Raw genomic sequence first — 144,179 nt, 5'->3', positions numbered from 1 at the left:
CACCACACTTCCGAATCGGACCATGGCACTAGCGAATCAGGCCATAGAACTGGACCACCACACTTCCTGCTTATCCTTAGGTCGATCTTGCACTCTCCTTCACCCGTGAAGCTCGACCATACCAACAATTAACTCCTTCGACTGCAACTAACTCCGCTCACTGCTCTAGCTCGCAAAGAACTCATCCGACTTCTAAAACTGCACAACTCTTCAACATTGATCAAACACACAACAAAGCTCAATCATAACACAAATTCAACCCTCCAGCTCAACCATGAACTAGATCTTCCAACTCACCAGCAGCAATGTGTAATCCGAAGGTTGGATCTGCGCTTCTCGGGCGCACTGAAGAGAATTTGTTAGAGTGAAAGTCGAACAATGCAATTTTCTAGGTCAAATCCCACACTGCTCCAAAGCTAGGGAAGTGCGAATGTCTGGTATAAAACCCACACTGCTCCAATTTCACCTTAGGAAAAAAATTATTCCCATATTTTTCCTCTGCAATCCTCCTCTTTTCCAAACCTCCTTCATACCAGCCACCATGGGCAACAATTATGCTACTTAGGCATTCACACAGCCACCAAAGCTCACCAACTCTGATACCATGTTAAAAAGGGAAGAAATAAATATATTCTGAAACTTAGCAGCTCTCACGAGCAAGCTATACCTAGAGACTGCCTCATGAAGAAAACTCTACATTGATCATTATTCATCAAGAATATATAATTTTACATGAGAATAGGAGAGCTAGAACTAACACCTAGAAAGTAGGGACTAATTCCTAACCTAGGACACACACACAACTAATGAACATACTCTCTCCACTAATACAAATTATGCATTAATTTCAACACAAGCAACACTAACTTACGTTAATTTACTCTATTCTATGGTTGGTTCTTCATCATATAACTTTATAAACAAAATAAATGTATCATATTTACAATAAATCAAAATCATATACTATTAATCGCATGTTGTATCTTCACTAGAGAAACACCTACACTAATACACACCCAAAACAATACTTTCTTGGTAAATCACCCAACATTACTATAGTTGAAGAGTGCACATGATGAACTCGATCTTGTTTGATTAAATCCCATTAAATGTAGGAATAAATATGATTCCCACAAAAGTCTAGATGCAAAATGAATTTAGCACTTCCTTGAACAGTGTTTTCCTAAAATAGTGGGTCGTCATAAGAAAAAAATGGTACCCTTGATAAAAATAGCTGCCAGAACACTCTTATAAGAGATTAACTTAGAGCCATAAAGAATTATAATTGTATAAGTGTTGATCTCCATGTTGTATGTGAATGCCAAGGGGAAACATTTGCAAAGACATTTATTCAATGAGGTATTTCTTTGTTCTCTATAGACTAGTTGTGCACAAGTGGGAGTGGGTAGTGATGAATTCTAACACGTGGAAGTGTATAGCTGCCATGGACAAAAAAAAAATACTAACCATTAAAACCTCCATCCTCCACATATGCATCCACCTTTAGTGTTGACATGCCAGTGACTCTGATCAGATGGGAGATTTCCCTATTACAAATAATATGTAGAAATCTTTACAAAGACAGAAATATCTATAAATCACTCACAAAACAACAATATATTCTACTTGCATTAAAAAAAAAATCAATCCACTCTCCTACACTAATTATAATCTGGTTCTATGGAGTGCTACATCTCAGTCTGTCATTTTCCTGGGCCCTCCCACCAGGTATTCAAACCCAGAGAAACCTACTCTAATTGTAACATTGACCTAAAGTTAAACATTATTGCAAAAAATCAGAGATATAACCATAAATACAGAGATGCACCAGAAATAACACTTTGTTTCATTAATATCAAACAATAAAAATTGCTTACAAACATAATGGAAATAAACTAGCTCGAGCGATGGTAACTTATCTATGACAAGAGATGTGGAAATTACATGCCTTTGAATTGTGTTACAATGAGGGTCAAGGGACTATTTATTATTGAACAATAAGGGAAAACCCTAAACAACCACAAACCTAACCCGAGGAGATCAAATGCCAAGAGTTTGTGGGCCCCGTTGTAGTTAGTTGGGTAGCCAACTTCTCAGGGTCGTAACCTAGTTATAGTATCTTTGTTTGGCCCGTACAATACCTTATTGGAAAGATATATCTAAGTACTATAGTATTTGAATCTACATTCTTAGCTTTCTACAGACATAAAAAAACATCTTTTAGGGGTTCAAAACTACTACGGAAGTTCAGGACCCAAAAAACTACTAAAAATAGTAAATGTTGTAATAAACAATGAAACAGATGAAACCTACTAGAGTTCTAGGTGGAATAGGCCATTGTCCACCAATATCCAGTTAGATTAGTCCTCCCTCCTTAGTAATAAATGGTCCCCATTGCGTGAAGAGCCTGTATGAGGTGAGGAATTTTTTGTTGAACTTGGTCCATGGTAAATCCCTTGCCCTCGTGAAGGAGTTGGCCTCCTTTGAAAACTCAATATAGATGGATCCTCTGTTGGTGAGTGTACTTAATCTCTTTGTCCATGATATGGTCAGTTGTGGCATGTTCGATGTAGTCTGGGTTTAGCTCAATTTTTGTGAGTTGTTCTGCAATGTTGGATGTGTCCAAAAATGGTGGAAAGTATGGTAGAAGGCAGTCTACATTGACCACTGGGTTCAGACCAAGGAATGTTGGAATGCTAAGCTAATCCTTGGTGATGGTGTATGGCCCATATCAGAGTGGGCAAAGCTTGTGGTGGGGTCCATCGAGCTGCTCCTTCTATAAATGTAGTCAAATTTTGTCAACCACCTGGACTTGTGTGGCACCCTGTTGTCACTCACTGTATTATGAGTTTTCAGTTGACTAAGTGCCAAAGAGCAGTGACGTTTTAATGCATCTTCCAAGCCACAAAATCTCTCAAAGCTAAATCATCAGGGAAAATTTAAAAAATGGAAATTTATCTTAAAGTTTAGAAATGTTGGCGAATATAGCTAGTCCACAATATGCAATGTATAAAAAAAGTCATGGTATCTTTGTAAAAATAATTTTTAATAAATTTATATAGCATGTATATAAAATTTTGGTGATTTTTAAGGTAAAATATTTTTATACTATTAAATTTCGGCGAATCATTTTAGAACAAAATGGAAATTAGCAATTTCTTTTTTGGAAAAGACATGGAAAATTAGCCCACTTGTAAATATTAGCCCCTAAAACTTTCCATGTAAATCATACCCTCTCCTTTTCATATGCTCAGAACAAGCTTTCCAACCATATATGGAAGTGCGAAAATGGTCTTTTGGATCAAAAGATATGTCCTGTTGAAGTTCAGGAGTACTGTTTCCTTTGAAGTGAAGGAAGAAAGCATACCAAAGGTCCGGGAGCGAGCGATCGCCGATATCACATATTGGTGGTCGGAGGCCCATGGTGCATTGCATATCAGCATTTCACGATGCAGAGAGTTGATATTGCATGTCGGCAGTCACCGATGCAAAAGGGTGCACATAAATATAGTTTCATGAAAATCGTTGAACGCTGATAACATTAAAATCATCGAAATTTGGGTCTTTAGTATTAAAGCGTTGGGAGGGGCTGATTTCATTTGATAAAGAAATTCAAAGAAAAACCAAGGGTGGATGGCCCTTTTCTTTCACCTCTAGGGGGCCACATGGCAGAATCCTATTGGTCCTAATATACCCATGTGGCAGTTGATGCCAGCACGACGTGGTGGTATGGAGAACATGTGGCCTGCAGATTTGGCATTTTCAAGGGTCCTATGGGGGCATATACGGGCGACATGTGTCACCACTCATGAATGAACACATGGCACTAATGACATGATCAATCCCGCAAATCGGCGATTGCACAAGTCAAAGTCCCTCCTCCGTCGAAGTCCCTTCCAACTTGCGATTGCGATATGTGAGATCCCTCTTGGATGCGAAATTTTATGTGATGCATCCTATAAACCGTCATGTCAGGGAATTCTACAAACACTATGAAAAATTTTAAAAATTCCCTCACTCTTATATCGTGATTGCGATATCCCGTGTGGGCCTAATCTCATGGATCGGCAATCGCAAGTGTCAAGGGGAGATACTAAAGGTGAGCATCAAAAATCGCCAATGTGTGGGATCCTATTTATAAAGGAAAAAGGCTCCCGGACAGGAGTCTAAAGGCTCTAGCTCCTTAGAGCTAAGCACCTAGTTTTAGACCCCGATCATATGAAGAGAATTACAGAAAGGGGCTAAAGCAAAGGGGCCTAAAGGGGGTCAAAACTCGCCTGTTTTGTAATGTTTTTAGTGATAACTGCCAGCACCAAAAAATCCTCCATATTACACCATAAGTGCATCACCAAGCATATCAAGGTGCTGATGGTGTTTTACAGGGAATGAGTTGGCAACCACATTCAGAGTCTGTTATCGACATGATGGGTGACTTCTCCCGCTTCGTGAAAGAGAAGGAACAAGATTGTTGAAGACTGAAAGTGACAAGGAACCAGCTAAGAGAGGATTAGTATTTATTTAGCAGAAACACACCTAGACCAAAGGCCAGCAAAGAAGAGTGGCATGGAGATATTTTCAGGACCATCATTCCAGTTTCGCTAGATTAGTTATGTTTTATTGTATTTTATCGTTGTGTTGTTATTATGTTTTGTTTTCAAGAAATCTATCTTACTTTTGTAATAAATAGAGGTTGCACATTGAGACAACTAGTCATACAAACAACTGTAAACTCCATCTAGGAGATATTTTTGTAACTGAATTCCTTGCTTCCCCTTTCCTTATAAAAGGGAGGAAGAAACACTTAGAAAAGGTTCCCGAATTCTACGATTCCACTTTTAGTTCTACTTGCCTATTCATGAGCAACTTGAGCGATATCTAGTTGAATGTAAATGGACTGGTGTGTTGGACTCATATTGGATTAATGAAACTATTTGGTGACTCCAATCAGAGTAATGTACAGTATGTTTTACCCTCTGAAAGTTTCATTTTCATCTATGTTTTCCTCTTCTACTGAAATTGTGTAATGAGGTTGCCGGTCTCATGCTTTCATGGTTGTATATTTTGTTGCTAAATAGAGAACAATATCTGTGGTAATTACCTATTTACTTGTGTTATTCAATAGCCTACAATATCGGTAGTAATTACAAATTTACTTGTGTTATTAGATTAACCTGCAGTACCTATATGAGCATAGACTTACTTACGTTGTTTAGTGATAAATGTACTCATGATGTATAGATTTTGGGACCTTTATTAGCGCTCTATTGTTTTTGTCATCCCATCTTGTTATATCCTGTGGCCCAATTGTTTCCCAACTGAAAAAAAAAAAAATTTGAGAAGTATAAATAAACCTCCATGGGAAGGCCTAAGCAGAGAAGAGATGATATATTGATATTATAGTTGATTGATCCCTGATTGAGTCTGGAGAAATCCCTATGCCTCCTACACTCCCAAGTTATAAGAAACCTTTTTTTTCCTCTTTTGAGATGTCCTTCATCCCTCTTATGACATCCTTGTGTGTATCGATGGAGTAAGATTGCTGATGTTGGGGCAGGACAGATCTAGAGGATGGTTCCACTTAGAGATGGAGGAAGAATAAGGTTGTAGTTTCCCACCTTTCAATTAGCTTACATAAATAAAGAAATGTTGTTATGTTCCTGATATTTATCATGTTTATGCATTGATCCATGTTGTGATTTTCTTATGAATCTTATATTAATGCATAATTTCTCATTTTCTTATATGATATAACACATATATCAAGAACATGCTTTCTATTACTACTGTTGTATATGCTTTGCTTGAATAAGTTATAGGTTTTAAAGGCATCAGAAGAAGCAGAGGGTTTGGACCCTGCAGGATCAACCCCAAACGTAGGACCTTCAGGTAATACCACTTCTTCCCAGTTCAGTAGTTTAAGAATTTAGATTGTTTGTCTGCACATTTCTTGCTATTATATACCCTCCGCTCTGTTGGGGTTTTCAACCCAAGGCCCTAGGGTGTTCCCACTTGCAACACATCTCTTCTGTCTGACATCCTTCTACTGGAACATTGTTTCTTAGGAATCTGTCTTGTTTACAGCCCTATGCATCTATTTCCTTCTTTTCTTTCTCCCTCTTCATTTTACTACAACTTCATTTTTAAGTTGTTCATTGTTGTGTGTCAACCACCATAACAAGACATTTCTCTTTGAGTTTGTCCCAATTTACCCCCTACGTATTTGGATCCATGTATTGTCTTGAGTTTACCTAGATGACAGACTATTGAACCAAGCCCCCTTTATTCTTTTTTAATTACGTGACAATTGGAGTGATGCAAGAACCCCCTCACAAATAATCTTCCATGCACTCCTTTATTCAAGATGTCCTAGGCATTGGTCTACAATCAACCCAGAGGCTATCTCTAGGAAACTTTCTATATCTCCTGAAGCACTTGTGTCATAGGTGCTAGAAAAAGTGACAACATCTTTATGGCATCATTGCCGAGGAACGGATTAGAATATTTTTCCCTCGGTATGAAATTTGTTTGCATTCGCTTTGTTAGGTGAGAAAGGGAAGTGTGGGTTGAATATCTCTCACCTTGGTGACTCCACTATTTCAATTTTATAGTAAAAATCCTGGTGACTCTACTGTCCATATCTCTATTTGATCACGCTAGCTTTCAAATAGCCTCAGACTCACTCTAATGCTAAAACAATCGAAAGCTTTTCCTACCTATGAAATTGAGATCACTCATATAGGGAGGTTTTATAAATGGCCACTCCTGAATTCCTGGCCAATAAATTTGCCCCACTAGATTTTTCTTCTATCACTAGTTATGCCAATTATGTCCCTTCGTTTCATGAATGGAATACCCATTTGCCCGAATTCAGTGGGAATACAGATAGAAGGCCTGACCAACACCTTAAAGATTTTCATGGATGCATGGAACAATAGGGTATTTTTCTTGAATATGTACAAATGAAATTGTTCATGTATTCTTTAGATGAGGATGCTAGAGTTTGGTACAAAACCATACCTCGTGCCAGCATATCCTCCTTAAAGAGTTTTCATATAGCATTCAATCATTATTGCAAAATATTATATCCAATGAATGCTCCGTTTGAAGATTGTTGCACAGATTTTAATGTTGAAAATAGTCCCAAGGTTAATGATCCTGCTGAAGATGTTTGTGAGAGTCCATTCCAAGTAGATATCTACTCACATCAAGAAGCAATGCCTAGTCTTCAAGAAGTAAAAGAAGGAAACATCATCGAGTTGCAGATAAACCCTCAGAGATCTTATTCAGTTGAATTTGAGGATTCTCCTTCTTTTGATGAGTATAAATCTGATGGGAAGTCAAGTGATGATGAACTACAATAGTACTAGTCAATGGAAGATGCACAGAACAAAGAGACTCGAGTCCACAATGCACATCCTTCACCTGGAGCGCAAGTTCAAGAACCTCCTCTGATTTATGATTCGTACGATTCTCAATAGGATGAGATGGTCATAGATTATCAAAGGGACCTACTTACAAACAAGTGGAGAGAAGGCTTCCATCAACAAAGTTTTCAAGAAGAGCCAAATTTGAAGAGCAAAACAAATTTTGTGGCTGCCTGCTGTAGAAAGATTCATCCCTAGAAACTGTTCACGAAAGGGATACAACTACAAATTTCCCCATCAGTTTCATGGTCTAGTAGCTGACTACATGGCATCTTTCTTTGGCATGCAACATATACATCTATTCCAAGGTATGTGGCAAACCTTTGGTCTAAAGCTCTTATGGGGTGCATGCACATGTTAGCCACTCATTTTCAAGAACACAACCCCATTAGAAGGTTCATGGAGGAGATTAAAAGAGTTGATCATCAACTACCAAGGTGGGGACACATATTAAAATTTTTGTCCAAAGATTTTATGAGGTACATGATGGTTTTAATTGTTGAAATTCTAGAGAACAATAGAATAAGGTCCAGTACCCTGATGTTGACATGGTGTCATTAGAAGGTTGGTTTTCCGAATCAGTTGAATTTTGAGTTTCCACTCCCTTTCTTCTTCTACCTGCTCATAAGAGGTATGAGTAGAACTCAGTCAAGTATCCATTTGCTTAACTTATGAATTAGAGAGAACAGATCACCTAGTATATATACTTTCAGTAGGTATGGACAAATGTCATTCAAGTTTGAAGCCCGAGGAAAAGGCCCTAAGAGTTTGATGATGTGTTGTCAAGTTTTTTTATTTTTCCTAAAAAATTTCAGCTATGTAAGTCAGTCAGTAAGTAAATCTTACAATAATTTAGTTAGTTTGCAGTGAGTCAGTTAATTTTTTAGTTTTTATGATGACTCCATGCCCAATGGAAAGAATTCTACTGGTCGTCAGGTTCTCAGCACCTTGCCAACAAGGCACTGTCCCTAGTTGGAGCCAATGTTGTCACTTACTACATTATGAGTTTTCAGTTGACCAAAGTGCCAAAGAGAAGTGAAGTTTGAAGCCATCCTCTAAGCTACAGAAGCTCACAAAGCTAAATTTTAACCTCCCCTTTGCATAGTCTCGGAACGATCTTTCCAACAGTATATGGAAGTCCAAAAATGGACTTCTAGATCATAACATATGGCCTGTTAAAGTTCACGAGTTTTGTTGCCTTTGAAGTGAAGGATAAGAGCATATCAGAGGTTTGAGAGTGCATCGTAAATTGAAATTGGCATTTTTTCTAAAGTAGAAATAGGGGAGGTCGGAGGTCCATGGCGCATAGCATATCAGCGTTTCATGATGCAAAGCATCGATATCACATGTCAGTGATCGTAGGTGCAAAAGGGTGCACACAAATACAGTGTCATGAAAATATTCAAACATCGATAAGATTAAAATCGTTGAAATTTGGGCCTTTAGTGTTAAAGCACTAGGAGGAGCCGATTTCATTTAACAAAGAAATTTAAAGAAAAACCAAGGGTGGATGGACCCTTTTCTCTCTCCTCCACGGGGAGCATGTAGCAGAATCCTATTGGCCCTAATAAACCCACATGGCGGTAGATGTCAGCATAACATCATATTACATTGAACACATGGCATGCAGATTTGGTGTTTTCAGGTGTCCTATGGGGGCATATCCGGGTGACACATGTCACCACTCAGGAAGTGACACATGGCACTAATTATGTCATCAATCCCGTAAATCGGTGATCGAACAAGTCAAAGTCCCTCCTCCACTGAAGTCCCTTCCAACTTGCGATTGTGATATGCGAGACCCCTCCTAGATGTGATATTTTATGTGATGCAGAATATCAATCATTGTGTTCGGGCAATCAGAAAACTCTATGAAGAATGGTAAAATTCTCTCTCTCCTATATCGCGATTGTGATATCATGCGTGGGCCTAATCCCGTGGATCGAAGATCGCAAGTGTCAACGGGAGATACTAAAGGCAAGCATCTGAAATTGCCGATGTGTGGGATTCTATGTATAAAATGAAAAAGGAACCCTGACAGGAGTCTAAAGGCTCTAGAACCTTAGGGCTAAGCACCTTGTTTTAAACCCCGGTCATATGAAGAGAATTACAAAAAGGGGCGGAAGAAAAGGGGCCTAAAGGGGATCAAAACTCGCTTGTTTTGTAATTATCTTAGTGATAAGTGACAACACCGGAAAATCCTCCATATTACACCATAATTGCATCACCAGGCATATCAGGGCATCGATTATGTTTTACAGGGATTCTAGGAGGGTGATGAGTTGGCAGCCGCATTCAAAGTTTGTTATCGCCATGATGGGTGATCGCTCCTGCTTCATGAAAGAGAAGGAACAAGACTGTTAAATATTGAAAGTGACAAGGAACCAACTGAGAGAGGATTAGTCGTGATTTAGCAAAAACACCCCTAGACCAGAGGCCAGCAAAGAAGAGTGGCATGGAGATATTTTCAGGACCATCATTTCAGTTTTGTTGGATTAGTTTTGTTTTGTTGTTTTTTATCATTGTGTTGTTATTTTCTTTTGTTTTCAAGAAAGTTATCTTACTATTGTAATAATTATAGGTTTCATGCTGATACAGCTAGTCATACAGACAGCTATAAACTCCATCCAAGAGATATTTTTGCAGCTGAATTCTTGCTCCCCCTTTCCTCATAAAAGCAAGGAAGAAACACTTAGAAAAGGTTCCGGAATTATACATTGGAGTGGTATGAATTCTACGATTCCACTTTTGGTTCTACTTGCATGTTGATGAGGGACTTGAGTGATATCTAGATGAATGTAAATGGATTGGTATGTTGGACTCATATTGAATTAATGAAACTATTTGGTGATTCCAATAAGAGTAATGCACAGTATGTTTTCCCCTCTTAACATCTCATTTTCATATATGTTTTCCTCCTCTACTAAAATTGTGTAATCATTAGAGGATTTTTGAGGTCTAAAATGGGCCTCCTAGGGAAATTATAATATAATAGTGGAAATAATAAAATAATATTATATTACATCATCAAATTTTAGAGGGAAAAAAGAAAAAACAATTTTTGCAACTCATATTTTCAACTTATCTCCCTATGGGTTTACTCAAATTTTGAGTGGAAACACACATTGGATGCAGAATTTGGTTCCTCATCCAAGGAGCACCCATGTTGCATACTTTTGATAGACCCCACTACATGAAATATCACAAATACATTAAAAAAAATTATTCGAATAACATTTTTTCATGTATTTCTCATTTTTCATGTTGCATGGTCCTTCAAAAGTATGCAACATGGGTACTCCTTGGATGAGGAATTAAATTTTGCATCAAACAAGGCCTCCTACTCAAAAATTGAGTACAACATTAGGGAGATAAGTTGACATAGTAGTTTTATTATTTTATTATTTTTTAATATTTTTACTTTTTTACTCCAAAAATGTTGAATCATGCCCCATGGTTGACTTCATCATATTGAATCCTATTGGTTCTTATAAAGTGTATTTTGGTTGTCATTTTTCTTAGGAAGCCCATTTTAAACCTCAAAATTCCCCTAATGAAAGCTATCAGTCTCATGCTTTCATGGTTGTATATTTTGCTTCTAAATAGAGAACAGTAGGTGTGCTAATTACAGATTTACTTGTGTGATTCAATCGCCTACAATACCTGTAGTAATTACAAATTTACCTATGTTATGCGATTAACCTGCAGTACCTGTATGAGAACAGATTTAGTTATGTCGTTTAGTGATAAATATACTCATGATGTATAGATCTTGGGACCTCAATTATCACTCCACTATTTTTTTCATCCCACCTCTTTTGCCTTCCATCCTTCTGCTGGAACATTGCTGCTTAAGACTCTATCTTGTTTACAACCCTATGCATCTATTTCCTTCTTTTCTTTCTTCCTCTTCATTTTACTACAACTTCATTTTTAATTTGTTCATTGTTGTTTGTTAGCCTCCATAACAAGACATTTCTCTTTGAGTTTGTCCCGATTTACCCGCTACACATTTGGATCCATGTATTGGCTTGAGCCTACCTGGATGACAGACTATTGAACCAAGCCCCCTTTATTATTGTTTAATTATGTGACAATTGGAGTGCTACAGAAACCTCCTCACAAATAATCTTTAATGCACTCCTCTATTCAAGATGTTCTAGGCACTAGTCTACAATCAACCTAGGGGTTGTCTCTAGGAAGCTTCTATATCTCTTAAAGCACTTGTGTAACAGGTGCTAGAAAAAGTGACAACACACCCGATGCTGATAATGGCACTTCTTGTACTTAGCATTCGCTATGTCCAATATATCATGGACCTACTAGTGGATGTGTTGAATGCACTCAATGAAGTTGTTAGCTCTATCAACTTCGGACTAGATGTGAGCCTAATATGCCTGAGTAGTTGCAAATGGTATGGCCACATCAATGGGACATAATGGCTAAAATCTAAACCCTACCTAAAAGGGATTGTGGCCTGCTGAGTTGTGGAGAGCTCTATTGTAGTTGTGTTGGACATATCATAGGCTTTCATCCCATGTTCATGGATGTTTCAAGTTGTACATGTGCAGTGTTAGGGTCCTATAATAATAGGATTCATAATTTTGAATTGGCTATGGTTAGTCTTGTAATATTGTACATACTTTTTCTTTTTACAAAATGTTTTCCATATTCAAAATTAAAAAATGTAAAGAGGGTATGTCCTAAAATAATAATCAAAGGACAAAAAGAAATAGAAAAGATCAAAAAAGGGAAAAATATGAACCCAAAAAAGAAATAAAACAGATCATGAAAGTGTGCAAATTCAAATGCCACTACCTTTTACTTATTTTTATGTAAAATAAGGTTGTGTGTAGCTTATCAGAAATGCCACAATCCATGATGGTCAAATAGCTTAATCTTGGCTTATTCATGCTTTAAATTTTATGTTGATAGATAGAGAATAAGCATCTGGCCAAACTATTTAACCTTGGCAGATCAGTAGTTAGGTAGAGAATAAAAATGAGCTCACCAGTTTAATGTTAGCCATTGGAAGTTATAAGGTTAGAATTAGATAGTTTGCTTGTCAAAAGAAAAGGAAATAAAGGGCCAGCAAGCTCAAATACACCCAATAAAATGAAGAAAAATGTTAGGATAAATAAAGGGTAGGTAGAAGAAAGGTTGCAAATGCACACGGTTGTTGAGTCAAAAGCACATTTATCATGCTTAATCCTATGTTTAATGTGAATGAGCATTTATGAGAAAGAAAAGATGTTCACAAGCTGGTTTAACTAATTTCTCCTCATTTCACTATGCCCCTACATGCTTATTTGCTAATTTCCCCATTATCCCTTTATCATTTATAAATCCCCTTTTCCTTTCATTTTGACCCTTACTCCTTGGTTTCACACATTTTCTTAGTAATTTCCCTTCAAAAATCATCCCCCCTACCCAAAACCCCTTTTCTCTAGTGTGAAACCCATTTCCCATTGCAAATATTACCTTCCCCCCTTATTAATTTCCCTATTTCTCTTCAAAAACCCGTAAAAATCCTCTTATCCTAAGTTTTTATCCCTTCGCATTATCTAAATAGTTTCCCCGCTTTACATTTCCTTGACAAATCCTTTTTTAACCCACCAACCCTTGGTATGGTTAAAAAACCCCGCTACATAACCCCTAGTCCCACTTTATTAATCCACTGCTTATATTTAATCCTGACCTTATACATTAATTAATTACAATTTGTTGTAATTAAACACCAAGCCCTGCAAATCCCTTTCCTGATTCCCTTCGTGCATCTTAACCACACAACATCCGTCCGATCTCCTACCCCTATATCTGACGGTGCGCATTCATATCGTGCAGGTTCACCGTCCGACCGATAGTAGCCCAAGAGCACACGAGATTCACGGTTTTTCCTAGGAGTTGTTCTGCTACGTGGCAGCCCCATGCTAGATCATGTGCTCGTGAAAAATACTGCCTTCTCTCCAAGAGCAGTGCGATGGCTCAGAAAACCACTTCCTCGCTCAAGCCAAAAAATTTCCCATTGTTCATTTATATTTTCCGCGCCAAAATGTGACCATTACCTGTTAAAAAGCTAGAAAAGCCCCAATTTTCTCTTTTTGCTAGCTTTTCACTGCAACTGTTGCTCAAGCCATTTACGAAACCCTAAACCTAAAAACAACTGAATTGACCACCATTTTCCGCCTGAAGAAGCTCGAGAGACCAAATTCAAGCAACCAGTTCATAGTTGAAGCCAATGTACCCTCTGCATTCACCATTGAACCCAGTTTGCAAGCCAGACTGCCAATTTCTAGGTATTCTTAGGAAAACTAGAACGACCCTTAAATTTGAAAACGCACAGCCTAATTAAAAGCTTAATTAATTGAAAGAAATTAAGAAATTTGCCTAAATTGAAGACAAGCTTATTTATATACCCCAAACCCTCATTTTACAGTTTGTAATTTCACACTCACTGTACCAGAAACTCCTTAAACCTCACTTCTAGAACCTTTACAAGCCTAATTCATATCTCTAATCCTAGTTATGGCTTCCCAAACCTCCCTGAACATGAGACCTCTGCAAGCTCCTCACCTCGACATCGATCACCTTGCATTAGCAAACATAGATTTTCAAATAAAGGATATTGCTTCCCCTGCTTACCTTCTAAAGCTCCACTATTGAAGTAAGGACAGATTCTTAAACCAGAATGATGACATCCACCTTTGGAATCTAATTTGCCCAAATATTTGTTTCTATAAGTACACCCATTCCTAGACATCATCCATTTCTGTCATGCTTGCTACATTCCTAGCCAAAGAGTTGTTGTCACCCCTAACCAACAAGTGATATTTACCATCACTGCAAAATCTATCAACCAAATGATTTAGGTCCAACCAAGCCCTAATGAGACCCCACTGTCTATTGGAGACTTGCTGGACCTATATGTCAAGTTAGACCTGGCCAAAATAGCCCAAATTTTCAAAACTTTCATCATAGAGGAATGCCATACTCCCACAGATAGTCCTCCTTATGCTACCACCATTTTTTCAGAAAGGCGCAAACAAATTATTATCATGCTCTCTTGCATCTTAGGATATACCACATCTGAGCATGTGGATGAGATTGTCCTAGCCTTTCTTTCCATCTTTAGCCCAGGCAAACCTCCTTCTTTTATTTATAACTATGCTCAGCTCATTGCACATAGGATGCATGAACAGTTCACAAGACTACCAACTGAGAGAGTTTTCAAGTATTCTTCTATATTATTTCACATGTTCTCATATTATCAATCAGATAAATTATGTGTCAGCACCTAGAAGCTAGATACCAAAGGAAATCCAAGGTCAGTTATTTATTGGACACCCTTGATCTAGAAATACTCCACTGCATTAACCTATCAGAACTTCATTGATTCATTTCTCCATCCAGTCATGAACATGCTAACCAGTAGTCCTCAACCTAGAATTAGCCAAAAGATCAAGAGGGTTTTACAGTTGGCCAAGAACAACAAGCTGGGAGACTGGTATCTATGTTGGGTTGTGTTATATTCTTTCTACGACTAGCCCACGTAGTTAACTAAGGGGTTAGAGGGGAGGCGTAGCCCCCCCTTTGTTGCACCGATTGTGTAGTAGGGGGGGTCACAATGGGTTTGAGAGGTGCAGGTAACCCCCCTCTATGGGGTCCAGGGCAACGCCCCGGAAAATTTTGTTTTTGGACACTATATTAGGTTGGGCAGACCTACCATTGGTTTTGTGCATGATTTTCACACATGGTTTTGGACACGATAGTTTTCGGTCCATGGTTTTGGACGTGATGTTTTTCGGTCCATGGTATTGGATGCTTCGGCATGTATAAATATGTATTGTAACATTGAAAGGAAAATAATGAAAAATCAAGCTGGTAGTCCCAGTTTTTGGATCGAGGGGAAGATCTTTATGTATATGTGTTTTATGTGTTATGCTCTTGCATTGTTTATTTTTTGTGTTTTAGAATTCGTAAGAAGGTAATTTATGTACAGGGTTAAAACCTACATTTGGTATCAAAGTTGTTTTGGCTTCAAAGGAACTCCTTTGTTGCTAAGGGGTTTCGCTCGGGCCTGTGGTAGACCCTGTTCAGTGGGAGATCTATGAGATCGATTCTGGTGGTGAAAGAAGATGGCGAGAAGTGGAAAGATAGAGATCAAGAAATTTAATGGTCAGAGTTTTGAGTTGTAGAAACTCAAGATGGAGGATCTGTTGGCAGATGAAGATCAATGGATCATGGTAGATCTGGGTACTAGACCAACAGAAGTGTCTGATGAAGAATGGAAGAAGTTGGATCGGAAGGCAAAGAGCACAATACGATTGTGTGTCTCAGATTCAGTATTGCTGAATGTATCAGGGGAAGTGACGACGAAGGCTTTTTGGGACAAGTTAGGGACTTTGTACCAATCTAAGTCTCTGGTGAATAAACTGTTCCTTTCGAAAAAGTTGTATAACCTGAGGATGAAAGATGGAGACTTAGTGTCAGAGCATATGAACGCATTTAATACTCTAGTAAGTGAGTTATTATCTATTGATATTAAAATTTTAGATGAAGATAAGTGCATTAGTTTGTTGTGTTCTCTACCAGATTTGTGGGATAGTATGGTTATTGCAATAGGTAGCAATGCAACTACCTTGCAGTTTGATGAAATAGTCTCATCCTTGCTAATGGAGGAGATGAGATGAAAAAATATGGAGAGCTAAAATGGTGATGCCTTGCCTGTACGAGGATGGTCCTAGAACAGAAACAAAAATAATTCATCTAGTGGGAGATATAAATCTAGGGGGACATCTAAATCTCCAGGAAAACTTGTAAATGTGGTGTGCTAGAAATGTGAAAAGGAAGGGAACTACAAAAGGGATCTGATGATGCTCCTTCTATAGAGGCGAAAACCACCTCAGATGAAGGTGGGGATTTGTACTTGGCTTCTTCAAGTACACATGTAGATCATGAGGCATGGTTTATTGACTCAGGTGCATCCTTTCACTTCACTCCCCATAGGGAGTGGCTCTGCAAGTATGAGAAATATGATGGTGGTGATGTCTTCATGGGGGATGACAGGAAGGCTAGAATCATTGGTGTGGAAAAGTAAAATTGATGTTGCAAGGTGGAAGGGTTAGAACACTTCTAGGTGTTCTGCATATTCCTGCATTAGCCAGGAATCCGATTTCTATAAACAAGTTGGATGATGCAGGTGTAAAAATAGTGTTCTGGAATGATACCTACAAGATGGTTTGGGGGGCACTGGTATTGATGTGGGGAGTTTGAATTGGAACTCTATACAAGCTGCAAGGTAGCACTGTTGTTGATGGGTGCAACAGTTCTATGGTTCCTGAAAGTGGAGCAGAAAATATAGTGGTCTTTGGAGAGAAGACCATGCTGTGGCATCAAAGGCTTGGACATATTGGAGAGAAGGGCCTTCGAATACTTCATGGTAAAGGTATGGTAGAAGGTGTGAGTAATAGCTCTCTGGATTTTGATTTATGTGAAAATTGTGTATATGGGAAACAGAATCGGGTGAGTTTCCCCTCTGGTGGTAAGAGGGTGAAACATATATTAGAACTTGTGCACAGTGATGTCTTTGGACCTATGAAGGTTCCATCACTGGGTAAGTCTGTGTACTATGTATCATTTATAGATGACTTCTCAAGGAATACATGGATATATTTCATTAAGAAGAAATTTTAAATCTTTGACAAGTTTAAAGAATTTAAGGCTCTGGTGGAAAACCAGATGGAGAAGAAGATAAAGGTGTTGAGGACAGATAACAATGGAGAGTTTTGTAGCAAGGAATTTGAAGAATTCTATAAGAAGTGTGGTATAGCATGGTAGGAAACTACTCCATACACACCTAAGAAAAATGGATTTGCAGAAAGAATGAACAAGACGTTGATGGAAAGGGAAAGAAGCATGCTCAGTGGTGTCGGGTTAGGGTAGGAATTCTGGGCAGAGGCGGTGGAGACAGCATTTACCTAGTCAATAGATCACCTTCATCAGCGTTGGAGGATAAGACTCCACAAGAGATATGGACTGGTAAGAAACCCTCTCTTTCACATTTGAGGGTATTTGGATGTGATGCATATGTACATGTTCCAAAGGAGAAATGAACCAAGTTGGATAGTAAATTTGAAAAGTGCATCTTTATTAGGTATAAGGATGGTTTAAAGGGTTATAAGTTTTGAACCCAGTAACAAGGAAGATTGTGTATAATCGAGATGTGTTGTTTAGAGAGGTAAAATATGTTATTAAACATGAAGTCCAACCAAAGGAACCTGAGAAGATAGAGTTTGAGCTTAAGGAGGAAGAATCAGACTCTACAACAGAGGAGGAATCAGAAGATGAAAAGCCACAAACTCCAGGTATGAGAAGATCAATTCAAGAAACAAGGCAGCCAAAATGGTATAGTTCATCTTCTTTTTGTTGAAATTTTTCTTTAGCTATTACTGACAATGATCCTAGAACTGTGAAGGAAGCAATAGATTCAGAGGATGGAAAATTCTGGAAAGAGACCATGGTTGATGAAATCACATCTTTGCACAAAAATGAGGCTTGGGATCTAATGGAGTTGCCAGCTGGAAGGAAACCCTTTGGCAACAAATGCGTGTTTGAGAAGAAGACAAATGCAAAAGGAATGGTGGAGAAATACAAAGCTCGGATGGTAGTGTTATAGACATTTTTGTGCCTTACAGCATTAAGCATGAAATGTCCATAATCCAAGGGATCCAAAGTCCCTAAATGAGTTGTTCCTACCCCTAAAGGAACAAGGTCAACAAAAGACAGCTTCTCCCAGAAGTTCTCCACCAAAAACAACTCAGAAATGGTCAAATCAGGATCAATTCAGTAGCTCCACTAGCTGTCTGCGCTGAAATGCAAAGTCTGCACTGGCTACTTGCACCGCAACGCAGGTAGAAGCACTACCAGGGTGCGCTAAGCGGGAAATGACAAATGGAAAGTTCAGTCAACGAGGTGGAAAGACCCTGGAAGCTTCCAGAGTCTTCCTCAATGACACTTGCCTTAATGAATTCGACCAAGTGATGAGTAAGAGGTTCTCAACCTCCAAGTGGAAACAAGAACTGTCAGAGAGAAGCCACAAGTCAAAACATGAGTTGACTCATCCTCTCTGCTCACATCTATATATGGATCTCTCACCCAGAGGTTCAGGAGGCTGGAATTTGGTATTTTGCAGAGAATTGCTGTTGGTTTGAGATTGAGATTAGTACATTGGGTGATTTATGCTTTGTTGGAGGAGAGGAAGGGATTCTTTTGCTGGGAGGTAGATGCTGGATCGGGACTCATTTGGTTGTATCTCCTCTTGAACCTTGTTATCATATCAATAAAGCTACTTGAGTTTCTCCTATATGCTTGTATTTCAATGATGTTTTGTTATATTTGCATATTTAGTTTATATCTGATCCTAAACTAGTTATGAATGTGAATCTATATCTTTTGTGTAGTTTTCCTCTCTTGTGATTTTGCAGGAACCGGGTGAAGCTAGACAAGTGAAAGAGCAGGCAGCAGGAAGCGAACAAAAGAGAGAGTGATTGGATCTACAAGCTAGCGGAAGACACCGGTTAGTTACATCCTTCTTTCTCTATTTGCATCTCATAAAGAAGAATACTCAGATAGCTTTCCTTGTTTGTTGCTAAGGCACTATCACCTCTTAGAGTGGGATAGGGGCATTCCGAATTGGATACTTTTCCCAACAACAAATTGGCGACTCCGCTGGGGAAAGTATCTTGTTAGTTTATTTGTGTTTCTACTGTTGTTCTTCTCATAAACTCAGAAGTGCTGAATCGAAATGCATTTGCCATTTTCAAATGCAAAGTAGAGATCTGCCACTCTAGTCCACTCACTGGGCCTATTTTTATGATCTGAACAAACTGATCCACAAGTGCTCTAACAGCCCTTTGTGATAGATCTTAGTCCTCCTTTAAATCATCCTCCTAATTGTACCTAATTGATAGCTTTTATCCGGCCAAAAATTGTAGATTTAACTGCAAACCGTAACCCAGAACCCAGAAACAACTCTCGTTTCTGCTTCAGCGCAGACTCTGTGAAGAGGTTCTGCATTTCAACGCAGGTCACGTGAAGGCTACCTGCGCTGAATGTCAAAACCTCTGTGTTGGGAGTGCGGTGATCAGTCTTTGCCTTGTGCAGCTGTGGTTCCTTGTTTCCTTTTGCTCAGTTTTATCTCTGTTTTTTGCAACCTGTTATCAGTCAGTGTACCTATCTGAAACCCCTTTTCTTTGCCTCAATTCCGCCTCAGTTTTATAAAGAAACTGTATTTGTTCTTTGTGTATTTGTTACATCATTTGCAGTTTCCCATTACAAAAGTAAACTAGTCATACTGTCGCCCTTAGATCTAGACCTGTCGTAAGTGTCATTTTGATCTTACGAGTGAGTTTGTTTGCTGTTCACAGTTGATTGAGCTTTTACTTTTGTCTTTTGGTTTGAATTTATGCATTTCTAGTGTCGAAACAAGTAAATCATAAAGTGTCGTAATCGTCTTTTTGATTTTGAAAAAGAAACTTGTTTATGTTTTCACTTGAAATCGAATTCAAATTTATACAACAACTTTCTTTTAGGCATCAATATTAAGAAAGCGAAAAGAAATACATGCATTTGTGCATTTGCATTTTGATAGTTTGCATGGCTTGATTTAGGGAAAAGTGCATTACAGTGTGCTCTATGCTCTTTGAGAAAAGTTTGTGTCTTCCTTTTCCCCTTGTAGCTAGGATTTTCATTGTTGAAAAGATATAAAAGCTTGCTTATCATCTTTAGACTACATTTAGGAATTGTATTATACATCTCGTGGTGATCCAAAAAGGCAAACTTCTAAGAAAGATCAACCTAAAATAAATTGAATGAACTTAACAACGCTTTGTAACTTAACACACAACATAGAGGTCTAGGCTAGAGACGTGTTCCGGCGTCGTAAAACCTGGTGACTGTCGATCTCGCTGATGGTTGGGTGATTCCTCCTGAGGGACGATAGCGCCAGTACGGATTGTGCTCCCACGTACCGTCGAGTATATATTGGGAGACCCCTATAGGCATAAAACCTTTATCCTTAGGAAGCCGTGTCGGCCGCCCTACTGATTGCAATGCACTGAACACAGCATTCGGGAAGATTGACCGCCCGTACCTTAAAAAGTATTCTGCAGTTTTGCGAAAAGTTTGGCACACCCTCTACCTAGGACTCCAAAGCAGTTCCTTTTGGCCTTTTTTAGACTCTATAACGGAAAAAGTCCATCCGAGAATTTGTCACTTCGGGCTCGTTAAAACATCGAAGGCGACTAGAGTCATCTTTATCTTTTTCTCGACTCTTTAAAATTGAAAAAGCAAGTTGTGTCCAAGCGTCGTTAAAATTTATTTTAAATGGAATAATCATCACCTTTCCCTCGTTGATCTTCGAAGTTAGTCTACCTTCATCACAAAGTTCTTGTAGAATCGCTAGGAAATCTTTTGGATAGACTAAATATGTCTGAACAACCGTCGACATCCAGGACTGTGTCATCCGACACAGCAGCAGCAGAGCCTCCTGCTGCTACTCCAACGATGTTCGCTGGTATACCATCTGTCCCGGCAAATTGTCAACAACAAGCTGGAGTCCAATCAGAGACTGTTTCGATGACATGGTTAGTTCCTATTTCTTCATCCGGATTATCATCTGGTATTTCTTATGTTGAAACTCAACAAATTGATCCAATGTGTCTTCAAAGGCCAATCTACCCTTTAAGTACTGGATTGCCACCATATGGAGGGCAGTATGCCTTTTCATTGTTCCCCCCTGGAGAACAACCATATGGGAGTTTACAACAAAGTTCAGGTCAAACTGGAATTACATCCAGCGGATGGGTACCGATACTGCCTCAGCAACCAAGGGTTGCATATTCAATGCAACCAATCCACCCTGTGTCGAATGTTGCCACTATACCTGGTATGGTGATTGCGTCGCAAGTACAAGCGCTACCTATTGTATGTCAACCCCAAGTTTCTCAGGTTGCCATACAACAGCCTCTTGTCTCGACAACTCAATCACAACCTCTGGTTAGTGCCTCCTTATCTGGAGCGACTCAGGCTCAAACAAGCACTATGACTCCTCATCTTGGTCAATCATCCAGTATTGGACAACAGCAAATGGTCCAACAACCAGAGCTGGTTCAAACTCATCAACCCCCATTCCAGCAATCATATCGAGGACCTGAGCAACAAGTCTTTGTAAGTAATGGGCAATCGCATTTACAAAGCGGTTACCAACAACCATATTATAATGGTTATGCCCATCAACCTTGTCAAAGTTGCCAGCATCAAATACATTATGCTGGTATGCAAAGACCCACTGCTTAGGCGATTCCATCTTATCCTGGGTATGCTTCGCCTAACCTGAATCAACAGTTGCCCTTTGTAGCAACTCTAGAATTACCAGATCTAAACCGGCTTACGAATGATCCAATTGCTTATGCCCCTTGGTGGCCAGCGATTCCGCATAAACTTCCATCAGATATTCCTAAATTTAATGGAAATCCGGGTGCAGATCCGTCGAATCATGTGATGACCTTTCATATGTGGTGTTCATCAAACACCCTAAATGATGATTCGATTAGGCTTCGCCTTTTTCAGAGGACGTTAACTGGTCCGGCAGCAAAATGGTATATCGAATTACCTAGAGCTTCATTCGACAACTTCAGTACCCTAGCCACAACCTTTTTAACCCATTTTCAGTTACCGATAAGGTACGAAATGGGAACCGAACTTCTTACCAACTTCAAACAGACAACGGCCACTCACATATCTAATCATATACATGAGTGGCGACGTCGTCGTAGGATGGTAAAAACGTACATTCCCGATCAGCTATTAGCTAAATGGTTTATCAAGTCATTACTTCCTGCCATCACGGAAGATGTGGCAAAGGGGGGAGTCATAACGGAAGAGCAAGTTATCGCTCGTGTGCAATATCTGGACTTGGTCTATACTCAGTCTGGCACGCTCTACGACAAAATACCTGATGCCCCTAGACCGGAATTCTCAATTCCTCCTCCTCATAAATCAAACAATGACTCTCATGTCGGCGATGGTGTGATTGGCACGACAAACGCGAAATCGACAAAGGCCACATCCAAGAAGGCCCGTAAGATTTCAGATCAAAATGCAAATGAGGAACTTCTTGCCTCGGAAGTAAATGCCGTGTCGACCGACAACGGCAAACAACTGAAGCAACCAGGGGGCAAGAAGAAAAAGAAAGGGAGAAAAAGGAAACCCCCTGCGGGGTGTCATATATGTGATGAGGATCATTGGACGAGAGATTGTCCACATATAGCTGAAGTTAAGAAACTCTTTAAGAGTTCAAAAACCTCAGCAGTATTGACTGATCCGTTTCCAAGCCCGGGAACCAAACTGGTTGCTAATCAAAATGCTTCCCGATCCCAAGTGCTTATGTTGTCTATCTCAAAGCAGCAAAATGATGCTTTGGTAAGGAATAAAGATTACGGGAATCCACAGGTGTCGAATAACAAGACTAATGAACAACCTAGTAGTTCGACAACAACTTTGACCAAAGTTGTACCACCCATCATTCCTGAACAAATGATAAAGTCACCAAAGGGAGTAGTGCACAAATCGACAGTTAATCCTCGTGCAAAAATAGCACAGAATTATAATATAATAGAGGACCTGGCCTAATCACCGTCCGCTATGTCGACACTTGAGGTATCGCAAAATTGCCTCTCCCAAGAGCAAGCTTTATTATCAGCAATAGGTGGGATTGACCCAATGGATTCCAATCTTGTATCCTTTGACCACAAAGGGTACGATCCTCACTTACCAGCTCAATTAGCTTTCCTTGTTCAAGTGAAAGCCCTCAACAAAACTGTTCACCGAACGATTATTGATGAGGGGGCATCTACATGTATTATGTCGATGAGTTGTTGGAAAACTTTAGGATCTCCAACCTTGTCGCGATCTACGACAACATTAAAAGCATTCGACGGAAGGACATATACCCCGTACGGTATCCTAAATAACTTGAAAGTTGAACTAGGGGGAAAAACGGTAGAAATAGATGCTGAAGTCATCGATGGGAATCTTGATTACAACATCCTACTGGGACGACCATGGATATATGCCATGGCAGCTGTTGTGTCGACCTATTTTAGAAAGATTGCATTTCCCTTTCAAGGAGGAATTACAATCGTCGACCAACAAACATTTCTCCCCAATGGTTCTCAAGTTACTGGAAGTATTCCAATGATCCATGGAAGCAATCATTCGCTCCAAAATATCGGAGTAGGTCTCCTAAAAGACCCTGCCTTAATGGGTACTTTTGCCCTACCGCCTCCAAGTAATCTGGCGGAAGTGGCCACAGTGGAATATGAAACCTTCTATATCTAATGGATTTGGACCCCGAGGACAGTTCTTATCTCGTGTCAACCTCGTTAAAAAATGAAACAAGGAGTCATGAGGATAGTTCTTTTACTGTGTCAACCTCATTAAAAAATGAAACAAATCCCCTTTTCAAATCTCAAAGGTAAACCTTCATTCCAACCACCGAGTTGAATGCAATGAAGCTTGGGGGGCATGCACCTCGATTTGCGTTATTATGCTGGGGGCATGCAAACTTATCATCGAGTAGTTTTAGCGCATAGTTCATGCTCGTTAAAAAATAAACATAAGATCGAGCAAGTGTTTCAATCCGCGTTTAAGCTCGTTAAAAAATGAACTACCTGGTAAATAACCACCGTGAATGTAACATAATCAGCCATTAAAGCCTTGGTCGTGTTTGCACCGTCACCTCCACTTTTCTATTGGCCGATCATTCACCTCCATTTGATTGTTTACCCATTTTGAGGAACAGCTGCGAAGAGTGATTTCACTAGCCATCCTTGTGACACTGCCGTGATTGGAAAATTCCAACCCTTACCTGGAATCAGCTGCTAACCTGTTTTATCACTCGTTCCTCAAAAGACGAGTCTTCTTTAAGCTCTTTTCCTCTGACTCGTAAAATACGAAAAGATTGCCGAGTTTTGGCCTTCCAGCTCGTTAAAGCGATCGGAAGTTCTATCCCTCCTCTAGATTTTAATCTTTTTTGGACCTGAGGGATTATTGCACAAAAAGATCGAGCGCTTGTTTTGTTCGGCTCGTTAAAACTATCGAAAATTCATCCCTTTTGTATTGTTTTATACTTTTTCGGACTTAAGGGATTAGATGACGAAAAAGGAACTTTGGAGTTATCTTTACGTACCTTTTCAGACTCTCTAAAAATGAAAAGGACCGAGTTATCTTTGTCGTTAGACTCGTTAAAAAACATTAATAGCGACAAACTTGTCTTTAGACGAGAACGAGTTTCACTATCACTAGGCTCGTTAAAACATAGCGATGGGTTTGCCCGAAGGGCGAATTATAGAACAAGCATATGTTATCCTCCTCAAGCTTGACAAAAATAAAGAGGTACTGGTCAGCAATGACTGGGGAAAAATTGGGAAGAAACTCAAAGAACTTTTATTGGTAGCAAGTCGCTCTTGAACATGACACTTCCACTCCGTGCCTGAGTCGGGTTGGGTTGTTTCATTCACCGGTCACATCGCCATGGTCTCGCCATACCATCCACCTTTGGGGTAAATGCTACCAATCCATCACATAAGTGTCGCCGATATGTTTAAGAGAAGTCATCTAGAGAAGTCAACCATGTCCCATCCACTACCATACATTATCCTTCATTATTTCATGACCGCCACCCTGAACCATATATCATCAGATCGTTTTCACCTCCATCAAAATCATTTGCTCCGTTCCGTGTCACTGATGTGGGATACATTAAGGCCCTCCTTTGATGGATCGCTTCTTGTCGACATCAGCTCATTATCCAAGAAGTTGATCTAGGAACACCCCCTTCAGTACTTTGAAGCTTGCATGCCTCAATGGCAAGTTTCTCACTTCCGGTGACAAGTATACATCAATGACCTTCGACCGAAAGATTTTGCGTGGTGTTCGACGCCAAGTCCTTTATTCACACCACGTGAATTGTACTGCAGTACCTTGAGGGTCATTATCATTATCGGTGATTCCTCTCGCGCTTGTTAACAGTTTACATCATTGACTGGTAATCAAGCGATGTCTTTCCATGTTCGACTTCAGAACAATTCTCACATGGATCGACTTGTACTTAGAGTGAAGATCGGACGAGATTGAAGACCCCGGATCTAGTTTCATCCATCCGGGCTGCGATATATATTCAGGAAAAATAAAGGCATTGATATGTATAGCATTGCAGCGCAGATAATCATCCTACCAAAAGGATGATGATTTCATCAAAATCATCAGTCTACCATCAGACGATTGTCTGTTCTATGTACAGAAAAATGAATTTATAAAGTTGAGCATGGGAATGCCCGCCTCAGCTAGACTATGAAAGCGGTATGAAAAATAATGTATTGTATTGTATCTTATTACAGGTCTCCTCCCAGCATCAGAAGAAATTCGGATCCTCCTAATAAAGCATTTCACCCGATAAACGGCCTCATACTTTAGGGGGCAACTGTTATAGACATTTTTGTGCCTTACATCATTAAGCATGAAATGTCCATAATCCAAGGGATCCAAAATCCCTAAATGAGTTGTTCCTACCCCTAAAGGAACAAGGTCAACAAAAGATAGCTTCTCCCAGAAGTTCTCCACCAAAAACAACTCAGAAATGGTCAAATCAGGATCAATTCAGTAGCTCCACTAGCTGTCTGCGCTGAAATGCAAAGTCTGCACTGGCTACTTTCACTGCAACGCAGGTAGAAGCACTACTAGGGTGCGCTGAGCGGGAAATGACAAATGGAAAGTTCAGTCAACGAGGTGGAAAGACCCTGGAAGCTTCCAGAGTCTTCCTCAATGACACTTGCCTCAATGAATTCGACCAAGTGATGAGTAAGAGGTTCTCAACCTCCAAGTGGAAACAAGAACTGACAGAGAGAAGCCACAAGTCAAAACATGAGTTGACTCATCCTCTCTGCTCACATCTATATATGGATCTCTCACCCAGAGGTTTAGGAGGCTGGAATTTGGTATTTTGCAGAGAATTGCTGTTGGTTTGAGATTGAGATTAGTACATTGGGTGATTTATGCATTGTTGGAGGAGAGGAAGGGATTCTTTTGCTGGGAGGTAGATGCTGGATCGGGACTCATTTGGTTGTATCTCCTCTTGAACCTTGTTATCATATCAATAAAGCTACTTGAGTTTCTCCTATATGCTTGTATTTCAATGATGTTTTGTTATATTTGCATATTTAGTTTATATCTGATCCTAAACTAGTTATGAATGTGAATCTATATCTTTTGTGTAGTTTTCCTCTCTTGTGATTTTGCAGGAACTGGGTGAAGCTGGACCAGTGAAAGAGCAGGCAGCAGGAAGCGAACAAAAGAGAGAGTGATTGGATCTACAAGCTAGCGGAAGACACCGGTTAGTTACATCCTTCTTTCTCTATTTGCATCTCATAAAGAAGAATACTCAGATAGCTTTCCTTGTTTGTTGCTAAGGCACTATCACCTCTTAGAGTGGGATAGGGGCATTCCGAATTGGATACTTTTCCCAACAACAGGTAGCAAAAGGTTATTCCCAAGTGCCAGGAATTGATTTTGGTGATATTTTTTCCGCTGTTGCCAAGGTAGCTTCTATTAGATTACTTTTATCTGTTGTTGTTGCTTTTGATTTTGAGGTAGAATAGATGGATGTGAAGACAAAATTTCTTCATGGGGATCTGGAAGAGGAGATCTACATAAATCAACCTGAAGGTTTTGCGGTGAAGGGAAAGAAAGAAATGGTATGCAAGTTAAAGAAGTCTTTGTATGGGTTAAAACAGTCATCAAAGATGTGGTATCAAAAATATGATACATTTATACGGGGACTTGGCTTCACCAGAAGCAAAGAAGATCATTGTGTGTATTTTAAATTAGTTGGTGACCGTGTTATTTATCTAGTCTTGTATGTGGATGATATGTTGTTGGTTGGAAATGACAAAGAAATTATCCAAGATTTGAAGACCCAATTGTTCTCCAAATTCGACATGAAAGATCTTGGTGCTGCAAACTATATTTTGGGCATGGAAATTAAAAGAGACTGGAAAAACAGGAAGCTCTGGTTAAACCAGAGGAAGTATGTTGAGACAATACTGCAGAGGTTTAATATGTAAGATAGTAAACCGGTGAAGGTTCCTGTTGCTGTAGGTGTGAGGTTATTTGTTGAACAATGTCCCAAGACACAAGAAGAGGAAGAGAACATGTCCCATGTTCCATATGCAAGTGCAATCGTTAGCCTGATGTATGCAATGGTCTATACTAGACCAGACATTGCACATGAAATGGGAGTATTGAGTAGGTTTATGCTAAATCCAAGGAAGGAGCACTGGATAATAGTGAAGCAGGTTTTCAGGTTTTTGTGTGGCACTAGTGATTATGGTTTGTGCTACCAAGGAAGACCAATATTGGACAGAGTGTTGGATATTCATGTCTTTGTTGATGCAGACTGGGCTAGAGATCTAGATCAGAGAAGATCTACAAGTGGGTATGTGTTTAACCTATTTGGAGGTGCAGTCAGTTGGATGAGTAAGAAACAATTTCTAGTGGCACTATCAACTACAGAGGCAAAATACATGGCAACCACTCATGCAAGAAAGGAAGTAGCTTGGTTTTAGAGATATGTTCAAGTATGGGGTTAGTACAGGGAACTATAGGGATAGACTGTGACAGCCAAAGTGAAATTTTCTTGGTAAAGAACCCTGCATATCATTCAAAGACAAAGCACATTAATGTTCAGTATCACTTTGTGAGGGATATAATAGAAGACAAAAGGGTGTTGCTGGTAAAGGTGGACACTTTGAAGAATACTGCAGATGCATTGACAAAATCTGTGAGCTCTGAGAAGTTCTCTTGGTGTAGAGAAACAATGGGCGTTGCAGGGCTAGATAAATGACTAAGCTCTCTTGTGGCCCCCTGTGGAAAGAAAACAACAAGTGGGATAATTTTGGGTTGTGTTATATTCTTTCCACGACTAGCACACATAGTTAACTGGGGGGCTAGAGGGGAGGTGGAGTCCCCCCTTCGTTGTGCTGATTGCATAGCGGAGGGGTCACAGGGGGTTTGAGGGGTGCAGGTAACCCCCCTCTATGGGGTCTAGGGTAGCGCCCTCAAAAATTTTGTTTTTGGACCCTATATTAGGTTGGGCGGACCTACCTATGGTTTTGTGCATGATTTTCGCACATGGTTTTGGATGCGATGGTTTTTGGTCCATGGTTTTGGACACGATGGTTTTCGGTCCATGGTATTGGATGCTTCAGCATGTATAAATATGTATTGTAACATTGAAAAGAAAATAATGAAAAATCAAGCTAGTAGTCTCGGTTTTGGGATCCAAGGGAAAATATTTGTGTATATGTGTTTTATGTGTTATACTCTCGCATTGTTTATTTTCTGTGTTTTAGAATTCATAAGCAGGTAATTTTTATACGGGGTTAAAACCTACAATCTGTACCAGAACCACATAGAGATTAGAGTTTATGGATGCCAACTTGCCCCTTAAAAACTACCCAAATACCTCCCTATGAGGATATTTGCACTAGAATATTTTAGGAAGATCATCAATTCTGATGAAGTCAACTTCCTAGCAGCTAGGAAGAAAACCCAATTCAAAATGAAAAATCAATTTAGCCCCTTCATTTGTAATAACATAGAAGCTGGACCAGAGGCAGGGAAGATGTTACAACAAATGAAGCTCAAAAACAACTTTATGTGGCAATATGACCCTCATGGAGTCATAATAAACTAAGGATCAAGGTCAAATTGGGACCTTTCATCCACCATCCTAGACTAGATATTGGGAGGTTTGCCAACCAATCAGAATGGTTGGAAAACACTCTAATTGACATGGATAACATAGTAGTGGATGTAGAAAATACACTGATTGATGTAGAGAAACAAATTAATGAAATTTCTATCCTATAGATTACAGAACTAGGGGAACCCATGAATATTCCTCTTGTTTTATAGACCCCAGAGAAACCCAAAGAGAAATGGGGAGGAGGGTTCTATTTCTGCTATGGAAACCACAGATGAGTAGTTTGAGCTCAGGAAAAGGCCCAAGCTGAATCCTGTAACTGAATAGGAAGAAACCATTCAGTCAGTGGAAATCACTGACACTGGTACAATGGTGGAAAGAATCAAAGGAACAACTACTTCAGGAGAAACACAATAGCCTTCAACATCGAACACGCAACTAATTGAGAGACAACTCAGTGTTGAGGTTTGTTCTTTCACTAGGCCAGAAAATAGAGAAAAAGACATCAAGGATAGATACAAGGAAATCAAATTGAGAAATGAAAAGTTGAAGGATGAAACCTCTGCTCGATAATTCAAGCATACACCATCAAATCAAAGCAGGTTGACATCAAATTTTGAAATTAAATCGGGAAAAATTCAGGTGTCCTTCATGTAGCCAACTATCCAGCAACCAAAGACATCAGCTGACTACAGAAAAATAGACTTTGAGGTGTTAGGGAGGGATGTTCATCCTATTGACCATATTGAATTCCACAAACAGGAAAGGGAGATGATCTACTCCACCTTGACAGGAAAGGCCATGGATGCACTGTCACACGGAATGAGTCGATCTTGCGAACAAGATAGACCTTCCTAGAATCTAATGATATCTAGTGACAAGCAAGCCAATCAAAAACTATCTTTCTCTAAATATGCAATTATAAACAAAGGCAAACAAGTGGTTTAGGCCTACCTTGGGTCCAATGCAAGTTTGTGGAAGCCTCGCTCCTTTGATCCAAATGAGCTCCCTTGTAGCGAATCTGCAAACACAAACAAGCAAGCAAATTAAATAGCACCTGAAAAGCTAATGTCATAAAGCATACTTATCATGATGATCAAGGAATTCATGAAACAAATGACATAAGACAATTTGTTGAGAAAAATGAATCTGATTGTATTAATTCAAATCAAAGAAGAACTTTACAACCTGTGCCTTGATGTTGTACAAGCTCCTCCCAGGGTCCAACAAGAAGTCTCCTCTACTTTGACAAGTTTCACTCTCTTCCAATGAAGCCAAAAGGTATGTGATCTCTCCTCTCAAGCTTAACTAGGAAGTCTCAATTCCACCAGCATTTACCCTAAAAAATGTTCATCTTCTAACCTCTCTAGCAACCATCCCGATGCCTTAATTTATAGTGCAATGGAGGGAAGTTACTAGGTCCTCCTTCAAAGGGATAAAGCCCTCCTTCAAAGGGATAGCTCCTCTCATCAAGGGATTAGCTCCTTCTCTTTTGGGATGCATGAACCACCTAAGAGCGAACAATCCACGTCAAAATTCCTTCTAGAATCATCTAGAATTAACCCAAAGTGAGTTTTTTAGAATAAACTTGCGCCTTTTGACTTTCACAGGGGTCCGCACCCAATCCTTTAGGGACAGAGCAGACAGGTCCATAGGTAATGTGAACAGGGGGTGCGGGACCACAGGCAACAATGAGAGAAAGTGCGGAACCAAAGCTTTGTTGATTTTCAATGTCTTTCTCTCATTTTCAAAGCTTGACTTGAAGAGCTGAGGTCAGAGACTTGCTTAGGAGGACAGTACAAGTGATGATAGACCCATACTGACTGCAAATAGTCATGGTGACGATATTTTTGTGTAACATGCACATAAGCTGCAGATTTCATTAGACAACATTACTACCCAATACAAATTTGAAAAGGCCTCCTCATAGGCCAAGGACAACAGGATCAAGTCATTGGAGGATTTGGTAATTTAGCTGGGACATGATCCCACTGACATCAAGGTTGCTGAAAATTTGATCGAGAAGAACAATCAGGACATCGTAGCTCTCAAAAAACAACTAAAACTTCCTCATTCATAGCATCCATAGACAAAAGAGGTCATGGAGAGCCAAACAGATCAGGAGGAGATGATGGAGCTAGCTTTACAATTAAATGATCAATTGAAGGAAATGGAAAAGGAGTTAGATAGCTTGATACAATTAAAACAAGATAGCCTTGAGACTACCCCTACCACTGTTATCCCAACCGTTACTACTACAATATCTTCCACTTTGGCATCATCATTAGCTCCTACAACTCTAATGGCTACAATATTGCCAGCTTCTACAGTTCCTACATCAGCAACAGGGTCAACAGGTGATGAGGCTAGCAAAATGGTCAAGGCAATGGAAGACATGTCCATTCAGACTGTTTATTCAATTTAGTGTCCTAAATTGTGCGCATAAATTATCAACCTAGGTTTGTAAGTTGATGAAGTGTAGTGCACTATATTTGCTTAGTTAACCCTTCTTACTTTGTTGTTTTGTATTTTTATATTGTTTTGGGGGTTTTTGTTCTTTGATTCCTAATGATGTACAATCTAGACTATGAGAAACTAAACCTAAACTTCCTAAAGGTGAACCAAGAGCTGAAACTAGTCAAAATCTAATTTAAAGAAAGGAAAAAGAAAACATCTGTCCTATCTCGTCATTAATCCTAAGTCATGAATGTAATTCTTAAAATTAAGGATGAAGGTGTAATGTGTTGAAATAAATACAGAGAATGAAATGAACTGAAGTACTTCTATTTACTCTAACCTTCAATTTTGAAATATAACCTTCTTGAGATGGAATACAGGAAACTTTTTGTACTCTATGATCTAGAGAAACAAATGAAAAATGCAGAAGGTAACTGATTGATTTCAACCATTGTGTGAAGTGAATGTTTAACCATTTAGTTTAGGATGAGTATCAACTTGAAATGATGTTCAAAAGCATTCATTAATGCAATGGATTGATAAATTTGTTCTAGAAAATAAATAACAAAATAATGAGTAAGCTAGACAACAATGCATTCTTATTACTTCAACCTTACTTTGTTTAGAAACAAAATTGTTTCCTTCCATGAAATGTATTGGAAGAGAAAGACTACACAATCAAGTTTTAACATTATGCTATTGATCAAAACTAAAATAGATCAACCTAAGTTAGAAACACTACTAAAAGCAAAGTAAAGAAATTAAGACTAAACAGAAAACGAATGGAAAGAAAAACCTCCTTCAGTGCAGGGGCCCTCTGCAAATGACTGGGTGGAGCTACTAACTAATTTAAAATGCTCTCTTAAATGATCATTGGTCAACACATGACTTATATTATAGAAAAGAACGAAGTCACAAAATACAGAGCTGGAAGTGTGAACTTAATACATAAAATTCTCCGACCCCCCTCGGTTCTGTATAACCAGTATTTAAAAGGAAATAATCATAATTGTCTTTGAGGAAAGCTAGCTACAGGTGGCTCATACATATTACAACAGAACTGTGTAAACGTCTAATCAGCTACAGGTGACTTAAATTTGAGTGAGATGTTTGCAACAGAACCATTAACACAGGTGGTTGATCCGAGTTAATGCTTGCAACAAAACTGTTAGATTTATTGATTAACCACGAAAGAGCAGGTGAAGAGTCCTATTGACTACGATATTGAGCTTGCTTCCTTTTCAATTTGGGCTGAGTGAATAGGATAGAATCCATGTGGAGACGATTCTAGAGATGCCCATGTGGCCGGATTATTCATTTGACACCTGGAACCTGCGAGACCATGGAAGTAGCTATGGAATACACAGTTAGCTACAGAATAGGCTGCATTCTGTAGCTAATTTTCAAAAATTTATTCAAATAGAAAAAACATAAAAATATAACATGTCAATCATTTAATGCCTTCCTTAAGACAAAACCTATCATTTATCATCGATTGGGATCTGTAATCTTATGAAAGAGCAAGGGAAAAAGGTGAGAAAAGCTATCAAGGAGAGGGTAATTCTGAGGTTAAACATACCCCAACTGCAAAATAATTATATTTCCTCATGCAATTTTCCAAAAATGTGAATTCTTCTTTCCTATTGCATTTGTTCAGACACTTCTGCTAGTACATCCAATTTTCTTCTTTTTCTCTCCTTTGAAATGACTGCCATTCTGGGTTTCTTCATAAGAAGCCTGTATTTAAGGTTGATGACTGTTTTGTTCAAGATTATATTCTTCCTCTTCAACTTCCTATTCTTCTTATACCACAGCCCTAGATTCAGAATTGTATTATCATGAATATCCTTGTCCAATTTACTTTGTTCCCTCAAGGTTTCATTTTCTTTCTTGATATGTCTATTCAATATCTCTAACTCATAGATTTCCTATTTGAGAGAGTCTATTAGAGGTTCTTGTGGATTGACAGAGGATTCTGGATCCATTGAGGCACTTTTCTTCTCCAGTGATTCTATATATTCATATATTTGTTGTTGCACTGGGTCTATGCCAAGAGATCTTCTGTCAGGGCTGCCTTCGAAATAATGTTAAGGAGAATTATGAGGATTGTGTGCAGATGGAACATTATTAGGAGATGGTACTGGGGTTTATTCTTCTAAATTTATGAACTCTATCCCCTTTGATGATATCTTCTTTACCATACCTCAGAGTCTATAGCTCCTTCTAAGTTGTAGAGGACTTACGTTCTCCTCCTTTGTACCCTTTTTCTCCTTTCTTATCTTTTCTTTTCTCTTGATTTGTTTCCTAATCTCTGTCAATTCTTCAGAGATTAATTTTTCATCATATTTTTGTAATGAAGATTCAGGTTTGTTTCCAGTAGTTTCACTAGATTTCTTTTTCATCTTCCCTTTTTGCTTGATTTTCTTCTTGATCTCTGTCAATTTTTCAGAGACTAGCTCTTCATCATTTTTTTGCGTTGAGGACTCAGGTTTGCTTTGAATGGTTATACCGGTCTTCTTTCTCTTACTACTTCTCGCATTACCTTCTTCAGGTGACTCTGATGCCTCTTGGAAATAGTTTCTTATCAAGAAATTTTCCCAAGTATCTCCTATTCTTTTCAAATGAAACTCAACCAGTATCTTTACCAACCCATGATGGTACATGGTTGTGTCTATGAATTTGAAGCCATCCTTATTAAACTATTTAGTAGGAAGAAAGGAAGATTGATTTCTCCATTTTCTATAAAGATTATCAATAAACGTATATGGTAGACATACATGCACCCGAATCTCCCCTCACTGGTAATAAATTTTTGTAATATCAAAAGCATGCTTCTCCATTTACTTTTAAGTGTTGAAATAGGAATTCCTCTTCTAAACACAGAGACATCCATACCTGGGTTCCTGAGGATTAATTTCCATGATTCACTATGGAATTCCTTGTCTTTGAACCATCTTTCACCATGTCTTGGTAGTTTTGTAGCCTTTGTTATGTAGGATTATGTTACTGCAAACTTAATGTCTCCATTTTTTACTTTTGTACCATCAAATGATCTAGCAAAAGATTTTTTGATCTCTTTGTGGAAACCATCAAATTTTTCAATGAGCCATTCAGCCTTTTGCAAAATTTCCTTGAGTTGTGGGTATCCTTCCATATATTTTTCTCCTACTAGCTCTGTCCTGACAATGAGTCCCATGGCTTCTATTTCACAAAATTTCTTAACCTTCAGAATTACTCTCCTGGTCTATGAAATGGACTGACTACAAGTATAGTGAAAAAGAACTATGGGTTTACGTGGAATAAGTAGATGGTGAAGGTTTGGAGAGACGTGGAGAAGTTGGTCACATCGTAGCCATGACCGTTAACAAATGGAGTTATTACGGACCATTTAGGTACAGAGTATAGAGAGTGGAGCGGAGATGTGGTATGATGAATATATTATGGACTGTTTGGTACCAAGTATGGAAGATGTGGCGAAGATGTGGTATGATGAAGTGGCAGTCAAATAAAATGATGACTCGTTAAGGAGACATACGATTATCCATATTATACATGCCTTATGTTTTTAAATTGCTATTTGAAATAAATTTTGCATTTTACATTTAGAACTTAACCTTTCTGCTTGATAACTCTTTTAGTGTTGATCCGTAGGTACCTTTTAGCATGTTTGGTCTCCAAAACTGGATTCTTCAATTTCCTGCATTCATGATTTATTTGTGAGCTATACAATTGTGCCAAAGTTGATAAGTAAGTTGTAGCTGCAGAATCAGATTAGCTGCAGAATGGAATCAGTTGCAGAATGTGAAAAGAAGGAAAAGTGAAGTATGACTATGGAATATGAGTGTAAAAATGAAATGGAAATGGGTTATGACAATGAGATGGAATGAAATGCAAAATAAAATGGGAAATATGGTGAGATGGAGTAAAACTGTAAAAATAAAATGTAAATGAAATATGACAGTGAGATGAAATGGAACTGTAAAATAAAATGAAAACAGAATGAGATGGAATAAGACTATGAATTTGCAGACTCTGAACTGCAAATGAATGTATCTTTTTGTCACTACTTATTACAGAAAGGAAATGGAAAATATAGGATGTCAGAAATCTCTGATTTTCACCCTATATTTTCTGTATAAGTATGCCAATCAATGATTGGTTTTCAAACTCATACAATTTAATATATATATATAATTTCTTTTTAGGAAAAATAAAGGTTGAGTTAGTGGAGAAGAAGAATTCTTCTTCACTAGCTTCATTTCAGAGTTTTTCTGGAAAACCTTAATGAACTCCTCTCTTGAAATTGGCTTCTGATATATCTTCAACTGTTGACCATTCACAAGAAGAGGTATTTTTCTTTCATCTATTGTCCTTGTCCTCACTGATCTGTTATTAAAGACTTCTTTAATCTCATATGGCCCAAGCCAATGAATCTGAAACTTCCCTTGAAAATATTTGAATTTTGAATCAAACAAAAGTGCCCAATCTCCTGCTTGAAACTTATTTTCCTTGATATATTTATCATGCCATTTAGCCCTTTGCTATTGGACTATACTGGTTCTCTAAACTACATCTTGCCTGATTTCATCAGGCTCATTCAGTTGCTCCAATGTAATGTTATGTGCCTCTGATGAATCCAGTCCCAATTGGACTTCCATCTTGAAGGTTTTGATTTGAAACTCTATAGGGAACAGGACTTGTTTCCCATAAAAAATTTCATAGGGTGTATGTCCCGCTGTGTTCCTCCACGTAGTACTATAATCCCATAAGGCTTCAGGAAGCCTTTCTACCCAATCTCTTCTATGTAGATGCACAGTCTTAGTGAGAATTCCTTCAATCACCTTATTTGTAGATTCAACTTGACCATTTGCTTGTGGATTATAGGGTGTAGATTTCCTATGTTTGATCTTGTAATCTTCCATAAGACTCTTCACCATTTTAGATGTAAATTGAGATCCCTGATCTATCACAATTTCTCTTGGAACACCAAAATGAGTGAAGATGTCCTCAAAAAGAAAATTAACTACAGATTTTTCATTAGCAAAAGGTAATGATTTAGCCTCTACCCATTTAGTGACATAATCAGTGCATACCAATATATATTTCTTTTGCTTAGATGGGGGATTAATTGGTCCAACAAAATCCAAGGCCCATTTTTCAAAAGGTTCAATGAGTACCTAAATTTGTAGTGGCATTTCATTTGAAGAAGCACGTTTTCCTACCCTTTGGCAGTTGTCACACCTCTTGAAATATTCTTTGGCATCTTTGAAGATAGGTGGCCAATAATATCCTAAAGAAAGGATTTTATAGGTTGTCCTCTTGCCATCAAAGTGTTCACCACACGGTTCGTCATGACATGCCTTAAGAATCTTAGGAATTTCATCTTCCTAACACATCTTCTGATCATGAGATCTGGACCTATTTTATACAATTCATTATTGATCCATGAGTATCTTGCACTTATTTGAATGATTTTTCTTTTCTCTCTAGGAAACAAATGTGAAGGCAATTTCCCTATGACTAAGTAATTGACAATATTTGAAAACTAAGGGGTCCGAGTAGTCACTAAAACATGATATTCATCAGGAAACTTATCTTCAACTGGAGTGTCATCTTTGATATTTTGAATTCTCGACAAGAAATCAACAACTGTGTTTTGTTTTCCAGGTCTGTCTAGCACAGTAATATTGAATTCTTGTAAGAGTAATAGCCATCTTGTAACTCTGCCATTAGTAATAGGTTTATTCATTAAGTATCTAATTGCAGAGTGATTTGTGTGAACAAAGGTTTCATAGCCTGTTATATAATGTCTATACTTATTGATAGATTGAACAATAGCTAAAAATTCCTTTTCAATTACAGTATAATTCAACTCGGTGGGAGTCAAATTCTTACTTGTATAGTAGATGGCATAGGGAATCAAATCTTTTTGTCCTAATACAACTCCTAGAGCTGTATCTAAAGCATTTGTTGAAATGTGAAAAGGAAGTTTCCAATTTGGACCTCTCAAGACGAGTCCTTCAGAAATTTTTTCTTTTAAAGTCTCAAATGCTAATTGGAAATCAGGATTCCAATTGAATTCACAATCCTTGTGAGTAATTTGAAGAGTGGGGATGTTATTTTCGTGAAATTTTCTATAAGTCTTCTATAGTATCATGTAAATCCTAGAAAACTTCTAACATCCTTTTGATAGTTTGGAATTGATAATTTAGAGATGACATCAACTTTAGATTTATCAACTTTAATTCCATCTCCTGAAATGTGATGTCCTAAAACAATCCTTTTTGTAAACATCACAAAACAATTTTCATGGCTTAGTGAAAGGTTTTCTTCCTTACATCTTTTAAGAACCTTTTCCAAAATTTCTAAAGCTTATTCAAATGTATTCCCATAGACTGTAAAGTCATCCATATATACCTCTACACAATCATGTATTAGATCAGAAAAAATTCCTAGTACTACTCTTTAGAATGTTGCAGGTGCATTAAATAGGCATAGGTTCCCCATGGACAAGTAAATTTGGTTTTATATTGATCTTCAGGTGCCACCTCAATTTGATTATAACGACTAAAACCATCCAAGAATGAGAAATACTTCTTACCTACTAATGTATCTAACACTTGATCTATAAAGGGCAAAGGAAAATTATATTTAAGGGTAACTTTATCCAATTCTTTAAAATCAATGCATACCCTCCATTTACCATTCTTTTTAGGTACAATCACTAAAGGGGAACCCATTGGCTGTATGAAATTGGGTAAATGAAGTTTACATTCAATAGTTTTTGCAACTCTTCTTTCACAATTTCCCTAAGATTTGGATTCATCCTTCTTTGAGGTTTTTTCATAGGTTTACAATTTTCCTCAATGCAGATGTGATGTATACAAGTCTTAGGACTAATTCCTTTCATGTCAGTATATTCCCATGCATATGCAACAAAATGTTTCTGTAATGTTTTGATTAGCTTTTCCCGTTGTAATTTCTCCAAGTTATTGTTTATGTTCAATGTTCTTCCTGGAGAGATTTCAATTGTAGAGCTACCAAATTCTTCCATAGAATAAAGAGACATATGCCTAGATGACAAATATTCAATAATGGATTTTTCTTGGAATCAATCATGTTCATATTCTGGAGATGATTCAAAATTTTCTATTGTATTCAAGATTTGACTATCTTCACTAATGTCTAAAATAGTAAAGAGAGGTTGAATGTCATTTTCATCATCAATCCATTCTTTGTCATCTATTTTTGTGACTGTTCTTGTTGGAGGATACACAGTGAATTTGTTAGTTGAATTCCCATCAAAAATATACATGTCACCAGATCTACAGCTAATGAAAGCATTAGCTATGGCTATCCAAGGTCTTCCTAATATAAGTGGATGTCCTCTTAGATTGTTCTTGGGGGTTAAGATCATAAAATCAATAGGGTATTCCCAAGAATCTAAGGACACTGAAATATCTTCTAACACACCATCTGGTTTGATTACAGATCTATCTACTAATTGCAGTAATGTAGGTGTGTAAAGAAGATTATGAAGCTTAAGTTGTTCCATGGTTTGTTTGCTCATGATGTTTATTACTACTCCTAAATCAACCAATGTATTCAGAATTTCAACTCCATTGATATGTGTTTTCACAATTGGGCTTCCTGGATGTACATATTTTTGTATGGAAATTTTTCCCATCATTATGTCTGCTATTTTTTTTACCAGGTGAATTCTTTTTGTTTCTTTTATTTTTCTTCCTGGTTTCTTTATGCTCAACTCCTTTATTGTTTTAGCTAGAATTGGAATCTCTTTAATGGCTTGTAACAAAGAGATTTTGATACAAACATTTTTCAATTCATCTAGAAAATCATAATTAGGCAACATAATCTGTTTTTCTACCCCTCTATCAACTTGTAATCTTTCAAGAAAAGGAGGTGCATAAGTGGATATTGAGTGCTCAATGATAGGAGTTGAGTTCATTGGTTCTTTCTATTTTTCATTTTTAGTATTTTGGTTTTGGAGAGATGTTCTTTCAAAACTTTTATTGGGCTATAGAGAATCTTCCTCAGAATGGTCTTGTTCCTGAATAACTACAGAAGGCTTTTCCTTTTCTAATATCCTATCGGATCTTAATTGAACATCATTAAGATCTAGAGGAGTGATCATGTAAGTTGGAAATTGTTGCCCTTCCACCATGTAAGTATTCTAATGATTTTTATTGTTGGGATTTGGTAATGGTTGGATAGGTAGCCGATTTGGTCTCTGCTAAAATGGTAGTAAGAGTTGAGGATTTTGATTTTGAAGTTGAGATTGCTGGTTTCGTTGTGGAATTTGTTGTGGGAATAGTAGTGAAAGTTGAGGATCTGATTTTGAAGTTGTGGCTGCGGATTTTGTTGTAGAATTTGTGGTGGAGGATAATTCTAATATGATGGAGGATATTGATAGTATTGAGAAAATCTTCCATAAGGATTTTGTATTCCTTGAGCCCAAGGTTGAGATTGAGATTTAGATTCAGGCCAAGGTTGCTGCTAAGAATTCCAATTTGGTGGGGGCTGAAGATACATTTGATTGTTAAATCCTTGATTTTGTGGCCCCTGCCAAGGTCTTCTAGAGACAAAGCAAAGAGATTCTGCTGAATTTGGAATTGTTTCTTCTTGAAAAACAGCCTTAAGACCTGGAATTGAAGGACAACCCTTGGTTTCATGGTTTTCTGAACAAATCACACAAGTCTCTATGATTTTTGCATCCAAAGGGAATTCTCTTAAAGTGTGTTTTTTTCTACATTTGGGACAGAAAATAGCTAAAGCATCAGCCTCAGTTTTCTGCTTGTTTTGTAACTTAAGGGTGTATATTTTCTCACTAAGGCTCCCTAGAATATATGTTTTGAATTCATCAAGCATATTCCCAATTTCTACCCTACTCACTGATCCAGTTGCAAATTTATTCACTCTAACAAGAGAAGGATCTCTTGGACCTTTCCCAGTTTTGGATTTTCCTCTTGAGAGATGAACACATAATTCTCCTATGTCACTTAATGGGAGTTGAGGGATATCTCCCTTCCCCATCATGTTAAGGATATCTATCCACTCATCTCTAATGTCTTTTAATCGAAGATCTTTTAAGGTATCTTCATCTAAGTTATCCATCTTTTCTCTTTTCAATTTATAGTTGAATCTCTCAATTAAATCCTCTAAATTTTCATCCTCTCTTTGCATCATTTTGAACACTTCATCCTTGTGATTGGTAGGCATGCAATAATCCAAATACCTATCCAAAAACACTTTCTTCACGTCATTCCATGTTCTAATGGACTGAGTGACCAACCCCATGAACCATTTCAAAGCAAATCCTTTCAACATTGAAGGAAGCAACTTAAGTTTTTGAGAGTCTTCTAAATAATCATAGGTTCTGCATAAGAATTCAAATTCAAATAAAAGTGTTTCGGGATCTTCACTTTTTAACCCATGGAAATTTGGTAGGACAGAAGGTGAGATATTTTTCATTCTGGCAATTGTTTCTTCATCAACTATAGGGAATCCAAAAGAATTATCAATTTCCCTATTTCCTCTACCTCCTCCATTATTTCCTCTGCCTTCTCCATTATTTCCTCTACCTCTTCCTCCTCCAAACAGTGTGAATTCTCCATCCTCTCCTTCTTCTGCCATTATAGTTTCTTCAGAGTCAGTATAAGATTCAACTTGCAAGGTTAATTTCTCTTCCTCTAGTTCCTCTATTAATGGCATGTGGGAGAGAGGTTCTACTTCTTCTTCCTCACTATGTATTCTTAATTCTTCAAATAAAATATCCGCCCTTGTGGAGGTGAAAAAGGCTACTCCTTCTGTTGGAGATCCAAGATTTTCCTCCTATAGGACTGCCTCAGCAGATGAAGTAGGAGATCCTCTTGATTGAATTTCTGACCTTAGAACTTCAGGAGTTCTATGGTTAGGAGTGTGAGCTTGAGATGGAGGTGTATCTCTTCTAGTCTTGGTGAAGTAGGTGGTGTTGTAGGAATGGAACTCCTGCCTCTAACTATAAATCTACCCTTAGTGTCTCTTTCTCTACGCATATCATTTTTTTTTTTAATGTAAGAGATAAGGTTACCTAATTTACACTTCCCTGGCAACAGTGCCAAAATGTTTAGTCAATTTAGTGTCCTAAATTTCTTGCATAAATTATCAACCGAGGTTTGTAAGCTGATCAAGTGTAGTGCACTATATGTGCTTAGTTAACCCTTCTTACCTCGTTGCTTTTTATTTTTATATTGTTTTGGGGGTTTCTGTTCTTTGATTCCTAATGATGTACAATCTGAACTATGAGAAACTGAATCTAAACATCCTAAAGGTGAACCAAGAGCTAAAACTAGTCAAAATCTAAGTTAAAGAAAGGAAAAACAGAGCATATGTCCTATCTTGTCATTAATCCTAAGTCATGAATCTAATTCTTAAAATTAAGGGTGAAGTTGTAATGCATGTTGAAATAAATATATAGAATGAAATCAACTGAAGTACTTCTAGTTACTCTAACCTTCAATTTTGAAAGATAATATTCTTGAGATGGAATACAAGCAACTTTCTGTACTCTATGATCTGGAGAACTAAATGAAACATGAATAAGGTAACTGATTGATTTCAACCATTGTGTGAAGTGAATATTTAACCATTTAGTTTAGGATGAGTATCAAATTGAAATGGTGTTCAAAAACATTCATTAACGTAGTGGATTGACAAATTTTTTCTAGAAAATAAATAACAAAACAGTGAGTAAGCTAGACAACAATGCATTCTTATTACTTCAACCTTACTCTGTTTAGAAACAAAATCGATTCCTTTCATGAAATGTATTGGAAGAGCAAGACTACACAATCGAGTTTTAACATTATGCTATTGATCAAAACTAAAATAAATCAACCTAAGTTAGAAACACTGCTAAAAGCAAAGTAATGAAATTAAGACTAAACAAAAAATGAATGGAAAGGAAAACCTCCTTCAGCATAAGGGCCCTCTGCAACTGACTGGGTTGAGCTGCTAATTAATTGAAAATGCTCTCTTAAATGATCATTGGTCAACACACGACTTATATTATAGAAAAGAATGAAGTCCCAAAATATAGAGCTGGAAATCTGAACTTAATACATAAAATTCTCTGACCCCCCCAGTTTTATATAACCAGTATTTAAAAGGAAATAATCATAACTGTCTTTGAGGAAAACTAGCTACACGTGGCTCATACTTATTACAACAGAACTGTGTAAATGTATTATCAACTACAGCTTACTTAAATTCGAGCGAGATGTTTGCAACAGAACCGCTAACATAGGTTGCTAATCCGAGTTAATGCTTGCAACAGAACTGTTAGATTTATTGATTAACCATGAAAGAGCAGGTGAAGAGTCCTATTGCTTCTGGGTATCATATGTTTGACTCCACCTTTGACTATGATCTTAATCTTGCTTCCTTGTTGATCTGGGTTGAGTGAATATGATAGAATCCATGTGGAGACGATTCTATAGATGCCCATGTGGCCGAATTCTTCATTTGACGCCTGGAACCTACCAGACCATGGAAGTAGCTACGGAATACACAGTTAGCTACAAAATAGGCTGTGTTCTGTAGCGAATTTGCAAAAAATTATTGAAATAGCAGAAACATAAAAATATAACATGTCAATCATTTAATTCATTCCTTAAGACAAAACCTATCATTTATCATCGATTGGGATCTATAATCTTATGGAAAATCAAGGGGAAAAGGTGAGAAAAGCTGTTAAGGAGAGGGTAATTCTGAGGTTCAACATAGACCATAAAAATGAACAAGCTCAAGGAAAAGGTGACGAGTCTAGAGACTGACTATAAGCTTGCATAGATTATGCACAAAGAAGAAGTGTATAAATCAACTAGGATTAATGAAAGAATAAAAAAGTTGGAAAAGGAATTAACTTTAAAGGAACCCCTTGGACAGGCTAAGGAACAATTATGGGCCAATATCATTGACTCTTTCAATGATATTTGGCCATCCATTCAAGTAATTTTTTAGCAAATTGACTTTGTGAAAGAGGCTACAGAAGCTATACAGAGAGTGAAAACAGACTTGGGAGATATGCCAGAGGAAGCAACAAGGATTATTCACTTCCTTAACTCCAAAAATAAGTATGAATTGTAGGAATTAGAGATCCCTGACAAGACAGGTACAATACTGGAAGTAAAAAGGGTCCTCACCAAGAGGAATTTAATGCTAAACCTTGAAGATAAGTGCCAAACCATGCAACTAGCTATAGACAGGTTCATGGTTAAATTTGAAGTTTTGAAGCAAAAGGGTCTACCCAATCCCTTGGTAATAAATGATAAGTTAATGCCACAAGAGGACTACAATAGAATAATTAGAGAAATGGCCAGGGATCTAGTGAACACTTCATCTATGAATGGGATTCCAACTGGAAAGGTCCTATATCAAACTTTTGAGAACTTGTTTTACCTCCAGCATGAGGTGAAACACCTTTTTGTGAATAAGCCCACTTTTGCCAAGTACATGGAGGCAGATGAGATTTATAGGAAAATGATAAATATCCAATTACCAGATGTAGAAACATGGGAGAAATTGAATGAATTACTGTAGAAATACACAGTCAAAATATAAAAATGTACAGTAAGGGTAAAAGGCATAGTAAAAGGATAATGATAGGCCAATGAGGTAAAAGAGTATCAGGTGAAAGTGTATCAGTTGAAAGGTCAGAATGAAAAAGAACATCCAGTGTGAAGACCAACAGCAAAGCAGAGATTAAAAGGTAAAATATCAAAACTTAAAGATAACACAACCTAATAAATAGGGATAGCAAACAGCAGTTCAATAGTTGTCTCTATCTTCTTGCATGAAGGTATTTCCTTCTCCTAGATTAATTCCCAAGACAATTTGGGATATTTTGTAAATTGTTTTTGTATAAATACTTCATAATTCGAAGTATAGAGTGTGGATTGCTATACATTTGTAGATTTATTTTGATCGTAAACCTAAGGGTTATTATACCAATTTTTCAAATCAGCAGACTAGACCAAGTAATAAAGAGATTGCATTACAGGATTCATGAGTTGAGCTATTACAGTGAAGTATTTTCTTTGTCAAATTTGTTATTTTTTTATGTTTTTCACAAACTTGAATGTTATCTAAAGTTGAATGAATTAACTGGAAATTTAACTCAAAATTTGTTTAAGTACACTCCATTTTGAATAGTTGATCATTTACATGTTTTCTTATGATATCCAGATCTGAGAATCCTTAATTTCTCTCCCATCCCAGTTGACCTCTTTCACTTTCTTCATAATCTGGCCTAAGGAAACCTTAATTGCTGTTTGGATCCAATTGAAAACCACTTCACCATCCAGCCTTGAGATCTGAAGTAACTCTTCTATCTTGCCCTATAGACACTGTTTTTAGAACTTGATCCAGTCCTGTTTGCTTGACATTTGACCCCATAGCCCAATGGTAAAATAAACCCCTCTTTTCATCTAAGTAAGTGATCCCACGACCAAATCCAAATCAAAACAAAAGTACAATCATAACTAGCCTAAAATCAAATAACTAACGAAGTTAAATCATAAAGAGAGGGCCCTCTCTAAGAATTAGGAAGGCTAGATCCTAATCTCCAAAGTAGGGTTGTGGTTACCTCTAATCATTTCTTTCTAATCAACTCCTGAGAAATATTGGAGCGATAACACGTAGAATATGAATGATCATCATGTTGACGATCTCTGTTTGGCCACTAGTCTAGGGATGGAAATCTATGGACTTAGTAAGTTTGGTATCCAGCATTAACAAGAGACTTGACCAAAATGCACTTAGGAATCTGTTGTCTTGATATGAAACAATGGACTGCGGTATCCCAAAGTGTACCTACGCTCCCTCATAGAAGAGATTAGTAGTGGCCTCTGCTGTGATACTCTTCTTGCAGGCTGGCATAATTTCCATCTTAGAGAATCTGTCGAGGACAACAAAAACACAGTCATTGTCGTGCTTAGTAGAAGGAACGCCCAACATGTAATCCATGGAGATGGATTCCCAAGGTCAATAAGGAGTGGGAAAAGGAGTATATATACCTTTATTCTTGATGGTTGGTTTGTAAATGACATAGGAAGTGCATGATTTGATGTTCCTCCTAACATCTTGACGAAGGTTCGACTAATAAAAATAATTATGCAGTACTTCCATTATTTTCTCTACTCTGAAATGTCAAGTGACCTGACTGTAGTGTGCCTCCAAAATTATATTGGCATGCTTGCTTGAAGGAACACAGATGTGTCCTAGATGGCATAACAGTGCATTCTGGAGCAGAGAAAATTTTAAGGATGGAAATTTATCTTAAATTTAGAAACCTTGGTGAATCTTACTAGTCCGTAATATGAAAACTATAAAATATTTGGTCATATATTTGTAAAAATATTCAAATTTATAATGATTTTATATATAGTATCTTTATAATTTTGGCTATCTTTAAGGTAAAATAATCTTATACCATAAAACTATGGTGAATAATCTTTAGAAAAAAATGGAAATTAACGAATCATTTTTTGAAAAAACGATGGAAAATTAGCCCGCTTGTGAATATTAGCCCCTAAAAGTTTCCTTGTTCTGGAGGTGAACATTTGGAACTTTCTTACCTTCCAAGAGTTTCTACTAAGTTTCTCCAAATTATGGATTGCTCTTGTAAATATGTAGCCACCCCAAAGTCTCGTGCCCACAGGATTCAAGCACAATGATCAGTGTCATGACTCATGGTCACCTGAGGCAGTCTACAACATTATTGATTCTTCCCTTATTGTACTTAATGTTCAAATGGAATTGTTGTAATTACGTGGACCATTTCTGATGGTGATCATTCTACATCTTCCCTTGTGTCTGTATGAACTACGGGGGTTGGTGGTCTGTTTGGATGTTCATTTCCTTTCCCATAATGCAATGCTTCCATTGATGGCAGACCCGCACAATAGAATACATTTATTTGTCATAGGTGGGATAATTTTAGACTATGCCTAAAAGTGTTTCATTGTGGTAAGCCACTAGATGCCCCTGCTAAGCAAGAACTGCACCAATAGCATAGTTAGAGGCATTTGTCTCAATCTCAAATGGTTGCTGCAGGTCTGGTAATGTGAGAACTTATGCAAAGCAGAGGTGCTCCTTCAACTCGGTAAACTCATTTTGTTGAGTTTCAGACCAAAAGAAATTTTCTTTCACTCCACCCTTGGTGACTTCAATTAAAGGCCAAGTGAATATGAGAGAACCACAATATGAACTTGCGGTAGAAATTGGTAAGGACCAAAAAGTTGTGGAGCTCTGTTAGAGTGGTTGGGGCTGGCAAATCCCAAATGAATTATATCTTGGCTGAGTCCACATGCACACCCTAATCATCAATGATGTACCACATATATTGAACTTGAGTCATGCCAACAGTGCATTTCGCTAGATTGGCACACAACTTTTGTTGTCACAGGATTTGGAGGACCTATCGAATATGGTGGAGGTTCTCTTCCCAACTCTTATTGAAGATAAAGAAGTCAGATAAATACACCATCATGAATTAATTGGTGAGGGGTCACAAGATGTCATCCATCAACATCATGAAGGTTGTGGGAGAATTCGTCAACCCAAAAGGCATGACCAACCATTTGAAAAGGCCCTCCTTGGATTTGAAGGCAATCTTCCACACGTTGGATGGTTCGATAGACACCTGGCGATAACAAGACTTCAAGTCAATCTTGCTGAAATATTTTGACCACTTGAGCTAGTCCAGAAGGTCATCAATCTGTGGGATTGGGTACCTATTATGGATCATGATCTTGTTCAATTCTCGATAGTCAATACAGAATCTCCAATTCTTGTCCTTCTTTTGCACTTGTTGTCACTTCAGATCACACCAGCAACGCAATTACTATAGGAGAGATAGAAAAGCCCCTAGAGACAACCTCTGGGTTGATTATATACCATTGCCTCGGAAAAGTTAAGTAAATGAGTGCTTGTAAATTTATATATGAGGGGTTTGAAACACTCCAATTGTCATGTGAAAAAGGTAATAAGAGGGGCTTGGTTCAATAAGCCTTCAATGAGGTAGATTTAGGCCAACTCATGGATCCAAATCCTGGGGGTATATTGGGGAAATCTCAAAGAGAAATGACTTCTTCACGTGGTGGCTGACACATGAAAATGAGACAGCTTAAAATTAAAGTTGTAGTAATGGTGGAGAGAAGGAGAGGAAGGAGGGAAATAGATCCATATGGCTATAACAAACTAAATCCTAGGTAGCAATGTTCCAGTAGAAAGTGGAATTCTATGGAAAGGGTTGTAAACAACACTGGATCCTAAACCAGGGTTTTCTAGTGAAATGATAGAAATAAAGGAGTGCAAAAGAAGTTTTCAGATCAAACATGACATGGGTATCATTCTCTACCCAAAGCTAACATAGATATGGACTGATACAGGTCCTACAAGTTAATCAAGTGCACAAGAAGATCTGTACTTTTACAAGTACTGCAATTCTAGTGAATAACACATATAGGTCTATGATAAGCAAAAGTACTGTCTTCTATGAGCAGCTAAGATAAATCCATAGATTGAAGAGGAACCAACTACATTCATTATATTATTTCAAAGGAAGAAAAACACAGATGAAATAAGATTACCAAGAGGAAAATGCTGCACATTAATCATGCTTGGAATCAACAAGGAAACACCATTTATCTCAAAGGGTCCCATGAATAAACATATTAGAACCAAATGGCATCACAAAACTCAGACCCTGCCATGAGAAATTCTGAAACCTCTCTATAATATTTCTTCCCCCTATTTATAAGGAAAGGGGGTGGGGGCTCACAAAATATCCTAGCCAGAGCACCAACTGTCTACTAGACTAGCTATCTCAGCTAGTGTAAGGCTCTTCTACCTAAAGATTACAACTGGAATCGAATCCCTTCTTGGAAATAGGAAACTACAGAAAGTCAAAAAGAAACAAGAGGAATAATCGAAGACGGGGTCCCTTTTTGTCCTTGTGAAAGCTTCAGATCAAGCCCTGTCTCTATAATAGTGTGCTTCCCATTCTGCTTGGCATGTTTACTATCTATTCTCCTTTAAATGCTTTCATCTCCGACTCTAGAGGCGTGTTGCAGAATATTTTTCTCATGAATGCGCCGAGACCTAGTTTGAATGCACCATCCCCCATGATTTACTGTCAAAGCTGTTGTCAGGACCAATTCTATCATTTATGATTTTATTTCATTTTACCCTGACTTCTAGATCTATATCACACTGGGCTTTTTTTGGATCAACTCATCATGTTCCTTGAATGCACCACCTACTCTTTTTAAAACCAAAGCTGCTGACCCATCATGCCCTTTAAATCTCTGTTAAATACTATCGGTGCCCTGAAAAGCCTGGTGTGTGTTTCATGGTGTACCTGGGAGTCCTTCAAATGTGGGCCTTTAACATAGGAATAACACGAAACAAGTGCATTGTGACTTCCCTTTAATCCCCCCTTTGGTGTAGGCCCTTGTCTCTATTTTCTTCATATATGGATGGCCTAAAACTAGGGGCTTAACCTTTCAAGCGCTAAGGCCTTTAAACTTGTGTCTGGGGGCCTTTTTCTTTTATAATGTGAAGTTCCCTTTTATTTCCTCTTACAGCGCATCGACCGAAGTCCAAACGTCAAATCTATATAAAATAGAGCCTATAAAATATTACATCTGGGGGATTCTTCCTTATCGGAATCGCAGCCTGGGAGGAGCATCAATGAAGGGAAGAATTTTCATTCGTGCGATCACAAATATGCAAGATGACATCATCATTTCCATGTGTCACCCGAAAGTGGCCCCATAGGACCCCTGAAAACACTGAAACTGAGTGACACGTGTCCCCTACCACATCAGCATCCATATTGCCACATCATTAATGACGTTAGTTGCCATGTCAGCTCTGAGGACCAATCGTATGCCACCATGTGGCCCCTTGGAGGAGAGAGAAAATTCCTTCCCACCCCTATTTTTGTGTGCATTTCGTTTTTTAATGAATTTCAGCCCTCCCGGGAACTTTTACACTATATCGCAAAATCAGCCCCTGCACGGTCTTTAGAGTGAAAACCCCATAGATCGCTGATATGTGGGACTTCATCGATATACTAGTGCATCAATGCCACATGGAGGAGAGAAAAGGGAGGTGGCTCGACCTTTTTTTTGTCAAGCATTTCCTTTATAAACGAATTTTCGGTCTCCCCGATGATGTACCACTATATCGCGAGATCGAGATGCGGGATGCAGGATGCAGGGTCGCCGACATGCTGGATGTGGGACCTGTGGGATGTGGTGTCTGTGGGATTGCAGGAGTTCAGGATTGTGGGGCCCTCCAATGTGATCCACCTTTGTCCCTTTAATGTTTTTCCCTTGTTTTCTAGGTTTTCCAAAGGTAATCTTCAATAGGCTCTAACTTCTGATCTATGAGTCCTTTGTTTGGACTTCTATATACCATTGGAAAGCTCTTTCTAAGCACTACACAATGGGGAGGGCTTGATTTGGTTTTGATAACTCCTGTGGCCTAAAAAATTAGCATCAAACTTCACTAATTTCATGTGCTGGAGGCAATTGAAGATTCATAAAGCGGTGAGTGACAACAATACCAATATAATCGGGTTCCCACAAGGTGATGAGCTTAGCCTAATGTACCCTTTCTACAACAACTTCTAAAGCTACCTCTTGATCTCATCGTTCTCCATAACATAGCATCGATATATTGGTCCATTGGGTAGTGGCATGCCCAAGGTCAGATCGATGGAGTATTTGACTTAACAGTGCAGAGGTACCCCCAAAGGTGAGGCGAAAATCCCCATGACCTTGTCCATTTGTTGTTGTTGTGTAAGGGAGCCCTGTTTGGAAGCCATGACCACAATATTCTTCTTGACCTGAGGGCGAATCATAAGGAAAAGGAGTTTCCTGGTCTGTGAAATGATCTTACTGCATTTCTTTGTAGAGATCAAAGAGATGGCGGTATGCGGGGCTACGTTTGGTATCCTATAAAACTTGTTGACCAAAGTAATAATCACAAAGCTAGGTCTTCACTCATATAAAAAATGTCACTTCCACAAGTATGGTTGTCTGAATAATACATCACAAACTTCAAGAGGAGAAACATCACATAGTACCTCATCCATGCAGGGCTTGATGTTGTATGGAATGCGACATTGTTGGCTAACGCAGAGCTCTCAACCTTAGTGAAGCCACCCGATGGTGTATGGTAGAAGATGTGTTGTAGTTGGTAGACCTAGTTGCTTCATGACCTCTGCTAAAATGATGTTCTTTTGTCTCCCACTGTCGACAAAGAACTGTAGCAGAGAACCCTTCACCCACATATGTGAGTGAAAAAGGCGTTCCTCCTCCTCTAGATCTTCAGGCTCATTCTTCTAGGTCATGGTGGTGGTCGTGATGGCATTGGGTTTTTCTTCAATGATCTTCCTCCCTTTTTCATTCCCCTTGTCAGGTTTTGACTTAGAGTCGGAACATGTGGATGATTCAAAAGCCTTCATTTAAGCCACTTGTGACTACTTGTTTCGACACTCACTTGTGTTGTGACTAGAGCTCTTATGGAACTCACACCATTTTCCCATGTCCTTCTTTGTCTTTGGGGTGTTTTTATTTGGTTGCAGCTTGGACGGCTTGTCCTGGTTTAACCTGCCTTGGATTTGTCCTTTACTCCATGGTTTGGGGGCTCCTTTCCCTTGCTTTGGATTCACAGATCCAAAGTCTCGCTTCTTTTGTTTAAAATTATGCTCAATATTGACCATGTACCAGTACACTATGCCGAGCTAGGAGATGTCCAAGAACTTCATCTCCTCCTAGATGTATCTATGTAGATAGCCACAGTACTTGAGTACCAAATTTTGCTAAAAATCCTTGATACCCAACTTCATGTGAAGTGTATGAAAAACATTGGTAAACACTGGCACATCTTGTTCCCTTCCTTATCGCAGTGTGGTCCACTTTATATACTTATCCTCATAGCTCCTGACAGGGTAGTACTCATCCTTGATGGCATCCTGGAATGAATTCGCAGTGGGTGCGGCTGAAAATAGTGAGGGTGTACTTTTGTCCTTCTTCTCACAGTAGGTTTCCCACCAGTCCTTGATGTGGGAGGTGTCTGTGAGAAGTGAAAAAGTAATATTTTCTTGGCTGGAAAAATAATGAAAAAAAAATATCCTTCGAGTATATTTAGCCATTTATCTATGGTGTCCACATCTATCTAAACTTCAAATATAGTGATTTCAAAGTTAACTTGTACCTTAAAGGGTGTGATGCTTCCAGAGTGGCTGCTAGAAGAAGATGCGTCACCTTTGGGTGGCCACTAAATGATCTAGATAAAGTTGTCCATCATCGTGTTCCTATGTCACTCGAGGGCTTCTTCGAGTAATAATTTGAAAGGGTACCCCACCCCCTCATATTTCTTCTCTTCTTCCATGGGAGATTGTCGAGATTTGTGAGGCTGGTCTTGTAAAGGTTCGACTAGTTCAAGACCTAACTCCTTATATCCCAACCTTGTTGGGGACATGGAAAGGAAAATAGAGAAAGAGTAGACCACTCTGATACCACTGATCCAAACTTAAAAATGAATGCAACAAATCACATATATAACCATAAATACAAATATGCAGTAGAAATAACACTTCATTTCATTAATATCAAACACTGAAATTTTTTTACAAACATAATGGAAATAAACTAGCTCTAGTGATGGTAGTTTATCTATGAGAAGAAATGTGGAAACTACATGCCTCTGAAATATGTTACAATGAGGCTAAAGGGAATATTTATTATTGAACAGCAAGGGAAAGCCGTAAAAAATAAAAACCCTAACCCCAGGAGATGGAATTCCAAGAGTTTGTGGGACCTATTGGGGTTAGCTAGGGAACCAACTTCCCAAGGTTGTAACTTCATAATATTATCTTTGTTTGGCACGTACGATACCTTGTTGGAAAGATCTTTCCAAGTACTATAGGATTTTTGGCAAACCCACAGTTGCAAGCCCATAGTCCTCCTTCGGCTATGGGCCTACTGCGGAATTTCAAGACCCGAAAAATGCTAAAAATAGTAAATGCTACAATAAATAAGGAAACATATGAAACCTACAAGAGGTCTAGGTGGAATAGGTGGGGGGCACCAATATCCACTTGGATCAAACATATCCTCCTACATTTACTGGCTTTTACAAGCTCTCTAGGGTAAACATGAGTTGAGTATTACTATGACATGACCCAACCTTAAAGTTCCAGTTATGGAAGTGTGTCTATTAACCTAAACACATACTTCCAACCCTAAGGGACACCAGCTCATGCAGGAGTCTGAAAACCACCCGTGGTGATCAATACTTGAGTTGGAACTTCTTTTTTCAAGGTTTACACCCTAACCACACCCTTGACACATTGTGCATGTGGTTGGAAGGCTCCAACCGCACCCATAAGCCTTCTTGCATTCAATTATCACTGAAATTTTTTTGTTTTGTGCCAATTATTGCAAGATTTGTGCTTTGTTTTTAGGGTTGGCCTACAGGCCACTACTTAGAATAGCCTATAACTTTTCATAACTCATTCTAGAATGACAACAAGTCTAAACAATGAGTGCTAGCACTATATCTTTCTCAAGAGAGCTGCAACAAGACTCATTAGCCCATGCAAACATTAAACATTCAATAACTTATCCAATCATGAACATGATCCATGTCAAAGAACGTCATAAAACCATGCTTATAACCAACATATAACCAGAATACTATCCATGAAAAGCCAACCATAAGATTAAAATAATAACTAGTACATTTGCTCATTAATCACAATAGGAAAGTAACTCATATTAACATACACAAATGCCAATCAAGTCAGGGACTTCCACGTACCACGCAGCCATAGATTGGGTTGAACAAAATCTCTTCTTCAACCGATCAACCCTATGCCATATTCCAAGCCTGAATGTAGGATCATATGGGTTAAACAAAAATATAACTAACCAGGTCTTCCAGAGGCAAAACCACCTCAACCCTCAACCATCGTGATTTCACCTAAACTGAGCTAGAAATCACTAACACCATACAAGCTAGGATGCATCTTGTTATCACTCAGGTTGTCCCTTTTGACTCCCAAAGGGATACGGCCGAGGTAACCACAAACCAACTTTGGACTGCAGGCCCTAGCCTGCCTGCAGTCAGAGAGGGCTCTCTCTTTATGATTTAGCTTTGTTGAAATAGGTAATTTTAGGCTAGATATGATGCGCAGGGGTTTGATTGAGTTTTGGCAGGAAAACCGATACTTTCAGGTAAAGAGGCTGAGTATAGTCTGAACATTCAAACCATTGGGCATGGAGTCAAGGAGAGGAACTGCTGTTGTGTTTCCTTCATAATAGGGAGGGGAAAATGGAGCAAGGTGACTGAGGCAGAAGCAACTTTCAGATTCGAAGGATGGCAAGAAAGCTAAAGAAAGAGAGGCAGTTAAGAATCTCTCCAACAAATTAGCAAAGGGGGGTTACAAGGCGCTACCTAGGAGCAGTTAAGAATTCCTAGATAATTGGCCAACACAGGCGAACTGGGGTAAACATGAGCCAGACGGAATTCAATGTTCATAACCAATTCATTCAGAAGAAAACATCAAGAAACAACAGGAATTGAGCATAGAGAGTAGTTAACTAATTCTAGGCTATTCTTTTTTCCTGCTATTTAGATAATGGCAAACACATAAACAGAGATGAGAGGCACTTATTGCTTCGAGCCGTAGTGCAGGAATTCCATCTCCAGCTCTTCAACACATTCATCAACAACAGACAGTCGTTCTCCAAGCTTTAAGCAATCTTTGATTACAGAAAGATTCAGGTATACACAGCGAGTCTCTCGTGAAAAATACCAATTAACCCACACTTAAAACTATACAGAGTGTGGTATATATAGGGCAGAACTCTCTGCAGAGTTTCCTTTATTACATTTTGACCTAATTAGGTCATAAGAATGACTACTTGACCTAATCCTATCTGAAAATAAATGCAAAGAATGTCTCGAGCCGTGCTCAGGGCCGATGTGTCAAAACTGTATTAATGACGTTGTCCTCGATGGCTTGCTGTAGTATTTTCAGCAATGAATGGGTATGGGTCTCTGCTTCCTTGCTGTCCTGGTGCTTTAAATGTTTTGACGGTGATTTGAAGGCAAGGATGGGCTGATGCTTATCGATTTGATTTTCTGGGGGCTACATCAATACTCAGGCGCCTCGAGCCCCTACAAAATCATGACTGACTCTTTCTGGCGTCCTTTCTTCCACTGATACTCTCTGACAAATCTGGGCTGCTGATCTGCTGTGCTGCGTGTCTAATCACCAGTGAATGGCCACTGATCGGCCTCCGTATCATCTGGAATTGTCTTCTGATCATTTTGGTATGCTCTGTGAAGAAAACGGATCATTTCTGCGCCTTTTCGGGCTTCCTGGGGCTGCATGGGGCGAAGATTCCTTAAAGATTCCCTGAAGATTATCCATTCTGGCCCAAAAACTCTTGCGATGAGCGTTTTGCGCTCGTCAAAAACTGCCTCAGAATTCGATTCCGGGGCTCCGAAGTGTGATTTTCGCGCCTCTGCATCAAAAAGGGCTGATGACGTCAACATGACGTCAACATTGTACGGCGGGTGACGTCAGCATGACGTCAGCAGGGTGACGTGGCAGGATGACGTCAGCATGACGTCATCTCGTACGGACGATGACGTGGCAGGTACGGCGGCGGGACACGTGGCAGTGACGTGGCAGGAGGCCACGCAGGCTGGTGATTGTACAGGGGGGTGACGTGGGGTGTGACATCGGCAGGGCGGTAAGCGGTAAATGGCGCACCGCTTATGGGGGATGGTGGTTTCGGGAGATGGGGCTCCACCACAGCCCAATGCTTGACGCGTGGCGGGAGTACGGCGGTAATACCGCCCATCTCCCGGACGTTAAAGCTCGGGCGTGTCGGGGAAAAGGATGTCCGCCAGCCGTAGATCTGCGGGGCTGTGGATCGGACGGCTGGTGGCGAATGCGACGGGACAGGGTGTTAACGGGCGGGAATATTCGCGGGAATATTCTGAAATTAATGTGGGCGGCGGATGGGTTAAAAACTTTAGAAAAATGGGTTTATGGGGTTAAATAAATGCGCGGGCTAATGTTTATGTACAGGGACTTTGGGTTAGGGGCGGAGTGTGGGTTTTTGGGGGTTTTAAGGTTAGGGAAGAGGTTACTAGCTGACTAGATGTCAGACCAGTTCCTCAATGACTCGGATGGGCTAAAAACAGTCCCAGATGGACTGAGATTTCCCAGACTTAGTAGAAAATATGGCTATATTTCCAGGGAGGGGTATTTACATAGGGGATTTATATACATAATTGTAATAGGGGAAGGAAAAAACAAATAGGGAGCTATATAATAAGAGAGATGTTAGTGAACTCTAGCCTGAGTACCTCCAACTGAAAAAACTGCCTCAAAGCAAAAGATGGATTGCTTTATCAAAACGGGAACACAGCAGTGGCCTTTTAGACCAGCCTGCTCTCATGGACACTATCTGGCCATCTGTAACAAATATGGAGCATTGCAGCATGCATAGCACGACATATTTGGCATGTAAAACTGTCGATCATGAAAGATGATTAACCTGCTGCAGTAGGAAGCTAACAGTGGCTCCACTTGGGGATGGCTTTTCCTTGTGAAAAGTCAAGAACAGCAGGTCAGACTGCCTTGTATTCATTTGGTACTGTGTTCTGCAAATTTCTTTTGGCTGGCTACCTTATTAATCATAGCTACCTACCTACCCTAACCAGCACTTATCTTGCTGTTAGGTGAAGTAAAATAATCAATGCAGCCCCTTAGGCAAAAAATAACATGAGTGGGCTTTGCTGCTTATGCTTGCTAATGACACCAACTGAGAATTTACAATTTGTTATGGCTTTATCAATCTTTGAGAAGATCAGGAAGCTACTGATCTCCTTTGCGGTGTTTAAATACTGTACAAAACTATCCTGCAACCTATATATACAACTTTTTGGCTGAATTAAAGTACTGTACAAAGGTTCAGGATCACTACCATGCCTTGGAGTCGGGAGATCATTGTCAACTCGATACTGAGCCTTGCAGCCTGTTGATGGTGACGTGCACTGATCTCTTTCATTATTCTGCCTGCCAGTGGATATGTCATTCGGTTCTTGTAGAGGTGCTTTTATTACAATCTGGCTCAAATAGGGCCGGACTGATCCGTGCGGGCTGCTGGTCTTCTTCTTCTTTGAATGGTTCAGATGGCTGAAAACAAAGAGGCAGGAGATCCATTTGGATGCTCTGGTCCTGTGCTTCTGCTTCTGGGTCTTCCTCAATCTGATATTCAATGGCTCTATTTTTGTTTCCTCCTTGACTGCATGATGATCTCCAACAGCATTTGAAAGCTGCTGCTCTGATGTGCAAGGGGTCTTTTCAACAATCTCTTCCAAAGGCAAAACACAAAAATTTGACATAAAATTGCTTTTAAAATACAATATACACATCAAAATTTGGTGCAAGAGAAAGAACATGGTCTCTTGGACGATAGCCCAAGTCGAGAGCCTGATCTGCTTATTCAATTCCTTCAGGTTCATTTCTCCAGCGGAGTCTTTATTATGAGGATGAAGTGGAGTCGCCAGGTGGACGATGTAACCTTAAAGTGCCTGATCTCTGTCCACCGTCACAGATCAGAGCTGAACATGAAAAACGCTGAAGAAAAGGAACACTTTCTCCAGAAAACGAGGCGAACTGGTCAAAATTGAGGATTTGCACTAATAAACACATGATTCATCTCCCCAGCGGAGTCGCCATTATGTTATCACTCAGGTTGTCCCTTTTGACTCCCAAAGGGATACGGCCGAGGTAACCACAAACCAACTTTGGACTGCAGGCCCTAGCCTGCCTGCAGTCAGAGAGGGCTCTCTCTTTATGATTTAGCTTTGTTGAAAGAGGTGATTTTAGGCTAGATATGATGCGCAGGGGTTTGATTGAGTTTTGGCGGGAAAACCGATACTTTCAGGTAAAGAGGCTGAGTATAGTCTGAACATTCAAACCATTGGGCGTGGAGTCGAGGAGAGGAACTGCTGTTGTTTTTCCTTAATAACAGGGAGGGGAAAATGGAGCAAGGTGACTGAGGCAGAAGCAACTTTCAGATTCGAAGGATGGCAAGAAAGCTAAAGAAAGAGAGGCAGTTAAGAATCTCTCCAACAGATTAGCAAAGGGGGGTTACAAGGCGCTACCTAGGAGCAGTTAAGAATTCCTAGATAATTGGCCAACACAGGCGAACTGGGGTAAACATGAGCCAGACGGAATTCAATGTTCATAACCAATTCATCCAGAAGAAAACATCAAGAAACAGCAAGAATTGAGCATAGAGAGTAGTTAACTAATTCTAGGCTATTCTTTTTTCCTGCTATTTAGATAATGGCAAACACATAAACAGAGATGAGAGGCACTTATTGCTTCGAGCCGTAGTGCAGGAATTCCATCTCCAGCTCTTCAACACATTCATCAACAACAGACAGTCGTTCTCCAAGCTTTAAGCAATCTTTGATTACAGACAGATTCAGGTATACACAGCAAGTCTCTCGTGAAAAATACCAATTAACCCACACTTAAAACTATACAGAGTGTGGTATATATAGGGCAGAACTCTCTGCAGAGTTTCCTTTATTACATTTTGACCTAATTAGGTCATAAGAATGACTACTTGACCTAATCCTATCTGAAAATAAATGCAAAGAATGTCTCGGGCCGTGCTCAGGGCCGATGTGTCAAAACTGTATTAATGACGCTGTCCTCGGTGGCTTGCTGCAGTATTTTCAGCAATGAATGGGTATGGGTCTCTACTTCCTTGCTGTCCTGGTGCTTTAAATGTTTTGACGGTGATTTGAAGGCAAGGATGGGCTGATGCTTATCGATTTGATTTTCTGGGGGCTACATCAATACTCAGGCGCCTCGAGCCCCTACAAAATCATGACTGACTCTTTCTGGCATACTTTCTTCCACTGATACTCTCTGACAAATTTGGGCTGCTGATCTGCTGTGCTGCGTGTCTAATCACCAGTGAATGGCCACTGATCGACCTTCGTATTATCTGGAATTGTCTTCTGATCATTTTGGTATGCTCTGTGAAGAAAACGGATCATTTCTGCGCCTTTTCGGGCTTCCTGGGGCTGCATGGGGCGAAGATTCCTTAAAGATTCCCTGAAGATTCTCCATTCTGGCCCAAAAAATCTTGCGATGAGTGATTTGCGCTCATCAAAAACTGCCTCAGAATTCGATTTCGGGGCTCCGAAGTGTGATTTTCACGCCTCTGCATCAAAAAGGGCTGATGACGTCAACATGACATCAGCATTGTACGGTGGGTGACGTCAGCAGGGTGACGTGGCGGGATGACATCAGCATGACGTCATCTCGTACGAACGATGACGTGCCAGGTACGGCGGCGGGACACGTGGCAGTGACGTGGCAGGAGGCCACGCAGGCTAGTGACTGTACAGGGGGGTGACGTGGGGTGTGACATCGGCAGGGCGGTAAGCGGTAAATGGCGCACTGCTCATGGGGGATGGTGGTTTCGGGAGATGGGGCTCCGCCACAGCCCAACGCTTGACACGTGGCGGGAGTACGGCGGTAATACCGCCCATCTCCCGGACGTTAAAGCTCGGGCGTGTCGGGGAAAAGGATGCCCGCTAGCCGTAGATCTGCGGGGCTGTGGATCGGACGGCTGGCGGCGAATGCGACGAGACAGGGTGTTAACGGGCGGGAATATTCGCGAGAATATTCCGAAATTAATGTGGGCGGCGGATGGGTTAAAAACTTTAGAAAAATGGGTTTATGGGGTTAAACAAAGGCGCGGGCTAATGTTTATGTACAGGGACTTTGGGTTAGGGGCGGAGTGTGGGTTTTTGGGGGTTTTAAGGTTAGGGAAGAGGTTACTAGCTGACCAGATGTCAGACCAGTTCCTCAATGACTTGGATGGGCTAAAAATAGTCCCAGATGGACTGAGATTTCCCGGACTTAGTAGAAAATATGGCTATATTGCCAGGGAGGGGTATTTACATAGGGGATTTATATACATAATTGTAATAGGGGAAGGAAAAAACAAATAGGGAGCTATATAATAAGAGAGATGTTAGTGAACTCCAGCCTGAGTACCTCCAACTGAAAAAACTGCCTCAAAGCAAAAGATGGATTGCTTTATCAAAACGGGAACATAGCAGTGGCCTTTTAGACCAGCCTGCTCTCATGGACACTATCTAGCCATCTGTAACAAATATGGAGCATTGCAGCATGCATAGCATGACATATTTGGCATGTAAAACTGTCGATCATGAAAGATTATTAACCTGCTACAGCAGGAAGCTAACACATCTGACTTCCTTCACAACCTCCAGAGGAATTTTCCTGTCTCCACCCATCCATCAAGAGTTCCAAGAGAAATCCCATCCCCACCCCTGACCCTTGGTTATTTTCCCAATACCACCTCAACCAGGAGGTGGGCCCCAGTATTGCAGCAATAATGCTGCAACTCCTGGGACTCCCTTCTTTACTTTTATCAACCCGGTAGTTCTTAACAAAATTGGAAGCGACGGTGTTGTATGCACAAGTACTAGCTCTTGCCACGACTGTCACTTGGTCAGCTGGCACAAGTCTGCTAGGAGCTTAAGCCAACTTCTATGAGCTCTTAGAAGAATCTTTTTAACTGATGGATGAAAGCTAACTCAAAGGAGGCTAATCTACTTGCAGAAAGAAGTGAAAAGCGGAAAGGAAATGCAAACCCTAGCAAACCCTAGTTTAACTGACTAACCCTACTGGTGCAAGAAAAATGATGAAAGCTACAGAAAGGAATGCCATTGAATCTTAGAAAGGTAAAATGCATGTGACTAAGCTACTTCTAGAGTGAAATCTGAAAAGAAACATCTTTTTGTATTTTTGAGTAAGTTGGCAGAATTATTGTGCATGTGCTTTAACTGTTTTTGACTGTGCAGAGGTGGATTGGCGAAAGGAAATGCTTGGAGGAGGTTGGGAAGGTTAGAAGAGGGGCTAAGGGGTCCCTAGCACCCTTCCAAAGAGTTTCACAGTGATCGGATCTCAAGAAACCGCTTTCGTGAGCTTCTACAGGAAGTTTGCAGGGGTTCTACAGGATGTTCTGAAATTTCTACAGGATGTTCCAAAAAGAGGATTTTGGGGGGCTGATGGAGGAAAATGATGGGAAAGTGGACATGGAGGTTGGATAAGGATGTTATGGGGTCTAGGATCTGGTGCATGAGGCTAAGGAGTGATTGGATTTGGTTCAAGGATGGATAGGGCAATATTGCACAAAGATATGGAAATTAGGGCAAAGCGAAAGAATGTGGCAAATGCAAGGCAAGAATCTAAGTTGGAGGACGAAGCAGGTTGCATGGATGGGGTAAGGGTAGGAGAGGAGGTTTCAAAGGCGCTCTGCATGTGATTTTTCAAAACTAACCAACAAAGACTAAGAAAACCAAAGATCTAGCAGCTTTAACCTAATATGACCTAAATAACAACAAAGAAAATGAATAGCAGTTTATTTGCAATGAAATAATGTGAAATAGCTATGCAAACTAAGCAATCATGAACCTGAGCATGTAACCAAAACTGGTATCAACTTCTGCAAATGAGAATCTAACACTAATAATTGCATGATGAAGCAATGACAACGTTTTTTGGTGGCAGAAAGGACACCTTGGTCCCAGCTCATGGTCCCACTAAGGGAGAGGTGAGATCAGAGGTGCTTGATAGCCTTTTTCTGAAGATCTTCTCTGTTATTAACCTATCAAATCAATCTGAACATGAAAAGCCTTTTTAATCACCAAAATCAACCTAAATAACAAAACAAGATTTAAATCTAAATAGCAGATTTTATTCTAAGAATGCAGCAAAAACACATGAAAGTAAACAAAGGAGGTACTGGGCACTTGGGTTGGGCCCAACCCCAAGAGCTACAACCTCCTGAGAAAGATTAGAGCTGGTGCAAAGCTGGATTCATCTTTATTGCTCAAGAAATAATAGTTACATCAAAAACTGTCTACAAGAAAAAAGCTTGAAAACGCTGAAATGCAGAGCTAACCTACTGCCTAAAAAATGACTAAAATCGAACTAGAAACTAGCTAACTTCTGCCAAAAAAGTGACTAACTGAAATGAGGCCCTAAGCCTTCTTATTTATACAAATTGAGGACCCCAACAACCCTCCTAAAATTTAGGAACTCGGCTGCCAAAACTTGTAGTTAACAACACCTTTACTAGCCCTTGCTCGGCTGCCCTTGTGATGATCGATTTGGTGGCCCTTGAACTCCAAGCTGATGGTGGAGAATTCGAGGTAAGAGCCCATAAATGAAGGGGACACCTTCCTACAAATCCTCTCCATTGTTCTTCCACGAATTTGGCTGCCAAGTGCTCATTAAAACCTTTGATTTTGTCTCAAAATTGACCAAAAAACTGCACAAAGCACCCATTAGACTTGTTGGCATAATGACTAACCCAATTCACTCTATTAGCATAAATATAATAAAAAACATGCAATAAACTAATGAGAATGGTGGATTAAGTCGAATTAGGAGGCTGAATGAGCCCATATAATTATCCATTTTTGGGGCTCATCACCAGGATCCAAGTCTACTAACCATCCAAAGCTTAAACCAAAACAAGGAACATACAACACCATGTTTATTCAGGAAATGGCAAGGCAAGACTGAAACCACTATCAATCTAGGAAAATCCCAAGCCAATGACAAAAAACATAAACATGTAACCAATGCATGCACCATGCATTTGAATCCCAACATGCTAAATCTCACATGCACACTATTACCTTCCATCCACAACTATTTTCTATCCTTACTTGCTATTGCTCAAACTTCATATTGCACTCCCTTGATTTCCTTTGCTTGCACTTGCTTTCCTTTGATTACTCTCCTCTTGGATCTCTCTCTCTCTCTGAAATTGATCAAAATAAAAAGCCGACAGAAAGCTATGAACTGTTTCTCTAATTCCTTTTTGTCATTCATGTCTTATGTCTCTTACTTTCGTTTTTCTTTTTCTTCATTTTCCTCATTTTCTCTCAAATTTATTTTGCATGCATATTCTTGTTTCTTCACCTTCCTTTTCTCCTATTTTCCTTTATTTTTTAATTAATTATCATTTATTGAATCTTTTCCCTTGCCAATGCCTTTGCCAATTTCCATATCCATTAATAAACCGCAAGCAATTTCTACTATAATGTTTTCCCATCATTCAACTTGGAATACATTTCCCATGACCTTGGTATTGTTTTATTTACATGGAAAATCAACTAGGGGTTTTTAGATATCCCTCCCCCTTTGGGGAACACTATCCTCAGTGTTGTATGATGCTTATGACCAATAAAACATACTACCTATGGAGATTTATAGCACTGCTAGTTGCAGTATTTACAATTATATACACATATATACATATGCACATTTGCTTCAACCAAAAAAAATCATACACTTTATGGAGATTTATAATCACAGGTCAACATTGTATTTACAATAATTTATACATATATACATATTCCATTTTCTTTAACCAACAAATAAAAGGATACAACGCTGCATCAATGACAAGGAAATAAAGAGGCTCACACCTCCACCCTCAAAGTAGTACCAAGATTCACCACCTTCCCAGGAAGTCCAAAATCCACTGCCAAAATCAAATCCTACTTGTAATGTTCAGTGCTACAATCCTTGCGCTACTTGTTCTCTTAGTGAGTTGTTACTAGCTCATTGTTCTCGAGCACACTCCCAATATGCCTTTGATTCCATCTGGCAATGCAAATGACCAAATCAAATTTATTCTTGCTCGATAAAGTTGTTATTGATGTCAATATGGCATTGTTGATGATGGAAAGCCATTAATAACTAGCCCTTGCATGCATTACTCAAGCTTTGTTGAAGATTCCCTAAGAAATAAGACATATTGAAGAGGTTCATAGCCCTAAAGCCATTTGATGAAACCTTAGATCTATGCCCTAGCATGGTTCATTTCTCATGTTGACCTAAAATCCCTAGCATATTAGTCCTTGAATATTAAGAAGCCCTAGCTCCCTAGTCCTAATGAAGCCCTAATCCTTATTCCTAGCCGTTGTTCCTTGTTAACAAATCAATCCCTATACCCTTATACATAATCCTAATACTATAAGATCCATAAAAATTACACTGTATCATAAATAAATGAAGTCATATCCACTACCCTAAAGCCCTATCCACATTCCAAATGTCCATAACCTAAAGGTTGTCATAATCCTTAAATTTTTTAGTCTATCCGTAATATCTGAAAAGAGAAATTATTTTTTGAAAACTAGACTTTCAAACCCTTTCCAACGAGCTCTTATTCTCTTTCTAACTCCCTATCATTGTAAATATTTTGAATTTTGATAATGATAAATGTTAAAATCAGAAAAATTGGAAAGACAACTTATGTAGGTTTGACATGCCTCTCCAACAGACATGTATTTTCATTGTGGAAAACCACTATAAATAGAAACCTAAATTCATACATTCTAGCACAGAAAATTCAGATTCCATAATTCTAAGCATGGGATAAGAAGAGAACATAGTCTAAGCTAGCCGCATGAATAGAAGACAAAGATGTGGGAGCAAAGGGATAGTTTTATGTCTATTTGCATCTCCATTTCAAGTCTAAAATATAGTAGAGGAAGGTCAAATAACTTGAGAGAATTACAGGAGTGCTTTATGGTGTGATTTTTGTGTGGGAAGGCTCTGTTTTGTACAATGCATGGGTCTAGTCTATTACAGAAGGTATGAGGATTGTTCGAAGTAACAAAAAAGGGCGACACAACTTGTACCTTGTCTTGGAGAAGGTTTGAGCCCTATATCACTGTTTGGAAGAGTGTTGTTGTAACTTATTTTGACACCCTAGATGTTACACAATTTTTAAAAATTTATTTGCCACCTTCCTTCAATTTTATTCTTACCTTGACAAATACCTTTCTTTAAATATCATTCCATCTAACCCTTTCCATAGTTGAATGATGAATTGTATGAGTTTTTTATAAATGTCACCGAGGTATTTTTAATAGTTTTTATTTTAAATGAAATTCAATTTTATAAAATATATATAATTATATTTTTTATAAAATTATTTATTTGAAATATTAAATCTTAGTTTAAAAATAACAAACCCAATCTCTAAACTATAGGAACCACATTTATTATCATATTATATATGTTATCCAAGCCAAAACGTTAAATTAAATATGTGTCCCCACCCTACACTTAATCATTAAACTTCCCTAATCTAAATGCATGGAGGTTTGTGAAATGTAAAATCAATGACAAAGTGATGGATTTTGGGGGGCTTCCTTCTCAAATTGTAACCTACACCCCCTTCCAAAACTATTTACCAACTAACCCCCCCGAAAGACCATTGTAAAACCATTTTTACATTGGTTTAAATTTAAAAATATGAGGTGGGAAGTCTATGAGGTATGCAAGCAAGCTTATATACTATAAAGTATGTACGAAAGGAGATAATGGATGAAGCATTTCCTACAACCATCTGGGTGAAAAATTGAGGTAGTGGGAGGCTGAGTCAAATTAAGTAAAGAGGGGGATGAAGTTAAAGAGATTTCTTCCTTACGGGATAATTATATAGAGGCAAAAATGAAATTCAAGAAAAGTTTTGACAAAAGGAATTGAGCTAGGAGGAACAATCACTTATGTTCATTTATTTTCCTGTATGTCGGCAAAAAGTAATATTTAAAAAAGTTTTGATTTCAAAAAAAATTATATAAATTATGCACATAGCTTTGAAATTGAAAATAATTTTAATTATTCTTAAAATCAAAACTACGGGAGAAAAAAAAACATCAGTTTTATAGAGATAAGGAGGAAAAAAAATTATGAAGGGGAAATGTACGATATGAGATTTGGATAAATTCTTATCCAAATATTTTATAGGAGTAAAAAAGGGAAACTAAGAGATATTTTACCAATCACGGAAAACAACACATGGTTTTCAAAACCATGGGAATGAAATCAGTCGATGGTTTTATGAAATATGTTTATGAATTTTATTTATTCATAAATATATAAATTCAAGGCAAATCAAGACATAGATTTCAAAACAAGACATGGATTTCAAACAATCGATGGATTTATGGGATGAAATTATTTGGGGAAATATTTTGAGATTTCACTTATGGAATTCATGAAAATAGAGAAATTTGATTTTACATGTTTAAGCAAAATATTTGGAAAACATTTATCAAAATAATTTCTCCCAAATATTTTATGACAATGGTGAGGTGCTTTAAAAAGGGACATAAAATCATTGGTCAATTCAAGCATTGGAGATTTAAAGGACACCTAGAAAAAAAGATCAGTCAACCAGATTATAAACATGATTGTCAGGCTAGGCAGTAACTCCACAAAACAAAAACTGATTCGTGTATTATTCCATTAGGTAGGTCTTTGTTATATACAATAGGGAGTGACTGTTCAGTTCATCTCCCGATGACTGTTCACATTCCTAATTTAATTATTTACATAAATTCACCCAATCATGAAGATTAGGTGTCAACATTCCCCCCCTTAATCTGAAGGGATGTTGGTGAGTCCAAGCATCATTCTGAATCGTTCAAGCTTTTCCCTTCCAAGCACTTTGGTGAAGATGTCTGCAATTTGCTCATTTGTGGAACAATGACGGAGATGGATTGTTTTGGCCTCAACATGATGTCGAATCAGATGATATTTAGTATTGATGTGCTTTGTTCGATCATGGAACTTTGGGTTCTTGGCCAACTTTATTGCAGAGGTATTGTCAATCATGAGTGGAGTTGATTGTACTTTTTTTACCTGCAAATCTTCAAGAATTTTCCTGAGCCACACAATTTCTTTTGTTGCTTCAGCTGCTGCCACGTGTTCTACTTTTGTTGTGGAATCTACTGGAACTGATTGTTTGCGTGATCTCCAGGAGACAGCTCCTGATCCAAGACTCATAGCATATCCTAAAGTAGATACCCCAGTTTCTTTGTCTCCATCAAAGTCTGAATCAGAGTATTCGATCAATCTGAAGTCATCCACCTGTGTGTACTTGATTCCAAAGTCATGAGTTCCCTTCAAGTACTTTAGAACTCTTTTTGCAGCAAACCAATGTCCCTCACAAGGCTTTTGCATAAACCTGGAGAGGATTCCAACAGCAAATGAAATGTCTGGTCTAGTAGTAGTTAGGTAGTTGAGACTTCCTACAAGCTGTCTATACTTTGTTGCATCCTCAAATTCCTTTCCTTCAATAGATGTGAGCTTTAAGTTTTGTTCCATTGGAGTAGTAAGAGGATTGCACTATGTCATGCCAAACCTGTTCAACAAATCTCCAATGTATTTCTTTTGAGAAAGAAATATGGACTTTGGATGTTGGGTTACTTCAATGCCAAGATAGTAATGAACATAGCCCAAATCAGTCATTTCAAAACTTTTCCCCAATTCCTTCTTTATGGATGCAATGTAGCTTTCATTTTTCCTTGTCATTAAAATATCATCTACATATACCACAATATATACAACTGTTTTTCAAACTTTCTTGACAAATAAAGTTGCATCATCAAGATCAAAATGATTGAAATTGAGTTTCAGAAGATGCTCAGTTAGTTTTTCATACCAGGCTCGTAGTGCTTGTTTGAGGCCATACAAGGACTTCACAAGTTTTCATACTTTATGTTCATGTCCTTTCACAACAAATCCTTCAGGCTGGGACATAAAAACATTCTCTTTTAGATCTCCATTCAAGAAAGCAGTTTTTACATCCATTTGATGGACTTTCCAACCGTTCTGAGCTGCTAATGCAAAGAGTGTCTGGATGGTAGCCCATTTTTCTGTGGGGCAAAAGTCTCCTCATAATCGACCCCTTCCTTCTGTGCAAAACCTTTTGCCACAAGCCTAGCTTTGTGCTTGTCAAGTGAGCCATCAGCTTTATACTTTTCCTTGTAGACCCACTTGCAGCCAATTGGTTTGGTTCCTAATGGAGGATCAACTAGCTTCCAAGTGTCGTTCTTTATGAGGGCATCATACTCCTTTTGCATCGCTTCTTTCCATTCATCATGGGAAGCAGCGTCTTTGAAGGAAATTGGCTCAAAATCTGTAGACAAGTTCAATTCACAATAATAAGAAACATCCATATCAACAGGTGAATTAGAGTCATCTACATCACCTCCATTTCGCCGGTTTGAATTTCTGGTTCCTGTCTTTCCAACTTCATCGAGATGAACACTTTCAAGTGTCTTTGTCAGCCACTTTGGGGGACCTTTCTAAGATGGTCCAGGCTGCTCCGTTGATTGAGTTGGGACTGAATCAAGATTGAGTCTCTCAATTCTATCAATTACATCACTTAAAGCATCATCCGTTGTTGGAGTTTCATGCGGGGGAGAGTGTTCTTTAGAAGAAGATTCCACATCTTGATCTAGTATAGGAATCCCCCCTTCAAGATGTGGAATCTGATTATCAAATTCTTGAAATGATTTTGCTTTTGCGAATCTATCCAAGCGATCAAGTTGCCGCTTAACAACATTGTCAGTTTTGGATGATTCAAGAAAAATTACATCTCTAGATACAACAAACTTCTTATTTACTTCATCATAGAGGCGGTATGCTTTGGAGGTGTTTGAGTACCCCAGGAAGATACATTTACGACTTCTAGCACCAAGTTTGTTTCTATGTACCTTTGGTATCAAAGCATAACAAGTGGAACCAAAGACCCTGAGATGCTTTACCGAAGGAACATGTCCATACCACATTTCATAAGGAGTCTTGTTTTTAATAGCATTAGATGGACATCTATTCTTTATATATGTAGCACATAGAAAAACATCAGCCCAAAACATTATCTTTACATTCTTGAAGAAAAGCATGGATTGTACCATATTTAAGATTGTCCTATTCATTCTTTCAGCTACACCATTCTGTTGGGGATTATAAGGCACAGTTGTTTGATGTTTGATCCCATGTTAGTGAAGATAGTTTTCAAATTCATTTGATGTGTATTCTTTTCCATTATCAGTGCGAATAGACCCAATATGAGATTGTGCATCATTTTCAATCCATTTATGAAAATTCTTGAATGTTTGAAAAGCATCAGATTTGTTCTTCAATAAATAAACCCAACACATTCTGGTGTAGTCATCAATAAACGTCATGATATGTTTATTTCCATTTGTAGAAGGAACAGACATTGGACCACATAAATATGAATGAATGAGTTCAAGTTTCCTATGTGCTCTTGAATGTGAATCATGAAAAGAATGTTTTCTATGCTTTCCTAGAATGCAAGCATCACATTGCTTAAGTTTTCTAGGAATTGTAGGCAAACCAGCAACACCATTTTTCTTTAATAGGCGGAGACTGTCATAGTTCAAATGTCCAAATCTAGCATGCCATAATAAACTTGATGGAAGTGTACCTTCTTCATGATGAGAATTGTATGAGAAATGTTGTGCATGAGCAGATGTTCCTTGCAGTTCGAGAAGCCTTTCTTCTTCTATTCCCCTCATGACAAGTGAGTGGTCAGATGCCATTCTTACCTCAAGCTTGCCATCAAACATATGAATGGAGTGACCTTGCTGGCGGATGTGGACCAAGGACAGCAAGTTTCTCTTGAGCTATGGGAGATATAGAACATGATCCAGAAGAAAGTCTGGAAGACCAGGAAGTTTAAGTCTGATTGTGCCAAGCCCTGATGGCTTGATTTTTGATTGATTTGCAAAGTATACTGCTCCATCAACATTGTCAGTGAAATCTTCAAAAAAATCTTTTCTATGATTCATGTGGCAGGTTGCTCTTGAATCAAGAAACCAATCATTTTTCCAGGAAGCAAGTGAAGCATTAAATAAATCTTCATTTACTCCAATATTACATTGTGCCACAATATAGTGAGTGGATTCAGGTGCTTTACCTTTGTCTGTATCATCATTTTTACCTTTCTGTTGGTTTCTTTTCTGCTCAATTTTGTCCCATGGTAGCTTGTATGTAGAGGCATCATGCGATCCATTTCTTTTGCAGTGAATATAGTGTAGATCTGCCTTTTCTCCTTAAGAGTCTCTGCCCCCCATGCCTCTGGAATCTCTTCTACCTCTTGCTCTGGAAGAATCTTGAGCAAGATTATCTTCTCTGTGTGCAAGAAGAGTTGTCTTCTTTTCCAAACCCTTCACTTTTTCAACAAACTTCTCCATTATAAAATTTCAACTGAGCCCAAAAATAATTACAGTATTCGTAGCAAAACACTAACAATAATTTGCTATGACTTTCCAAAAATGGAATCAACTTCAATCATGCAATATATGTCATGTTATCAACAAACAACATAAGCCCTAATGCCATCATTTCATACAACTTCATCCATTCAAAACTGCGATGTAGGAATGAGTCATGTCTTCAGTTAAAGTTAGGACAACAGATTGATCAATAAAAAAGACCCTTTTGAAAAGGCGCAATCTAGTTAGTCAATACCAGCGTTCTTCAAAGAAAGGCAACAACGTTTATATGGAGTTTTATATGGAGCAAAGAGTGTTCAATTAACATATCAGCGCCACTCTGCCAAAACTTCTGGTATCATTGCAGAGAAAAAGAGTAGGAGATGGCTCGCTGGCAATGTGGTCAGCGAGTTAATGCAAAATTGTTGAATGGAGGTGAAATTCGCTGTGACAACCTCTTATATCTATATATATATATATATATATATATATATATATATATATATATATATATATATATATATATATATATATATATATATATATATATATATATATATATATATATATATATATATATAAAGATATATATATACCATGTAACCAATCAGCGTTCAAAGGCCACGAGTTACAAATCAGCTACAGCTCAACCAACTCAAGTGGAGAACATGAATGAACAGTCACATACAATCACTTTACGTCATTCTACTAGGAAAAGAAAAGTTTCTGTCAATCTAGAAGATTATGAGACATATAATACAGACACAGAGGATGCAGATTTGATGAGACGGACATATCGGACCTCTATTGTCAAAGCTGATAATAATCCTAGTCAAGATGAACAGTCCAGTCCGGTCACGCGAAAGAAAAATAGAGTTAAAACATCTTTTCCACGACGAGAAGGATTACGGCCCCGCAGGTCAACAAGAGCAACCATGCATATCAAGTGTTATAACCACAATAACCACGCAAATCCAAAAAACATCACCACGCATACGCATATCAGGTCTATTAACAAAACAGGACAGCGTTCCAGCGTTCCATCTTCTCACAAAAAACGCAGTAACAGCAGTGAATCCGGGCCAATCGTTCAACTATTTGAAATGAATATACCATGACCAGCGTTCAACTATTAGAACAGTCAGACCATCGTTCAACTATTTGAAAGGAATATAACCAGCGTTCAATTCTGCTGCTCGGTTTCTTGCAATAATCGATGAAGCCGCGCATAGGCCACCAGAGCACAGAGGAACGTTTCAAGCTACCACCTAATACGTGGAGCAAGCTACCAGGACAGTGCTAATAATTACCATGAAACGCTAGGACAGTCAGGACAGTATGGAGGGGCAGCGTTGGCAGTGTCAGGCAGAGGAGCGTTTGCAATGTCAGGTGCAGGTCTGTATAAAAAGAATATGGCAGACAGGCAGACAGAGTGCGTAGGTAAGGAATATGGCAGACAGACAGAGGAGTTACAAGGAGCATGAGCTAAAAAAGGAGCTGTCTCTGATACCATGTCAGGCCAGGCAGTAACTCCACAAAACAAAAACTGATTCGTGTATTATTCCATTAGGTAGGTCTTTTTTATATACAATAGGAAGTGACTGTTTAGTTCATCTCCCGATGACTGTTCAAATTCCTAATTTAATTATTTACATAAATTCACCCAATCATGAAGATTAGGTGTCAACAATGATTTTAGCATTTGAAGAAGGAGGAAGATCAATAGTCATTCTTGTTCAGATTTAAAGTCAGAGATATCAGCATTCAAAGGACACCTAGCAGCAGAAGATCAACAAACTGGGATCAAAGTGTAGTTTTCCAGCAAATAGTTTAAGCGGCTCAAGAGTTCAAAGAAGAAGATTTGCAAACAACTCCAAATTTCCTGCATTTTTTCAAAGATTCCTTTTATTTAAGTTTATTTTTCAGATTTTTATTCCAAAATCTAGACACATTCAGCTTAATGTATTTTTATATACATTGTTTTAACTATAATGTAAAGTGGTTGGCTTTTGATGCCAAAACCCTGTCACTTTGTAAAACTTTTATTAAAAAATTACTAATTGAAGTATGCTAGCTCCAGTTCATGACATAATTTGTTTTTCCTATTGTTTTTCCAATACGTTCATATCTTATTTATGCACATGTTCAAAGTAGCATAGGAGATCTCGGTAAGAATATATTAAGTGTAAATCTATCTGAAAGCCCCTTGCAAATTTATATACATTTAAAGAGATTAATTAACTGAATTGTGTGTCTTAGCTAATTCCTCTACATATGTTAATTGTTTCCTTTTGTTATCTCTTGAATGTTTTCTATTTGGTTATAGAAATTTTCTAGACACATCCACTATGTCTTTAAGTATTCAGTATGACTGCTTAATTATCATGGATTCTCTTATATTCTTCTATCGAATTCCCTACAAATCATGTTATTCTGTCAAACTAGATGTTGGCATGTTGACCAAGGACACTGCAAGAGAGGGATTTATTTATGAATAGATATTTGAAAATCATCAGAAACCACCTAAAATAAATCATAAATATGGTCATTGTGCTCCATAGGTTGTTTTCCAGTGACAGTGAACATCATTAAAAATGGCCTTGTGACATTTGAGGGAGCCGCCTCTGATTCAAGAGCCAACTTGAACCTAAAGACTAGTCGAGTTGGTTTCTCAGCGTAGTTTTGTAGCCAAAAATTGCCTATGAGAAACAAGTACAACATTTGGATCCATTGTCAGGGAATGAAGTGACGAAGAAATTTTCCCCTGGATCACGATCACGATTATATCTACTCCTTGATGTGGAACAAAGAGTAGATAGTTTATATTAGTTGCAATTATTTCACCTAGCGACTTCGCTTTGTCATATGGCGATTCCACTGGTTTCCAAATTTAGCTGGTTCAAAATGATAAGTGCATTCCTAGCTATGATAATAGCATGCAGCTGCATTCTTTTCTTCTTCATAGTGATGGTAGAATTCAATAGTGTATTTCTCTTCCTATCTACTATGATCAGAAAATTTAGAAGCTTATAGAAGATGGAACTTTCCAATTTTAGTTGAAAGTATCATTTACCTATGGAGTTTTTCTTTCATATTGTAAATATTTTTCACATCTTCAATTGCATGCAAAGTGACCTGCCAGTTAATCCACTTCCCACGTGGATAAACTGGAATTTTGATTACACCTAACAATGCATATTTTCAGTTTAGTTAGATAGAGGTTGTGTGGGATTGAATTAGTTATTTTCAAATTCAGTGTGCAATAGATCAGTGAGTTTGCAGTTTATTGATTAATGTAGTAGATCAACAGTTGTTTCAGCTTGTGTTTCAAGTTTGCAGTATGAAGTTTGGTTTGGTTGAGTGCAATGAATTCTAAGGGATTGAAAGGAGTAAATTTATTGTTGATTGACTGATTGACTCCATAGCCCAATGAATTAGGCATTGTTGTGCTTATTTCCACTTGCAGTGTCAGTTGTTTCACTTCAACAATTTTCAGTTTTCAGATTTCAGTGTGAAAGAGTCTCTGGATTAGTGCAGGAAGTATGGTTTCAGATTTGCAGATTACAGGTTTATGAACTAAATCCATGCCCAACAGATTCAAAATACATGATCTACTAGGTTCTCTGCATCCCACAAGGGGAAGTAGTCCCTAGTTGGAGCCTATGTTGTAACTTATTTTGACACCCTAGAAGTTACAAAAATTTTAAAAATTTATTTGCCACCTTCCTTCAATTTTATCCTTACCTTGACAAATACCTTCCTTTAAATATCATTCCATCTAACCCTTTCCATTGCTAAAGCATGAAGTGTATGAGGTTTTTATAAATGTCTCCGAGTTATTTTTAATAGTTTTTATTTTAAATGAAATTCAATTTTATAAAATATATATAATTATATTTTTTATAAAATTATTTATTTAAAATATTGAAACTTAGTTTAAAAATAACAAACCCAATCTCTAAACTATAGGAACCACATTTATTATCATATTATATATGTCAGCCAAGTCAAAAAGTTAAATTAAATTTGTGTCCCCACGTGCCTAATCTAAACGCATTGAGATTTGTGAAATGTCAAATTAATGGCAAATCGATGGTTTTCCAAGGCAGACCCCCCCCCCCCCCCCCCCCCCTCCAAAACCATTTACCAACTACTACCCCCCTGAAAGACTGTTGTAAAACCATTTTTACATTGGTTTAAATTTAAAAATTTCATGCAGGAAGTCTATGAGGTATGAAAGCAAACTTATTTACTATAAAGTATGTACAAAATGAGATAATCGATGAAGCATTTTTACAGTCGTCTAAGTGAAAAACTGAGGTAAGGGAAGGCTGAGTAAAATGGAGTAAAGAGGAGGATGAAGTTTACAATGCTAGAATGATATTTCTTCCTTATGGGATGATTATACAGAGGTAAAAATGAAATTCAACGAAAATTTGACAAAAGGAATTTAGTGAGGAGGAAAAGTCACTTATGTTCATTTATTTTCCAGTATGTCGACACAAAGGAATATTTAAAAAAGATTTTGATTTCAAAAATTTTTATATAAATTATGCACATAGCTTTGAAATTGAAAATAATTGTAATTATTTTTAAAATCAAACCCATGGGAGAAAAACCAACAACAGTTTTATAGAGATAAGGAGGAAAATAAATTATGAAGAGAAAATGTAGGGGAACATAAGATTTGGATAAATTCTTATCTAAATATTTTACAGGAGTAAAAAAGGGAAACTAAGAGATATTTTACCGATCATGTGAAAAGAACACATGGTTTTCAAAACCATGGGAAGGAAATCGGTCGATGATTTTATGAAATATGTTTATGAATTTTATTTATTCATAAATATATAAATTCAAGGCAAAACAAGACTTATATTTCAAAACAAGACATGGATTTCAAACAATGGATGCATTTACGGGATGAAAATATTTAAGGAAATATTTTGAGATTTCATTTATGGAATTCATGAAAATAGAGAAATATGAATTTACAAGTTTAAGCAAAATATTCAGAAAATGTTTATCAAAATACTTTCTTCCCAAATATTTTATGACAATGGTGAAGCACTTTAAAGAGTGGCATAAAATCATTGGTCAATTCAACAATTGGAGATTCAAAGGACACCTAGAAAAAAAGATCATTCAACTAGATTATAGACATGATTTTAGCATTTGGAGGAAGATCAATATTCATTCTTATTCAGATTTAGAGGTAGAGATATCATCATTCAAAGGACACCTATCAATAGAAGATCAACAAACTAGGATCAAAGTGCAGTTTTCCAGCATATAGTTTAAGAAACTCAAGAGTTCAATGTATAAGACTTGCAAACAACTCCTAATATCCTGCAGTTTTTCAGATATTCTTTCTATTTTAATTTATTTTTCATCTTTTTATTCAAAAAAGCTAGACACAGTCAACTTAATGTAATGTTTTATATATTGTTTTAATTGTAATGTAAAGGGGTTGACTTTTTATGCTAAAACCCTATCACTTTGTAAACATTTTACTATAAAATTCCTAATTGAAGTACTCTAGCTCGAGTTCATGACAAAAAAAAAATTCCTATTTTTTTTTCCAATACTTTCATATCTTATTTTTGCACATGTTCAAGGTAGCATAGGAGACCTGGGTAAGAATAGATTGAGTATCAAACTCTCTAAAAGCCCCTTGCAAAGTTATTTAAAGAGATTAATTAATTGAACTATTTGTCTTGGTTAATTCCTCTACGTCTATTAATTGTTTCCTTTTGTCATCTCTTTAATGTGTTTTATTTGGCAGTAGAATTTTTCTACACCATCTGCTATGTCTGGTTGATTAAGTATTTAGTATGACTGCTTAATTATAATGGATTCTCTTATATTCTTTTATCAAATTCTCTAAAAATCATGTTATTCAATGAAACTGGATGCTGGTACTTTAACCAAGGACTCTGCAAGAGAGGGATTTATTTGTGAACAGATATTGGAAAATCATCAGCAACCACCCAAAATAAATCATAGATCTAGTCATTGTGCTCCATAGGATTATGTCTAGTGATAGTGAACATTGTTAAAAAAGGCCTCGTGACATTTGAGGGAGCCCCCTCTAGTTCAAGGGCCATATTGAACCTAAAGACTGGTCGAGTTGGTTTCTCGGCGTAGTTTTGTAGCCAAGAACTACCTACAAGAAACAAGTACAATAGGTTCCATAAGACCTAGGGAAGGCTAGAAACTCTCCTAGAAATTAGCATTGAGGATCTTACATTTCAAAGGATTTTTTACAGTCATTTGTTGTCATATCCTTTCACCTATGGCAGACTCATACAAAAAATTATTGTAGAAATCTTAAGTGAAATACTTCTTTTAGATCTTTGTTGGAAGCAAAAATATCGACATTATATTGCAAACCTTGGAGCACATGCTTCTAAGCAACTAATAGAGATTTTGTAGAAGCCCTCTTGAAGAAATTTGTTGAAGCAGATTTGGTGTTGGGGAAAAATTGAATAAGATTTGAAGAAAGAATTCTTGGAGTCATTTTGAAGTATTTTGAAGAAGCGGGATTGAAGATTTCTTGAGTCACTATTGGATACACTTTGAAATACCTTGAAGTGGCCTATTGAAAAACCATTGTAGGAAATTCTGAATTTTCTAAAGACATTCTCAATTGGGTAGATTTGTTGGACTTGATTGGGAAGATTTATTGCAAGTTTGGAAACCTTGTTAGGATTGAATAGACAAAAAATGTTGGAGTCTTCTCTTTTGAATAGAATAGGGCGACATTGAAGCACTCTCTATAGTTACTTTAAAGAGTTTGAATACTTGTCTGGAGAGTACCTTGAAGACATTGTTGAGCAACCCATTGGAGTAGTCATTGAAGAACCCTTGTAGCAACATTGTTGAAACCATAATGAAGTAGTCTTTCAAGAAGCTTGCTTATGCAAATATGAAGAGTTTTGGAGATATCTTTTAGAACATAAAGTTGTCATTGATGAATAAAGGGCTACTAAATATTGATTGAGGGCATTTTTGAAAAAGACTATCAAATCTTGATGCAGAAGACATAGGAAGCCTTGAAGAACCATTTTACTTGTCCAAAAGAAATGAAGGATAGGGTTGGAGCCTCATAAAAACAAGGTTAGAGCCTTGTGGAAGATAGGGTAGGATCCCTAGGGGTTCGAGCCTTGTGAAGTCCAAGTTGGTTTTTAGAAAGGTACAGGTTCGAGCCTAGTGGATTGGAGATTGGTATCTTCATCTAGGTTTAGAGCCCTAAACATTATTCCATTTGATTTATTGTAAAAACAGGATTGGAGTCCTTGATATTTCTCATTAATAAGATTATTACTCTGTATTGTTCATTTTATGTTATGTTTATAAGTGATCTAAAACTGGTAAAATAAGAATTGTAAAATAACTATTGATTCACCCCCACCCCTCAGTATTTCTAGCAATTGGTTTCAGATCCAGTGCCATCACTCGGAGCCTAACAAGCTTAAAGGTACTTAGAACACAAATGACAATATGAAGGAATAAAGGCTCCAAAACTTTTGAATATGTGTCTTCCTTAATAAAAAATTCATATGAAAATTAGGTAGTCAAAAGTCCCCATGTTGAATGGAACAAATTTTGAAGTATGGAAGGGTAGAATGCAATTCTTTTTTATTACACAAGGTTTTCAAGTCCGAGATTCAATAATTTTTGGAAGTACAATAGAAGATGAAGAATCCAAGAAACATAGTAAAATAGTAATAAAGGCTATCTTGAGTAGGCTACTAGATATTATAAAGGCCAAAATGAAAAAAAATTCATCAATAAAAGATATGTTGGAAAAACTTCAAGATCTTCACTCAAAAGGAGCATTGAACATGACCTCTAATCAATAAGATGATGAAAAGCAATAAGGAAATCTAGAACCCATAAAGGAAGGTGAAAACAAGAGCGAACACATCAAGACCAAGGAAGACCTAGAAAATTAGGAAAATGAAGAAGACCTCACAGAAGATATCAAGGCAAAAATTGAAGTTGCGCTAGAAGAAATAAGTAGATTGAATAAGGTAAATGAGGAGCCCAAGAAAAAAGCATAAGATGGTGACTATGATATTCACAAGAGAATGAAGTGAGTTGATCTCTTGAAGCTTCAGGTACATGAAAGAGATAATGATCTAACCAAGATTAAGGAGGAACTTCATCAAAACAAGAAAAGGCATCATGAACAAGTCACATCCATGATGAATCAATTAGACAAAGAAAAGAAAATGGAAGACATTTTGTCAAGCCATCAGTTATCACTTAGAGAAAACCTTGGCTACAAGGAAAAACCCTAAGGTAACCTCAAACAAATTTTAGGTTGAAAGCTAGCCCTTCAACTCGGAGGGGGATCTGTCTGTAAAACTCAAATACTCTATGATCACTATAGGAGAAGGTTTTCGCAATTGAGTTCAGGTGGCAAGATTTGGGTTAGGTATAAGATGGTTGGATGATCCTGAAAACCTACCATCGAGCATGGAGTCAAGATATCAACCAAATAAAATCACAGATCTAATGAGAAATTTATACAAAGCATGGGAGTAACACGTCCTTTGATTGTTTTGGAGATTTCGAAGAATGATGAACTCGAAGAAAATAGAGCTTGTAAGGGTTGAGAACAACAAGTATTTAATCACTGATAATTTAAGAGAGGAGCATCAAATGAAATCCAATCTCATTAAACTAACATTTAAGACGTGAAAGGGACAATTAATAATAGAGAGATACTAACAGGGAAATGAAACACGTGATTTTTATACTAGCTTCTCATCAAACATATCCAGACTACAAGTAATTTTTCAAATGATTTCCGACCCTATTTCATTATTCATAAACTGTCTTTATATAATTTCACATAACAGTTTGCAAAATAATAGAATCCTCATAATTACAATACTGAGATATTTTAGAATATCCTTTAAGTCCATGCATGAAAAAATATAAACTTAGAAAATATCTAATGAATCCTAGAAAATCTGTAGGCAAATATGCTAAAATCTAGGCAAAGATAAAGTGATCTGGTCAACTATCTAGATGGAAAATAGAACAGGTACCTCTGTAGATTATCATTGTTGTTTCAACAAAACAGGTCCCTCTGTCTACTTCATCAACACTTCCCCTAGATGTCTTCTACTACTCTATGATTTTCTGGAAAAATCGCTAACAGACAAGTCGTCAACACTACTAATTTTCTTATCTGAGATATAGCTCACAACCACGAGGTCAATCCTTTTTAATATCACTGACAATAGAGATGTTAGCATCTCTATTTCGTTTTAGAAAACATTGTTGACATGCATGCTATCAAAATTTTCCTATAGGTTTCATCTACTAATTAGTATGCATATTTTGTTCAAAATAGCTGCCAAACACAATGTGAGGTTTTTCAAAATTGCTAAGAAGGGCATTGTCAACTATCCCTATTTTCATACTATATACAAAATTGGTAGGCCACCTTTCAATGAAATTAAAATAAATGAGTTTTTAATTTAATCAAGTGGACAAAAATGGTTATGATCCACTGACATATTAGCTAAGGGTATTGGAAGCTTCAAGTAACACATCCAACTTGTCTAATCTTTGCTTCTTGTTATTTCTAGTCTCCATGGGCTTTGCTTTGGCAACCTGTTTATTTCCTTTCTTATTAGGGTTTGTAGGATTATTCTCAGACTCTATATACTTTTTCTTAGACTTTGCAGGTTTCTCATTGATGATTAAGTCTTACAAAGGCACATCATCTATGTCAATGACTTTTTTAGCTAACTCTGGGTTGCTTCTAAGCTTTATTTTATATTGTATCTTTTTTCTTGGCCTAGTGTGTCTATTACCTGGTCCAAGAATATCAGGTGTCGGTTCCCTTTCCTCTGTTATTTTCTTCTTGACCTTTAAATCTTCAGGAATAGTTGTGTCTACAGGGGTGTTATCTGAGGTTAAAGTTGAAAAATTAGTGGAACCAATGTCAGCTTCTGGGCTTCTCAACGATGTAGGCTCTAGCTTCTGAAGCCTAGCACTCTTCCTTTGATAGGCCTAGGGAGTTTTTGGGGTAGATGAGGTAGATGGGGCTTATGATTTTTCATACATGATGGGAGTCTAAACAGGAACTTGAGTCTGAGCCTTATTCATCCTCCTGATATTTTGGGGTCTACCTCTTTTCCTTCTACCAAGTTGAGGCTGGAACCCTCCCTAGAAAAGGAAATGGTTCCAGGTCCTCCTAAGCTTAATCACTTTGCTTTCTATACAAATTTTTATCAGTTCCTTATGATAAATCAAATGTGAGGAAGGGTTAACCCTAGCCCTATACTTAGTATCCATGTGCTTGAGGCTTTCCAGTAAGTAGAAGCATGGATTAATCCTAATATGCCCATCTAAATGTGCTAAGAAGTAAAAATGATATAAATTGATCCTATTATAATGACCCTCTCAAGTAAAATATTATTGGAAAAGCTACAGGGGATCATACTATTTGTCTTGTAGCCAGTCTTTTTGAACTCTAACCTTCCAATTTTCTTCTTTGTGCCCTTCCTTGAAGAAATATGGAATGTCTATGCCTGCTATAATATGGCTATGAGAAACCTTGTTACCATCCATGGGAAAAGTTGTGGCTTCAAAAATTGTGTGCTCTGTTACTTCAAATGTTAGGCTGTTGTCTTCTACATGGCTCCCATCGAAACCTCTTGCAAATGATTGAGGTACCAAATTGTGGTACTCGGAACATCGATAGAAGAACTGACTCCACCCTGCTCGCTGGAACAAATGAAGGAGATAAAGATAGACATTCAATAGATTTTTCTCTTGAGGTTTAGTCCGGTCTAGCATGCCTCCCTTTCCCATTCTAACTGGTACTATCCATGGTATTCGATGTTGTGTCCCTGTAGTGGAAATAGTTTCAATTGCAAAGAGGAAAACTCAGATAACTTACCAATATAAATCCCTACAGGATATGAGGTGTAAGATACGGTGAGCCCACATGTGTCAAGTTAAACTTAACATCATGTTTAATCACAAGTGTGAATCATGATCAATAATTACAATGAAATTGATTACATAGCACCTTTAATCATTACATAAGCTAAGCACGATCAAATTCGTAATTTACCCTTTCGATCATAATAGAGACACCCGCATTCAAAATACTGACGCTAGTGTGGTCAACACTTTAAATAGTTAAAAATAACTTAATCGTTGACAATTGACCTGTCAGAAAAATGAGAAAATAGTGTTATCCGCGTTGCCTACGTTATTCATTTTCCTACTATATCGGGTCCTGAAACACTGCTAGGAGTATTAACTTGTTTATTACAACCTTAAATGTTGACAACACAGTTGTCAACATTTTATAAAAATCACAAATTAAAATTTTTGATGATAACACCATATTGAACAAAGATATGAGGACTTGAACAAACTTGAAGCAAAAATTGGTCAATACAAGGAAGAGGTATTCTCCCTTAAATCTTAGTTGGAAGAAGCAAAGAATCAAGAACAAGGAGCTGAAAAGGTGATGGAAGTTTTGGCCCTCCTGGAAGGACAAGTTGATGAAGCAGAAAAGGAAAGAAATACAATGACATGCCAATTAGAAGAAAAGGATGAAGATATCTCCAAATTAAAATCATATGTTACCTCAATTAAGGCCCAATCATGTGAAGCAACAATGATGAAGGAAGAAATTGAGAACAATCTAGAAAAGAAGGATGATGAATGCAAGATGATGAAATAAGAAATTGATCTCCTAAGAAAATAAGTTGATCATATGAACAAGAGACTAAAGAGCTCTCAAACCCTACATGACATCCTAAGTCATCAAAGATCTCCCATTGATAAATTGGGTCTTGGTTATGTAGGTGAACCCTCAAGTAAAAATGATGTAAACTCTAATGCATCAAGCAACAAGAATGTGGATAATCTTGAAAGAGATGTTGATACTCCCAGTTCCAGTAAAATAAAGGAGATTAATCAATACAAATTTGGAAGAAACCATACTCCTAGAAGGTCTACATAAGCTATCAAGGATGCAAGAGGAACTCGATATCATTAATGGATCCCAAGACAAAATAACTTCAGAAGTACGTCAAAACAATCTCCAACTCCCAGGTACCAGAGTATACTTTTTGGCTATTTCTATTCTTTTACAAATATGGGCACATGGAAAAATATTTTAGGGCATACAATAAGTTCAAGTGTAATGGTCCACATCAGCTCCCTAGAAGCAACTTCTTAAGGAGAAATCATACCTCCCCATTTATGGAATGCTTCAAATGTCATAATGTTGGTCATATGACTCATAATTGTAAATTGACTTGGGTTGCTAAACAAGATAAAACCATGACTACAAAGCAAGAAAAGAAGGCTACAAAAGTTTGGAGAAGGAAGCAAATTGAATCACAAGGAGACCTAGTGGGGAATGTCTTGGGCACTCAAGGCGTCAACTTATGTTGTTTATCTAATGAGTACATCTTTGGCATATATGATATTTCAAGTTTTGATGATGAGATTTTGCCAAGACCATGCATATTTTTAGAAGGAGTAATTTCATTAAGAAAATCATGATATTGTACACATCCATTGTTGAAGATTCCTTCCACTTAATCACAAGGCATCAATCTTTCCTGTCTTGGGTTCCATAAGAAAAAGGAGAGAAAGAGGAGTTTATGTAGGCAAGGGAAGTTGATTGATCACATGAAGAAATGAAAATTAAGATCTCTCTTGTACCACATTGCGAGAAGAAGGAAATAACAATGGAAGGGGGAGAAACATGACAAGAATGATAGGGGGAGAACTTGATGAAAAAAAAAATATTTGTTTTTATGACACCTCATTTTCAATTGATGTCAAAGGCAAAGAGAATGATGAAAAGGAAAGAATATTTCCATCAATGAAAAAGGGGGAGATTTTTGGATAAATTTGTCATTGATGTCAATATGGAATTGTTGATTATGGCAAGCCATTGATAACTAGCCCTTGTATGCATTACCCAAGCTTTGTTGAGGATTACCTAAGAAATAAGTTACCTTGTTGAATATTCCCTAAGAAACAAGACCTATTGAATAGGTGCATAGCCCTAAAGTTATTTGATGGAACCTTAGATCTATTTCCTAGCATGGTTCATTGCTCATGTTGACCTAAAATCAGTAGCATCCTAGTCCTTGAATATTAAGAAGCCCTAGCTCCCTAGTCTTATTGAAGCCCTAATCCTTATTCCTAACCGTTGTTCCTTATTAATAAATCAATCCCTATACCCTTATACCTAATCCTAATACTATAAGATCCATAATAATTACACTGTAGAATAAATAAATGAAGTCCTATCCACTACCCTAAAGCCCTATCAACATTCCAAATGTCCATAACCTAAATGTTTTCATAATCCTTAAATTTTTTGAATCTATCCGTAATATCTGAAAAAGAAAAACATTTTTTGACAATTATACACGTTTTTATATAGGAGGAATGACTTGTTATAGAGTTTTAGTGAACCCAATGTTTTGGACTACCAAGTGAGTCCATCATGAGGGGATGCGTCAATAGATATTCTTTAGATCTTAATGATGTATCCAGGAGCTAGATTTAGGTTTTTTATACACGTTATCTTGAAATACCTCTTACACTAGATTCTAGAGGGCTTCAAACCCTTTCCAACAAGTTCGTATCTTGTTTCTAGCTCCTTATCATTATAAACATTTTGAGTTTTGATGATGAAAAATGTTAAAATCAGAAAAACTGGCAAGTCGACTTATATAGGCTTGACATTCCCTCCTATAGACATGTCTTTTCATTACAGAAAACCACTATAAATAGAAGCCTAAATTCATCCATTCTAGCTTAGAAAATTCATATTACACAAGTATAAGCACAAGATAAGAAGAGAACACACTCTGAGGTAGCAGCATAAGTAGAAGACAAAGACATGGGAGTAAGGGATTGTTTTAGGTATGTTTGCATCTACATTTCAGGTTTGAACTGTAGTAAAGGAAGGCTGCATAACTTGAGAGAATTTTGGGTCTATTTTATGGTGTGTTTCGAAGGCTCTATTTTGTACATTGCAGGGGTGTTTTCTATTACAGAAGGTGTGAGGGTTGTTTGGAGCAGAAAACAAGGGTGCCATGACCTGTACCTTATCTTGGAGAAGGGTTGAGCCCTGCATCACTATTTGGAAGGATGCCATAAGGCCTAGGGAAGGTTGGAAACTCTCCAAGAAGGCAACATTGAGGAGCACACATTTCAAAGGATTTTTTACAGCCATTTGTGGCCATATCCTTGCACCTATGGAAAACTTATACACAAAAAATTATTATAGACCTCTTAAGTGAAATCCCTTTTGTACATCCTTGTTGGAAGCACAAATATTGACATTATATTGCAAACCTTGGAGAACATGCTTTTAAGAAACTAATAGAGATTTTGTAGAAGCCTTCTTGCATAAATTTGTTGAATAAGATTTGAAGAAAGAAGTCTTGGAGTCATTTTGAAGTATTTTGAAGAAGAAGGCTTGAAGATTTCTTGAGTAACTATTGGAGACACTTTCAAAGGCCTTGAAGCAGGCTATTGAAAATACATTGTAAGTAGTTCTGAATTATCTGATGACATTCCTGATTGGCCATATTTAATGCAAGCTGGGTAGATTTGTTCAGCTTGAATAGACATAACTTGCTGGAGTCTCCTCTTGTGAACATAATAGGGTCATGCTGAAGCACTCTATAAATTTACTTTGAAGAGTTTGAAGACTTGTTTGGAGAGTACCTCGAAGACCTTATTGAGAAACCCATTGGAGCAGTCGTTGAAGAACCCTTGAAGAAACATTATTGAAACCAAAATGAAGTAGTCTTTGAAGAATATTTCTTGTGCAAATATGAAGAGTTGTGGATATACCTTTTAGAACATAAAGTTGATATTGATGAATAAAGGGCTACAAAAGATTGATTGATGGCATTGTTGAAAAAGACTATCACAACTTGTTGCATAAGACATAGGAAGCCTTGAAGAACCATTGTACTTGTCTTGAAGAATTGAAGCATAGGGTTGGAGCCTCCTAAAAACAAGGTTGGAGCCTTGTGGAATATTGGGTAGGAACCCTAGAGGTTGGAGCCTTGTGAAGTCCAAGTTGGTGCTTGGAAAAGTATAGGATGGAGCATGGTGGATTGGAAATTGGCGTCTTCATATAGGGTTGGATCCCTAAACATTATTGCATTTGATTTATTGTAAAAGGAGGATTGGAGCCTTGGATATTTATCACTAATAAAATTATTACTATGTATTGTTCATTTTGTGTTTTGTTTATAAGTGATATAAAACTATTAAAGTAACAATTGTAAAATAAATATTCATTCACTCTCCCTCTCAGTGCTACCAAAAATTCATTTAAGAGCCAAAGTCTTCACTTAGACCTAACAAGCTTAAAGGTAGATCCTTAGAACACAAATTTCAATATCAAGGAAGAAAGGCTCCAAAACTTCTGAAGATGTCTCTTCCTTAGTAAAAAATTTAGATGAAAATCAGGTAGTCAAAGTCCCCATGTTTAATGGAACAAATTTTGATGGAACGGTAGAATGAAATTATTTTTGATGACTCAAGTTTTTGAAGTTTGGGATTCAGTGATTTCTAGAAGTACAGTAGAAGATGAAGAATCCAAGAAACATATTACAATAGCAATAAAGGCTATCTTGAGCAGGCCGCTAGATCCTATAAAGGCCAAAATGAAAAAATGTTCATCAACAAAAGATATGTGGTAAAATTTTCAATATTCACTCTAAAGGAGCATTGACCATGACCTCTAATCAAGAAGATGATGAAAAGCAAGAAGGAAATCGAGAACCCATAAAGGAAGGTAAAAACAAAAGTGCATACATCAAGACCAAGGAAGACCTAGAAAATGAGGAAAATGAAGAAGACCTCAAAGAAGATCTCAAGGAAAAACATGAAGTTGCGCTAGAAGAAATAAGCAGATTAAATAAGGAAAATGAGGAGATTAAGAAGCGAGCACAAGATGGTGACTATGATCTTGACAAGAAAAGGAAGGAAGTTGATCTATTTAAGCTTCGAGTACAAGAAAGAGATAAGGATCTCACCAAGCTTAAGGAGGAATTTCATCAAAACAAGAAAAGGCATCATGAAGAAGTCATATCCATGATGAATCAATTGGATAAAGAAAATAAAAGGGAAGAAATGTTGTCAATCCGTCTTGAACAAATACATGAGGACTTGAACAAACTTGAAGCAAAAATTGGTAAATACAAGGAAGAGGTCTTCTCCCTTAAATCACAGTTGGAAGAAGAAAAGAAACAAGCACAAGGAGCTAAAAAGGTGATGGAAGTTTTCGCCATCCTGGAAGGACAAGTTGATGAAGAAGAAAAGGAAAGAAATACCATGACATGCCAACTAGAAGAAGAGGATGAAGATATCTCCAAATTAAAATCAGGTGTGACCTCACTTAAGGCCCAATCATGTGAAGCAACAAGGATGAAGGAAGAAATGGAGAACCATCTATCAAAGAAGTATGATGAATGCGAGATGATGAAAGAATAAATTGATCTCCTAAGAAAATAAGTTGATCTTCTAAGCAAGAGGCTAAAGAGCTCTCAAACCCTATATCACATCCTAAGTCATCAAAGATCTCCCCTTGATAAATCAGGTCTTATTTATGTAGGTGAACCTTCAAGTTAAAATTATGCAAACTCTAATGCATCAAACAACAAGAATGTGGAGAAGCTTGGAAGAGATGTTGATACTAGGTATTGTTCTAAAAGTTGATCATTTATGCCTATGAATACGGGAAAAAAAATATGCATTTGAATACGCAGAAATCAAACTCTATTTTCAATTCACACAATCCCTCCAAACATTGAATAAAAGAGATAAGGTCTTTTAGTAAAAGGCACTAGCTTGTCTAAAAATAAGTAATCTCTATTTTCTCACCTAAAATGAAGAAACAAAAAATAGAAAACTATAGTGCAAGAACATGGAACTGGTGAGGACATGTTAAGAAAGGAACCTAGCCAAAAAGAACATTTAAGAGCAGCTGAAAATGTCACACTAGAGAACATTAAAGAGCAACTGAAAATGTCACAATAGATTGTTAAAGGAACTGAAAAAAGTGTTGGAAATAGAGATTCTTTAACAACTAAGAGAGAATATGCTTGTTTTTTCATATGTATGTATGTGTGTGTATATCTATCTATCTATCTATCGATATATCTATATCTATATCTATATATATATATATATATATATATATATATATATATATATATATATATATATATATATATGTATATATAATCACAAAGAAAGTTGTAAATAAACACAAAAGTTTTATTATCAACGGTCTCCTTCAAGCCCATATGAAGGCTAGAACTAGCAGTATTCACGGTAGTCCTAACTTTTACGAAACCAAAATAAATCAATGATAATCTTGAAATTATGGTATAATTTTCTCTCTGCATACATTTCTGCAGGTTATTGCTAATGCAATCTCATTAACCTTTCTACAAAGAAAAATGGGCACTATTTTAAGACCCAAATCTATGGTCTCAATCTCTTCTTTTGCCTCTATCAAAGAAAATACCTTGACATCCACAAAGGAATGTTTAACAACAGGAAAAGCCTATTCGTTCTCTCCCAACAGGAACGTCTCGCTACCGAAAGACATAAACACCACTAAGGTTTCCCTCTAACTATCAAGACATTTCAATAGATCAGAGCCCTTTCCACTACCAGCGATGGGCTACACAGTGGGCATGAGCGAGCTGATCGAGAGCAGGGGAATCCAATGACGTTATGGAAATAATGATTATACATTTGTATTCGAAGCAGGATTTCATAGCTACTGCCACGCAACCTTCCTGGCATTTAGCAAACCGATTGATCAGAGGAACTGGTCCCTGTAAATATTGTGGGAACTCCTTAATCCATCAGTGGCGACCCAAAGCTCTCTGTAAATGAATCTATGAAGTAAAATTTTCCTCGCAACTCTTTAGTTTCAAATTTGGGTGCAAAAATAACATTTGAAATTGTTAACAGAGGTCTATTTCTCCAATGTCGAAAACAAAGAGGATCCTCTTGACAGGTTACACTAATTCATTGCAGAAGGGTGGACTACTCCGTTGTGGAAGGGTGGATGACGACTGAGTCACATCAACTAGAAGATGGCAAACCATCACATCATTCCCTTGGGTACCTCCCTCTATACCCCATATGATGCCCCCTAGGTATACCCCTATTATCCCCCTAGGTATAATACATATCGAGTGTAACCCACTAGGATTTTGGCCATTGGGCCATCAACACTTAGAAGAGTTAAGTGGATGTATGAGAGACTAGGTGTCAATAAGGCCAGTATTAATGAGCCTAATTTCGATGGGCCAATATCGGCCTTAGGTCATCAACCATCAACACTCATCCAAACCACAAATAGGTTGATATGTCGAGCAACCCAATTCACAAAGGAATGGGTTCCCTATGGACCCCAAATGGTGGTGGCATAGCACCATCTGGGCCAAACAAGGCCATGTGGCTTCCATGTAGATCCCTCTTGTTGAGGTATCCTCTTTAATATGCTAAATTTCTAAGGGGCATAACTTTCTATCCAGAATTCAGATTGAGTTAAAATTTATATCACAAATTTTCTCGACGAGCTTAATGTAATGGTCACATTAGTTTTAGGATTCGAATACTTTGAGAAAAAAAGTTGTTGTAACCCCATCTTCATAATAAACCTTGGATATATGGTCAAACGAGTAATCGTCCCACATCCTGGGATGATTTAATGGGGTGAGAGATGTTATAAATTCAAACACCCACTCTTAATGCTTACATTATTACATATACACAAACAAAGACACATAATCAGACACTCTTTAGAACATTTACAATTCCTAGCCCAATGTGATCTCCATCAAGTTTTCTTGTAATTCTCACAAGCGTGTACTTTCTGAGTTGTGCTTCTCAAATCCTCAATCATGGATATGTAGATTTCAATTATTGAACAACATTTTTCAAGCTATTGCATAACCTCACTAGCATATTGCAATCCAAATGCAATTCTCTACATCTAATGAGGAACCCTTCCCTAAATCCACAACTTTCAAACTAACTAGACAACTATCCATGTTGAGCTTTCACATACACTTGATCTCATTTAGCTTTGACAATATAATTTCACTTTACTATTACCTATACCACTTTTGACTTTATAGATTCTTATCCCCTAAACAAAAATAATATTGAACATACTTTTTATCTCCTAATTAATATTGTAGAAGAAACAAAACATACCCATATATTCTTACTAGAGTTCATTCTCAAGATTCTCAGATAGCTTTAGTCATTATGCTATCATATCCACCTTAACAAAAATAATGAAAACAAAAATATAGCTTAACAAAGAAGCCAACAAAGCTCATGAAGAAAAACCAACACCCATTCTTTTTACATTAAAGTATCTATAGTATGATTTCCACATTTCTAACGAAGTCAACATCATCTTCTTTTATCTCATCATCAAACATACAACTCGACAAGACTTATATCCTGGGTGATTGACCCATTAATGCAGGGTGACAATATATGCCACCTGTTCGATTATGGAAAGTACATAATCCAATGGATAGCATATACTACTACCCTACATTAATGGTTCAATGGCCCAAGATATATTGGTTGCATCTCCAGCTTTAGGAGGAATGTCACCTAACACCTTCGTATGGCCTTTGATTGATGAGACGTTAGAATTCCTAGGATGCCATAGGAGGGGAATTCCCTAAGATTTATTTCATTCTTAAACACAACAATATGGAAACATGACCACGACCACTTCCCTAGTTTGCCAACCAATCGTGGTACTCTGTAGCCCCCAAGGCATATGCTTCTTGTTCTCCTTCAAGAACAAAATGGTCATCAATTCATGGCCTAGATATGTGGGAAATCTCGTTTAAATTTATTTAATGTTCTTTAATTACACCCATTGGATATTGAGGAGAATATGATGATGTTCCTAAGGCCAGAAGCCCTTCAAAAATTTCTAGGGCGAGTGGATTCGATGACCAAAGATCACCTAGCCGAGTACTGGATTGATTACAAGTCATGCTTTGTAATGGTTTCATAGATGTCCAATCAAAAGGCTCACTTAGTGAGTGTAGGGATGTCATTTCAAAGTAGACCCACCCATGATTTTCACACCCCCGATCCATATTTACAGTTTCAACAAAAGATGTTGATGGTTTTGCAAATTGTTTAACTGTATTTGATGACAAAGTCACTCCTTAATGGCTAATTTTCCCATCAAATTCCATCCCTGAGTTAGTGCACTTGTCCATACCTTCCTTGAAGAAATGTCTCCTAGGATTCATCATTAGTGTGCTTCTCCACACATTTTATTACTTTATTTACACAAGTCAGCACAATTCAATGCATCTATAGTGGGTTACATAACTCACAGATCTATGAAACCAAAACACATAAGTACACGGTAAAATTTTCACACAACCAATCTAATCTACATTAACTACTTCTTGGCCCCTCCCATAAAATAATTATGCCTTATACTAAATTACTAATATTTCATAATCACACCCATTTTTTTTTATTACACTTTGTTGTCACTCTTTTTAGCTAGTGATCATATCTAACTTATTCTTAATTTAGAAGAGGATAAGAAAATATCAACTCACAAATTAATTTGTCACTTATAGAATATGATTTATTGATGATGATGATGATAATGATGGTTAACTTCCACTAAGACCAAACTTTGGCCTATCGGACCTAAATAAACGAATTATTATTTAGTTTGATTTAAGATTGTATTCCTATGCTCAAAAAGCTTGGAGAGAAGACTCTTAAGCTCAGTATAATTTTGACATTGTAAAAGGCTAGGAAGGTCAGTATTGCAACAAAGATTATGAAACTGAGATCTAATGTGGTTGTATGCGGGGAAATCTAAGAGGAAGTGGTTTTCATCCTTGATGTTCAGATTCTCACAGATATGGGAGATCCTTTCCATCCATGGTGTTTTAGGAACTACCCAACGACTCGTTTCACTATGGAGCTCATGAGAATTCGTTCTAATCTTGGTTATATTAATTTTCTTCTTTGAACTAGTTAAAACAAAGAGATACTTTTCATATTCTAGGGTGAGGTTGATGACCTCCTTGTTAGCACCTAAATCTTCCCTAGGTTGAAGGAAGGTAAAATTCAGGGTAACCACAAACCACGCTCAGTCTGGTAGCTAGCCCTACTAGAACAGGAGAGGGCTCTCTCTGAGTCATGCTCAGTGAATAGATAAGCAAAAAACGGTCTGAGATGACTTACAGTGAAGTATTGATCTTAGGCTAGTAAGTGAATAGGGATACAAGAAAAAAATTTTATGAATGACTGAGCTTATGGGATGGTATGGGACCAACGGTCAGCAAAGAACAGAGAATTTAATACAAAGGGACAGATTACTTCGTGAGGCAAGGCAGGCAGAAAGTGTAGCAATTTAGTTTGAAATAATGCAGAATGGAGAGATTGTTTAGGAGAGTGAAAAGGGCATAGGAACATGAATCCTTTTCAATAGAAGAAGAACACTGAACATGAAATTTTCCCACAGGCAAAGCAATAAAATTGAATTCTACCTTATCTAACTTAGAAAATTTCACTGGAAATGAACATGAATTGAATTATGAAACATAAAGAAATACATATAAAAACATAAGAGACACATTTTCTACACTCACAACCACATGAATCTCATGAAACAGAGCCACTGCCTTTCATTAATTCTCTGTCAAAAATATACAGTGAAGAAATAGAGTTTCTTTCGCACAGTCTCCCAGAAGTTACAAGCCAACCCTTTGCAAATAGCTTACATACAATATATAGAATGTGCCATGAAGAGATAGAACGCCCAAGGGTTGGGGAGTTACTCGAATCATTACAAAATGGAGATGAAGAGCCAACCATCAGCTACAGGTGCAGCGTTACAAACATGACGAATGGGTTGGGTGACCGTTTGCCTTCCTTAGCCACTTGGATAGAAGCCAATCTGGGGAAAAAATACTTTAAATGCCACCCTAAGTGCTAAAAAAAACCGAAGTGTAGATGAGGGGCCCACTTGGAGAAGTCGTGAATCGAAATTTCGCAAAACGGAAGCAAATTTGGCAATTTTTCCTCTGTGCGCCGCGCCATTTCCTTTGTGCGCCGCGCTAATTTGGGGCCTGTTTTGGGGCACTTGCAGGTGTCCAAAATGTGCCCAAGTGGGCTTGTTGGAAAGCCTGTCCTGTCTACTTTCTAACGCAACTAGAATTTCTGAATGTGGTGCTCATTTTCCCCTCCAAATCTTCATTCTCCCAAGACTGCTTCCTATGTGTCAACAAAGGGGCAGAGAGGCCGTTTTTTGGGTGTTTTTGACCTCAGGTGACTCAGATCTTGCCCAAATTTCTTGTCCAAGCACCAGTAGTTGTGATTTTCCATGCTAAATATAAAAATGCAAACCATTCTTCATTTGGAGCTCTCGATTTTTAGCGCCGCGCCACAGGGAGAAAAAACCTGTGTTTTGCCCAAAAATTTGTCATGTGACCAAAATTTCCCAAATTCCTTGAAATTTGGGCTGGAGGTCCTCTATTAGGTGCTATGCTATGCCAAAGAAGCCTCAGCCAAGATTCTAAGGCGATCTTGCTCTTTTGCCTCTTTTGCCTCCTTTGCCTCTTTGGTTGCTTTGCTCAATTTTGCCTTTAAGCTCCTTATCCGGGCCCTTGCACTCATATTTTGTGTCCTGTAATGATAAGCCATGTGTCTCAGCAAGGCAAGGTCCTAATCGGCCTTGTCTAGCAGCCTCTCCAAGTGCATGTTCATGCTCTCGATATGGGCCTCCCGATCCTCATTGATCTCTTGCTCCAATGATGTGATCTCAACTCTTCTCCTTTGAGCAGCTTGGCGATGCTCACGAATGTTTTGCAGCTCCATAATCGCCCGTTGATCCTCTAGCTATTTGTTTCTCAGCTCCAGGTACTTCATGTTCCACTTAGCCCTCTCCAAGTCAAGGGATAAGCCCTCAATCACTGATTGCTGCTCCTAGATGATCTCTGTAAGCTCTACATTTGTTGGTTCTGTATCTGTCTCATCATCATGGAGGAGAATGAATTCGGTCTCTCGTTCACCTGATGGCCCTTCCTCCTGCACTGGCTCCTTACCTCTACCCTACTCCTGTGATGCTGATGTTGGAAGCGAGGCCCCTTCCACCCCGAGTGGAGATAACACTCGCTTTGTCGCTGCAAACAAATGTCTACTGCCTCTCTGATAGGTGATGAATACTGGCATAGTAGTAGTCTCATGGCGCTCATACTGATGTGATGGACCACCTATCTCATGCTCTGCCTCTGATACTACCTGTGGAGTGCTGAAGAAGTCACGGGAGATGAAGTCCTCCCAAGAAATACCCTGCAATCCCAACTGATGATCCACCAAAATCCGGATAAGAGCAAAGTGATAAACACTGTTGAGCTATTGCTGAGGGGTCTTATGCTGCATGAAACTTTTCATCCTCTCTATGTTCCCGCAAATGAAAAATGGGAGGTTCATCATCCGCACCCTGGTAAAGTGCATGAGCAACCTGATGTGATAGGTATAAAGGCGAGAAAACCTCCCCTCGCAGCTGAAATACTTCATGATCAATTTCATGAGTGGAGCATACTCATCTCTCAAAAATCTGAATGGGAAAACCCTCATGAGCTGCCTCAGACAACTGGCCTTTATGTAAGGCTCATAATGATGCCTATCCACCTTTTTCTTCTTATGCCACTGTTCTCCAACATTTGGTATGCTTGTTGCCACTGATATAGTTTCGGGTGTCAATGTGAAGGTGACCCCGGCCAAGGCAGACTGACCTCCATGTAGGTGAAGCACAAACAGACGGGCCAACTCATGATGAACTCTAACATTTGCCACCCTCTGAGAAAATTCAAAACATGCTAGGTGCTGGAAACATGACATAGCAAGAGGGCATGCCTACAACTTAGTGAGGGTATTTGGCTCATCCCTAACATGTTTGCCACTCCTACGATGTCTCCTGGGAGCCTATTCTCCTGAAGCTGTATCACTATGAGTTTCCACCTCATACTCTGATGAACCCTCAGATGCCATGACTGTTGTTTATAAACTGTATTTTAGGCTGCCCCTTTGATGATGGTGAAGCTGGGTGTTGTTTGTGATATCTGCCACCAAGGGGAACAATGAAACAAGGGAGTATTAGGAGGGGAATAATGTAATGTGAATAGGGGTTATAGGGAGAATTTTGTTTAGGGATTTGTAGGGATTTTGGGTATTTTGATAGGTTAGGGTTTGGGGTTTTAATAAGGTAGGGTTTGGAGTTTTTATTGAGCAATAGGAGGAGAGGAAAGGGAATATGAGTTGGTAGTATTAGGGTAGTGATAATAGGAAAAATGGCATAAGGGAATAAGGAACAGGGGTAGGGTAGGGAAAATAAAACCTTGGCAGCAACAACACAATGGCATAACCCTAGCAAGATGGTTTCTTGGTGTCTTTTTGTGGTTGCTTTAAGAGTTTTGTTTCATTTCAGTCATGGGCATAAAAACCACCATATATTTATCCAATTTGATGAACAAGTGAGTTTGAGAGCCTACCTTGCTATTAGAGGGGCTTCACCAAAGATTTGAGGGAGTTTTGGCACGTTCTGGGCACTTTGTCTCTGTGCGCCACGCGCAAAACCTAGTGCGCCACGCACTCTGTGTGCATCGCGCTAGTTAGAAATTAACACTATGGGTGGGATCTGTGTGTGCTGCGCCCTGTGTGTGCACTGTGCCCCTACCTGTGTGCGCCATGCACCCTGAAACTTCCTCCAACTGCTCCAAATTGCGCGATTTCACACTCCACGACCTTGCAATGTTTCTCTAAGCTCTTTGATTGCACAATGACTTGGATTTATGATGGAAACTTGTGTATATAGGCTTGGAGGTCATGTTTTAAATTTTCTTTTTCAAAAAACCCACCTTTCTAATGTCCTATTTGACACTTTTTCACTGACTTTAATACAACCCTGATTTTCACTTTTTCTCTAAATTTTGGCTCAAATGATGAAATTTTGGACACTTTTTGCGGGAATTGCATGACAGATCATTTGGCCACTGAAACCATGACTGCACCTGTAGAAATCAACTGAATACTCTTTTTGAAAATTTTGTCATCAATAGCACTGTTTGACTTTTCTTCAAAACAGAGTTTTGAAGAACAGTCGAAGTTTATCAATATGACGATGAAACACTACGGATCATTACTTTGCAAGGTCATCACTCTGGCCTGCATGGCTTTACTGGACATATTAAAGACCAAATTGTTCAATTCCTAGACCAAATGACCAAAAATGACCTTTGTCCATTGAAGGACCAGACCTTGATTGTCATGGACTTTGGTGATTATTGACACAAGACCTAAGCCAGTAGGAGCCAGACATGAGGGGAGATGACTAGCATGACCTTCTCCGTCATATCATGGCATGCCCCTAGCGGAATGCAGCTGAATGAATGGAGCGGGACACCTAAAAATGAAATGCATAAAGAGTTTTTATCTCTGACAGAGGACTGACCAGACCGAATCTAACACTCCTCATAATAGCAAGAGCCAGACATGAGGGGAGATGACTAGCATGACCTTCTCCATCAGATCATGGCATGCCCCTAGCGGAATGCAGCTAAATGAATGGATCGGGACACCTAAAAATGAAATGCATAAAGAGTTTTGATCTCTGATGGAGGACTGACCAGACCGACTCTAACATTGGCTCCAATGGGGGATGGTAGCTCCTTGGAGGTGCCAAGAACAGTAGATCTCTGGAGGAGCTAGACAGTGCCTTTTTCATCCATTGGGCTATGGAGTCATCATTTCGATGAACAACACAGGACTCTGACTCATTTATGAAACTAAAATGACCAAAAAATTGACTCAAACTTGACATTGAAATGACTCAAAAACTAACTTGACAGACTGAAACCAAACTGAAATAAAAATGGTATTTACAATGACAGTGGAAGCAGCATTAATAAACTCAGAAATGGTACCGCTTGAGTAGCTGACCATTGATTGGCCCTCCTGGACTATATTACCCTTTCATTTCCTTCAAAAGAAAGGCATTCTGACCCCTATATGCTGCAATCTTGAAAGGACCTTTCCAAAGATTCTCGAACTTTCTGTGCTTACCTTTCTCTTCATTCCTTGCATCCCACTTCAGCACCACATCATCTAACTGAAATTTATCTGCCTTTGCTTTTCTGTCATAAATTTTCTTAATTTTCTCCTGCAATTTGGATGTGTTCTTGAAAACTTCTTCTCTTTTCTGCTGCAAGTGGATCATTTGATTCAACCTTCTCTGCATGGGATCTTCTTCATTTCTGGCTTCCTGAAGAAGTTTGACTACCGGGGCAACGAGAGAGGTGGGAAATACTGTGTCAACTCCATAAACAAGCTCAAACGGTGACATACCAATGGATTTTTTGTGACTGATCCGATCTGCCCAAAGCGCATGGACCAACCTCTTATTCCAGCTCTTTTTATTTATTTCCAACAGCTTCTGGATGATGTTGACCAATGATTTATTTGAAGACTCTGCCAATCCATTTCCTTGCGGATGATAGGCAGTTGAATGACCCAAAATGATGTGATATTTATGACAAAATTCTACCATCCTTTTTTATTTGAAAGCTGCTGCATTATCGGTGATTAACTTATTCGGACAACCAAAACGAGACAAGATGTTATTTTCAAGAAATGAAATGATTACCGTATCTGTAGCTTGTCTGGTGGGAGTTGCCTCAATCCATTTTGTGAAATAATCTGTCGCTGTGAGGATCCATCTATGTCGACCGGAAGAAGCGAGATGAATTTCACCAATGAAATCCAACCCCCACTGCTGGAAAGGAGCACTCACCTCAATCGACTTAAGTGGCAAAGGTTGTAACTTCTGTTTTCCTTTGAAAATCTGACATTTATGACAGCGCTTGACCATCTTATGTACATCAGCAAATAATGTTGGCCAATAGTACCCTACTCTCAGAATTTTATTTGTTGTTGACTTCCAAAAAAGGTGACCACCACACTCTCCTCCGTGGAAATCCTCCATGACTTTCTTTGCCTCCTCTTCCACCAAAAAATTTAACAAAATGCCACTAGGATCTTTCCAATACAGCGCAAAATTTAAAATGAAAAACTTGGCAGCCTTCAACTTGAGTGTTCTCGCTTTGTTTCTAGGCATGTCGGGCAGTGGTGACAAATTTCTAAGAACATATATTATATCTAAATACCATGGGGACAGAGTAAACATTTCAGATACCTGAATGGATGATATTTCCTCGTTCTCATCGGACATAGCAGCGATCAGATTTATGTCCAAGGCATGCAAGTTTGATTCGGCCATTAGCTTCGCCAACCCCTGTCCTTTGACTAGCTTTGTGGGCTTTATTTCCACATCATATTCCAGCAAGGCTGCAATCCATTTGCCTCTTCTTCCTTCAGGATCAGTCTGCACTAAAACATCTTTTATAGCAGCGTTAGGTACATAGGCTAGAATATGAGATTGTAGAATATATACCCGGAAATCCTTTAATGCCTTCACCAGTGCCAGGGCTTGCTTCTCAATGATGTTGTACTTTAAAGCTACATCTCTTATAGCCCTGCTGAAGAATGCTATGAGTCTTTCGTGATCATCTCTTTTCTGCAATAATATTGTTGCCATAGTGTGCTCTGAAGCAAATGAAAACAATATGAAATCCTGAGTGTAGTCCGGGCTGACTAGAACTGGAGCTGAAGAAAGGGCCAATTTGACCAAATTGAAAGATTTTACAGCCTCCTCTATCCATTTCACTTGGCTGTCCTTCTTGAGCATGTTGTTCATCTCTCTTAAGTGTTCAGCAAGATTAGGCACAAAGTGACGTAGAAAATTCATCTTACCATTCAACGATTGTATCTCTTTTTTATTCCGGGGCAGATCGATTTGCTGAATTGCTTGCAAACGTGCTGGGTCAATACAAATGCCATCCTTTGAGATAATGTGCCTGAGTAATTGGCCTTCCTCCATGGCAAACAAGCTCTTCTTCGGATTCAGCGATAAACCATATTTTCTGCACTTTTGAAAGATAGTTTTTAGATGATGCATGTGCTCTTCATCAGATTTGGAAAACATCGTCAAATCATTCAGATACACCACCAAAAACACATCCTTGTCATTTGCAAAAGCCAAGTCCATTTCACGCTGAAATGTGGCACCTGCATTCTTTAAACCGAAAGGCATTTTAGCGTAATGAAATGTTCCCCATGGAGTGGTGAATGTTGTTTTGTCCCGGTCGTCTTCATGGACAGAAATTTGGTTATATCTGGAATAGCCATCAAGTAGTGACATACGAGATGCTCCCACTACTCGCTGAAGTATATGGTCCATTTTGGGCAGTGGATAGTTGTCCTTCAATGAAACTTTATTTAGATTTCTGAAATCAATGCATAAGCGGATCTCACCTGTCTTCTTTCATATGGGCACCAAGTTAGAGATCCAATCTGAAAATCTGATGGGCACAATGATACCTGACTTGTACAACCTGTTTACCTCCTTTTCAATAGATGGCAGCAACTTTGGATTTATCCTTCTCAAATTTTGTCTGAATGGTTTTTTATTGGGCTTGATGGGTATCGTGTGCTAAATTATATTGGTATCATAGGTCTTTAAATCAGAATAGTCCCAAAGCAAACACATCTACAAATGAAGCCAGCAAAATGATGTATTTGTCCTTGATCTTTGGCGGAAATGCTTTGGACAATTTTACCAACTTAGGATTGGCAGCTGTTCCGATGTTGACCTCTTCTACACTCTTCTCTGTTGGCTGCAATGTTGGCTTGCGGGCTACATCATCTTGATCAAAAATTTCTTCTAAAGGTATCAAGCCTTTAGGAATAACGTTATTCTTCAGCTGTAACACGTCCATTTCATTGATCTGCGCTTCATCTGTACCATTCCCTTTACCATTGTCATTTTCTACATCAATTGAGGTTTCTTTGAACTTGCCTTTGTTTTGCAGAAAATCATTAATCTCCTCATCATCTTGAAACACTTGCCAATATCTCTGATTGTCTGGAATGGTTGGATGATGCTTGACATGGATTTCAAATTTATTGATGGAATTCATTGGGATCTTCAAACTACTTGCTACCTTGGCAAGAGCGTCAGCAATACTATTTTGTATACGAGACACACATGTCAAGGTGTATTCTGAAAATAATTTTAGAATATCTAGAACTACATTACGGTAGGCCCGCATCCTAGGATGCTTTGCTTGATACTCGCCTCTGACCTGCTTTATTACCAATTCAGAGTCGCCATATACCGAAATCCTCTTAGCATTCAGCTTCCTTAGAATCTTCAGGCCAGCAATCAGAGCTTCATATTCAACTTCATTGTTTGAACACTCAAAAGCCAAATTATAAGAGCAAACCCTCACGCTACTAGGCACTTTGTTTGGGGCGGAGAAAGGACTGCGTACCCAAATTCCAATTCCAGTGCCATCATTTCCCACTGCTCCATCAAAATCCATGGTCCACAAACCTTCTTCCTCCTCTTGTAAGTGCTGGAAATCTGTTTGTTGTGCCTTGTCTGCTTGCTGTCCATTACTTTCAGCTGATTGCCCAACATTGTTCTGTTGTTCTTGTCCTTCTTTCTTTAAAATTTCTCTGAAATTTTTTGTTATTTCCGGAATATCATCTGCTTCTACTAACTGACTATCTATATCATTTAAACTATCTGAATACAAAACAAAAGGCTCTAAATCTGTATGTACATAGTTAATTGGATGATTTATTGGTTTCTCCTTGCTAGTGATCATATATTTCATTTTTTGTTCCCGATATAATTTCCTCATTTGTCCGAACACCAGAATCGTTGCATAGGATAAATCTAGCTGTAGTGTCCCTTTCAATTTCGCTACCCAAGACCTGGAAAGAAGCATCCCAAACCTTGGAGGAATATCTGCTACCACCACATCCATCAAAACATTTTTCATAGGAAGCTAATCCAAACTCACAACCAAGTTTTTGATGAGTCCTATACATCTTACTCTGCTAGAATCAAATGAATAGAGATCGTGTTATTGCCGGGTGATGTCTAGACCGAGCTTATCCATGATAGCCTTGGGCATGAGATTGTGAGAAGCTCCGGAATCGAACATGGCATTGTGTAACACAAAATCATGCAATCTTAAACTGATGTAAAAGGGTGGCACATCACTATCAGGAGACTCACCATTCGATGTTGGCCCAAAAATCATTTCAAGCTAATCATCTTCAACATTTACCATGTCAGACATTGGGTCCAAATTCAACATCTTAGATATTTGTCCTCTATAATTGCTATTCTTCATTATTTCAGTCAAGGGGATGGATACCTTTAACTTAGAAATCTCATTCTCTAAATTAAAAGCGGGACTCTTTTCTACCTCTTTGACTGGGATTTCCTTCCTTTCCTTTTCTTTTGATGCGGCTTGCTGATGTGATTGTTCTACTGATGTTGATTTACTACTCTCCGGACCAACCGCCTCCTTTCCTTTCCTTTGTGAAATTGATGAATCATTATTTGATGCTTCAACATCCTTCTTTTTCTAAATTGGTTTGGCCGGCACATCTCTGTTTCTAAGTGAATATCGTTGTTGCTGTGCGGACAGAGCATTCATATATCCCCTTTGATACTCCTCTGATTCTTGTTGTAAAACAGTGTCACTTGCTAGAATGAAATCTGCATCTTTGTGTGCAGTTGAGCTCACCACACACTCTTCTTCTTTGGTAATGTAAGTAGGCAACTCATCTGGAATAAAGAGGTGGTTTTCTTCACCTATTACATTTCCGTCCTCATCTGACTCCAGTCCATGCACAAAATTTTGCTGCAAAGGTGTTTGTACTGGCTGTTGTGCTGTCTGCTCTTGGGCGCGCCGATCTCTTTGTCTTATTCTATATTATGGTTGTTGCTGCTGGCCACGAAAGTTAGGATTTCTAACTTGTGGCTCAGGTTTGTCAAGCTTCACCCTTTCAAGCATCTGCTCTACCTTTTTGAGTAATTGATCCATCGAAGAAGACTCTTCCTTAACCGTGACTTTCTTTTCTGCTTTCGCTCTAGCTCTCTTGGACAGCAGATTCGCTTCAACGCTGACCGCGATTTTCTGCATGTCTTCCATTGTGGCCGGTTCTCTCTCTCTTAATTGGTAGGCCATGTCAGCATCAAAACCATCCGGAAATTTCATCATAGCTAGTCCCACGGATGGCTTTAGATGATCTGGAATCTCGTTATAAACTGTATTGAATCTAACACAATAATCTTGGACCAACTCACCAGCGTTTCGTTTGATTTGTTCATATTCAACCAGAATTTGAAGGGGATTCTTTTTCACTTCCCATCGATTTAAAAATTGTCTTTGTAGTTCGGCCAAGGTAGTGATACTTGCTGCCGGAAAACCTCTGAACCATTTCCTCACATCACCTGCAAATGTCTGTACAAAGAGTCTCATTGCCACATTCTCCGCATCGATCTCATGAAGTTCATAGAAGTTTGCCATTTTGTCCACATGTTGCTAGGCAGTAATGCTGTTAGGAGTGCCATCAAAAAATGGGATTTTGCTTTGATAATCTGAGGGCATATCATCTAGAACTTGGGGTAGAACAAGGGGTGCGAAACGGGCAGCCATCACTCTTGGTGGATTCGGCCTTGGAGGTGTTGGAGGGGTGTGTACAGTTTGTAAGGGGCTAGCAATTGGAGTTTGAGGCTGTGCCGCAATATAATTATCAATTAACCGATTAGCTCTTTCGGTTTCTAAGTCTACAAGAAATTGTGGATTGGGGACAGTATAGTCAACAGCCCTTTCAGATTTAGACTCAAACAATGATATTTCAAACCATTCGTCAAACTCAAGCTCTTCAAGATACTCAAAAATATCAGGACATGAATGAGACTTGAACACAGGAGTTATGGTGCTTTCTTGACGAAGGAGTCTTCGAATCAAATTGGGATTTTCGTAGATATGAGGAGGATCCGGGTCTGGATTGGCTCTGGTATATCGTCTCGAAGCCAGCGTGCTATTGAGAAAAATCACAGGACACAACCAACTTACTCAGCCTTTCCAATCCTAAACTTATCATCCGGAAGTTTAGAATTATTAAGGAATATGGGGATTTGATTTCAGTTGTTCCCCAGCAGAGTCGCCACTATGTTAGCACCTAAATCTGCCCTAGGCTGAAGGAAGGAAAAATTCAAGGTAACCACAAACCACGCTCAGTCTCGTAGCTAGCCCTACCAGAACAGGAGAGGGCTCTCTCCGAGTCACGCTCAGTGAATAGATAAGAAAAAAATGGTCTGAGATGACTTACAGTGAAGTATTGATCTTAGGCTAGTAAGTGAATAGGGATACAAGAAACAATTTTTATGAATGACTGAGCTTCTGGGATGGTATGGGACCAATGGTCAGGAAAGAACATAGAATTTAATACAAAGGCACAGATTACTTCGTGAGGCAAGGCAGGCGGAAAGTGTAGCACTTTAGTTTGAAATAACACAGAATGGAGAGATTATTTAGGAGAGTGAAAAGGGCATAGGAACATGAATCCTTTTCAACAGAAGAAGAACACTGAACATGAAATTTTCCCACAGGCAGAGCAATAAAATTGAATTCTACCTTATCTAACTCAGAAAATTTCACTAGAAATGAACATGAATTGAATTATGAAACATAACGAAATACATATGAAAACATAAGAGACACATTTGCTACACTCACAACCACATGAATCTCATGAAACAGAGCCGCTGCCTTTCATTAATTCTCTGTCAAAAATATACAGTGAAGAAATAGAGTTTCTTTCCCGCAGTCTCCTAGAAGTTACAAGACAACCCTTTGCAAATAGCTTACATACAATATATAGAATGTGCCATGAAGAGATAGAACACTCAAGGGTTGGGGAGTTACTTGAATCATTACAAAATGGAGATGAAGAGCCAACCATTAGCTACAGGTGTAGCGTTACAAACATGACAAATGGATTGGGTGACCGTTTTCCTTCCTTCGCCACTTGGATAGAAGCCAATCTGGGGAAAAAATACTTTAAATGCCACCTTAGGTGCCAAAAAAAACTGAGGTTTAGATGAGCGGGCCCACTTGGAGAAGTCGCGAATCGAAATTTCGCGAAAGAGAAGCAAATTTGGCAATTTTTCCTCTGTGCGCCGCGCTGCTTTAGGGCCTGTTTTGGGGCACTTTCCAGTGTCCAAAATGTGCCCAAGTGGACTTTTTGGAAAGCTAGTCCTGTCTACTTTCTAACCCCAACTAGAATTTCTGAATTTGGTGCTCATTTGTCCCTTCAAATCTTCATTCTCCCAAGACTGCTTCTTGTGTGTCAACAAAGGGGTAGAGAGGCCGTTGTTTTGGTGTTTTTGACCTCCTGGAGACTCAGATTTTGCCCAAATTTCTTTTCCAAGCACCAGTAGTCGTGATTTTCCATGCTGAATCCAAAAATGCAAACTATTCTTCATTTGGAGCTCTCGAACAGGGAGAAAAAACCTGTGTTTTGCCCAAAAATTTGTCATGTGACCAAAATTTCCCCAAATTCCTTGAAATTTGGGCTAGAGGTCCTCTATGAGGTGCTATGCTATGCCAAACAAGCCTCAACCAAGATTCTAAGCCGATCTTACTCTTTTTCCTCTTTTGCCTCCTTTGCCTCTTTGGTTGCTTTGCTCAATTTTGCCTTTAAGCTCCTTATCCGGGCCCTTGCACTCATATTTCGTGTCCTGTAATGATAAGTCATGTGTCTCAGCAAGGCAAGGTCCTGATCGGCCTTGTCTAGCAGCCTCTCCAAGTGCATGTTCACGCTCTCGAGATGGGCTTCCCGATCCTCATTGATCTCTTGCTCCAATGATGTGAGCTCAACTCTTCTACTTTGAGCAGCTTGGCGATGCTCATGAATGTTTTGCAGCTCCATAATCGCCTGCTGGTCCTCTAGTTGTTTGTTTCTCTGCTCCAGGTACTTCATGTTCCAATTAGCCCTCAATAACTAATTGCTGCTCCTGGATGATCTCTGTAAGCTCTGCATTTCTTGGTTCTGTATCTGTCTCATCATCATGGAGGAGAACGAATTCGGTCTCTCGTTCACCTGATGGCCCTTCCTCCTGCACTGGATCCTTACCTCTACCCTGCTCCTATGATGCTAATGTCGGAAGCGAGGCCCCTTCCACCCCGGGTGGAGATAACACTCGCTTTGCCGCCGCAAACAAATGTCTACTGCCTCTCTGATAGGTGATGAATACTGGCATAGTAGTAGTCTCATGGCACTCATACTGAAGTGATGGACCACCTATCTCATGCTCTGCCTCTGATACTACCTGTGGAGCATTGAAGAAGTCACGGGAGATGAAGTCCTCCCAAGCAATACCCTACAATCCCAACTGATGATCCACCAAAATCTGGATAAGAGCAAAGTGATAAACACTATTGAGCTGTTGCTGAGGGGTCTTATGCTGTGTGAAACTTTTCATCCTCTCTATGTTCCCGCAAATGAAAAATGGGAGGTTCATCATCCACACCCTGGTAAAGTGCATGAGCAACCTGATGTGATAGGTATAAAGGTGAGAAAACCTCCCCTCGCAACTAAAATACTTCATGATCAATTTCATGAGCGGAGCATATTCATCTCTCAAAAATCTGAATGGGAAAACTCTCATTAGCTGCCTTAGACAACTGGCCTTAATGTAAGGCTCATAATGATGCCTATCCACCTTTTTCTTCTTATGCCACTGTTCTCCAACATTTGGTATGTCTGTTGCCACTGATATAGTTTCGGGTGTCAATGTGAAGGTGACCCCATCCAAGGTAGACTGACATCCATGTAGGTGAAGCACAAATAGATGGGCCAACTCATGATGAACTCTAACATTTGCCACCCTCTGACAAAATTCAAAACATGCTAGGTGCTGGAAACATGACATAGCAAGAGGGCATGCCTGCAACTCAGTGAGGGCGTTCGGTTCATCCCTAACATGTTTGCCACTCCTATGATGTCTCCTGGGAGCCTGTTCTCCTGAAGCTATATCACTGTTACACAAAAATATCGTCACCATGATTATTTGCAGTCAGTATGGGTCTATCATCACTTGTACTATACTCCTAAGCAAGTCTCAGACCTCAGCTCTTCAAGTCAAGCTTTGAAAATGAGAGAAAGACATTGAAAATCAATGAAACTCTGGTTCCACACTTTCTCTCACTGTTACCTGCGGTCCCGCACCTTCTGTTTACAAAAACTGCGGACCTACCCTCTCTGTCCCTAAAGGTGTGGGTGCGGACCCCTGTGAAAGTCAAAAAGGCACAAGTTTATTCTAAAAAACTCACTTTGGGTTAATTCTAGAAGGAATTTTGACGTGGATTGGTCGCTCTTAGGTGGTTCATGCATCCCAAAAGAGAAGGAGCTAATCCCTTGATTAGAGGAGCTATCCCTTTGAAGGAGGGCTTTATCCCTTTGAAGGAGGACCTAGTAACTTCCCTCCATTGCACTATAAATTCAGGCATTGGGCTGGTTGCTAGGGAGGTTAGAAGCTAAACATTTTTTAGGGTAAATGCTGGTGAAATTAAGACTTCCTAGTTGAGCTTAAGAGGAGAGATCACATACCTTTTTGTCTTCATTTGGAAGTGAGTGAAACTTGTCAAAGTAGAGGAGACTTATTGCTGGACCCTGGGAGGAGCTTGTACAGCGTCAAGGCACAGGTTGTAAAGTTCTTCTTCTTTTGAATTAATACAATCAAACTCATTTTTCTCAACAAGTATCTCATGTTATTTGTTTCATGAACTCCTTGACTTTCATGTTAAATATGTTTTATAATATTGGCTTTTCAGGTGCTATTTAATTTGTTTGCTTGTTTTTGTTTGCAGATTCGCGACAAAGGAGCTCATTTGGATCGAGGGAGCGAGGGCATCCACAAACTTGCGTTGGACCTAAGGTAGGCCCTAAAACACTTGTTTGCCTTTGTTTATAAAAGCATATTTAGAGAAAGATAGTGTCTAGTTGGTTTGTTTGTCATTAGGTCTTCTTTAGATTCTAGGAAGGTCTATCTTGTCCGCAAGATCGACTTATTCCGTGTGACAAAATGGCGACTCCACTGGGGACTTGATTTCTTTACTTGCTTTACTTTGACCTAAGAAACTGTGTTTTTGTTTCTGTTTTTGGCTTGTTGTGTGTGGAATTGGGTAGATTTAGTAGATCTAGGATTATTTTTTGTTTTTCATAACTTCAGGAGAGGACCGCACCCTCGGCTTGCAACACAGTGCGGAGCTATCCACACTTTTGCTTTTCGCACAGTGCGGTACCGCACCTGTGTGAACTGTGGGCCTGCGGACCCTGTCAAATTTTTGAAAAACTTAAAATATTTTCATTTAGTTCAGTTTAGTTTTTGTTTAGATGTTATTATCCCCTACCTAGACCTACATATAACCTGTCAGAAGCTTTCCTTAGGTTAATTCCACTGGCATTCCTGTTTTAAGCTTTTATCAATTGGGTGTTTTGAGTCTCTTTTTCAGAAATTCTTAATTTGATTTCCTTTGGTCATTACTTGGAGGTTTGCCTCAGTCTTTTCACAATTTTGCATCTTTTTGCTTTTGTTTTTGCTCTTGCACTTGAGTGTTTTTTTTTTTTTTTTTTGAATCTTTGGAACTCTCACCCGATTTTCTTGACTTGCACTTGATTGGTTCTTAGATTACATTAGAATCATCTTGTGTTTGAGAATTCTCTTGCATAGATCACATTTGCATAATTAGAATTCTCATTTTCAGAATATGAATGAAAAATGTATGTAGATCACATTTGCATACTTTTCAAGTGAATTGTGCATAGATTACAATTGCATAGTTTACATTCTGAAAAATCAATCGTAGATTTAGATCAGCTTTCTTTGATTTGAATTTACATATTTTTATGCTTGTTTTTAACACACAAAAATAAAAATAAAAATAAAACTATTTGGGAATTGATTTGCATTAATTTTTCTTGATGAAATTAGTGCATTAGATAATTTGTTATATTTTCTCTTAGTCATCAATTTTTTGCATTGTTGGAAGTGAATGGAAACTCTCTCCTTACTTTAGTTAGGATTCATCAAATTGAAAGGATTACATTATCATATTCGATTGCATTCAGTTTTGAGTCGGGTCATAACACCATTGGTTTCGTATCCATTTATCCCTTTTGAGTAATAACAGCCTAAATAACACAGCACTTAATTAAAATTTATCTAGTAATTTTTACATTTTTAGGGCTCTTTCCACCAATCTAGCTTAGGCTAGTGTCTTGGAATAGGTTTTAGTTAACTCTCCAAGACAGTAAAACAAACAGGTAGTTGTATCTTGCGGTAAGAGAAAAATCCAATTGTTGCATTTATGCTCTGGGAAAGCTCCTTTTAAAGGAGAAGCACGAGATCGTGTCCGAACCAGTGTGGGAATCAATCTTTCCTCATTGGGAATGACGCCAGATATTCACGTATTAAAATCAGTAAACCTCGGATTAACCATTGTCGAGGAGCCTGGGGTCACTTGTTGGTAAACCTTGGATTATGTCAAAGAGCCTTCAAGGGGATTGAGCTTGTTACTCTGCCCTTGCGTGCATATCAGATCGTAGACTGTTCCCCCAGGTATATTTGTTTCCGTTGGTAACCTTAGTGAACATATTCTATAGGATTCTTCCTAAGGTGACAGTGGTGGGAAGATCCCACTGTACTTGGAGCAGACGTCAGCTAGACTCACTTGGATTTTCTGGGGGGTTCTCTTCACTCGAGACGGTTTAGTGGAGGAACTTGTGCCAGTCTATTCATTAAGCAGGTTGTCGGGGTAACTGTTCCAACCGCCATTTCTATATTGAATTCTGCGACGTTGGATTTCATCGCCAACTAGTCTTTTCAGTACGGAAAGTTACTGTTTGTGTGTGGTTTGACTCCTAGATTTGATAGCGCGTGTTAATTTGTTTGTTTTTACTTTTAGAGACCATAGGTGTGAATTGTGAATTTTAATTGTTAGGTGTGAATTGTGAATTGTTAATTTTAGTTTTAAATTCACTGAAGTTGAATATAATGACAAGTGTTTCGGAATTTACCGACCAAGGAACCCCTCTTAACGAGAATCCTAGTACCTTTCCTTATTTTGGAAATGTTGGTCCTCCTTATATGGCTACTTTGTCATTACCTGGATTTACAATAGGTTTACCAATATGGTTATTTTCAAATTCGTAGGCCCCAAATACTCCAATTGTTCCACCTCAACCGAATGCTTCACCTCAACAGAGTTCACCATCTCAACATCACCAACCTTCTGTTGACCCTTTACCTTCTTCACCTAATTTTTCTTCCTCCATTTCTTCCTCTTCACTTGGTAAAAGCCTTGACGCTAGTAACCAGGTGTCTAAGAAGAAGAAGAAAGTGAAGAAGAAGAAGAAGAAGAAGAAGAAGAAGCAAGATAAGAAAGAAGTCAACCGACCAACCATGGCTGTAAGTGTTAGTTGTGTTGAGGAAAACTCCCACATGCATCGTAAACCCAAATACCCTTGCAGGCTTTGTAAGGGTGACCACTTCCTTATCAATTGTCCTGGTATTCCAAAGGTCTTGGAAGTATGGTCAGAAAAATCTCATCAACTTTCCATTGATCCATCAACCAGTGATAGTCAGGCTCCTGGTAAAAAGGGTAAAGTTAGGTTTCCTTGTAAGTTATGCAAAGGGAGTCATCAAACTCACATTTGCCCTCACATGGATGAAGCCTCAAAATTGTTGGAAAACCTTACTATTCCACAGCAAGAATTTCCAACTCGTTACCGTAAACTTTCTCCCAACCTACCATCAACTGACAGAGTGATTGATCTAATTTCAAGTACAGTCGATCACACTCTTCCATTGGAAAGTGAAACTCATGTCACTCAGGTTGATGATCCATTAGTTGATCAAGTGGTCGATTCAATTTCACATTCGATCGATCCCACTTTCCCTTTAGAGAGTGAACTTCATACCGCTCAGGTTCCTTTTGTTACATCAGATTCTTCTATGCCGGGGGGCATTTCACCTGTTTCTACAGAACCCCCTCCAAGTACTGAGGTCTTTTCCTTTGATTGGAATAGATTGACAGAACCTCGTCTTCCTTCCTCCATCCCTTTCCAAATCATTGTCAAGGTTGGTGGTAGGGACATGCATCGCACACAGGTAGATGAAGGTGCTTCTGTTAGTATTTTATCCTCAATTGCTTGGAAAGCTTTGGGTTCCCCTCAGCTTGCGCCCATTACGCAGAATCTGAAAGCTTTTAACAGAACCATTAGTGAACCTTTAGGGATCCTTCCTAAGTTTTCTATTACCTTGGAAGGTAAAACTGTCTGTATTGATCTTATGGTAGTTCAAGGTCCCTTGGATTTCAATTTACTCCTTGGACGAGACTATGTTTATGCAATGAAAGTTGTCGTATCGACACTCTTTCGCGTGATGTCTTTCCCTCACAATGGAAATATTGTGATTGTAGACCAGCTTTCATTCCCTAGTCTTGTTTCAACTATAAATAATATGACACCCCTAAATGTTCCTGATTCTAAAATGGTATCTACCCTGCCACGGGTTAATTATGTGGCAACTGGTCCCATGTTTTCAGTTACCGATGTAAGTGAGCCTCTCACTGTTTGCTCATCTTCCTTTGATTTAGATCCGGTAATTGACATGGAAAACTCTATGGGATTATTTGAATGCGATGTTCTTGTCCCTTTGGAGTCCCTTGACATATGTTCCTTCCAGAGAAATATTCTTCCTTCTGATGAAGACCTCTTGGAAGCCATGATCAAGGTGTGTCCATTGACATGTCTTTCTTCCAGTTGGAAGCCATGATCAGTGAGTTGCGAGGATAGTTTTTTCCCTGTATCAACCTCGTTAAAAAATGAAACAGGCTGCCATGAGGATAGTTCTTTTCCTATGTCAACCTCGTTAAAAAATGAATCAGTTGGTATGAGGATAGTTCCTGTTACTGAGTCAACCTCGTTAAAAAATGAATCAGGTATGAGGACAGTTCTTTTCCTGTGTTAACCTCGTTAAAAAATGAATCAGTTGGTTAGAGGATAGTTCCTGTTACTGAGTCAACCTCGTTAAAAAATGAATCAGGTATGAGGAAAGTTTCTTTTACTGTGTCGACCTCGTTAAAAAATGAAACAGGGTTTCGAGGAAAGTTCCTTTTACTGTGTCGACCTCGTTAAAAAATGAATCAGTGAGTATGAGGACAGTTCTTTTCCTGTGTCAACCTCGTTAAAAAATGAATCAGTTGTTTCGAGGAAAGTTCCTGTTACTGAGTCAACCTCGTTAAAAAATGAATCAGGTTCGAGGATAGTTCCTTGTCTTGTGTCAACCTCGTTAAAAAATGAAACAAGGATAGGTTATATAGGTAGATTGTAGAGAGTATTTATGAGCATAGTTCCTTGTCTTGTGTCAAGCTCGTTAAAAAATGAATCAAGGATTTTAGAGCATAGTTCCTTGTCTTGTGTCAAGCTCATTAAAAAATGAATCAAGGTTTTTAGAGCATAGTTCGTTGTCTTGTGTCAAGCTCGTTAAAAAATGAATGAAGGTTTTTAGAATATAGTTCCTTGTTAGGTAGATTGTAGAGAGTAGTTATGAGCATAGTTCCTTATCTTGTGTCAAGCTCGTTTAAAAAATGAAACAAGGGTTTTGAGGATAGTTCTTTTCCTGTGTCAACCTCACTAAAAAATGAAACAACTCCCACAAGTTTTTCCAAGATTTCGAAAGTAAACCTTCATTTCATCCACCTGGTTGAATGCAATGAAGCTTGGGGGCATGTACCTTGATTTGCATCATTACGCTGGGGGCATGCAAACTTATAACAAGCATAGTTTTTCGTTTCAAGCTTGCGTAAACATGAAACCGAATCTGAGCATAGTTCTTTTCGTGTGTCAAGCTCGTTAAAAAATGAAACAAATCCTCCTCTAATTGAGTCAAGAGTTTAACTAGATCTCATAAATGTTAAGTTGTATATTTAGGTTAGTTATTTCAGTTTTTTTTTGCATAATTTTCTTACAGTTTTAGGTCGAGTCTTTCAAATGATCTCGTAACTGAACCTAAATTTCATCCACCTAGTTGAATGAAATAAAGTTGGGGGGCATGCGCTCTAGCAGTTATGCTTAGGGGGCATCAAGCACAGTTTTCTCTCTGTTTCAAGCTTGTGTAAAAATGAAACTACTTTGAAGCATAGTTTTTCTCTATTTCAAGCTTTTGTAAAAATGAAACTTATCTCGAGTCAATTTCAGTTATTTTCAAGACTCGTTAAACTCATGAAAATCCCGAGATTATTTTGCTATCTTTCATTCTCGTAAAACAAATGAAAATGCCGAGTTCTTTCCGTCTTTTCCTGCTCGTAAATTAAATTGAAAGTCGGCCATATGAGTACATTTTTATCATTTTTTCGAACTCATTAAAACTTACGAAACATGAAAACCATGAGTACATTTTTATCATTTTTTCGAACTCGTTAAAACTTACAAAAAAGTGAGACCTTAGAGTCACCTTTAAGCTCTTTTCTGACTCCTAAAACATGAAAAGATCGCCGAGTTTTTCTTTTTTGAGCTTGTTAAAACAGAACTAAAAAGACGGTCCACTTACAGCTCTTTTCTGACCGTAAAAACATGAAAAGATTGCCAGATTTTTGTCGTTTCAAATTCGATATTGGTTATAAAACGACGTGTTATTGATCGCTTTTTTACTTTTTTGGATCAAGGGCACTAATTACGAAAAGTACTCCTTGGTCGTAAAAGATCAAGCAATTCTCTCAAGTATTATTTTATACTTTTTCGGGCTTGGGAGACATAAATTTATGAAAAAGGTCAACCCTGGAGTTTTCTTAAGTTTTTCAGACTCTCTAAAATTGAAAAACGCCAAGTTTCTCCTATACTGGACTCGTTAAAATTTCACAGTAAAGGACCTGTTCAATTACAAACAGGAACGAACCACTCCTTCGTAGGGTTCGAATTTAAACTAAGTTGGACTCATCCGAAGGATGAGCTTATAATCAAGCAAATGTTATCCTCTTCAAGCTTGTCAAAAATAAAGAGGTACTTGCCAGAAATGTTGGGGGAAAAGAGAGAAAAATGAGCCTGTTTGTCATACTTTGTAACCACTCTTGAACACGACACTTTTATTCACCTGGGTTGGGAAATCCTTTGCCTAATAGTTGATCAAACCACATTGAAAGTTTTCAGCCGGTTTCTGGGTATTAACTTTGGGTCAATTGTCACCAAGCCATCTGTCGTGTCGTTATGTGTTCAAGAGGTCACTGCCAATTAGCCATTCATCTGCAAAATATCTGTCATCCATCTTGACCATCCCTGAGTCAGTCCTTGCAACTAAATTTCTTCAACTTGATCTATGATTTCGTGTTGTGGGCTTGCCTGCGACGGATCGCTTTCTATCGACTTCAGCTCATTATCTAGAAAGATGATCTAGAAATCGTCAGTACCTTGGGATCTGCATGCCTCAATGGCAGGTTTCTCGCCTTCGATGACAGGTTGCATCATTGACCTTCGATCAAAGGATTCCGTGACATGTTCGACATCAACACATTTATTCACATCTCATGGATTGTACTAGGTACTTTAAGAACCATTGACATCACTGGTGGTTTCTCTCACACTTGTTAACAGTTTACATCATTGACTGGTAATCAAGTGGTTTCTACCATGTTCGACTTCAACACATTCATTCGCATGGATAGAATCGTACTGTTTCGGGAAGTAGAAATGAAGACCCTGGATCTAGTTTCCACAATCCAGGCTGCGAGGAATTTTGTATTCATTATATAATGGACTATTCATAAACAGATGGCTGCGTCCATACTGTGTCCACTTGAGTTTATACTTGTGATGTATTACAAGATCATTCCTGTATCAGAGCAGTAGTTAGTTTTTTAAGTCAGTTTTGATCTGAGTATGGGAATACCTACCTCAGCGATGATATGATCTCATATATATATCTTGCATTGAATGTTTTTACAGGTTCCAACCGGGCTCTCCACAAGATGATCCTCGAAATGATAAAGTACTTCACTCTTCCTAAATGATAAATGAAATCCTCATCTACTACAGACTTCGCACTTTAGGGGGCAATCTGTTACACAAAAATATCGTCACCATGATTATTTGTAGTCAGTATGGGTCTATCATCACTTGTACTATCCTCCTAAGCAAGTCTCAGACCTCAGCTCTTCAAGTCAACCTTTGAAAATGAGAGAAAGACATTGAAAATCAATGAAACTCTGGTTCCGCACTTTCTCTCACTGTTACTTGCGGTCCCGCACCTTCTGTTTACAAAAACTGCGGACCTGCCCTCTCTGTCCCTAAAGGTGTGGGTGCGGACCCCTGTGAAAGTCAAAAAGGCGCAAGTTTATTCTAAAAAACTCACTTTGGGTTAATTCTAGATGATTCTAGAAGGAATTTTGACGTGGATTGGTCACTCTTAGGTGGTTCATGCATCCCAAAAGAGAAGGAGCTAATCCCTTGATGAGAGGAGCTATACCTTTGAAGGAGGGCTTTATCCCTTTGAAGGAGGACCTAGTAACTTCCCTCCATTGCACTATAAATTCAGGCATTGGGCTAGTTGCTAGGGAGGTTAGAAGCTGAACATTTTTGAGGGTAAATGCTGGTGAAATTAAGACTTCTTAGTTGAGCTTAAGAGGAGAGATCACATACCTTTTTGGCTTCATTGGGAAGTGAGTGAAACTTGTCAAAGTAGAGGAGACTTCTTGCTGGACCCTGGGAGGAGCTTGTACAGCGTCAAGGCACAGGTTGTAAAGTTCTTCTTCTTTTGAATTAATACAATCAAACTCATTTTTCTCAACAAGTATCTCATGTTATTTGTTTCATGAACTCCTTGACTTTCATGTTAAATATGTTTTATGATATTCGCTTTTCAGGTGCTATTTAATTTGTTTGCTTGTTTTTGTTTGCAGATTCGCGACAAAGGAGCTCATTTGGATCAAGGGAGCGAGGGCATCCACAAACTTGCGTTGGACCTAAGGTAGGCCCTAAAACACTTGTTTGCCTTTGTTTATAAAATCATATTTAGAGAAAGATAGTGTCTGGTTGCTTTGTTTGTCATTAGGTCTTCTTTAGATTCTAGGAAGGTCTATCTTGTCCGCAAGATCGACTTATTCCGTGTGACAATCACTATGAGTTTCCACCTCATACTCTGATGAACCCTCCGATGCCATGACTGTTGTTTATAAACTATATTTTAGGCTGCCCCTTTGATGATGGTGAAGCTGGGTGTTGTTTGTGATATCTACCACCAAGGGGAGCAATGAAACAAGGGAGTATTAGGAGGGGAATAATGTAATGGGAATAGGGGTTATAGGGAGAATTTTGTTTAGGGATTTGTAGGGATTTTGGTTATTTTGATAGGTTAGGGTTTGGGGTTTTAATAAGGTAGGGTTTGGGGTTTTTATTGAGCAATAGGAGGAGGGGAAAGGGAATATGAGTTGGTAGTATTAGGGTAGTGATAATAGGAAAAATGGCATAAGGGAATAAGGAACAGGAGTAGGGTAGGGAAATAAAACCTTGGCAGCAACAACACAATGGCACAACCCTAGCAAGATGGTTTCTTGGTGTCTTTTTGTGGTTGCTTTAAGAGTTTTGTTTCATTTCAATCATGGGCATAAAAACCACCATATCTTTATCCAATTTGATGAACAAGTGAGTTTGAGAGCCTACCTTGCAATTAGAGGGGCTTCACCAAAGATTTGAGGGAGTTTTGGCACGTTCTGGGCACTTTGCCTCTGTGCGTTGCGCGCAAAGCCCAGTGCGCCACATGCTCTGTGTGCGCCGTGCTGGTTAGAAATTAACACTTCGGGCGGGCTCTGTGTGAGCCGTGCCCTGTGTGTGCACCGCGCCCCTGCTTGTGTGCGCCGCGGACCCTGAAACTTCCTCCAACTGCTCCAAATCGCGCGATTTCACACTCCACGACCTTGTAATGCTTCTCTAAGCTCTTTGATTGCACAATCACTTGGATTTATGATGGAAACTTGTGTATATAGGCTTGGAGGTCATGTTTTAAATTTGCTTTTTCAAAAAACCCACCTTTCTAATGTCCTATTTGACACTTTTTCACTGACTTTAAAAGAACCCTGATTTTCACTTTTTCTCTGAATTTTGGCTCAAATGATGAAATTTTCGACACTTTTTGTGGGGATTGCATGACAGAGCATTTGGCCATGGAAACCATGACTGCACCTGTAGAAATCAACTGAAGACTCTTTTTGAAAATTTTGTCATCAATAGCACTGTTTGAATTTTCTTCAAAACAGAGTTTTGAAGAACAGTCGAAGTTTATCAATATGACGATGAAACTCTGCGGATCATTACTTTGCAAGGTCATCACTCTGGCCTGCATGGCTTTACTGGACATATTAAAGACCAAATTGTTTAATTCCTAGACCAAATGACCAAAAATGACCTTTGTCCGTTGAAGGACCAGACCTTGACTGTCATGGACTTTGGTGATTATTGACACAAGACCTAAGCCAGTAGGAGCCAGACATGAGGGGAGATGACTAGCATGACCTTCTCCGTCATATCATGGCATGCCCCTAGCGGAATGCAGCTGAATGAATGGAGCGGGACACCTAAAAATGAAATGCATAAAGAGTTTTGATCTCTGACAGAGGACTGACCAGACCGAATCTAACACTCCTCATAATATCTTAATTTTCTTTTAGCTGCTAAATATTTATCACACCACATTTTTTCTTTGAACTTAGAAGTAACAATATTTTTGATGTTATTAATGTTTTGCAATGCAACATTCTCATCGATCTCCCAATGGTTTAACCAGGCCCTGGTGTCTTTATACCAACCTCGTTTGAGCCTTAGGTGGTTTTAGATGGAATTTAAAGCTAGATTAGGAAGTCTACGGTCTCCTATGCTATTAATTATGTGCTTCTACAATAGAAGCCTAGTCATAACTAGGCTCTCAATAGCGGAAAGACCCACTTCTATAAGAAGAATAAGATAGGGTGTATTTCTTTTAATTTTGAGGTTATACGTTATAAAATGCTTCTGGATTTTCTCAATCTTTCTCCAGGATTCTATAGAGATGTTGCAACCCCAAACCTCACATCCATATAAGATAACAAGAGTGACTAAAGTTTCAAAGATGAACTTCTTTCTATCCCACATTACAAGGTTTACCGTTTTACAATTATCTTCAAGACCAAAATAATCTTTCCATCCCCCATTAATCCTTTTCTCAATGCTATAGTTCCAGTTGAACTTGTGATGAATATCAATTCCTAGGTACTTGTAAGAAGACTCTTCCTTCAAGTTACCATTGTCATACATAAAATTAGCATAAGTGTCCTTCTTGGATTTGATAATCATAACTTTTGTTTTGTCAGTGTTAACAATCATACCCATGGTAGAGCAGAAATCATTCAGAAGTCTGAGTTGCTTATCAAGATCAGATGGGCACCTTGCGAGAAGAACAATATCTTTAGCATAGAGAAGAAGGAAGATGACTATCCGAGATAAGATCATGTCGGAACATCTTGCTTCCTCTAAACAACCTTCTAGTTTGTTGATGTAAATGCCAAATAGGGTAGGGGAGAGGGGGAAACCTTGTTTAACTCCAATATTACACTTAATATCTTTCGACCACCCCTCATTACTCTTTAACTTGGAAATTACATTCTCATATAACCTTATAGCAGTAGCTCTCAACTCAAAAGGAACCTTTAGCTCTTCTAATCTATTCCATAGGTTGTTTCTAGGAACCATATCAAAAGCCTTTCTAAATTCCACAAAGAAACAAAAGAGATTGGATTTATCATTGCGACATTCCTCCACAATGATCCTAAGCATAACGAGGTGGTCTGTCATTGAGTGCTGCCTTCTAAATCCCGCTTGCCTTTAGCTTGCTTACGTTCACTTTCAAGCCATATGATCAGCTTCTTTTCCTAAATAATACCATATAACTTGGCTAAGAGAGGGTTCATCATAATTGTCTGATAGTTAAAGGGGTTATTTGTATCCCCACTTTTAAAAATAGGGATAATGAGGCTCTGAGTCCATGGTTTAGGGAACCCCTGCTTGACCGCTTGATTGAAAAGCTTGTGGATGTGGGGGATGAGGACAAGACCTCCAATTTTTAAGATTTCCACCTCGTAACCTTCAATGTCCTTAGCTTTCCCATTTGCTAGGCATTTAACCCCAAAATTAATGTCTTCTAATGAGAAAACTTCTTTCGTTGTGAGAAGGGTTTTAAAGTTATCCATGACATTTGGATATTCATAAAGCTTTTTAAGATAGGAATTCCAGTCGTGTAAAGCAATTTTATTATTATCTTTAGTTTTCCTAGTTAGAATCTACCTCCAGAATTTCTTAGGAGCTACCTTAGAGAGCTGTAAGAGATTCTCTTGTCTTTTACGAATATACTGCCTTTTCTCCTTTTAGTTAGGGCTTTGTATATTTTTATCTTTCTAATTTTAAGAGATTCATCAACAACTTCCATAATTGCTCTCCTCACACTTTTACAATCTTTGTCATACCATGGGTTGGTTTTGCTATTTCTTTTATTACTTGAAACTTCAATTGAGAACTTGTTAATAGAATATGAGAGGGTTGTAGTAAAATTATGATAGAGGTCTTCTATGTTGTCTATACTAGATAAAGGAAGCAAATTAGTTTTTAATTCATTTAGAAAGTGATCGTTTTTATTTCTATCAAAGATTAAGTTCTTTTGGCTATACAGATTCTCTTCTATGGGATCTCTATGCATGACAAAATTGAGAGTTATAAGTAAAGGCCTATGATGAGAGTGAGGCTCGTGGTCATTTAAGATGTCAAAATTTGTTATTTCATTGTGTAAAGGGAGATCGGAAACACGGGGGCTTCACTCAATACACCTCTAACCTATCACGTGCGTTCATGGCATATTAAACAATACCCTTAATTTGACGACATATTGGAAAATACCCCTAAAAATTACATTATTTAACCCCCTACCAATATAAACCCAATGCACCTTCCCGATTTTAAAAACCCCTACTTCCACTAGATATTATAGGTATCCATTTTTTTGTTAACATATTCTATACCTCTTTATATTTTTCCATTAACTTTGAGCTCCTAGTTTTACACCTGCCAATATAAAAACCCTTTTCCCCTTATATATCCCCCAATATATTATGCCATTTTTTCTTCAATATATATCCCCCAATATGAACCCACGTGGTATGGTATTGCTCGCTCAGTGAAGCCCTCGTGATCGGAAATAACATAGTCTACCATGCTGCTACCAAGCCCATGGATGCAGTTCACCTAGCTAGAATTGGGCCACTTCTTTAGACCATTGCAAATTATGAGATCCTGAGCACTACAGATCTTGATTAGCTCTGACCCAAACAAATTCTCCCCAAGGTCTTCAGAGCTCCTTTTGTACTGGCTAGCCAAAGTAAGGTCTTTGTATAACCAAAGAGGATTAGGGTTGGAATGATTTCTTAGAAGAATAACTTGGTTGCTTGAAGTTCGAGCATTAAAGTCGCCCATTAAAAGGATATTACCTTCATTCCTTAAGCTATAAATATCATTATCTAAACCATTGTAAGGACTATTTTTATCTAGATTCTTTTTCTTATAGAAGTTAGAATTGATGGGGTGGAAATAACAGATTGTTATGCAGGTCTTTTTATCATCAATGTAAGTAATCTCTATCCAACTATATTGGTTGTGAGTGTCATTTTTATAAATCCTAGCATGGGGGGAGATGTTCTTCTTATTGTAACAAGCTATACCCCCAATGTCTCTACGGGAGGATTGCTTGTTCTAGGTAGACCAAAGCCATCTATGTTAGGGACCTTAGATTCTTCGTGCTCCCAAGTTTTAACAAGTAATATAATATCAACTTCATTCAAGATCTAACTTATCTTGGGGCCGTTGTTCCATGGAAAGCTCTAACAATTCCAAGAAAGAATCTAGAGCATGTTGAATCGCTATTTATTACTATCTTTTTGGTTTCTATCTCGAATAACATCTTTTCTATTTCTGATTATTGCCCATTCTCCTTCCTTCCTAGCTTCTTTTACCTTTTGAACCTCCTTTCTTAATTTTACTTGATCTTCTGGAATGAGATCTTCATTTATAAATATTCTCATTCCTTTTAGACTTGAGGTTTTACTAAGTATGTCATACTTATGGTCAGTAGAGCTCACCTTTATTCGAATGAGTCTTGATTCTTAGTTAATTTCCCCAACCTTGTTGCTTCTGTGAGACACATTGTTTCAATTTGTAATCTATTATGTAATTATGTCTGGGCTATGGCTAAAGTATCCTCGTCTACCTCTTCTTTCAAACCGAAGATTATAAGGTTCAAGGCCCTTTTGTTATGCTCATGGTCTAATTCTATCAATTTTTTTATTTCATCTTTAATTGGTTTGATATCTAATTTACTTGCCACACTATTTAGGGCGAGGCGGCTATTAACTTTTTCTTCTAGTTCTTTAATCATGTCCTTCATTTTAAGACTCTCTAAAGTATCAACATCTCCCTGCTCGAATGTTTGGTTCGTATCTTGGTTTTGTTTTTCTATAACGTGCAACCTAGTCTCCATTGCCTCCATTTTATTCTCCAATAGTTCTATTTTATTTTCTATTTGTTTTTGGATCTTGTCTTCAAGAGATGTGAATTTATTTTCCAGCATGGCTTCTAACTCTGTTTGTAGCTTGACTTCTCTTTCTTCCCTACTTTTCTCTAAAGACTTTATATACTCATAAAGGCTCTGTAGAGTAACTGTGCTAGGTCTACCTTTGCTAATCTTTGGTAGCTGTGGTGAATTATTCATACTTGAAAATATATGAGCAGATATGTATTAGAAAAAGATAAGGAATGCGTGCAACTCATATCAGCAAACCGAACTGCAGACCGCACATGCCCCAAACGACTGCAGCCCGCAGACCTGATTGGATCCGAAAAGATGAATGGTTGAGACCACAAAGATTGGAAAAGTATTTGGAAAAATCGTAGAGATGAATTTGGCAGAGATTTATATATTTCGTAGAGACCCCGATCTCCTAGAGCTGCGGAGACCACTGAGGCTGCAGAGATGTATCTATGCTGCAGAACCGCAGAGGAAGATTGAAGAGATGTATTTGGCTTCAATATTATCGTAGTGGAGGAGGTTGAATGAGGTATATCAATTATATGTTGCAGAGTTCACCGAGGCCGCGGAGATTTATATATTTCAAAGAGACTGTGATCTTGCAGAGCCGCAGAGACCCCCGAGGCCGCAGAGATGTATCTATGCTGCATAGACTTGACAAACACTGTCGTGAATGCCTCGGACAACTGCCTTGAATGCCTCCAAATAAAATTATACCATCTTTTAAAAAATTTAAAATGTTTTTTCACAATTTAAAATTGAAATGACACATTATATAGCTATTAAATTTATTTATTCATCCTAACCTGTGAAAAAACAAAGAAATTTGTTTGCCTACCTAGATTTCTTGCAAGAGTCGGGTAAAAAACAATTCAAAAACTCCTAATGGTGGAGTGTTTGAATTGTTTTTTTGATGGTGGAAATAGGTTCAGCAACCCCTCCGGCAGCAAAAATCACTACCAATGTAACCCAGATTTTCGAAAAATTCTACTAAAATTTATTATAATCTTACTAAAATTTTCATTATTTTCCAAACTGATTTATGGATTTTTTAAACTATACTACAAAGTAGTAAACTGATACCCTAATCAAAATAATTAAAACACTTTTAACATTGACAAATCATGCATTAAATTCTCATGTCTAAAACCCTGAAAGAGCCGTGTTAAGTCACTATCAAATTAGGAACCGAATGCGATTGTGAATTGCACAGAGAAGACAGTTTTTGTCGGAGCTGAAATTCTATGAATTTGGTATAACAACAGTCTTGGCTGCACTGCACGAAGCTTTCCAATTGGCTGAGTCAAACATCGATGGCAGTCCTCTAAAATTTCCGACAAATTCGGTAACTTCTCATTAAACTTGTCTTTTACTAGTTAATTGTTCTAGCGTGGCACCTCAGAGGTTCCGTGTACTAGCAGAAGCTCAACTTCTCCGAATGCAGATCTGTCTCAACTTTCAGTTTTCTTGAAAACATAGTTTAAGGCACGCCCGAGCTCTCAACTCACAAATCGAGACATATGCAATTAATGCCCCATCAACTGAAGGCACGGAACTGCCTGTACACGGCGCACACCATTGGGCCGACGCCACTGCCCAGGACAAAGACTTCAGACAAAGACAAAGTGAGATTGGAAAGGATTAACATCGAGAGCGGCGGTGTCGTCCAATGTCTCCATAATTTTAGCGGAGAATTTGGAAGACTTCGTATATGCACGGTTTCTACCATCGATAACGGTGTGGGAAAGAAGACCAAAAAACCTTTGATCATATTGTGCTTCGAAAAACCTACGATATCTCATTTACATCTCTTCAAACATAAATTTTGTTTACATCTCTTCAACATAAAAAAAAAATGCAGCTAGATCTTCTTAAAAGAACTTATTTTAAAATGTCGGAAGATATTCATGGCAGCTTTTAAGTTTTAATATGATCTAGCTGCCACTTACTTTCTTTCTGTCTTTCCTTCGTCTTTTTCTTCTTCTTTATGTGCGAAGATATGTAAATGAGGGGGTGTGAGTGGAATGTATATTTCAAAATGGGTGCCATGCTCGACTTTTGTTTTTGTTTTTTTTGTCACAATGTCATGAACACTGTTTTTTGCTTGCGGTTATCCATTCAAGTCTTTTTATTATAAATGCATAGGTAGTTGAAGGATGACAAAGGTAACGTTTTCACTCATGTATGTTTGGGTGGATTGGCTCTTTTCTTTGGTGAATTTGATAATGTTTTATGTTTGTTCATTGATGAGCGTATGGCCCACGCAAGGAATGTTTTTTTCAAAATGTGTGCTGCACTCAACACTTGTCCCTTCCTGGTCCTGGCATGTCATGTGAACCATTCTTCTACTTGGGGTCATCAACACACGTCCTTTCATTATAAATGCGTGGGGGTGTTTGAAGGATGGTGAAGGTACGACGTTATCTAGAGTGGTGGCGAGGAGGCCTCCTCACCCTGCTGCTTATGGTTCTCAGTTGTGGTAAGCCCTGTATGACTAGGCCGATTGGCTCCATCTCTTGGAAAATTTGATAGTTATTTCTGTTATGGTGGAAACACTGCATCTGTTTAGGCCATTACCTTAAGATATGGGAGCCCTGATTTGGGTCAATGTTCTTCTTTTGGTTTTTGCACAATATAGCGAGTGGGCCAGTTTTTGAATTGGTGGTTGTTCTACCCACCTTGAGACTCCAAGAAATTGATTTCTTAAGTATCTCATTTACTTACCCTATCTTGGTTTGTGGTGTAAGGTATCTTCACAATTTTTCCATACAGTTCTAGTTACAGCGATTTAACTTTCAAGTTTATAGTGCACTTTAGGTTTCATGCCTCTTGTTTCCTCCAATCACAATTTTTAATTGTTGAGTTTGTGGTTTATCTTAACCTGGAGTGGGTTTTTAAACTTATTGTGCAATTCCCCTCTATCTATGTTGAGTATCCCTTGTGGGGTTTTCAAGGGTGGTTGCTTGTAGTTTGTCGAGTTTGTCCAACACTTATTGTCCTTGGGTTCATTGTGTGGAGTCTAGGGGATGACCTTCCTGTGCTTCGATCGAGGTTCAAAGAGTCTGGGTTTTGTTCTTGTGGTCATCATGTTGGTCATCGTTTTTCCCAAGGTTGTGTGGATTACTCATTTCTCTCTGTAACTATGCCTCCTTGACATGAATGGTAAGTCATAGAGGTGGTGCAATTAGTTCTACCCCTCGTCGTCGAAGTATTTTCAAAACATGAGATTCAATGTTCAAATACTTTGTGGGTCAATAAAAAAAAAAAGGTAATTGTTATTCACTAATGTAATGAATATCAAATTATTAAGAAAAAAATGTTTGTTTTTTTGTTTTTGTTTTTCCAAATATTCCATTAAATCTTTATTTTTAAAATACATATAATTAATTTCAAGTTTAAATGAAATATACTCTATTATATCCTCATCAAAGTGTTTTCCCCATTGAAAGCATGGCTACTACTCTGCAGCTTATGTATAAGAAGAGGCTAAACAACATGGAAGACACGAGGTTTGCTGAAATTACTTTTAACTCTAGCCAAAACCACCATTTGTTAAAGGGAGGATAGCACAAGGATGCGTGGTATTAGCCAAACAAGTGGGGGATAACGAAAAAGATCAGTGTATATAATAAGAATCATATTAAAAATGTTATCACATCAAAAATTCAAGGAGAAATTGTGGTGTCATAAAGAGATAGAGGAAAAGAGGAAACTAAGACATATGAGAAGGTGATTAATTTGAATCTTGAAAATCAAAAGTACCTCTCTATCTTGACTAGTGTAAAGAAGAAAATAAACTTTGTTAAAATAAAATAAAATTCTCAAGAGTTGCATAGTGAAACTAGGCATTGGTCAATTATCAAACATCATGTGATGAAAGAATCAGCCACCTTTGTGACTCTAAGAGGGTTGAATATGAAAAGCACTTTCTCCTAGAGTATTTAGCTTATACTCAGATTAGATGAAAATTCGGAAATATTTGTCATAGTACCAACCTTCTTGAATGTTTAGCTCAAAAAAACTATGTTGATCTTCGAACACTACACTTAATTCTTTTCAAACATAGAATATAATTCTAAGGAATTCTGAATAATATGTTACATTCTTAAGGTTTGATAGACCATACTAATTCTTAGTGTATATTAATCAACATCATCATCATGAACCTTTTCAACCCACTAACTCATCAAAATTATGTAAAAACAAAAAAATATTCCCTTCAAGCTTTTATGATTTAAAAAAATAAAAAATAAACCAACTAAATATATTTCTTTTGAGATTACATAGATCCGTTAATCTTAATAATTGTAATAATTGTAATTATCATCACTAAAAGGACCTTAATGAATATGAATTTAAAACACTTTGGATTCTTTGTTGGACCTGTCATGGTTTTTCATGGAACAAAGGTCCTATGTTAAACTCAATCCCAAGTGAATTTGATATTATTTTTCTAGTCAAAACATAGGAACATGAGGAGTCTAAGGTCCCTAACATAAAATAATTTTTCTTTTGGTTGGCATTGAAGAAGAAATATTATTACAAAGTGGTTGGAGGAATAACATGTTGATCCAGGTGGATATTGGTGGCCACCCGCCTATTCCACTTGGACACCTAACACTTTCTCTTTCAATTTTTTAGTTTTCTTAATTGTAGCACAATTTACTATTTTTGGCATTTTTTGGGTTGTGAACTTCGAGGGCCATTTTGAGGCCCTAAACGATGTTTTTAGGGAAAACGAAGAGACCAAAAAAGTCCCATATTGACTTGCTAGTTTCATTCGGCCTCCTCTTCAAGATCTTTGAAACGAGGTATTGATAGCCAAACGGAGATCATATGCCAAAGTTATGACCCCGGGAAGTTGATGTACCAATTTACCCAAACGAGGCCCACAGTTTTGGTGCTTCATCTCCTAGGGTTAGGTTTTTGGATGTTTAGGGTTTTTTATTGTTTCTCAATAATAAATAGGCCTTTGGGCCTCACTATAACATAGTTTAGAGGGATGTAGCTGCCACATCTTGTTGGCTTCATGGAGCCTGACCCAGGTTCATAAGTGATTTAGCCAAGCAAATCCTAGTACTACTAGCCCTTTTGGCAACAGTCCATGGAGCGCGGATTGAGGTCTCACCCGAAGTAGTATGGGACGGTGATAGAACCAAGTTTCCACACCCTGGGGATATCTGATAGGAGGTGATTGGTACATGGTCCAACCTTCTGACTTACTGTGCTACACGCATGAACGGGCACCCCGTGCCCTACGATACTGTCTTCGTGCAGTTCTAGCTGTAGTGCAACCCATGTTATTTACCCAAGTCTTCCTTAATTAGGCTTGGTTAGCTGATTACTTAGATTATTTTCATATATAAGCATTCATACAAGTATTTATCAATTGTGCGCAGTAAATAAACAGAGTAAAAGTAATGCATAACATCAAAATACAGATTCAAGAATAGATGCATAGAGTAAAATTCTCTTTATTAACTTTCAATCCCAAGTACAGACCCGACTCTGCCCTGCACACTCAACTGCAGGGGTCTGTACACTCAGCTGTGGACTCTTCTAGGCCTCTGCACACTCAGCTGCGGAGCCTCTTCCTACTACTGTGACCCAATACCCTTCATATCCCTCTCTAACCTCGAACCATGCCTTCGTTATTTCATCTATCAGTACTTATCTTTATACTTAGAGCGTCGCTCCATTTATACAATCCTATGGTCGGCGGACCATGGGTAGGCTGACACTATTTTACATTAAATTACAATATTTTGGGGTGGACAACCCTATGACTCATCCTAGACTTCGCACTCCACACCCTCAATTCGCGGAGTCTTACAATATACTTGACCAAACTTGGGCTTTGAGCCCTGAAACATGCTACGGGGTATCCCATGCCCAACAGGCCCCCAACACAATCATTGTGACTAGTCCCGAGTCACTCCACTGGTGCGACGATCTTGGCACGGAGCCCCTCCAACTGTGCATGTGCTGCACAAAGGTCCGTAGCGCACTATTTTGCCGTCTGCTGGATCTTCTCTACTCTTTCAGCCAAATTCTCACTGTCAGGGGAAAATCCCTGTCTTAAGGCATGCATCACATTCATCTGTGCGAGCTTTCCTTCGATGTCGGCAGTGATGAGGAAGGCCTCATCAATCCGAGGCTATATGAGCACTTTAAGTACTGCCTCTTTCTATCGCACATCATCCACCTATTCCATCAATGCCTTCGTTTGCTATAGCTTCGCCAGCCATTGGGTCAAGCCAACTATCTGCGCCATTCCAAGCACACTGTCATACTGTAATTGAAGCTCCTGCGCCTCTGTTTCCAAGCGTTGAATGGTGGGGTCTTCCTGTAAGGAAGTGAGGACTGCGAAGGATTCTTCTAACATAGTAGTACAGTTCTGCACTGCCCGTTCTATTTCTTCCAACCCTTTTTGGATAGTGCCAATGCATTGTTCCCTAACTTCTAGGGACGTGGATAACTGCGCCTTTAATCGTAGTTCAACAATTTGAAGGTTGAGGTCCAGTTGTATCCTCGTTGCTTCCTCCTTTGCCTCATGGAATCCACTGGCCAATTTGTGAATTCACACTCCTACTAGTAGATCTGCCGAGACAGCCAATTCCGGGACAGTTCTATAAGCATCGTCCACCACTTGTGCCAGTCCTTGAGTCTGCGCAACGAGTTCATCACGCTGCTAGCTGAGGTGTTCTAGATTGATATTTTGTTCGCTTAATACCTGTAGCACACGACCTTCTCTGGTGCAGAGCTCGGCTATCACCCCATCCTGTAACTTGTACAGGGTTTCTCACAGAAGGGTAGCCAAGTTTAAGCTCAACCCCTTAATCCTGCCCAACGCAGCTCGGTCAACTTCATTTGTTGCCACTAACGCACCCTCAGGGAACACGAAAGTGTTGGTCATGCAAGCGCTCAGCATCTGTTTCACCTTTGAGGTACCGACTGCGACATATGGGGCCATCATTTCTGTTTGATGGGGTTGCACCTGTATTCCCTGTAACTACATTCATAGCACCCCCAACATAATGTTCTACTCCACCGTCACCTCTTGGAGCACATCCTTAGTGACATCGCGAACCATTTCGCAAATGTCAAAAAGATCACCTTCTATAAGCATGATTTTTTCAACCGACGTCTTGGATGCCTTAGTCTTCTTTCTGGGGACCAGTTTCTCAGGGGCGCGTGGTCGTTTCAACTGTTGCGAGTTAATTTCTGGATCCACACGCTCTTTGTCCAGGTCGATGTCCTCAGCCCCTTTCCCTGTGGACATTTCATGGCCCCCCTTGGCCTCTTTTATTGGTGTTGTTGTTGTTTCTACCGTCTGTGTCATTGCTGCTGCATTGGTCATCTTCTGTTGTTTGGCTGCTTGTTCCTGGCACCTCTTTTTGGACAGCTCCGTAATCCACATCTTGGCGTCTTTCTTCCTTTGTTGGGTTGCGGCCTTCTCCATCTCTGCTAAGTCCGGGGCGTGCCACTCCAGAGGCCATGTTTCCAATGCTATGAAGATGGCGTCATCAATAGTAATAAATGGAAGCTTTGTCCATTCCTTTGCCGGATCCTTCCATGCCTGGACATGAATGTTTTGCATGTCTGCTTTAAACTTTGCAAAGCTCTGTAGAGTGGCGTACAGTGTGGGAGACAACCGTGGTCTTCTATTGATCCACATCCAGATGCTCGCCTCCATCAACACCCAAAAAACCTTACTCGCGTGAATTCACTTTGTGTCCTTCGTGGCCCAAAGGGAAGCGTACTTCGCAGCCTCAGGGGAGGAGCAGGGTCTGGAGGACACTCTTCATGGCCTCCAGGTCATTGGCCACCCTAACTTTCCCTTTCCACAGAGGGACATATGTGGGTAACTTTGTTGTGGAAGGAATTGGTGGGACATCCTCCTCCACATCATCTTACACCTCTATTTGATCAATTAGAGCTTGTAAGTCTTCCTCCTCTTCATCTGATTCAATGGTGACGACTTTGCCTTTTTCTTCCATTGAAAACTTGTCGAACCATGGGTTTCTTGGGGATACGTGGACTAGTCCCATAGTCTTCTTATCTTTCTTCAGTCGCGGCATCCGTGGCGATTTTGGAACTTTTGGCGCAACTACTGCATCTCCGAGCTCCTCATGGACCATATGGGGCTTCGTGGCCTCACCAATGGTATCTTCAGTGAATCGCACTCTTGGTTTGGTAGCAGTCATCATGTTTACACGAGATATGTTCTGTCGTGTACTCAAAGGTGGTAAGAGTAGTCGACCGCTCAATGCTTTGGAATTGCTCAAATCTCAAACAACCAAGTGTTGTCTCGTGGTTAGCGCTGGGGGTTTTATAACATCTTTTGAATTTGAATTTGACCATTCCCCCCACTTCTGAGTCATTAATGCCTTCTTGGTGGTAGATCGTCCCAAATATGGATCTTAATTTGTGTCTTAGTTGCCCACTGCCCACTCTTCTTTGTCTTAAATTGAACATCTTGTCATCAACAGTGACACCAACGGTCACTTCCCAGCCTACCCGTGCGGCAGCATAGCCCCTTCTACGCGGGCCTGACCCTTGTGACATGCCGATCCTGTGTGCAACCTCCTTATCGCATAGCTCCCCCATAGACTCTTTTATAGTCCCGCGCTCTCTTTCAACTACTTGGAGCACTGAGACTGTGCTCCCTATGGCTAGTCAGGTGGTCGCACCACCTGTGCGAGACTTCAATTCACCTTCAGCCTAGTCTGTGGGCACTCCTCAATTACCCTCATGACAGTCGACACCACACGTTCTTCCTTATGTGGTGTGCTCCCCTGGTTACTTTGTTTGGTAAGGTGCGGTTACAGCCATGGTAGCAGAGTCATAAATTCTCAGCGACAATCTTCTAATGCAGTAGTATGGCTATCCGTATGTTGTCTTGTCATTCTTAGTTTATCGACAAGACATGCTTGCGCAATTTCGTTTTCTAGTTTTTTGATCTATGCGTCCATTGACACAATTTTCTTCTTCAATTGTACCTGATCTTCTTCGAGTTTGTGAAGTTTAAGGTTCCCTCGCCGAATGGCTTCCTGAATCCGCATATGTTCACCCTCGCGTAGCTACATAATTCTTCATCTTGGTCCTCGTGTACTCTCCCAAATGTGGGAGCTATTACGTGAGGATTCCTTTCCTCAAAAATTATGGTCTCGACTCTGCTCCTCAGCTTTGGAATTGTCTCCGCACTCAGGATTTTTCACATGGTCCTATAGGCCCATCGAACCACTGGCACGCACAGGTTCCAATCAGTTCTTCTCACCTGGTAAACCCTAGTCAGGACTCCACACACCTTATTGAATGCTTCCACATGGAATGTTTGTGGTGCATGTCGCCTTTCCTGCTACTGTGTCCTATTCTGATTTTCGATCCTGAGGTTGGGGTGTGCTTGTGTGGGCTGCACAGCACATGTCTGTACCCATAGGGACAGGTGGGCGCACAAGTTGCTCTGTCCTTGCTGACTAGCTCTTGTTCAATGGTGGGGGCTTCCAAACCATAGGCACATCATCCTTCTACATCCGTGCCAATCCTCAAAATTTCCTCGATGTGCACCCCCCCATCGTGCAGGTGTTACGCACAGTGCCCACCTCAATGCATCAAACCGCTGCTATTCCGGTACTGTGCTTTCAAATTTTGTCATGAATTCATCCACCGCTATCAATCCATCATATGTTGGCAGCTCTCTTGCCTCTTTTTTTCATGCAACACAGTGATCTAACCATCATGTTGCAATTCAACATTGTTACTTTGTGCAACCGATTCTGCCATCACTTTGTTTCTTCATCTGAATCCAAAGTGCAGGAGCTTTCGTGATCCCACGAGATCCTCCCATTTGCAATCGGATTCACCCAATCCTGGTATCACGCAGTTATCTTGTAAATACAATCAAGATCATCGTTGTTATCATCGTCGCGCACTAGTTTAGTGTAGCACGCTCCTTCAGCTGGGTCCAGTGGGACTACTACACATAGTGACTTTTTCTCGAAGATCATTTTGTTCTTCTTCAGGTTGATGACTCCATTCATATCAGTGGCCCAGTATATTCCTAACAACATGAGATAGGGATTTCTATCATCGACAATCTCTATTACTTCAAAATCCGCCCACACGCTCGCACCTTCAATATCAACTGTTACCCCATGCAACCTCCCCATGGGCAAAATCTTCTGTTGGTTCACCATTCGTAATTGAATAGGGGACCATTGTAACGTGGGCCTACCCATGCATTCCCATGTTTGCTTCCATAATACATTCGCGTCCGAACTCAGATCTAGGATTACCTGATCCATTTCATACTCATAAATCTGTGCAGTTAACCTCATTTCCCTTCTAGTGTGCAATGCATGCTTTCCCAATTTTCGGACTACGCATGGTTCTCCTGATCCCATGCACCTAGTGATCAGCTCTTACAGTCCTTTAAGTACCTTGCTATCGTGCAGCAGTTTCATGCATGTCTCCAAAAAGGTAGTGAGCATTGAAGGATCCATTCCTGGCTCTGGTTGATCCTTACTACCTGAAGTGGAGGCCTCTGTGAAGCTCTTCTTAGCTTCCATGAATGTCTCCTTTGCACGTTCTAAGTCAAACTCGGGTTCCTTTGCAGGAGCCTTGTGAACCCACGTACTTTCCTGTGGCTGCTTCCCCATATCCTCTCTCGTGGCCATACCGCTTCTAAGCATCATGTTTACATTCGGGTCCTCTTCGTGTGGCTCAGAACTCATCATTTGTATATTCTGAGTCAGGGGAGGCTAGAATACTCCTTTTTCGCACATCCTTGTGATCAACGTAGGACAGTCTATTGTTTCATGATCAAACTGAGCACAATACGAACAAGATATCGTCTTCGGGTTGGTACAATCACAGGCATAGTGCCCTGGTCCTCTGCAATTGTAACAAATTAATTGTTCACGGTCCCTTCCACCTCGTCCTCGACCTCTCCCTTGAAATCCAACGTGTGCCATCCCCGCATCTAGGTCAAGGGCTTGCGTTTTGGTCTGCATCCTACAAGCAGGGGTCTAATCCATCATTAGCTCGTAACTGCGGCAAGTGTGCTCATCATGGCCTACCGACCTACAGAAATTACAAAACAATTGTTGGGGTGTCTGTTTATACTTCTGCAACAAATGAGAATTATCTGTCATGTGTTTCCCTCCTATTTGACAGATTCCACACCATAAAGCAGGTACTGCACTCAGCCCTGACTGTGCCTCTGGTCTCAATGGCATTGGCCCTCCTCCTGCCAAGTAGTTCACGAACACTGGACAGTGATCCTTGTCATGGCCCTAGCCCTTGCATTTTATGCACCATACTTCTTCACGCGCCTCTGGCTACGGTGTCCTATCCTGCTTCAAACTTTGCATTTCCAAACACAAATTCTGTAGTTGGGCATGGATTTGTTGAACTCCCAGCCAATGGTCTTGTATCGGGGTCTCATGTAATCTCATTGTCATTTCCAATGCTTCAACCTAAGTGGAAAGTTTCTGTTGTGATAGTGCCGTCCTTAAGTGTGGTGTTAGAGATGCTACAAACCATGCACGATGCTTTCCATCTGTCAACGTCATATTGGCTTTCCGGATCGTACTCTTCAGCCATTGATTGATCCCGATGATTGATTGTGTTTCTAACTTTGGCCTGCTAAATTCCCTGTTCAGCGCGATCTGGATCTCTGCTATCCCTACGTTTGGGTGGTCATTAGAGTGCTTGATATAACATGTTAATGCATGATCCTGTAGCACACTCACCAATGTAGCCTTCTTAATATTGTTGTCCATGACACCTTGTGCTTCCCATACTATTCTTACCACGATCCAGAATTGGTCCTGATCTTCATTTCCTACTCCTTTGAACACTAGTAGTTTGATCACGCTTGCCATACTGAACTGTGGAGGTAGTGGAGGTGTAGTGGGTGGAGATGAAGGTGAGGGAGGTGAAGCAGGTGGCGGTGTGGGTGGAGGTGGTAACCATGGAATGCGCTGCCTTATCAAACTAACCGCGCTTCTCGAAGAGACCTTAGCGAACTCTTCCTCGCTCTCTCACGAGGGTGAAATTAAGGGACTGCTTTCTAATTCTTCGCTACTCTTGTAGATATTTCCACTCTGCGTAGTCCCAAACATTAATGTATTCGCATGATCCTTTTTTCACACAACAACATCTTAATCCAAATATTTGAAGATTTAATATACTTACCTCATGGTCCTTTAAGAAAGTGTCATACTACCTCACTGTAGCTCATAGTCATGTCTACCGCAAAATCAGATATAAATCCCCCTATTATCCGGTCGAGTCAATGTTCCACAGCTCACACGATCTTATCTTCTGATGCTTCTAGTCTGCGCACTAATTCTGGAATCCACACTATTGGTTTGTCGAGCCTACACCTTCCCTGACTGTTGGCTAACTTCGCGATCCACTCATACAGCTCAGAAGGAAAGGATGCAAAGAAAATCTTGTGGATTTCTGTATACACGTAGCGCTCCAACCACTTTTCCTTAGATACTTGTGGAGTTCTATTTTCCTGTGTCGCAAACTCGTGAATCTTCTTGTCCAACCACTCTTCAATTTCCTTCTTTGTTGGGTTCTAGTGGCACTACATCAGACATCCCTTATGCAGATCCCGATCCCGGCAACAGAATCATTTGTTGGCTTCATGTGGCCTGACCTAGGTTTAGAAGTGATTTAGCCAAGCAAATCCTGGTACTACTGGCACTTTCGGCAACAGTCCACAGAGTGTGGACTGAGGTCTCACCCGAAGTAGTATGGGAGGGTGCTAGAACCAGGTTTTCACACCCTGAGGATATCTGATATGAGGTGATTGGTACACGGTACAACCTTTGCACTTTCTATGCTACATGCATCAGCTGGCACCCCGAGCCCTGCGATACTGTCTTCGCGCAGTTCTAGCCATAGCGTGACCTGTCTTATTTACCCAAGTCTTCCTTAATTAGGCTTGGTTAGCTGATTACTTATATTATTTTCATATATAAGCATTCATACAAGTATTTATCAATTGCACCCAGTAAATAAATAGAGTAAAAGTAATGCACAACATCAAAATATGGATTCAAGAACAGATGCATAGAGTAAACTTCTCTTTATTAACTTTCAATCCCAAGTACAGACCCGACTCTGCCTTGCACACTCAGCTGCGAACTCTTCTGGGCCTCTGTGCACTCAGCTGCAGAGCCTCTTCCTACTACTATGACCCAGTACCCTTCAGATCCCTCTCTAACCCTGAACCATGCCTTCGCTATTACATCTATCAGTACTTATCTTTATACTTAGAGCCTCGCTCTATTTATACAATCCCATGGTCCACGGACCATGGGTAGGCCAACACTACTTTACATTGAATTACAATATTTTAGGGCGGACAACCCTATGAATCATCCTAGACTTCACACTCCGCACCCACAATTCACGGAGTCTTACAAGATACTTGACCAAACTTGGGCTTTGAGCCCTAAAACATGCTGCGGGGGATCCCATGCCCAACACATCTCTTCTCAGAGATTAGTTACCATCACCCGAGCTAGTTTATTTCCATTTTTTTTGTAAGCATATTTCAATATTTGATATTAATGAAATGAAGTGTTATTTTTGCCGCATGTCTATATTTATGGTTATATCTGTGGTTTTTTGCATTGTTGTTTTAGTTCAGATCAATGGTATTCTCTTTCTATGTTTTTCTTTGCATGTCTGAAACCAGGTCAAGATATAAGGAGTTAGGGCTCGAACTAGTCGAACCTTTACAAGAGCATCCTTGCAAATCCTGATGACCTCCCAAGGAAGAAGAGAAGAAATACTAGGGGGTAGGAGATCCTTTCAGAATCTTCCTCGAAGAAGCCCTTGAGCGATAGAGGAACGTAATGATGGACAATTTTTCCTAGATCCTTCAGTGGCTACCCAAAGGTGACACATCTCCTTCCACCAACCACTCTGGAAGCGCCACACCCTTTAAGGTACAAGTCAACTTTGAAATCCCCATATTTGAAGGTCATATATATTCGGAAACCGTAGATAAATGGTTAAATATGCTAGAAGGATATTTTTTGTTCATGATTTTTCTAGCTGGAAAAAGATTACTTTTTCACTTCACAAAGCAACCCCCCATGCAAGGACTGGTGGGAAACCTACCATGAGAAGAAGGATGAAAGTGCACCCTCACTATTTTTAGCCACACCCACTTGGAATTTGTTCTGGGATGCCATCAAGGAGAAGTACTGCCCTACCGAGAGCTATGATGATAAATACATAAAGTGGACCATGCTGTGGCAGGGAAGGGACAAAGATGTGCAAGAGTTTACCAATTTTTTCACACCTTTCGCATGAAGTTGGGTATCAAGGATTTTGAGTGACATTTGGTACTCAAGTACTGCATCTATCTACATAGATACATCCAGGCTAAGATGGAGTTCATGGACATCTCCTCACTATGCACAGCGTACCGATATGCTGTCAAGATTGAGCAAAAGTTTAAACAAAAGAAGCAAGATTTTGGATCTGTGAATCCAAAGCAAGGGAAAGGCACCCCCAAGCTACAGAGGAAAGGACAAAGCCAAGGTGGGGTGACCCAAGACAACCCACCAAAGCTGCAAGAAAAGAACAACACCCCGAAGACAAATAACGACATGGGAAAATGGTGTGAGCTCCATAAGAGATTCACTCACAACAAAAATGAGTGTCCGGCCAAGCAGTCATTGTTGGCCTAGCGAAAGAATTTGGAATTAGATGCATGTTCCAACTTTGAGTCAAAACCTGACAAGGGGAATGAAAAGGGGAAGAAAATCATTGATGTGGAGCCCAGTGCCACCCTGGCCACCACCAAGATCCATAAAAATGAGTCTAAAGATTCAGAGGAGGAGGAATGCCTCTTCCACTCAGAAATGTGGGTAAAGGGTTCTCCGTTACAGTCCATTGTCGACAGAGGGAGCCAAGATAACCTCATTTCAATAGAGGTCATGAAGTGGCTGGGTCTACTAACTACAACAAATCCATAGCTGTGCACCATCGGGTGGCTTTACCAAGGACAAGATCTCTGCGTCAGCCAACAATGTCGCCTTCCCTACAACATCAAGCCCTTCACAGATGAGGTATTGTGTGATGTTTCTCCTCTTGAAGTTTTTGATGTATTATTAGGACAACCATACTTGTGGAAGCGACATGCTTTATATGAGTCTAGACCTCGCTCTCTGATTATTACTTTAGACAAGAAGTTGTACAACATACCAGAGGTAGCCCCACCTACTGCCATCTCTTTGATCTTAGCAAAGAAATGTAGTAAGATCATTTCACAGACCAAGAAATTTATTTTCCTTATGATTTTCCCTTAGGAAAGAAGAAGATTTTGGGCACGACATCCAATTAGGGCTACTCCACATAGCAACAACAAATGGATATGGTTGTGGAGGAGTACAAGGATATTTTTGCCTCACCTATCGGGTACCTCTACTCTGTCAGGCAAAGTACTCCATCGATCTAAACTCAGGCATTGCACTACCTAATGGACTGATCTATCAACACTATGTTCTGGAGAATGATGAGATCAAGAGGCAGATTCAAGAGTTGTTGCAGAAAGGGCACACCAAGCCAAGCTCATAACTCTATGTGAGCCCAATTTTATTGGTACAAAATAAGGATGGGACCTGGAGACTTTGTATTGACTATCGAGCAATGAACAAGATCACTGTCTGGAATAGGTACCCAATCCCACATATTGATGACCTTTTGGACCAGCTCAAGGGGGCCAAATATTTTATCAAGATTGACTTGAAGTTCGGTTATAACCAGGTTTCCATTCAACGCTCGATGTGTGGAAGACTGCCTTCAAATCCAAGGAGGTCCTTTTCGAATCATTGGTCATGCCTTTCGGGTTGATGAATGCCCCCGCAACCTTCATGAGATTGATGGACAACATCTTGTGATCCTTCACTAATGAATTCATGGTGGTGCATTTAGATGAAATCTTGATTTTCAGACAGAGTTGGGAAGAGCACCTCCACCATCTTTGACAGGTCTTCCAAACACTGCGACAACACAAGTTGTGTTCCAATCTCAAGAAATGCACTCATGGCATGTGTTTTGGAGAATTTGGTATCTACAGATAAATACTAATTCCCTACATAAGTAGCCATATCTAGAACAACAATTTAAATTATTTTAGTCTTTTCCTATAAGCAATAGATAAGATGAGAAAATGAGAAGACCTACTTGTAGTTCCGCTTTCCTCTCATCTCCTTTGTATCGATCCTGTCATTCATTCTCGTACTTAATACGCTTGAGAAGTACCTATAAACACAAACAGAAAACAAAGAACCAATTAAAGAAAAATATTTATTGAATATAAGTGAATGTAATCAGATACATTTCACACATATAAGCATTATAAGACAATACAAGCATATGGGAGAAAGGTTCAAATACTTTATTGAATAGAAGAAAGAATTACAACCATTGTTTCTGATTCAAAGTCATTCGTCCAGTTTGGATACCATCCACATCACATCAAAAGCATGACAAACTTGTAGCATTACAATACTTTCTTCAAAGCCAATTCTCATAGCAACATTATCTCCTTACAATTCAACATAATCTAGCACCTGATCACTTAGATGAGTGGTCAATTATAGGGATATGAAGGAGGTTTTATCATAAATGGTGGTATTGAATGGCCTTCCATACATAGAATTAGTTCCATGGAGGAAGGGATGAGAGGATAGGATGCATGTTAACTCATTCCTCATCCATTTTCAAGCTCATAGGAGTTGATAAATGAGGGAACCTTCTAGATGACTCCAAAAGATAAGAATATTCCCCAAACCCTATGTGAATTTCACTCAAACTTGCCCAGCACAGGTGAAAGGAAGCCTAAGTTCCCTGCAGACCGCCATGGAATGGACTTAACTGCTCTACAGCGCACCCTTACATGGGCCTACCTGTGCTGGTCCCTCTAGAGGCCATTTCTGGATGTCTTCAAGTGATGAAACTGTCCGGGAAGGAGGCATTCAAAGGGGTGACTTGTTTAGGGAATGTAGCAACTGAAATTAGGGTTTGATGAGCCCTAAAGCACTGATATGGATGATGGGATTGATGTGCCCAAATGGATCTATAATAGCTTCCCCCTAAAGCATGAAGTTGGAAAAATGCAAATGTCGAATGAAATGCTTTATGATGTGATGAGGAGGTATAGAAGTGGAAGGTGACCTGCAATAATTACAATACATATATCATGATATTTTGATTTTTACATGAATTTCTAAGGGAAGGCATACCCATGCTCAGCTTATAAACTTTCATTACATGTACATAAACAGTCGTCTATAGATATAGACCCATGATCAGAATGACTATCAATCTAAAGCCTTTGTACATATGATTTAGTACTCCTGAAATCGCAACCCGGATGGATGAAAGTAGATCTGGGGTCTTCTATCTCATTCAATCATTTGCTCAAGTATGAGTCTAACCATTTGAATATATGATTTGAAGTCAAACATGGGAAGACACCATCTGATTACTAGCCAATGATGTAAGTTGTTAACAGACGTGAGAGAAATCACCGATAATGATAATGATCCTCAAGGTGTTGCAATACATTCTGCATGGTGTGAATGGATGATTTGATGTCGAACATCATACAAAGTATTTCGGTTGAAGGCCATTGATGTCAACCTATCGTCAGAAGTGAGAAACCTGCCATTGATCTATGCAAGCCTCAAGGTACTGGAAGGGTGTTTCTAAGTCAACTTCTTGGATAATGTGCTGATGTCGACAAGAAGTGACTCATCACAGGAGGGCCTTGATGTATCCCACATCAACGACACGAACCAAGTGTAGTGATTTTAGAGATGGAATTTTACTGACAATACAGGGTTCAGGAATGGCAGTCATGAAAATGAAAGTTTATGGTATTGCAAAGGATGAATTTTGACTAAATAACTTCTCTTGAACATGATGACGAAACTGAAATGAATTGGTAGCATTGACCCAAAACAAAGTGATGGATGGTATGATAGACCAACAATGTGATAACCATCAAGCTAATAACCCAACATAGATAATCACATGATGGAGTGAAAGTGTCATGTTCAAGAGCGACCTGCTACCATAAAGTGGGTTTTCCCTTTTTCCCATTTTCCCTAGTCATTTCTGACGAGTACCTATTTATTTCTGTCAAGCTTGAGGAGGATAACATATGATTCTTGTATAATTCCACCCTTTGGGTGAATCCATTTCTATTTGATATTTTAAAATGTCTAGCAAAGGTAAAACTCGGTCTTGTCTAGATGGACAAGTTTGTCACTATTTGATGTTTTAACGAGTTTAACGACAAATATAACTCGATCCTTTTCATGTTTAGAGAGTTTGAAAAGGGACAAAAAGAAAACTCCACAAGTTCTTTTTTGTTGATTTGTCTCTCAAGCCCGAAAAATCATAAAACAATATGAGAGAGAACCTATTGACCATGTTTGATCAACGTATTCCTTTTTCGTAAATAATATATCTCAGTCTGGAAAAGGGTTAAACTTATAATGAGTAGATTTTGTTTCCAATCCGTTAATGAGCTGAAAAGGACAAGTGCTTGACAATCTTTTCATATTTCGAGAGTCTGAAAAGAGATTAAAGAGAACTCCACTTTGAGGAATGAGTGGTGTCTAGGATAGCAACTGGTTCTAGTGATATTGGAACTTCTCAAAACATTTTGATTTATGTGAAGAGGCTGGCTAATAAGACCACTCATTGCAATTGTTCCTCAAAAAAGGGTAAAAAAACCAACTAAAAGCGTATGATTGGCCAAAGGGATGGTGGCGATGGGATAAAAACAACCAAGGCTCATATGACGGAAAAGGCTGATAGAATGGCAATCACGAGGGTTAAAATGGAGATGGGTTCATTTTTATACAAGCTTGAACCATAGGTAACTATGCTTGGATTCAGTTTCATGTTTACACAAGCTTGAAATGACAAACTGTGCTTGGATTCTGTTTCATTTTTACACAAGATTAAAACAAAGAACTATGATTGAGTTCAGTTTCATTCTTACACAAGCTTGAAACAAAGAACTATGATTGAGATTAGTTTACATGCCACCAACATGATGAAAGGGAGAGTCTCCTGTAACTAGATGGAAGTCGCTACGGTGAACCAGGATGGTTATCCAACACCCTTTTGGCTTCGTCTAGATAGGGACAAAGGTGAATGGGGTAATTCCCTTCACATAACCTACAGGGAAACTTAACTTTGCCACTAGGTGCATGCCCCCCAAGCTTCATTACATTCACCTAAGTAGACTACTTGTGGCTATCAGGTGGATGGAATGAAGGTTCATTTACGAGATCAAGTGAAAGACTCGATTGGGATTTTACGAGATCCACTCAAAGACTCAACTTGGAACTTTTCTCCAGGGGACCTTGTTTCATATTTAAATGAGCTTAACACAAGACAAGGAACTCTCCTCACATTCCTTGTTTCATTTTTTAATGAGCTTGACATAAGACAAGGAACTATGCTCATGGACCTATTTCATTTTTAAAAGAGGTTAACACAGTAAACGAAATATCCTCACAGTCCTTGGTTCATTTTTTAACGAGGTTGAAACAAGACAAGGAACTATCCTCATGCACTTGTTTCATTTTTTAATGAGGTTGACACAAGACCAGGAACTATCCTCATATTCCTTGTTTCATTTTTTTAACGAGGTTGACACAAGACAAGGAACTATCTTCATACTCCCTGTTTCATTTTTTAACAAGGTTGACACAAGACAAGGAACTATCCTCATACTCCTTGATCACAACCCATAAGAGGTCATGGTTTCCAAGAGGTTCTCATCAAATGGGAGAACAATGCTCTGGAAGGAGAGATCTGGTTCCAATGCCCTTAGTACATAATGCATAACATCACGGAATTGATCATCCGTTGATGTAGGCATGGAATGGGTTGCCACATAATTAACCCGTGGTGGGGATGATACCATTGGTAAAAAAGGACAATTTAGGGAAGATGGTTGACTCGAAGCCATATTTTGACCAAAAAATGAAAGCTGGTCAACAATGACAATTTTGCCTTCATGTAGGAAACAAATCACTGGAAAGTGTTGAAACAATAGCTCCTGTGTCATAAACATAGTTGCGCCCAAGAAGTAATTTGTAATCTAAAGGGCCTTGTGACTACCATCACATTCAGATAAATGATTTTTCCTCCCAAAGTAATAGGCAACTGAGGAAGGATCCCTAATGGTTGACTAGTTCCTCTATTAAAAGCCAATAGATTCTGGGTAATAGGCACAAGTGGCGGCGAACCAAGCGCTTGCCAAGCAGTTGAGGAAAGGATATGCATTAATGCACCTTCATATATAATAGTGCTAGGTACAATCATATTACAAGCCTGTACTATGATCTGGAAAGGCACATAAGAAGGAAGATGACATCCTTCTAGTCGATTCCAATCAAAGGAAGTGACTAGATTACTTGGAGGGGGTACTATAAGAATGGGAGAATTAACCCATTGAGTTACGAGAGCGGGAGGATTTTCCTCCTGTCTTGATGGAACAGGAGGACTTCCCCCAAGCACATTAGAATTTTAAGAAACGAAAAGAACCTGAGTGGTATCATATTCACTCTCTTCAGGAAAGGTACGATTAACTGAAGGTAAAATCGGGTCAACTGTTGCCTCGACCTATTGATTTGGGTCAGGTATAGACTCATAGGATTCACTTTTAGAGAGAGTGGGTTTGATTGATGGTTGATTTGAATAAGTCAATTCATCAACTAGTGAAGGATTAAGGGAGAGTCTCCTGTAACCAGATGGAAGTCGTTGCGGTGAAGTAGGACAGTTATCCAAAACTTTTTTGGCTTCATCCAGATAGGGACAAAGGTGAATGGGGTAATTCCCTTCACATAACCTATAGGGAAACTTAATTGTACCCTTCCTTCCATGAACTTTACTACCACTAGTTGATGGTGTGTCACCAGCATGATCTCTTAAAGTTGATGACACAGGATGATGTGAACGAGAAGACCATTCTTCTAAGATTTGAGGAATATCAGGACAATTTCGAAGAAGATGGTCTCCCGCACAAAGTTTGCATGGATATCCAACTTTGTGAGGCTTGATGGACGGTGTCTCATTAGATGTTGCACTCAAAGAAATGGTTGCTTGGTTGCCCCTCTGTTGAATTTTCTTCTTCTTCTTCTTCTTCCCTTTCTTCTTCCTCTTAGCCACCTAGTTACTAGTACCAATACATTCACCAGGCAAAGAGGAAGAAGGGGAGGAATAAACAACTGAGGAAGAAGGAAAAGGGTCAACTTTACGATCAACTGGAGGTTGATTTTTTCTAGTTGGAGGAGTACACAATTGCAGGGAAATCACGACATTTTGAACCAAGGAGGTTGAAAACAACCATACTGGCAAGGCAATGGTAAGTCCTGGAAGGGATAATGTAGCCATATATGGAGCACCAATATTTCCAAAAGGAGGAAAATGAATAGGATTCCCATCAAAAGGAATTCCTTGATCGGTGGACTCCAAATTTGTCACCATATGTTTCAACCTAAGATCAACTAAGGAGTGAGCGTGAAAGATGTTATATGCGGTCAATTAAATTTCTTTTAATCAAAGTACCATAACAAAACAAACAAGGGATAATCTAGGCAAAAGGTTTACGAAGCAATTGTTAACTGTAGAATACCCCCTGGCGAGCCAAGAAGTACAAGCAAGCAATCTCCCCGAATTTTTTGTTTGATGTATCATAATGTACAAGGCGGCCGACTCAGTTACCTAAGGATGGATAATGTTGTCTCTTAAGAAACCACTTTCCTAGTTGTGTAGAAATTGTGCTTAAGACATTAATGTTTATAATTATTGCCACTTGTTTGTCACTTAATTGTATGTTGTATTCTCAAATGAAGGACCTGAAAGACTTGGTTTTAAACTCTCAATACTTAGGTGACATGAAAATCTCAGAATGCCATTTGATTGCTAAATATAAATGATGAATGAAGAAAGATTGAAGAAGTCATAGAAAGTATGTTGTTTCACACAAAATCTACTATCTGTGACACTTGGAGAAGTTAAAGATAATATGTTGTCTTACACAGAATCTACTATCTACAACTTAGAAGAATTGCAGAGGTAGGAACTTCAAGTATAGGAGCCCTCTTTTAAGGGAATTTAACTTCATTTACACAAGCAAATAAAGACCTGCAACTTCATTACCGTACTTAAAGGAAGAAAACATATGTTGACACATAACAGAGAAGTCACAAAATCATTCCCAACAATGTGTGGAAAACTTATGATTCTTTCATTAATCAATAGTTCTATCAAGAATACAGTGGCCTAGTCTCTAGGTTCTCCAAAGTTCGAACCCTTTCTCTGTAAATTTTCCTCTTTTTATACATTATGAGACAGTTGGTAATCACCAAAACTGTCAAAATTCTTAACTATCTACTAACTGTCTAAAGTAAAAAATCACTACAGAATATTACATTAGAGGGTAAAAGACACCTCATTCTAAAAAAATAAAAAATAAAAAGAAGTAACAGAATTTAGAAAACTGATGATGATTGTTTGTTTTTCAGATCTGTAGCTTGAGTATGTGGTTTGAGTGTTATTCTGAAAGCTGTAACCCTGTAGACATCCTAATGACAGTTAGACTGTTTTAACACAACAAACTACGACATTACAAGAACTCCGTGCGTGGACTTGGGCCCACATATGTATTATAAATGTTTTGATTGGCTAAAACATAAAGAAACCCTTATGGCCTGCATATATATCAAGAGTGCTCCGATTGGTGGAAACACTAAGAAACTTAGCCAATCACCTTTCCTTTGGAGTTTTAGTCATCCTCCTCTAACTTTGGTTATTTTTCTAAAACAAAAAAATTGATTAATTTACGTGGAATATGGAAAACCTTCAGTTACCACAGAACTCAAAAGAATTAAAACTCTAGTTCATAAACCTGTCGCATCTGCCTAAGATGTACGCGATCATCATCTGATCACCCCTTAAATGGATGGTTCGATCCCTCAAAACTCATGAAACTTTAAACCTGTTGAACAAAACCTTATCACGTCTATTTTTTCAATGCCCATTTGACTCCCATACGAACCCGATAAGAAATAAAAATGCCAGTTAATGATTTATCGGGTCCAATTTTAAAAATAAAACCTGATTACTTTTCAACGCAATATCTGTCAGATCTCAACCTTTTCAATGGACGACTGCGATTGGCTCGGACTTTACTGGATTAAATTATATTTCATAAAGCATCGTGTCTGATCTCCGAAATAAACCCCATTCTAGTTAACTATGTGATTGCCGTCAAATCTGTGGCTATTGATCGGACAACCTAGATATTCTCATTGGTTTATCACTTCAAAATCCATTAATAATATAAAAATCAACCATTTCTTTCAAATCTCCACATTTCTTTTTATTTCCGTTATAATATAATATTTGGTTTTTCTTTCATATTTTTTTATTTTTGTTTCATTTTGTGATAAAACTGAAAATAAAACTTAAATAATAATGGATTCTACAAAAAATAGCAACCTAGTGTTGTCCTCCCATATATACCTGAAAGTACGTGGAGGCCTAGTTCGTATAAGCAATGTCTAATGCAAAACTACACAGTGAGAGCATTCCCATATACTTTATGTACCGTAACATCGTGCTATATACCCAAAGGTACATGGACAAGCTAAAATATACTCACATACGTGGAATGAGGTATCACATTCGGGATGTATTGCAGACAAGTTAGCGACAACTGCTTGTTTTACGATGCCGAAACAAGTCTCTAGCCTAGAACCACTAAATGTTTTCGTTAATGACAATGCTCCATTAGGTAAATTCAGATAAATTTTAAGTTGATCTTCTTTAGAATTTTCCTTTGAAGGTTCACCACGTGATGTATGTTTGCAATTCCTAAAATGCAACTAATATGATAAGCCTTATTTTCATTCAATTGAACAATGAAAACCTTAGCTAGTAGGGATAGAGCAATTAGATTTCTTTTGTTCAAAGAGAAAAGAGCAAAATCTAATGCAATTTCCCTACACTATTGCTATGATCACACACAAACTTTTTCAATGCAACGTGCATGTATTTCTTTTTGATTTCCTTAATGTGAATATGAAAAAAATGAAAACTATGCACATACAATCAATCAATCTTTAATAAGAACGAAGACTTTTACGACAGTGTTGTTTCGAAGGAAAAGAAGACTTTACGACACTTTCTTTTGAACAAAGATTAATCAATCATATTCTAACTTTGACTATAGACCGCTAATGACAAAGAAAACATTTAAGAAACATTAATCAATCAAGTCAAAGTAGGGCTAGGCAAGGAGATAGTAACTTGTTCTCTGAGACATGACATTCATTGATCAATCAACAAGCAAACAAATAGAGAAAATTGGGCAAAAACACATTTGAAAGGTGGGAAACTAACCCTAGGAGGATAAGTGCAGCCC

The sequence above is a fragment of the Pinus tabuliformis genome, chromosome 1_1 (assembly GCF_031772625.1).
Source record: "Pinus tabuliformis cultivar Carrire ecotype Pingquan chromosome 1_1, CPIR1, whole genome shotgun sequence".
NCBI classification, from domain to species: Eukaryota; Viridiplantae; Streptophyta; class Pinopsida; order Pinales; family Pinaceae; genus Pinus; species Pinus tabuliformis.
This window is presented reverse-complemented; position numbering follows the sequence as displayed.